The sequence below is a fragment of the Electrona antarctica genome (genome assembly GCF_951216825.1).
Source record: "Electrona antarctica genome assembly, chromosome: 15".
Lineage (NCBI taxonomy): Eukaryota > Metazoa > Chordata > Actinopteri > Myctophiformes > Myctophidae > Electrona > Electrona antarctica.
The window spans coordinates 18,560,912-18,705,090 of record NC_136796.1 but is presented as its reverse complement, the minus strand read 5'-3'; the positions used below and the strand labels follow the sequence as shown (position 1 = coordinate 18,705,090).

The 144,179-nt window shown below is 42.6% G+C and overlaps 2 protein-coding genes across 5 annotated transcripts in view; both read right to left on the bottom strand.

The window, feature by feature from the left end:
* LOC306938973 (receptor-type tyrosine-protein phosphatase U-like) overlaps positions 1-31,906 on the bottom strand; it is a 170,806-nt gene extending 138,900 nt beyond the window's left edge. For both annotated transcript variants that reach the window (XM_079523387.1, XM_079523388.1), the window contains exon 1: positions 31,568-31,906. In XM_079523387.1, coding sequence (XP_079379513.1) covers positions 31,568-31,661 — 94 coding nt within the window. In that variant the 5' untranslated portion in view covers positions 31,662-31,906. The remainder of the gene's footprint in view (positions 1-31,567) is intronic.
* Positions 31,907-43,670: 11,764 nt separating this feature from the next.
* On the bottom strand, positions 43,671-131,843 carry LOC306937904 (receptor-type tyrosine-protein phosphatase U-like). Of its 3 annotated transcripts, XM_079521931.1 has the most exons (12): positions 131,804-131,843; positions 127,401-127,494; positions 98,403-98,450; positions 81,532-81,601; positions 69,378-69,414; positions 65,175-65,271; positions 62,491-62,655; positions 47,931-48,046; positions 47,222-47,291; positions 45,769-45,848; positions 45,472-45,680; positions 43,671-43,924 (listed from the first exon to the last, which is right to left on the bottom strand). In XM_079521931.1, the coding sequence occupies exons 6-10, from the start codon at positions 65,258-65,260 to the stop codon at positions 45,827-45,829; spliced, it is 459 nt and encodes a 152-aa protein (XP_079378057.1). In that variant the 5' UTR covers positions 65,261-65,271; positions 69,378-69,414; positions 81,532-81,601; positions 98,403-98,450; positions 127,401-127,494; positions 131,804-131,843; the 3' UTR covers positions 43,671-43,924; positions 45,472-45,680; positions 45,769-45,826. The 3 variants fall into 3 exon arrangements, with proteins under 3 accessions (XP_079378057.1, XP_079378056.1, XP_079378058.1); XM_079521930.1 differs by lacking the exon at positions 43,671-43,924 and having other exon boundaries at positions 45,352-45,680; XM_079521932.1 differs by lacking the exons at positions 43,671-43,924; positions 47,222-47,291; positions 47,931-48,046 and having other exon boundaries at positions 45,352-45,680.
* Between the last annotated feature and the right edge of the window lie 12,336 nt (positions 131,844-144,179).

Genomic DNA, 144,179 nt, shown 5'->3' with positions numbered 1-144,179 from the left:
ATACAGTACAATCATAAAATGCATCCAGATTGAGAGGGACGGAGACCACAGTTCACTTATAGTCCACCACCATAGAGTAACATTTATCCTAGAAGTGGTATACCGGTATATAGATTGTATACAGTATCATTCATTTTGTCCTAGAGGTAGGGATAGATTAGAAGCTATGAGCTGTGAGAAGGACTCTAAAAGGAGGAGAGGAGGGTGGATTGAAGTAAAGGTTGGATGTCATGATGGGACGTCATGTAAAATAAGTTATTTTCAAAGAAGTAATCAAAGAGCACTGGGTGGGTTTCTCATCATGTTTCTTTACATTTCATCATGTGTCTAGAATGTAGACTATTCACAATTACACTGACTACCAGAAGAACACTGATTAAAGCAGAGTAACCATAGATACTCAGATATAATGAACATAAACCTGCCTGTAGCTCTGCCTGGATACCTTCACATTTCTCAGAGATTGTCTTTCATTATGAGCAATATGGGAATATGAACAGTGAAGGACGAGCAGATTATCTGCCAATTACTCTGTCCTCGTATTATTTTCAGTGTAGATGCCTATTGTTCTTTTCTTTCTTTTTTACTTCAGTGGTTCATGGTAGAATCTGCCCTCATTCCTCTGATTTGTTGCTTTGAAACCGTTCATACTTATGAATATTAATTGGCTGGTGAGGATATAAAAATAACATTGAGCATAAAAATAACACTGACAATGCTCCTGTAGACAATAAACAGTAAACAATTTTCAATTATCCAAAGTCAGAATATCTTACTTCACACAATTACACCACAATTACACCAAAATGAAATACAAAAGGAACTATTAATAATAATAATAATAATAATAATAATTTAAAAAAAGAATTGTAACGCACTTTACATTTAAAGCAAATCTCAAAGTGCTACAACAAGAAAAAAAAAGACTAAATATTTAAAAGGACTATAAGCTAATAAGAATCAAAACAATTAATGCATTTCGATCAGTGGTCACCTATACACAGCTAAAAGGTTTTAAAAGCACACATCTACAAGTCCTTTAGTCCTTTAGTCCCCTTTTAAAAGTGTCCACGGACTGTGGTGCTCTCAGATAGCATTCCACAGCCGAGGAGCAGCTGAGCAGAAGACCCGGTACCCCATAGTGCAGACCTTAGTCTTTTTGCATTTAAGTGAGTTCCAGAGTGGAAGGAGCGGGTGGAGGTTGGGGGTTCAATGGGTTCCTTTAGATAGGAAGGGGCGTTGCTGTGGATGCACTGATGGGTAAGGAGCAAGGGGCCAGTGAGGCTATTCAACGTTGAAGCTCTGGGCCCTAGTGGTAGGAGGAGGGACTACAGGCGGACCCGTGGATTCATGACCGGGAAACCCCGTGCAGCTGGGCTTTAACATTGAGCACTCGGTTGTACTTCCGCATTTGACCACCAAAATTTGGTGGTCAAATGCGGAAGTAGACGTTCTGAGACGGTACTTCCGGCAGTCTTCCGGGTGCTTAAAAACGCCACTGAGCAACTTCCACTGACATGAATAGCTGGGGGGCGGAGCTTTGCGCCAGTTCAGTCTCTATCCTTTTATATACTCTATGGTAAGGAGGCAGACCTTGTATTCTATCCTGAAGGAAATGGGAAACCAGTGTAGAATACGAGTGTGATATATTCCTATTTCCGCACTCTCATCAGGTTCCTAGCAGCAGCTGTTCTGAATGTACTACTGGAGCTTCTGGATGCTCTTGCTAGGGATCCCGATGAGAAGTGTGTTGCAGTAGTCAAGTTAGATCCTGGGACAGAAACCTAGTTCAGATGTATTATAATTAAATGAAAAGGCCAATAAACAGTTGTCTCATCTCATGACTGTTTGACTGTTTAAACTTGACTAAGTGAAATCTGGGGGGAGATATCTTTTTCTTTTGATGATAGAAGCTCTGTTCCATCAAGGACACAAACCAGCAGAATGTACGAGCGGCACTGCTCACTGGCATCTGTTTAATCACAGCTTTCCAGACCTCGCAGCAGGAAGGTCTGATGGGATCCAGAAACCAGAATGTTCTGATTGAGTCTTCTGTTTGGTTGCAGATAAAGCGTGGTTGCGGTTTGATTTACATTGAGGCGAGTGCAGACCATGTACAGTATCAGCTTCTTGACAAGTTGACTTATTGCGAGGAGGCACTACTGTATAAACACTCCTCATCAATAGAGAGCCAGCAGCAGTGGCCTCATCGAACCCCTGAATCTTTATAAAATACCAACCACACTTTTACCCCCAGAGTAGTCAATTAATTGGACCTCTTTTCGACCCAGCACACAAACTCATCCACATGGAGTGTGTGAATGTGTGGCATTGTGAAAACAGTTTGGAATGGGTGAAGCGAGGTTGTAATCTGGCCAAAAAGAAAATAAATACAAATAATTCTACCCTTGACTGAAGCAACACGGCAGGTAGATTCATTTATCAGCCAACAATTTGTTCCGGTGGAAAATCGAAGTAGCCACTGTGTCCAGTGCAGATACATCTCATTAGTGAAGCCTCTATCCCTTCATTTCTTATTCTGTTTTTCCACTTTCTGCCTCCACTATAGAGACAAATTAAGTTGCTCTCATCTCCCACAATCGAAAGGCACTCTCTAAAAACCCACCAGAACTGCTTAACCGGTGAATTCTATTGTTAGAAAGGATAACAGGAGAGGGAGCTATGAATGGAAGATGAATAAAAACCAGACCTTTTTTCAGCAAGGCTAAAATCTGCCTTATAATCTTCTATTCCTGCATTACTTCACGGTTCACATAGATAAAATCAGCACAATTACGTCCAATTTACTACACAACGCTCTTCTTATCCATTGTGACTGACAAAGTGCAACATCGGAATGGCATGAACTAGTCAACAAATGACAGGATAAATGAGCACAGTTGCACTCAAAAACCCATCGGAACTGAAACAATGAATGTTACTCACTCAGTCAGCACCAAAATCTGCCTAATTCCAGCCCGAATCTTCACTGTTAAACAAGCACATCAGCACAATTATCACCAGTTGTGCAATGTACAAAATGCAAGAGCAGAGTAAATAGCAACCCTAGTCTACAAAATGAATGACAAGGTCATTAAATTATATTGTTGTATGCTATTGTAGAGAAGAGGGACCTATGAATGGAAGTTGATGCCTTCGGCAAGGCTAAAATCAACCTTATCAAGGTGACAATGACCTAATCTTCCACCTGTTTAATGTTAAACGTACAGAAACTACAACCAATTAGCAGACGTTCTTATCTCTAGAAGTGACTTGCAATGTGGCATATATCTAAAAAATCACACCCGTGTGAACTGTGAAGTGAGGGGCGCTAATATATTAAAGTCTAACTCATGTTGATTAGGTGATGTAATGGTGATGTAAAACAAACGGTGCCAACACAAACATTAAACTCTCTTTATTGTTAATGGCATTTAATGTTTGTGTTAGGGACAAGATGACGTAACATTTCCCTTCATTGTCAATGGCGTTTTTAAAGCAAACATTGAACTAAAAACAAACATTAAACCTGTATATAGGAGGGGCTAGCGTCCCTCAATAACATGATGTGAACTCGCAAACAGTGTACATAAGTAATATACTTATATACATACAGTACATACATGCATAGTATAATTAGCATATATAAATAGGCAACACTTGCAATGAGTAGTGCCATGGGGTGAGCTAGAGTCTTAAGGGCTGACCTACATGCATTAATTGAAAGCTTGGTCTCATTAGCAATAATACAGATTACAGAAACAGTTTTTGACCATTCTGATTTGCATGAGGTTACCGCCGGTACATAATATTATGCAAGGTCTGCTCCTTCATAATTAATCTGATCTTGTGTAATTGTGTGCAAAAGTATTCAAATCGTAGAATACTAAATATATGAATAAATAAAACCTGACATCTTCATAGCTCACATTTTATAGTTTTTTCTTATTTTTCATTTATGGTAAAAGGCTTCATGTTGATTTACACAACATAGTGTAATTGCATGAAGTCACATCATCAGCCAAACAGCCCACGGGTTCGATGTCAATTTCCATAATAAAATGGTAAAATAAACGTTGAGAGTTGCTAGAAGCAGAAGTGAAGTCGGTTATGTGTCAAATGAGTGCATGTCATTTGATGAGGTTCTCTTATTTGTCTCCTTTGACTCTCTTTTTTCTGTATGCTTTGCATTGGGTCCTAGGCTGCACTGCGGGTGTGGCCTCTGTACTGCCTGCTCTGACAAAGATAATTTTGATGTGCTTCTTTATTTATTTATTTGCCAAATAGTCCCCTGCATGGAATAACAAGTGGCCACCACAGATTCAGGGAGTGAATACCCCTCCACTCCACACATGAGTTCTGCAGCTCTCACAGCACAGCAGGCACCTGCTCACAGAGGGGTCTCCTCTGCCCAGCTGCAGGGGCCCGACCTGCATTACTGTGAAATGGAGCCGAGACTGTAAAGACCCTCACTGGGCAAACACAGCTATGAGACAGATAGATAAAAAACCTCTATATATGTGCCTCAGAGGAGATCAGTGAATCGTAAAAAATGAGACACACAAGCTCAACTATGTATCAAAATGTCAAAAAGACACAGAAGCAACACAAACACACGCAAGGACACACAGGCAAAGAAAAAGGAACACAGTAGCTAGGCCAAAGCCTCTCTTATTATAGTGGGTGATAATAACCATAGTGATGAGAACAACGCTGTGAGAGCGATCAGTGCTCTCCAGAGAGAGTTGTACTGAGGTTTAATTACAGCTCCCCACCGATCCTCCAAGAGCAAACAAAGACCGGGATGCCCCCTGGAACTCTTCATCATTTCCTTCCTTCCTATTTTTCTTCCTCGTCCTCTCATTCCAGCCAGCCAAACATTAGTCAAGAGGGAACATCAAGTATGCCTCTAATAGTAGCTTGTAAACCGTCCAACTCGTTCCGTGTAGAAAACACTCACTGACAGAATTCCTAACTAAAGAAAAGTGTGGCCATATGGAAGACACAAGAGACTTCATGACGCTTCAAAGCATGCTGTTCTAGTTTCAGTGTAGCTACTAAAGCTCTGTGCAATATTAAAACCCCCATATGATTATAGCAGTCTCAGGAAGAAACCTAATTATAAATGAAGCTTTACCCATGAAACATTATTCAACAGTATCTACGGACACACACACATTTGCACACACACGTTGCATGAAATGACTCCAGGAACAACCGCCTGGGAGAGAGGTCAGAGGTTAAAGGTGAAGCTCTGAAAGTTCGAGAATGGGTCAAGGGGATAACAGGCTTAGCTTTTTATTCTGTGAGCGTGTCCAAGGCTTAGAGAGACTTTTAGAACATCTCTGCAAGTGCAGAATGTCAGAACACTCAACCTCACCCACACATATCCACCTCCAGGTTCAGGGAGTTTCCAGAGATGTTGCAGGAAAGCACTTTGCACTCCAGTCATTACAGCTCTTCAGCACAGCAGGCTAACACGTCAGCTATGCAAATATGTGACTGCTGAGCCAAGCGGAGATGAAGCAACCTCATCTCTTAAATAAATATTTCATCAACAGTAAAAGTATACCAGTATACCATTAAAAATGTTTTTTCCTAAAGTTGTTTAGAGAAGCTACCGCTAATTAAGCAGCTTTTAACGGGCCAGAGGGTGTGCATTCAAAGGAGAAAGCTCAAACATGAGTATCTCAACGTATATTTCTATGATCCTATAATCCTAGTCTGACACCACCGCTACACTAGAGACATTCTGTACCCCAGGCCAGTGGTTCAGGGACCCCCAGGGGTGTGTGAGGGGCCACCAGGAGGACCCTAGTCAAATGAGCAATAGTTTAATTTCACTATAGTTGAATACACTTGAAATGATTACAATGCAATAATAGGGTCCATGGCCTATTGAAAGTCTATGAATGGAAAAAGGTTGAACCCCCCTGATCCTATGCTGGACATCTGCATCAATACTGTTACTGTCAGAGTGTCAGCTCCAAACAAGCCTCAACAATCCAGACAATGTTCTAGATCAGTGGTTTTCAACCGGTGGTCCGGGGACCACTAGTGGTCCTTGAGGGGGTTCCATGTGGTCCCCAGATAAATGATGGAGAGTTGGTAACCATATTTACGCTCTCAAGAGTTACATTAATGTTAAACAAGATGTTTAACATTTTATTTTACTTAATTTACAAGAAGTCTACACAATTAGAGATATTTTTTTTTATCAACTTTTGCCAACAGTATGGAATTGTGTGTCAACGACAGAATATTCTTTAGTTTTGGGTCTGAGAGGCTAAAATGGTGGTCCGTGGCTCCAATGCTGAATAAATAATGGAGCTTGATATGAAAAGGGTTAAAAACCAATGTACTAGATCTACTCCACTAACAAACTTTAGTTAGTGGAGACTTTGTTAGTCTCCACTAACAAAGATGTTCTACGCAGATGTACATATAGATGTATAAGAGCTCTACTGGCAGCCTGCGTTGACATGCGTACGGACATGTCCTGTTCCGTGGGCGGGACGTGAAGCCTACACACACCCTGGTCCTCAATCACCACAAAGACACTACAATGTCAACCCCACCACCCCAACCATGAGGACCTGCTTCAATGGGCCACACAAGCACATAATTGAACCTAACCACATTCACACTGAACCACCACTGATCTGATGAGTACTGCTAGCTCACCGCAAAGCAGTTAGAAATAAGGTGGTGTAGAGCAAGAGGAACAAATGAAAGGTTTTTAAAATGGCCTGGTGCTGCATGTTAATAGCGGTAATAGAGACTGAGAGTTAAGGGCCTTTCAAACGTGAAGCGATATAACGCGCCTATAGTTCATTTTCAATGAGACAAGCGTTTTTGTGCGGAGCACTGGGGAGCAGTCGCGGTGCGACAACGCACGCGTATTTACATGAGCGTGGTCCCGTGAATGTGTTGCGCGCATGCTCGTTACGTGCACATGCCCGCGACTCACCAGACCTGGATTCTGTTTCGCTTTATTTTCGCTTGTGTTGTTGCGCCCCTCTTGAGCAGACCTGGAGGAGACCTGTCATTGATCAAGGCAACAACACCTGCGTTCCTCGCTTCCCGTTTGAAAGGCCCTTAACACAGTGATCACACTGCCCAAATAATGGATCTGGTCATCTGGAGTGGTTATATATAGAGGCTGGGGTGTGTGTATGTGCAGTCCTTGCGTGCATAAGCATGCACAGTAGCTTATGTGTGCATCTTCAGAACATTAAGCAAGGAATGAAAGTTTAAGATAGGGTAATAACTATTATGACACTTAAGCTGCTGTAACGATAATATTTTAATCTTCTCTATCTGGCCCACTATATCCAATCCATATTTAAACTCTCACACACTCTGTAGAGCTGCCAGGATTTTATAAGAACTGGCAACAGAACGTGGGTCACACAGTAAACACATCAGCGTGTTCTTTGTTTAGCACCACTTGGCACCTGGCCACAAGTGGATAGATCTGGTATAAGAAATAAATATAATGTTATGAGTGTACTTGCTGGCTAGCGAGCCCACTAATAACATCAATCATTAAAGTAATGTATGCACAGACTTTTGCTGTATGTGTCTGTTGTTTGCAAATGCATACTGTATGTGTATTCACCCATGTGTTTGCATGTATTCACAGACAGACGTGTTGGGCTACATACCAACCACTTTTCCCCTCTGTGTGCAGAGAAGGCAGGGTGCATCTCTAGTCTGCACCCATATGTCTCTTGTCTTGTTCAGAGTGGCCGCGTCGAGGGCAATGAGTGGAAAAATGCCTTGAAGATAATAACAGCACCTTCCAAGTAGCATCAAACTTCTGATGGAGGTGGTCTCAGCAGCACGACCTGGAGATTCACTGTGACAAGACAAGCCATGAAGCCACTAGCAGATGGCTGGAGCCAGGCAGCGGTGCACAGAGCGTGACAAGAAGGACCCGTGTCACTAGTCGGCCCCTCAAAGCCCAGCGGAGGAGCAGCACTCATGGGTGATAATGACCACAGGCCTCCTGTGTAGCAGCAGAACAAGCAGCCGGAAGGAGACATGAACCATGGAGGAAATGAGCCAGAGCGAGGGGGGGATTGGAGAGTCAAACTGGTCTCACACCACTAACTCCCACACCTCTCTCTCCCTCCTGGGTCTTTTTAAGCATGCAACACAAGAAGGATATTAAACATCTTTGTTTTGCCTTGAGAGCAGTGGTTTCCTCTTTTCTCTCCCGAGTCCCCACTTTCATCTCTCTCATCCTTCCAGTTCCATCTCCCCATCCTTCTCATTAGATTGGGTGGTATCATTATTTCATACATTCCTGTCACTTCACCGGGGCATACGGTAAATGACAGTATTTAAAAGCTGAGCTGCATGCTGGTGATAGAAGTCATTGTAGCATGTATGACATTGTCAAGCCTACAATACTGTGTCTAATATGCAATTAACCCACTTAAAGAAGTCTCGCTGGGTTTAAAAACGTATGAACCATAGAATAATTAACAGATAAGAAATAAGAGTACTTTTTCAATAGATTGAATAAAATGATGTATATAATAAACAGATTTTGTAGTTGGAAAAAAGTTGTCTCCGTCTGTATTTTTAACATTATTGAAAAGCCTACTGCTATATATCGTAATACTACCTTCATACCACCTAAGACTTGAGTCGTGACAGAAGAATCAGCCCAGGCTGTGTGTCTGTGTGGGCATATGTAGGTTGTGTTTGTGTCCATGCATGCAGTTGGTGTGCGTGCGTGCGTGCGTGCGTGCGTGCGTGCAGTGTGTGTTGTGCTTGTGTGTGCTTGTGTGTGCACATGCCTGCAAGCACAAAAGCTACAACTGGGGTTGTGCCTGGCAGACGTACAGTGGACTGAAAACTAACATGCTCATCATCTTAGAGACTAGTGTAAAGAAAAGCAGCATTATCAGAAAGCCTCCAGAGGTCTAATCAACACAAAGCGCCCCAGCACCGCTTCCTCACACACCACTGACCACATTTTTTGGCTCCAATAAAAAGCAAATAGTTATGGCAAAACAAAATAATACAACAAAGAGCAAATGTTTAGCGGAAAACAAAAGAAAGGTTTGTGATGCTGGAGTGTGCACAAACGTATGGGAAAAGAGAACAGAAGAATATTACTTCATCATTGTGGGCAGACATTCCTCACAAACACAAACCTTTGATATTGTTTGATCTTTGTAGATTTCAATATAAGAAAACTTTACATTTCAATTTCACCCCTAAAGAAGCAACAACATTAAAGCTCAGTTGAAGATAAATATTACTCTCGGGGCTGCTCATTCCATATTCATGATAAATATAACAATCTCTCGTTCTCTAATTGTTTTTTATGTAGCAATCATTTACCGGTATGTGTTCTTCTCCTCCAAGCTCTACTTCAAAAATTTGATCCCACGATTTTTGTAACCCATTTTCTTTTCACCCAGTGTCAATTGTCTAATCGTAATCCTGGGTGCTACACTCCCTCTGCCAACCCGGGGAGAGCAACGGACTGACCTCATGCTTCCTTTCTCTCCAGGCGCTACTTAAATAAAATGAAATAGTAGAACTTAATAAAACTGTCAAGTGTAATACAAAAAATAAGACTGCACACATGCAATTAAATGACAATTAAATAAGAGCAGTTGCAATTCACATTGCATAATTAGGGCCCAAGGATCCCCCAGAGCAAGGGGGAAGTAAGATATCTATCTGTAATAATGCATGACATCTCTGTGAGTCTGTCTGTCCCCCTCCGTCTGACCGATCAACCTAACACTTGGCGTGTGTATCACAGATGGCCAGAGAAGTGAAGTGAATTGCCTGGTGGTCCGATATGTGTTGGTTGTCCAGAAAAAGGCTGAAACGACTGAAAGGACTGTCCAATAACTTTCATCACACACCTGCTCCACATGTGGAAAGGTCATGAGTGAAAGAAACATGTGTCTGTATGTCTCTCTGCATACAACCTGCTACAGTATAGTGTCAAAAGTCTTGTGCACGTTGCTGTCAGGAGGCCATTCTGATCACAGTGTACAGCCACCAACTCATCACCCCTCATCAGAAGGTCAATGATGACATATTGCCAACATGTGTCTGATTACCTCCAATCACCCTCCATCCCTTGCTGATTTCCTGCAATATCTCAAATGTAAAACTGTCCAGGACCCCAGAGTTTCCCCCCAGGGTTTACACAGCTGGCGGAGTGAAATTACAGAAAGAGAGCACAGACTCATTCAGCAGAGAGAGGAAGTGGAGATGAACTTCACAAGTCACCAGGAGTGATGAAATCCAAGGTGTTTTTTCATGCATGTGTCACTGTCACTGTCTTGTTGGATTTTAACAAGTGTGTCACCGAAGGCTGTGAGATTTTAATAGCAGTTTGTCTAGGTGGTTGTTGTTGTTGATTTATTTAATAGCTTACAGCCGTCATACACAGAAGGGTTGAAGGACAACGAGGATGAAAAACACAGTAAAGTCATTACTTCCACTGTGGTCCCCATCACACAGAATCTAAAAACATAGATGTGACATACTGTACTGTACTGTACTGTACATTAATAAAACCTTCCATTCTTGGCACAAACCTATAATAAATAAATACAATAAAGGAAGAGTCTGTGCCACTGAATATCTCTGCTGTCTGAAGAAACCACCTAACTCCAAAATGTTCATTTTTCAGGAAATTAAAAAACATCCCGTTCAATTGAGTGAACTTTTTAATATATTCAATAGCATTGATTTATAACCAAAAAAAATCTAAAACCTTAAACATTGAGTTAGGTGGTTTCTTCCATCGGTCTTCTACCCTCTCAAGGGTAGCCAGGATTTAGTAAAAATGCCTTGAGCCTCTCTGACCAGTAAATTGAAGGAACCATAAATTTAGCAATTGTACACCATGATCAGCCCATATTAGTGACCTGCAAAATAATCGACAGAGCTGTCAAATATTAAATTTAGCTGATGGTCATCTGATTGTGGCATCCCTAGTCACTCTATAAACAGGCAGAAAGAAGGCACTGGAGCAGCTCAGACAGTTTAAGCCTTTTTTTTTAATTCAACATGGTGCAGGCAATAAAATTACAACGTTTCGATGCATCGATCACATCTTCGTCAGTGTGTGATGTGACAGATGATGTGACAGATCCATACAAATGTGACAGTACTTGGTTTCCACAGTAGAGGGTGTAGCATTTGTTAGTGGCTGTACTCTCCACCATTCTAGCAACTACTTTGCATATACAAACGGTGTCTGGTATTTCGAAACTATGTACACAAAGCCCTGCTACGTGACTGCAAGCTGCAAAAAACTAATAATAATAATAATAATAATAATAATAATAATAATAATAATACTTGACCTGTGTTTGTATGTTGAATGACATGTTCTAAGAGGGGAATTAAAGAAATCAAATGTGAAAAGGAGTATGCAAAAAAGTATACAAAATTACAGTTTGATGTTGTGTCTCATTTTCCAGCATAGCCATCTGTGACTACATTAAAATGTTGTTTTCTCCCATTTCATAAATGAGTTCTTTCTGGTGACAGTCAGGGTAGACTTAATGTGGCACTTGGTTCGTCTCAGCGGCACAGATTGCCAAGTCTGTGGATGCTGTTGGCGGAGGGAAACCAATCTGCAATCCTTCTCTGCTGCTATGTAACATCTGAGGCCATTAGCCGCCACTTCCAAATCGGCAGCAGCTTCTTTGTTCATGAAATATTCTTACCTTCGCCAATGAAAAGGCTCTCAGAGAGGTTATTTCAGGCCAGAGACACAGAGAGGCCCCGGGGGGCACATCAGGGGCCACATCGGCCTCAATTAATCTCTGTCAGCAGCACTTGGACAATGTTACCTATACCTGTCCCTTTTCAGGGTTGAGTTTAATGGGAGCAGGTGGCTTCGACTGGGCTGCCATGCTGCACTCACTCACATTTATATATATTCTATGGCACGGACCCTGTAGTAAGCCTGAAGCCTTCAGGCTTACTCAGGTGGAGGGAATTATTGATTTACATTTATTCAGCCATACAATGAGCAGCTTTTACAATTCCATCTCTCTCTGTCCTGCCTTCTTCAAGCATAGTGTTCTGCCAAAGTGGTTCACTGATATGAAGTAGAGATAGACCGATTGGGTCGGGCCGATATATCTGTCATTATTTGACTCTTTTTAGGTCATCGGTATCGGAAATTAGTGTCCAGATTTGAACCTGCCATTCATTCACTGCCAGAGTAATAAAACACCCACACACACCTGGGACATTATAAGAAGAGACTGAGAACATCATTTTTTGAGAATGGCATTTCAAATGTAGATACAGTAGTTGTATCTGCAGCTCCAGAATTTAACAATTTGTCACTTAAACAATGACATGGACGTAATTACATTCTACTAATAACCTGCCCCGTGGAACAGCCAACGAGGAAGGCAGAATTAACAAAAATAAGGAAAAAAGCAACACAAACCCTCCTCGGTTAAAACTAATTGTCCCAGGAGAGGATCATTATCTCTGGGTCTTTTTCCCTGGCAGCTGTGCTCCTGGTTGTAACTACTAGGACAGCACAATATGTCATCACATTGTACACATGTGCAACAGCTACATTACAGAGGGGATGCTGCGGGCGGTGTGGGTGTGTTCTCTCCTCCGCTTCATCAGCGCCCATACTCTAGGTGGGGTTGACAAAAGGTCCTTTCTGTGTGGAGTTTGCTTGTTCTCCCTGTGTCCCCTAGGGTAGATACACTCACAAAAAACATGCAGTAATCCTGTTCTCTATACTGCATCCCTCTGGCCAGCCAGGCGCCTGATGGAGGGGAAAGGAAGTGGTTGGAATAACGTGTTCCTTCCATGTCCTAGCGGGGAAACACATCCCGGTCATGTGATAAGAAGCGGCCTGATCACTCCTCATGCACATGAGCTCAGTTCGGGGCTCTCCCTAGGTAGGCAGAGGAAAAGTACTGTAGCTCCCAGGATTGCAGCATAGGCATTGGCACTGAGTGAAAGAAATGGGTTACAAAATCATGGGATAAAAATGTAAAAGGAAACCAACTAAACAAAAAAAGTTACATTACAAAGCGAGGCTATAGCACATACAGTACAGTTCAGTTTTCATAACTAATGGAATGGAAGCAAAACTGTACTGTTTTGCTTTTGTATACCTGTAAACCTGTGGTGTGACAGCAAAGTTACCATATATTTCACTTTTTTCACCATCCACAATTTCTAGATACACATCAGTGACACCTGGGTCAGTGAGTATACAGCTACACTACACCTCATGTTAGCATCAAGGCTAAGATGCCAGCGAGAGGCTTGGGGACTCGAGGCCACCATCTACAGTATGTGGTGGTGGTGTTGTTTGTTTTTACGTCCGGAGACTCCTGTCCTGTCCAGGACAGGCTTCAGACGCACCTCCTCAGGAGACTCGGCTCAGACCTGAACTGAACCCATTTGATTTGGCGTTGGGAACCCGTTGCGACCACATGCCCTCTCTCTGAACTGTAGCAGTTCCAGCAGAGAATTCTACTTTCCCTGGCCAGCTCTAACTGGGAGTTTCCGAGGCATTTTCAGGCCAGCATGGAGATACATTCCCCCCACCTGGTCCTTGGTCGGCTCTGTGGTCTATTAGCTGGGCTAGCCTGGAAAACCTCTCTGAGGAGACGCCCAGGATGCATCCTTACCAGGTGCCTGAACCGCCTCAACTGGCTCCTGTCTATGTAAAGGAGCCAGATAATGGAGTGTCAGCGCCCACGGGCTAATTAACTGGACACTAACTGCTCCGTCTGGACACTTGAGAATACTTCCAGTTAGAGCCCGACCGATGCCATATTTTTGGGTCCGATGCCGATACCGATTTTGGAGGGAACTACACCACCGATGCCGATACGGTGCCGATGTTTTGGACCGATGTTTAGTAATTATTAAAAATAATAAAAAATACATTTTAAAAACTTCTAAACTTCAAAATACGTTTTTTCTATTCAAGTTAACAATAGAATATATTTAAATAAAATGTTTTGGCACATAAGTCATACAGCATAAAATGACGTAAAGCACTTTGAAGTAAATTTGAAGACTAGAAAAAAGGGGCCTCATAAATGCAGTTCATTAATTTACCAAATTAACTTTATTACAAGTCATGGCAGCCCAAATGAGGTTGGCTCATACTGACAAGAGAACAGTACAGTATCCATGTGAAACTAAAACAAGACACATACACGTGTGTGTTTGTTTGTTTGTTTGTTTGTTTGTTTGTGTTTGTGTGTGTGTGTGTGTGTGTGTGTGTGTGTGTGTGTGTGTGTGTGTGTGTGTGTGTGTGTGTGTGTGTGTGTGTGTGCGCACTGTCCTTGCCACCGGTCAAGCCCGGTGGGTGCACACACACTGGGGGGTGAGGCAGAGACACTGGGGCATTCTGGTAAAACTAATTGGCAGAATCCTTTTTAACAAAAGTGTCAGTGATACAACTCAAACAGTATCTGTAAACAATCTGCATGCATTCTCAATCTCTGCTACAGTTGAATTGAAACAAAAACCCTGCTATTTATTTAGCAGTCTGCCAGCTGGGGCACAATTAACAGTTCTCAGTCTCCAAGGCTGTATTTCAAGAAAATAAATTATAAGTTAAATGGAAGAAAAAAAAACATATTGCCCTTTTCCAGCTCAGGTGGGTCAACTAAATAATCTCAAATGAGTGAACTAGTACTGCCAGTTAAGCAGTGGCAGATTATAATACAGGAAACAGAGCTTTTCTGCATTTTGACCTAGGAGTGAGCACCTTCTGTCATCATAAATACCCCCAACTGTGCTGAACACCCTCTCGCTGGGAACTGATGAGGGTGGTGCAGAGAGGTATCGCCTGGCCATCTTTGACAGTGTTTTGTACCGAGCAATGTTCTCTTTCCACCATTCAAGGGGCTTGCCACTTTTCCTGTCAATGACGTTCTCTCTGAGGTAGGACTCGATCTCATCATCGATGCCTCTCGCTGGAGCTGGTTCAGGTTCTTCTGAAGACACTGACAGTATACTGGCATAAAAGTCTTCCAGAACATCTTCCACTCTTGCTCTTTTTGCTGTATTGCTTTCTGCCTCTGTGGGGTTTTCTGCCTCTGTGGCGTTTTCTGCCTCTGTGGGGTTTTCTGCCTCTGGCCTGTCTGCATCGTTTTCTGACTCCTCCCTGAGCCATTCTTTGGCTTTGCTACGCACCACGTTGTCTGAGAAGGGACGGTCCTTGTAGCGAGGGTCAAGGAAGCACGCCAACACCACTTCTTTTGTTTTCTCCGCTTTGTCAAAGCGCCGTGTTAGGCTCTGCAGCATGGTGCTCCTCAAGGTCTGAATGCCCCTGGTATTTTCACCCTCTTGCTGCAGCTGCAGCTTCAGCACTGCCACAATAGGAAGGATACATGAAGCAGAGGCATCTGCTTGGCTCATTTCCTTGGTGATCTTTTCAAATGGAGTCAAAGTGTCAACCAGCTTTGAGACAATGTCCCACTCTGTAGCAGTTGGACAGGTGAAGTTCCCAAACTCAGCCGCATAAAGAGTGAGTGCACGCCTTTGCTCATACATCCTTTGGATCATGTAGAGGACAGAATTCCATCGAGTTGGCACCGCTTGCAGTATGGTGTTTGGTTCAACTCCAAGCCCCACTTGAATGTCATGAAACCTTTGCTTGGCCAGCACCGAATGACTGAAGTGTGTTGCAATCCGCTTCATCTTTGCAATAAGATCTCCAACCATTCTCTGTGCTCCAAGGCCTTCATTGACAACAAGCTGCAGAGTGTGAGCACAGCAGCTCCAATCAGGGAGTTCGATAAGTCTCATGCCTTTGATCATGTTGGCCCCACTGTCCCGAAGCACCAGTAGCACACGCTCTTTATCTATGCCCCAGAACTCCAACATGTTCAAGAATGTGTTGCCAACGTATTCTGCAGTGTGGGAACCTGACATTGCTTGAGTATTTAAGACGACTTGCTGTCTTTCCCAATTGTTGTCAATGAAGTGTGCAGTCAAGCTCATCAGGGATTCTGTGGAGCCTGACCAGCAATCAGTTGTGAATGACATTTTGTCACCTGCATTTTCCTTTGCAACGAGGATCTTTATTTTCCCTTGAACCCGTTTGTGAACTTCATCAAGCATCACTGTTCTGTAGAACTTTTCACTCTTGAAAGTGTAGCGTGGTTCTGCTTTAGCCAGCAACCTCTGGATTCCAACGTGCGAGACTATTGCAAATGGCTCCATGTCAGTGGCGATCATTTCCAAGACAAGTTTATCATATTCTTTGGATCGTTTATCATCTGGTGTCCATTTGGACACTTTATCAATTACTGCATGTAAAGTGGGCTGGCTTGGTTTGGTCACGGACAGGGTGCTAGTCTCCTCCTCGAGTCTTTCTCCATGGGCCTCCTTATATTCGTCTTTGTGGTGTGCTTGCAGGTGGCCCCACAAATTGCTTGTGTTTCTTTGGGAAGCTTTTGCGGAACCCTGGCTCACTGTGTACTCACAGAGTATACATGTGACTTCATCATTCACTTTTGTGAAATAGTTCCACACTTTGCTTTTCTTTCTTTCTTTTCCTCTTCCAGGCATCTATAACAAGATGAATATATAAATTAATATGTATATAAAATATAAATATAAATATAATATAAAATAGATATATAGATTTATTTTATTCGAACTACATCATAAAGTCCATTTAGCAAGCTTCCCTGTACATTTCTGTGGTTGGAAAAAATAAATACTATATACACATGACTAAATTGCACCTTGCAATATAGCCTACACACAGTAATTTATTTGACACAATGACATTATTTATTCTGGTTTTGAGGGGCGCTCACTTCACACAGGTGTGATTTTTTTTATTCATGCCAAGTTGTTGCTTGGTATGAATGAGGCCATGGATAGGCTGTGCAATAAGTGAATAGCAAAACGTGTTTGTGACTTTGTGTCATAAAATAACGTCAGTTAGCATGACGTTCAATGAAGGATATTAATTGATATAAATAATTATGTGCGCACTGCGCAGACAGCAGCTGAACAGAGTGAACACGGATCATTATGTGCACACAAGTTTGGCACGTCAAACTTTCATGATTGTGTATTCTTATGGCTGTTGACTGGGGGAAAAAATACCATTTGGATTGGATTAAGCTACCGTCATCAAACGAACAGAAAATGGATGTTTTGCTACACAAATAATGGGATCATTACATTTTCTTCTCGTCCGTCGGAGGAACGAGGCCACTATTAAATTACTGCTGCTTTCATGCCAAACTTTGAGTTTGCTTTCAGGTATCAATTCCTATTGCTTTCTGGATAATACGACTCTCGTAATTTGAGGGTTATGCTTGTGTTTTGTATTTGTCGTTGAACAAAATGTCGGGGTGTTAGTTGGCTAAACTGCTGAAGTTTGTACCAAGTTGGTGTGGCACTGCTCAACACACAGCGTGGGGAATTAACGTCTCGTACAAAACTTAATTGTTGATATCTATTTATTTGGCGTTGTACAAGTATCCTGCCTAGACGATTAAGATTGTAGTGTGCACACAAAGAAAAAAGGAGCATCGCGCGATGCTCCTTTTTTTCTTTTGCGACGCGCATCGCATCATTCATTGGGCTTATAGTCTAGAACTCTCTTTGGGAAGGCATTAGTCATAGATAACTTTAACCTCAGTCAGTATAATCGAGAGGTTGTTGAGAAAAACATTTGTGGATTATATATATACACACCTTTTGGCTTTACCGGTGCAGACTCAAGGAAGAGGAATTGAGTCAACGAAGAAGCGCATGTGGCAGAGTTGCGGGTTGAGTTCACAGTCTGCTGTTATATCTCCCTCGGCTGGATAGTTCGTGTAAATGCATTTCAACGTTCATGCGCATGTCAAACAGAGAACATGTCACTGACTATAAACATCGGGACATCGGATTAAATAAACACAGATGTCCACCGATGTCCGATGTCGGGCATCGGTGCCCAAAATGACCGATACATCGGTGCGACCGACGGATCGGTCGGGCTCTACTTCCAGTTGAAGACTGAAGATTCCACCAGTGATTAACGAAGACCCTTTGCTCCCACCAACATCAGTCGTGCACACTGATGTGAAAGACCGTCTTCCCCCGACTGTTCAGGGGAGAATAATTAATCGTCAAGTTAATCGGAACACACAGCATAGATCTGGTCGCCAGAGTTTTCTGCTTAGTAGCACGCTGTTATTCTGATGGAAATTGTGTGTGTGTGACAGGAGACACGATAAGACATGTAACCATATGTTTGCTGATATGTTGCACATGACGAAAATGTCACAAGATGAAGCAAAACAGAAATCTAACAAATCTGGACCTGGCAGGTTCTAGCTTGTTTCATGTCATTTTTCATGTCCTCGTACTTCTTTCCCCTTCTATTCTATTCTACATTGGAGAGGGATCTGCTATGCATGGTCGCTCCGCACACTCAGTATCTAGTACCTATTGGTTGCTAGCCTTAGATGTTATCTTCTCTTTTCTGTATCTGCCCTGCATGTGTTTTATTACTGCTGTACTACTTTTGGCAACTGAATGCCAATCCATCTACATGTATTTCTAATGAGGACACATGGCGGCAAGATAATCTCTGTCTGGACATAAAGATCATCTCAAGCCTCTGGCCGGATTCTCTGATAAAATAACTAAAATTGATTTCTGAAGAGAACTAGAGGCTTTTAATCTCCTTTGTGAGTCAGAAAAGGTGACGATTTCTCACATTACACTATAATGAAACTGCATGGTTCAACTATTTTAGAATTTGGACCCTAAATAAGCAGGAAATGGGCTGCCATAGCCTTGTTCTCAACGTGCTGCATGAGGAAGAGTGGCTGTCAAGAGTCCTGAAAAGACGTCTGTCTGATTTAGAGTCTCGGCTCAGTCGTAGATTTTTTTTTTTTTTATCTAACTGAATCTATGGACTGAAGCAATAATGAAAATGTTCAATGGATAAAAATCCTGCACACTGCTCTTGCTCAGCAGATTCAGTTCCCTCAGGAACTGAAGCTTGATAAACATGTGATAGTTAGCCGTAGGCACATTATGTCAGTCAAGGAGATGTAGTTGGCCCTTATTGGGTGTTTTAATATTTTCTAATATGGCCCCTTTGAAAAAAAAGTTTGGACACACCTGCAGTAAGGGAATGAAGGTTGACATGACAATAATGGTACCGGTCCAGGGCTGATGGAAGTACTTTCCACTGAGCCACGTTTCTCTGCATCAGACATCCTGTTTAGACACCCAGACACATAATGGCATGGGAGACAATAAGCTCCCACACATCTAATCCTTACCACAAACTGTACACAACTCAGTAGAGTTCAGACATGGGGTTTAAAGGTCAAATCACATACAGAATAGGATATGAGCTGTTATGTACTAATGTATGTGGGGGTTGTATTGGCATTCACCTACATAAGTCACACAATACATCAATCAAGCGATTGCTCGCTGCAAGGTCATCATATAGCTCTGGTAAACTCTCAGTTCTCTTGACTTCCTCCATTCATCATGACTAACCCCAGAGCGAGACGAGACAGCAGACGAGGATGATGTCCCCTCCATGCAACGCCTGCCACCTTTATATGTAAGAGATGAGATTTTCAGGACACTGATGTTCCAGAATAGGAGCTGAGCTCATCCCACAGTCACAAGAGGGACATTAACTGACCATATAGAAACAGTGTGAACATAGTCGCGCACGCACACACACACACACACACACACACACACACACACACACACACACACACACACACACACACACACACACACACACACACACACACACACACACACACACACACACACACACACACACACACACACACACACACACACACACACACACACACACACACACACACACACACACACACACACACTCTCTCTCTCTCTCTTCTGGGGCAAACATTCTGTAAAAGCTTTCGGCAAAGAAATTGGTGCAGATGGAAAACAGTCTACTGCCCTGCTAACTATCACGTGTTCATCAAGACACATGAAGGTCCTGAGGGAACTGAAGCTGCTGAGCAAGAACAGTGTGCAGGATTTGTATCCATTGAACATTTTTCATTATTGCTTCAGTCCATAGACACCGTTTGGAAAAATGAACTGCCTCCCTTGAGTATTTCTGAGTTGAGAAAGAGGATCAAGGCGACGGGCCATGAAAATACTGTATATAGGTTGCTCTCTCGCTCTCTCTCTCTCTCTCTCTCTCTCACTCACGTGTTCTCTTTCTTCTCTGCCTCATAAAACATAGTCAGCAAGGATATATCCACACAGGGAGTAGTTCAGTCCATGTGTGCATGTGATGGTGTCAAACTTGACTTCACAGTGCATCACCTTGGAAAATTGAGCCGTTCCTACTTCTAAATGGTCTCTAAAATACTGTCTTGAGTCGTATTGCACATTAATGAGGACGCGGCTGCATGTTTAGAGGTGTGCGTCTCGCTCTTTGCTCTGACACAGATAGTCCCACAGGGACCATGCAGCTGGGGACAGTGGCTCCCCTGTGTTCACACTGCAGGACAACTAGCTCTCTATGCTTCACTCCCCATACAGTAACCACCCTCACCTGACCCCCCATCAACCACAACTCTCTGCTCAATCATAACCTCCTCTCCTCTTTTTTACATGTTGTCAGTTCATCTTATTTTTCTCTACTTCCGCGCCTCCTTCTCTGTGATAATGAGGGCGTGGGGGGTGGTCTTGCTTCTGTGCTCTCGTCTCTCAATGAAAGCAGACATGGTTTAAATCCTGCAGCAGCGCCCCGTCACTGGAGCAGATAGTCACTGTACCGGAATTAATCCGGGAGCCGGCAGGTCTCACCCGTCAATGGACCCACACCCTGAAACCAGAACCAGAATCACAAAACCGATGAACCCAGAAGCCTTCCCTCAACACGCCTTCACAAAGGATGATTTCAGCTGCCTAATTAGCTAGAAAGACATCCTCCTTCCCCCTCCAAGTTCCTGCTACAACACCCCACACACACTGAACAAGGATTTCACATGCCACTGATTTAAGACGAGATACGAGGACAATGGCTTGAAATTGTGTTTTCTCCATAGCATATTGAAATGGCAACATAATTAAAGGGCCACTTCACCCCCTTTGCCACCAGATCTTATTTTAATGATGTTTGGGAGACAAGAAACACTTTCCTGGGGTTTTATGTGTGTAATAAGTGTTTTTAGATATTTTAGTATTTCAAAGTGCCAGTGATGTCATGGACACTGGTCTCACTTCCTTCCTGGAGTACATGTTGTCCCAGTAAGACAGCCTTCTCCCCTGATGTGCTGGTTGGTGCCTTGCATGGTTTCCGCTGCCATCGGAGTATGAATGTGTGTGTGAATGGGTGAATGTAATGCACAATCTATGTAAAGCGCCTTGGATAAAGGCGCTATATAAAATGCACCATTTACCATTTTACCATTTGTGTTGTTGAGCAGCCTGCACTGCTCAGTTCATACGGGTGTGATTTATTTTATTGCTTGGCCCCGTCTTATCGCTGCTTGCAGCTATATTGTTTGTGTCCGTGTTATGCAGAAAGCGTACTTCCTACAGCAAATGTATTTCACATTCAACCGTTTCTTTAGCCCTCTCTCTCTCTCCGACTGACAGTCTCAATGAACAGCAGGTATTCCAGCTTGGTACAAAGTGGGGGTTGGGGCGATATGAAAACAATACATAAACCTGTCCTACATTCTCCTGCATGTGATTAGAGACCTGCTGTGGAGATTTATATGAGCGTACGAATGATCCCTTCAGACTGAGGTGTTTGGTGTGGGTCAAAGAACAGAAAATGAAGGATAGGATTGAGTTCGACGTTCTCCTTGTCCTATCTTCCTCATCCTCTCCTTCCTCTTAAACAGAACGCTGCTGGAGTGGTGTGTGTGTGTGTGTGTGTGTGTGTGTGTGTGTGTGTGTGTGTGTGTGACAAATAACTTGCCTACACAGTCTCTACGGAGCTGCCATTCCCAGTGCAGAGGAAGGATTTCTTTTCAGCTTCATAAATGCACATAAATGGTGGAAAACTAGCGCTGAATGCAAAATACTAAATAAACGAGAGAAGAGGATGAACAAAAAAAGCAACCAATGGCATGCAATCTTTTGATTGAGTTAGCAGGAAGGTTTCTGCTGCTCTCATCACTTTTCTAGGTCAACGTTCCAGAGCCTGTGCTTAAAGATCTCACACAACAACATATGCCAACTGGCCAGGTTTTTACAACAAAGTAGATCCGCCTGCTGTTGTTAATGCCTGCTGGGGTTATCCCATCATCATCTCTGTCTGCTCTCTCTCTCTCTCTCTCTCTCCTCTTCCTCTCTCTTCCTCTCTCTCTCTCTAACCTGCTCATTGATGCTGATATTATGGTTGCAGACCCAGGAGGTCACAGGGCCACGACATGTGAAGAAGAAGGCTAATATGGAGACCAAGTGAATTATGGAGTTGGGGATCTGGGGAAGAGAATTAGGGAGTTGCAGAAGGAAGTGGGGGGGTAGGACCACCAGCTGATTTCCATGCTGTTTCCTGACAGCTTTGTCTAATGAAATCGATAGCCCTAAGCCCACCCCTCCCTATGTCTGTCCGTCCCTTCCTCCCTCCCTCCCTTCACACAGGATGCTGAGCCTACACTTAGGGGTTTACTTATTGAATAAATTAGACCTGTACATGCCCGTCGGCCACCGGCCTACTTGGGAACGATGCAATTGTTTTAACTATCTGTCTGTGTCCCTTTTGTGCCCATACCGTATATGGAGAGCTCTGTAGTATGCAATACCTGTTGTCATAGCACCCATTGTAACTGTCTGTCTGTGTCCCACATGGAGATCTCTGTATAAGTCTGTCAAGTGGACTGGTTAAGTAATCAATTGCCAGGTGTGGGGTTGCCATGGCAATCAATTGGCTGAGGCAGAGGCTGGAAATTGCACAGGTGATGGGATTTAGGCTGATTAGGCCCACTGGCAGAGCCTGACCAGAGCCTTTTGTGGTGGTTCTGGAGAACCGTGGGTCCGACCGTGGTACCAGTAATGTTTTGACGTGCATGCACAGGGACGGAACGGAACTGCACGTTCTAGCGTGTACACACTAGAACGCATCCCCCTAGATTCAAGAGAAGACGCACCTAACTTCGGGTCACGAGACTTTCCAAGACGCACAAAGTACCCAGTGCTGACTTGTCTAGGTTTACTGGTGGTGGTGGTGCCCCCCCCCCCCTATTTTCACACCATGTCAAGTATCCTGCCCAATTCAAGTGGCTACTACTTTGCATAACAACAGCTTTAACTGTTTACCTGAGCGTACGTTAACTTCTCATAAGCAACACGTACACAGCAGTATGGTTGAGGTAGGCTACTGCTGCTGCAGTACTGCTGCTGTGTTGTTCTGCACGCAACAAGAATGCCTCCTCCACAATCAAAGAACAGAATAGTCCAAAGCAAACTTTTTAGTTTCGCTACTGTGCAGTAAAGAAGTTTGGCTGATTATTTTAACTCTACTTTTGTGTTTGTGTGTCTAAAACTCTCATACACGATAAACAATATAGGATTAGGCTATTAGCTGTTCTGTGCACATCACGCCTGCCACGATGCGCACATGCAGTGTAGGCGTGTGCACGTGCGTGTGCGTGCGCGTGACGTTCCGTGGTACAGAGAAGAAAAAAATCACCATTACACCACTGGTAATACGTGTCCTAAAAACTAAATGAGCGCCTTAGAGGCATAGGGTACATGTCCAATCATCCGAGCACATTCTACCGTGAATGCTAAAGCCGCTGTGGCCACTGGTGGCTCATTCATCACGCGTGCAGGAGATGATGATGTGTGCCGGTTCCCTGCTCATGAATGTGAGCCTTTGCATTTATATGTCCGGCGTTCACAGGCTAAGTAAGTGGAAGGGTTTGAGAGTGGAAGAGACGATGCGTGTTGGTACAATGAAGATTCATACCTCAAACTTCACTCTCCACTAGTTTTTCTATGAGACCAAAGGGCAAACAAGTGTGAGGGGTTGTGGGAAGGGAGGCGGTGCAAAGCAGACTGGTATAAAGATACTAATGAGCACATTATCCGTGTCTGGAGAGCCAACCACATTCGTATAAACATGAGGCAGCGGCACTGCCACTTTCTTTGTTTTTCAGGAAATCTCTCCACTACAGTACACCAACATTGTTCTGTGTTGCAGTTTAGTATAGATGAGGTATTTATTTGCATTTGGCCAAAAGAGACAAGCTGTCTGTAAACCACAGACACAGGCTTCGTAACATGCTAATCAACATGCAAACAGAGAGCCCAAGACAAGAGTAAGTGAAATTCTGGAGTTCTAAACTGAAAAAACTGCATATCCGCCACCCCCCCCCCCCCCCCCCCCCCCCCATGCTGTGCACAGGGGGATCATCACGACTCATCTCGACAAGACAGATGATTCAACAGAATGTGTTGAGGGACGCAAAGCCCCCTTTTTTCCTTAAATCTCTTTTACTTTCAAGGTCCTCAAATCAAAACTTTTAATACTGCATCTCTAGTGCACCGGTTGAAAAACACTGCTCTAGTGCACCATGGAGACGCTCTGAGGCTCAAAGGTTTGATCATTTTAAACACCTGCTTATTAAAGTGTATCTACAGCTGAGATGAGACGAGAGACGAGAGAGGAGAGAGAAAGCGTTACGCGTGCCCGTGTGTGTGTGTGTGTGTGTGTGTGTGTGTGTGTGTGTGTGTGTGTGTGTGTGTGACACCGGCGTCAGTTTAGACAGCTTGCCCAGTCTAACGTTGAATAAAGGAGAGGATGTTACACTATTCATTACATGTCTTAAATTGACATTGAGCTTTTTTTGTTAAATAAACATTTGACCTCTTATTTAAGGAACCGTTCCAACCATTTTGGAACCGAAATAGGGAACCGTTAAGAACCGGAATCGGTAAGCAGAACCGGAATTGGTACCGGACTCACAATAATCCTAACGATACCCATCCCTAATCACCACCCATCACCATATACTTAATGAACTGATGGACGTGCCCACATAAAAATTACATTTTAACAAATAATGTACACTTTTTTGAAAAGATTCTTCCTCCTTATATAATAGTAATACCTGATCATCATGTTTTAGGGTGGAAACAAATTACGGAACTCATCTTTAATTATACAGGATTGTTAACAGGTTAACAACACTGGGATTTGGTCTAGTCAGTGGGTTTGGTGAGAGATATACCGTGACAGTGAGAGGCATAGTAGAGAGGAAAAATGACTGAAAGGAAAGAAATAGCTTTTGGTGTGAAATTATTTATCCCCGAAGCTGTGGAAGGGGATGGGAAGAAATGTTATTCCAGATTATTATTCCATGTTATGTCATAATAAACCAAAGTAACACCTGCTTGAGCACTGGCCAAAAGCATCACTTCAGGGAATCCTGACCTGGCTGGCTGCAGCATTCGTTCCCTGGCCTGGGCCGTGGCTCAGCGGTCCAGGCACCGTGGCTGGTAATGCAGTCTGGTAGTGTGCCGCGGGTTCGACGGCCTTTACTGCATGTCACCCCACCATCTCTCTCCCCATTTCCTGACAGCCTACTGTCTGTCCCTCCTTAAAAAATATAAAATATAGGCGAAAGCAACAAAAAAAAAGCATTCGTTCCCTATAGTTCCCACCAGGTGACATTTTGCGGATCAGTGGGATTCTCTCTCTATTGACATTCTTCACACAAGTCAGGCCTGATCAGACGTTTCACGCCAGTAAATAGTCTGGACAATTGCCTGAGCACAGGAGAGTGACTGCACTGAGGCCAGCTTCTGGTGTGGATTGGTCTCAAAGAGGCATTGTCACAAAGAGCAAGTACTATGTGGAGAATGTGTGACAGGTGGTATACGATGGAGCAGAGAGCCAGCCATGTAGGAGAGGAAAGTTTGATTTCCTACTCTGGGGACTTCTTAAAAAAGAATAAAACTTGGTGGAAAGTGAAGCTCTGGCTGTCTGATGTCTACGCACATCTCACACAGTTCAAAAGTCTGGACACTTTTCAGCTCCCCGTTCTTTTGTTGCTGCTGCAGCAAGCGTAGCCCAGCCAGCGCTCTGCGTTCATACGTTTAGCAGCGCTCTGCATATCTGTCACGGATGCCAACCTGAGAAGAGGGATAAGCCAGTGCTTTTAGACTAGAGCAGTTGACTTCAGAGGCAGTTGATGTGTGCCTTTTACAGGGAGGAGTTTTTATTCAGTGGTTCTTTTATATTTCTGCACTGAGTAGCGGGTCATTATACAGCTCACTTGAAATGACTAAGAGTTTTTAAAGGCTGGAACATAAACCAAGGGCTGCAGCATTATTGTGCTATATGAGGTGACATGAGACGTTGAGGTAGCAGTGGGCACTAATGATGTCGATGACGCCTGCAAAGCCAGGCAGGTGCCTCTAAATTACCAATGAAGTAAGCGAGCATGTCTAAAACAAAGCAAATTAACTCAAAAATCTCAAAAATGGAGAGACCTTCTGATAGGCAGAGTGTTCCCTGCTGGCATAATTCCATCTGCTCAATAATGATTTGTTGCCGTTGAGTAAAGAAGCAACACATTCGTACAACCTGGAGCTGAAGTGACAGACGGATCCCAAGAAGAAGCCCTGAGCACCAGGGCCCGCAGGGCCAGGACCAAGGCTGTCAGGTCCATTAGCAACCTGACACGTAAGTCACAAGACTTGACACGACAGGCAAGTAGCGGTCCAGACTAATCAGCATCATCAGCAGAACGTTGTGAAGACGTACTCGTTGCTACTGTCAGTACCAGGTTTCTAATACAGCTTCTACCCATGTGCAGTACTGTACATGTATGTGTGGCGCCTGCATTGTCTATACCAGGGGTGCCCACACATTTATGACGTGAGATCTACTTTCAAAATGACCAGCTCAACAAGATCTACCCACTGAAAAGTGTACCATTGCTGAAAATAGTTTAAATATATAATGTGCCCAATGCATTCTCAATGGCAATAGCACAAACTTTGGCATGCTACTAGTCCTACATACTTACACCTATAAACCCCATTCAAACCTATTTAGGTTCATCTTACGGTGGACATGTTTGCCTGAAAAGAAATCTTTGAAATGTTTCATAATTTTAGAAATATAGTGCTTTCAAATTTGAGAAATTTATAATGGGGCTCAATGGCAGCTCTATGGTACGTCAAAAAATCACTTTCACCTAGAAACTCCATTCACACATTTTATAATTCAGCTTACTGTGGAGACAAATGCTGGAACTTTTTACTTTGAAATGATTTGTAGTTTCTGAGTTATTTAACTTAAACGCCCAATGCATTCTCAATGGCAATAGCACAAACTTTGGCATGCTACTAGTCCTACATCAGGGGTGCCCACACATTTATGACGTGAGATATACTTTCAAAATGACCAGCTCAACAAGATCTACCCACTGAAAAAATAAGTGTACCATTGCTGAAAATAGTTTAAATATATAATGTACCTGGGGGGGCTTTGGAATAGGGAGAAATTATGACAGGCAGTTTCTGCTGTCAAAATATGTCCCCCCCGTATTTAACTTAAACGCCCAATGCATTCTCAATGGCAATAGCACAAACTTTGGCATGCTACTAGTCCTACATACTTAGACCTAGAAACCCCATTCAAATGTTTGCCTGAAAAGAAATCTTTGAAATGTTTCATAGTTTTAGATATAGTGCTTTCAAATTTGAGAAATTCACAATGGGGCTCAATGGCAGATATTGGCACGTCAAAAAAAGCACTTTCACCTAGAAACTCCATTCACACTGCTGGAACTTTTTACTTTGAAATGATTTGTAGTTTCGGAGTTATTTAACTTAAACGCCCCATTACCAACCGTACATACATGTATACGCATGACATATCCATTCAGATAATATGCATACAGTATGCAAACAAGCAGACACTTAAAAAGTCCATGCTTCGTTCAGCACCTTGATTTGTGAGGCTTTGTACACAAACCCCATGCCTGACATGCTATTAACCGCTAACGAATGGACGGAGACCAAGTCGTTATTAGGCTATATGTTTACTCAACAATGCACAATGCAAATTATAACTGCATCGCCTTTAACTAAAAACAGCATTTTCAGTTTGTCCTTGACATACTGTGCAATTGTTGCTTGCTTGACCAACAAACATTACGCCAAATCTAAAGAAACTGACTTAGTAACTAACTACTAACTGGGGCCCAACAGTCAAAGCAATAAACATTCTTTAAAAGCCATAAAAAAATAAAAAATAGAAGAGATGTATTGCCTTATACCTCTCACTGACTCAAAGTGCTTCAATCAAATGCTGACAATGTGTGTGCACTTTGCTGACCCAAACATATATTGAAACATGTTCACTTCAGCAATCACAGACTGTCAGGAGAAAACATTATGCAATCCATCTCATCAAGGTATGCTAATATGAGAATTTTAATTCAAACTTTGGGTGGGTGTGCCGTTGATCATTGTACAGTACTTGATTTGAGTTTAATTGTACCCATTTTTCTTTAGCATAATGCAGCCAGGACAACATTAAAAAACAGAAGAGGTTTTGTTAATCACATAGTTGTGATTTGAATTGAGTTAGTAGTTTATATAGTTACAGTAGCTTTTGCATCAGATGAATGCAAGTTATTTAATGGCACTGTTCTTTCAATTACACACACACACACACACACACACACACACACACACACACACACACACACACACACACACACACACACACACACACACACACACACACACACACACACACACACACACACACACACACACACACACACACACACACACACACACACACACACACACACACAATATAATAACCATAATTCTAAATCGTTATATGAAACAATGGACCTAACACAGCCATCTTCCATCACTGTCCTTTGTTGTGTGTGTGTGTGTGTGTGTGTGTGTGTGTGTGTGTGTGTGTGTGTGTGTGTGTGTGTTGTTGCATGCGAGTGCTGTTCAGAGTGAAGATGTGGGTTCATTCTTAGATTACGATAAATTAGGCTACCTTCTCGCCACAGCTCTTCACAGCCCAGCTAACAGGACTGCATGCTTCACTTCAAACACACAGGATTTCACTCCAGCAAAGTAACTCACTCAATGAGGAGCGATATCCCACCCCCCGCTATTCACTTCAATGGAAGTTGCTTCGTGGCGTTTTGAAGCCATAGAAGAACGACAAAGTCTTCCGGGTAGTACCCCTTGAGCGTTGATTCACCATTTGTCAGACTTCTGATTGGTCCCTGACTGACTAACCAGCAGGCTCTTTCTGCCTTGTTCCGCCCTGATTCCGCCTTGTTTATGTTGAATTTGCTAAAACGTAATTTTTGGAAATAACTTAAAACAAACATGATATGCCCAGTCACCATGCTGCACCTGTGATGTTCCTTTTTACTGACACCAAGTTTAAAATAAGAATTGAATGCAGAATATCAATACAAGGTGGAGGACACCGACATATATACATACCCAGCCGATCCCTTATTGGCTGGTGGAGTATACCGACATACATACATACCCAGCCGATCGCAGTACTTGCACGCTCTGCTTGTGCAAGTAATACGTTTTACTCTTATGTACCTGTACACAAGATTTAACAATAAAGTACAACCTTAAACCACATGAACCCTAGCATCCCTTTCCTATTCTGTGGCAAACATTCAGCCAAAATAGCTGATCTCACAACGTCTCACAATGTCTTGTTGTAGATTGCATTCGAGTACAGGTACCTGGAAGATCGAGACCTCCAGTGACACGCATAGACACAACACGCAGAAAACTGACTCACACACACGTACACACACTGACTGACGGATGGACAGACGGACTGACGGACTGACTGACGGAGGAAACAACGAGAGCAGGGGCAAGGTGCAGGCGCAGGTGAAAAAGACAAGCAAAAAGGAGAGGGATTTCGACGGAAAGTAACAAAAGAAGGGTGGACGTTTAAAAAAGGCCCTTTACATTCCTGGATTTGACGCTTGACTTGCGAAGAGGGAAGGAGCCAAGGAAAGAGATGGGGAACGTTCGAAGGAAGTCCACGGATGCAGCGTCTGGTGAAGCAAGCTCCTCCCTCTTGGCCTCCCATGTGTCCACCCCCCCAATACCGTTACTATTCATAGCTATGGCACTCACAGGAGTCCCCAAACATTCAGAGCTGTATCTGTGCTCTTTTTTTCACTCAAAACAACATGACAGGGTCTGACTTTATTAAACTTGGGTCTATGAATTCCAGGGATTACTATAGCCTGGAAAGGTCGGTGACTCGGTAACATTATGTTTTCTTCTCTGGGACAATATGTAATTCTATTTGTTTAATTCCAAGAGTTAGACCTAAAAGCGAGACTTGGTTGTGTCACACGATTAGCAAAATCTGCTTTGCTAGTGTTTGTTTATGTACCAACAGTGACGTTGAGACCTATTTCAAGTTTAACATACACAATGTATTGTAAGTCAATGAGGAGACTATTTTGGATTATCAATTTCTAATCAATGGTGCAACAGAGCAAGACATCTCGCCAATATCTGGTGTTACATCACAATCCAAACCTCTATCACAACCGTGAGCCAGAGGATGGTTCAAACAGCACAGCACATCACCAGGGCTGAGATGCCAGCCTTAATTTACACCCAAACAGTTGCAGAGTGAAGATTGTGTCAATCACCATCATCAAAGGTCAGGGAATGGATGAGTTGGCATGTGGCCAGCTCTGCACTGCCTTCCCCAGAGGAAAGAGAACCTGCAGCTGGACAACTTATGAGGTTCTTGGGAGAAATAAATAAACGAAACGAAACACTGCAATAGCCTGGGAGGAGTGTGTGTGTGTGTGTGTGTGTGTGTGTGTGTGTGTGTGTGTGTGTGTGTGTGTGTGTGTGTGTGTCTCTACATTACATCATGTATTCCATATACACAGCCATATAATTTGAGTGATATACATAGGCCTATAACAACATATTACATGATATATTTATGTAGGCTATAATTCTGATTCATGCCAGTTCTTGCCATATCCATTTGAAAGTTATGGCACAATTAAATGTCTCCACTTTCCTCCATTCACACGGACCACATTCTCACCACTTATTCCTCCAGAGTATGTGCAGGGGCACACGTTACACTCTGCAGACTGCAGGTGACAATTTACACCCATCAATCGCAATACAACGTCTGTTGTCGTATAACTTATATGTACCGGTGGTACCGTGGTTAACACGTGTCATTAATTAATTACCAACCGTACCTCCAACAGGGATGCATGGACTGAAGTTTACGCCAAACTTTAACTTAGCCTAATACAATTCACATGTGCATGTCTTGCTGCGTGTGACAGATAAATAATAGCCTACTGCAGTGTTATTTAACAATACCATGACAGTAGCCTATTAATTATAATTTTACATTCCATATGTCTCCATCGGACGATAAGTTGCCGATAAGAACGAACATGATTTTGACAATAATTGTCAGCAAGCTTAAGCGACACCGTGGTACTACTATATGGAGTGTAGTGAGGTAGAGTATAGTGAGTGAGGATAGTTTCAGTACCTGTTGGTGACTCCAGGCTGTCAGCTTGGATCCTCAGTGCGGTCACCATCAGTAGGAAGGCTGCTGCATACATGTTGAAATGTTTATGGAACATTCAATAAGTCCACCTCGTTGAACAAACGGGACGAAATCCAAGTTCTGCTGCACTCAGTCAGCGTCCATTCATTGTTAAATAAATGAATCCCTCCACACACGCTCCGCTACGGTCCAGTTCGGCTCGGCTCGGCTCCTCCACACACACACACGCACACCCGGTAGACGTTTGTCTCCAGTGTACAAGGCAAGCTGGAAGAATTCAAAAATAGCTTTTTTCCCCCTCCAGTCCTGCGACAGACAGGATACACCATTCCACCTCTATGGGATCCAGATCCACTACTTTACTTTCACAAGCAGGACTCAGGAGCGCACCAATCAGGGCCTACGACGCCCTCATGTGGCCGCTGAACAGAATTTATCAGATAACAAATGCATAGAACAGCAGAGCAGCTATATGTTCTAATTCTAAATTGCTTGTTAGTTAGTTGTCTATTTGTACGTCTCTAAATGTTTTGATGATTTGAACATGGTGGACCCTGTTGGAAACAAGTGTAATGCTTAATTGGGTCGTCCACTCACAGTTAACAGCCTTTGTATTGAGTTTGTGCTTGAAATGTACTGTAATTCTGCAAACTGTTAATAAATTCTTCAATCAATCAATCAGTTAGTTAGTTAAGTGAGCAGTTGAGATGAATAACAGTCTAAAGTCCATAATATATTCTGACCCCTCCCCGAAAAGGTCTATCTGACCCCGTATCCATCATTTATACATTATGGATATTTAGTGTGGACTTAGACGGTTATTCATCTCATTTATGTTGAACCTAGCTCTGGTCCATAGCTCTAATGCGTTAAACGCATTAGAGCTATGGACCAGAGCTATATTGAACCAAGCATCATTAACCTATAGAACAGCACGTGCTGTGGAATAAGCAGCCATGCCATAACATTGACAAGAACATTCTGCCAGTTGTTGGAGTATATTAATAATGCATGATGCTCCATAGTCTACAAGAGTAGGCCTACACGTGCACTAAACCTTATCGTGACAGGAGCTTGTGAAATGCTTTACAAAATAGCCTACCATATTTTCTGTTGGTGGGTGACACAGTTGTACAGTAGGCTATCCATTAGGGCCCCAGTTCATACATCATTGGAGCTGTAAACCGCTGTTCCTTCTGTTTAACAGCATATTGCATTTATCAAAGTTTTGCTGCATGTCTCATGCTATTTTACTAACCTACTGAATCATCGAATTTTCGAACCTATATGCGCATACATATAGGTTCGAAAATTAGATGATTCAGTAGATAAAACCTGCCCCATCAAGTGGATGATGTGGCGTCACATCATCCACTTGATGGGGCAGGTTTTATGCACACCATATGGACCGGACAGTCACGGAGTGTACCAGACTGCACAGCCAATGCAGTGTTTCCAACTGCTGTAGGCCTACTGCGCGATCAATATAGGACGGACACACACACACACACACACACACACACACACACACACACACACACACACACACACACAGAGAGAGAGAGATCGGGCAGATCAGGTCCTTGGGTCAGGTCATCTATACTTCTCTTCCTGGAATCCAATGGAAAAAGATCTGGATGCAAAACCACAGAACAAGCAGAGCAGAAGGAAGCAGTTCTGGCAGCTTTACAAGTAGCCCATTAGCTACAACACTGAAACTTGAAGTATATGCATCAAGATCAAATTCATTTCGGGGAAAAATATTGATTACACAAAAGGTTTCATTATTTGCTGACTTTCCTGAAACCTGCAAAGTAATTACTGAGCAGAATGTTCAATAACAATAATGCAATAATACGTGTTTATCTTCACATTACACTGTGTCAGCCAGTTCTACTAACAATGAGCATTACTGAAAATTACGCTATACAATTACAGTCTTAAAATGTATTTTTCCTTGTTGAGTTAGCTGAATGTTTATTTTTGATATTGAACCAACAATGTAATTTCTGAGAGCTTAATTTGGCCTATTATATAACACACATCAATTTCCCAATAAACCTGAGATGGGAAATGTACTAGCCTGCAGCTAGTGTAGCTGTTGAGCAAATATTACCTAGGCTACCTTGTTTCTAATTACACACATTTAAAGCACAAGCACATTATATGCAACGCAGCACATGCATATAAACACTTTAAAAAAGGGATATTTTTGTGGGAAGACAGGAGGAATGTGAAAGGTAATCAGCCAATTGGAATGCGATATGAAAAGAATCTGTATTATACACGTTTATCACATGAGTACTGATTTGTGTGAGCTTTGGGCCAAATTTGTGGGAGTAGTAGAAAAATGTGTATTTTTTAAAAAATGGCACATATTGGGAATGAATCCCGGGGAAAACATTATTGTAAGACCTAGGGTTCAAGTCAAGAGTTATAGACCAAAATGGAAACATCCAGAAATAGTGCCACAATGAGGCTGATTTGAGATATTTGGAGTGCATGGAGGTGCTTCCAAGGCCTACTGGGAATGTGCGTGCAAAGTTGGATGCCAATCGGTCCAGCAGTGTCGCATCTCTCTGCTATCAGCTGTGCACTGACAGACGCACAGGGCTAGATTGCATGGGTGGCCCAGGGGTTGGAGAAAGCTGGGTTGTGTCATGCATCTCAATGTAAACTAGGCTCATTGGCCTGTCAGCACGAAAAGAAAAAAAACATCTCTCTTTCTGCTGACACACCCGTGCTACCCAGACGCTTCCCCGCTCGTCAGCATTTATTTTCATAAGTGGAGGAACAGCGAGCTGTCACAGTCTGGGCATGAGAACCAACTATTGCCATTTCCCCTCCAAGACAGGCGACAATATAATACTCACACCATTGTTCTTTGCCATTGCCCATTATACTGTATATACTGTAGGCACTCAATTTACAATTTAGGGCATTTAGCAGACACTCATACTTACAGGTGCAAGATCAAAGTAGGTAGTATAAGAATTAACTCTTGTCAAACAATAAGGTAAATAGTCACATAAGTAGAGTGCAAAGAGAACAATATAGGCCAGGGCCTTAAAGAAACAAGGATACCCCCTGTTACGGTGTTACCTCCCGACCTAGCTGACGCACACCCCCACATGGAAATATAAATTGCATAAGCTATATAGACATATATTTCCTACACATGTATGCACACATACCGTATGAACGTGAATATGGCATATATGCAGCATTCTGCATATACTTATATATATACACCACAGTTTGGGAACCACTGGTCTAAACAACATGCTATCTATTCTTAATATTTGTATATAATGATATCTGCACATCATTACTAAATGGACCGATCTGCTGTCTGTCTGTCTGTCTGTCTGTCCACTTCCGGGTCACCAGTGAAAGGGTCACCAGTGAAATGCATGTTGGGACGGACACAGATTAATACTGGGACACACTTTTCCGCGTAACAGTCTAGACCCACACGGGGAAAACAACTCGGACCCTGATACTACTAGCTACTCTTGCGTCAGTCGACAGAACTTCTTCTTTGGGGGTTGCGTGGCACAGGCACCTGAAAGCCAGCTCTGACAGTTGGACGGGCCGACGGGGGCATGTTAACGTGAACACACAACTTCACAGTAACTGTGGAGGATTTTTGTATCGCATCGCGGGGCCGGGGGGGCTTGAATTGACAAGTGCGCGAGTGTGTGTGTGTGTGTGTGTGCGCGCGTGCTCGCAACAACACATAATAATAATTAATAACCCATCCGTTACCATATATTCAGAACGGGTAAGGACTAGTTAAATACTATCAATCGAACAGAGGTCACAAGAAGGCAGGAGAGAGAAGTGGTAGGGGGCAAAGCAAAGTTCTTTGTTTACCCAGGGTGAATGGACTAAGCTCGAGATGCTTGTTTACAGCCAGACCCTGCTCATAGAACATTTCATGGTAGGGGTTCAATGCCTTGCTCAAGGGCACTTCAGCGGTGGTAATTTTAACGTGCCGGTCCGGGGATTCGAACTGGCGACCTTCCGATAACAAGACCGCTCCGCAAACCGTTCGGCCACCGCTGCCCAAAGGTAGGGCGAGGTAGAGTCTGAAGAATTGGGTCATCAGACAAAAGCTGAACATTGGGAATGAGTCTGTAGTTCTGACTGAACATTCTCACATGGTAGTTACACCACAGAGTATGCATTTGGCTATACAGTCTACAAAAAAAAGACAGAGATGGATGGGGCAAATTAACATGATTTGCGCTATTGTCTCTGAAAGTTTACACATTCACTGTGGAACCCTCAAACCTAAAGGCAAATGACATAGACATTCATCATTCTAAGATCATCTTCAGGCAGCCGGAAAACTTGATCCCCAAGGAGATGCCTGACTTTTCTTTCTTGGCTGACTTCGATCAGCTGAACTCAGCTAGAAAAAAGTAAAAGTGTTACACCTGTCCTGGGCACTACCTTTATTTTGCAATTATTTTCCTGCACTTCCATGGGCATAATTGTACTGCAAGGTGGTCCTTTAAGCATGACTGGGCTCATCAGCACCGAGCAATTACACAACACCCCACGGGGGTCCTGAGGAAAACACAAACTCGCACACTGAGAATGAACTCAGTGGCATCAGGTGAAGGCAGGTGACTATAGCTGGCCCATACCACGCTACAGCACAGTGGAGAAGAATACAGATAACAGCTCAGAACCACACAGGGCTTTATTCTGTCCACTGACCTGTGAAAGTAGAAATGTCTTCAGTTTAACAGTCAGACCAGGCCAGGTTGTTGAAGATAGTTTTGCGACTTAAGAGCATTGTTGTAAAAGTAAAAATTCTGTTTTCAGAACCTTGGGCAGCAACCAGGGGATCGCTAATTGGGCAGCCCTGCACAGAGTGGTCCAGTTTAGTTTAGTTTAGTTTATTTGCACATGTGTACATAATAACAACAATATGGTAAAATAAAAGAAATACAGAAAGCAAATATTTCAATAAGAAACAAGATTAGTTACATACATAGATGTGCTGGAAGTGCCAAAAAAAACCAAATGGGCTTATCGAGTGGCCTTCCTATAGAAGCTACCAGTTGAGCTAGGGAGACCTGCATTTCAGCTTTCACCCTTACATTTACAAATAATTATAAAGTTATAGGAAATAAACCTTATTTCTAATTGCAAAGAAGATATGGTCTAAGTACTGGAATTCACAGCCTGAAACCAAATCAGCCATTTTGGAAAATGGAAATTAAAATGGGATTTTGCTGAGGTTTTTATTGGTTTATAAGATGTACTGACTTTGTTAAAGGATTGATTTATTGTGTTATGTTAGATGATACTTCTGTCGAACTGTAATAACAAGAACAAAGGGCTTCTCAAGGTGGAGTGCTGCCACGTCCAAATCATTATTGCCCAATATAAAAAATGTGGAAACACATCCTGAAGACAATGTTGTTAAAGATAAAAATGTGCCAGCTTTTTGTTTCGTAGTTTGGGGTTCTTGTCTTTATAGTTACAGTGAAGAGAGAAAGGAAACAGACAGAGAGTCAGGGACTGACATGCTTTCTTTGTTTGTCTGCCAACAAAATACATTGACCATGGATGATTGGATTTTCATGAAATAAGGTGATGGATTTATAATTAAGATAAAACCAATTTGTTGCATATAAAATGCAGAAGGGACCATTAATGATTCAAGATATAAAGGACTGTATAATACTGAATTACTGAGCTACACAGGGCTATAACTATAAAAAATACTTTTAAGGAAGTACTCAAAAGTACTGATAAATACTCAGCACCACAACTAGGCAGAGAGCCTATGACCAAGTTAACAATTAGCTTTAACAGGATAACTTTAAGCAGGAAATACTCTTTTAGAAAAATACCTTTAAGTAGACAATTAAAAAGATGAGTCCACCAGAAGAATGATTGTCGAGTCAGAACATTGTGGTTTTAGTTAATTCATTTTCCAGATCTGAGAGACAGAATGATACTCACATACAGCCAAATAACTCTCCCCTGTACCCCCAAAAGGCACAGGGTAGTCTCTCTCGAACAATTCATTTCACAGGCATTAATACTGTAGAATACGTCAATTGTTGATACACCTTCATTGGCTGAATACACAGTTAATTTCCACTATTCCACGCTGGCACTGGTTGTCAAGCGCTCATTGGACCAGCACATAGATGATGAGACTGATATTGTGACAGCTTCCTTAGTTCCGTCATTGAGGGCCATAGACCGGGAGAGCACTGAGGCTGGCGTTGCTATGGCAACCTGAAGATAACATTTCTTTCCCTGTTAGCTGTAAACTCGTAACAGAGAAATGCCTGGCTATCTACTTTCTCACTAGCCACCAAGGTCAAATACATGCAGTGTCTCAAATCAAAATAGACCTCTCAGTATGGCAAGTTACCTTTTGACTGGGGACAGACAGTGAATCTTAACTTGGCGTCAGGCAATCCATAATATAAATATGATATAATAATAAAAAGGATAATATAGGTCTGAGATGATTAGGCCTGTGGATGGTGACATGACATAAATAGGATAAGGAGAACACGGTCTGGGCCAAAGGGAACAATTGACACAAGTCCACAAAAATACCAAAGTAACAGATCTACCCTAACTCAAAATTATCTATCATAAGGTCACAAGCAAGAGCATGGTCAAAATTACATAATTGATCCCCATGGGGAAATTCAGCTGTCATAGAAACTGGTAACTGTAGCGCGATAAGATAAGAGAGATTGTAAAAACGGATTATCTGACGCTAGCCATCTACACTGGCTGAGTTAACATAATGTATATTCTATAAATAAATTAAATTGTACAGAGTAGACTCAACAGTGAATGTGAGACTGATATGTACTTTGTATGTCAGCCAGCCTATACTACAGTGGATATGCGGATAATATTATGTACAGTCTACTCACAATTCATATGATTAATATAAGAGTATGTTTAAAGTTATCCTCAATAACAGTCATCTGTCAATGTTCTATAGTGAACGTGCCAGATTCAAGGCAGGAGCCATTAATCCAAGAACAGAACAGAACATACACACTTGGTTGTGGAGCCTGATGGTAAAATGGTAAATGGTGCATTTATATAGCGCCTTTATCCAAGGCGCTTTACATAGATTGTGCATTACATTCACCCATTCACACACACATTCATACACCGATTGCGGCGGAAGCCATGCAAGGTACCAACCAGCACATCGGGAGCAATTTGGGGTTCAGTGTCTTGCCAAAGGACACTTCGACATGTATACAGGAGGAGCCGGAATTCGAACCGCCGACCCATGGATCATTGGACGACCTGCTCTACCTCTTGAGCCACAGTCGCCCTGATGGCTAAAGGACTGTCCAAGTAGTCACTATGTTTTGTGCTGGGTGAAAATGGGTCTGTGGCTGAACATGCTTGTCATTCCCACAGCTCCTCAGAGAGGGAACATCCGTCCAACTTTCGCCCATCCTTCCCTCCGCAACCACCTCCAGATTGTTCAGTTGAACCCTGACTACAGAGCTAGCCTTCCTCACCAGCTTGCTCAGTATGTTGGCATCCTTCTTGTTGATGCCACCCTTGTGAGCAGGCTACAATTATTTTGCTGCTATAACAAAGCACAAGCTGTTGATAAATAATATCTATTCATACCTCACAATCACAGCAGCATGAATAGAATTCAATTTTAATTTTAATCCTAAACAGTGTATTTTGCTCTCCTCTCCTAGTCTCCTCTTTATCTTGCATGATCACATTATAAAAGGATAATGATAAGATAATGCATTATCTCTGGTGGGAACAAAACAAGCCTTTTGAAATGCTGATCGTACTCATCAATTATTTTCTCCTCCTATGCATAAAGCACAATAGCAGTCTCCAAGCCTTTAACATTTCACCCCAGCGCTCTCTCTGTCTCTCTTCTGTCTCTATCTGCCCTCTCGTCCCCCTCAGCCCTTGAAGTTCTATAAACTACATAAAGAATAACTGCCATCACCATAACAGCAGATCCGCTGCCTCCGCAAACAAGGGGTTTAACTGTTCATATACTATGTGGCTCTTTCATCGCACTGCATATTTGCAGCTTCTCTCCAAGTCCTCTGTGACAGAGCATTGTTGTCATTCATTGTTTTTACTTTTAACAGGGCCTCTTCAGCTGTGCTTTTCTACAGTATCTATTCCCCTGTATACTATACACACAGTACTCATTATAAAACCTTCATGTCAGCTTTTGACAACACCTCATCTCGCTTGGAACCTCGACAGAGATGATAGTGATACCAAAGAACTGCCTATTGGTCTGATGGCCCAATATTACATTCCAATAGTCCGTAAATGGTTAGTGTGAGGTTAAGGTTGGGTTTAGGCATATAAATTGTGGTAAAAAAAAGGTACCAGGTAATGTTTTCTAAACCAAAAATGTCTTCTGTCATCTTTCGCAAAAGTAGAGGAATATGAGGGTGGAAGAGAAGGAGCATCCCAGAAGATGATTTATGATGTAGAGCCAAGATGTCTCCAGCAGGTTCCTAAAGCAGCTTGTCGTCTCACAGCCAGAAGAGAGAGGGAGACAGGACGTTTCCCTGACAGACAAGGTGATGAACCTGACCTCAATTGCTTACCAATCGCCCTGATAGTGTGTAAACAAGAACGCCTCCTTCGCTCCCGCTGAGTGATGTGGTTCACACCTCTGTCCATCTCTCTGGCTCTCCTCCAATGACCCCCCCCCCCCCTTTCTGTCCTTGTCAAGGTCCAGGTGGAATGTTGCACCTCCTATCCGAGGCAGTGCTGTTTGTGGTGGATGCCAGCGTGATGGCAGTGTGGGCCGGAGTGGGGAAGGGATTGTTGTCTGATGACCTTGCCCGTGAGACAATGCAAGACAACAACAAATGCATCTATTCCGGGCATACCATTTAATATGTGACAACCCTGTCTGCAACACTGTCAACAGCTTCTCATTCTCCGAGGAGATTTTCAAGATACTTATATGATTCATAATACACCACACCCCCTCCCTGGCCCTGAATCTGGCTGAAGCTACTGTTCCACTTTGTTTAATTGTGTGCTTAGTACAAAATTACGCTTAAGGAACGCTACTGCAATTCTCCCACCAATTGATCCTCTTCTTGTGTATCACAAAACCTCTTGCTCTGAGGTTATACAATGCTGCACATGGTCGATTGATATTGCATCTTTTTATTACGACATTACTACTAGAATGTTGTTTCTACCCTTAGCTGTATCTCCTTTATTGTTCTGCATCTGCCCTGCATTTCTAACTGAATTCCACCAATAGGATCAATAAAGGTTTATCTACTGTACTGTATCTGTGCGCGCATACACACACACACACACACACACACACACACACACACACACACACACACACACACACACACACACACACACACACACACACACAGCAGTAAAGCAGTTTATAGATGCAGACATTGAGATTAAAACAGTGCAGATAAATTGTTCCTCTCTCTTTCACCGCTTATCTTCCATTCCAGCCCGTAGTAAGACCAGTCTCAGAGCATTCTGCTGTTGAAATACTGACATGAACACTAGTCGGAATCATAAATTAAGGGATGTTTACAAGTACTCTGCACCCAGTACCCAGAACGGAACACTCTCTCTGAAAAATAAAATAATACATAAAATTACCGGTAATCATAAACCACTTTTGATTTTACACTGTCCACTATACTAAACTACTGGTGATGCTTGGATGCAACAACAACAACCAACAATCACAATGTAAAAAAAAAAGCAAAGATGCAAGTTTAAAGAGAGTATTCCCTTGCCAACAGTTGGCAAAAATGAGCCCAGAGCCCATGACATGAACAACCCTGACTAAAGGTAAGAGCATTAAGTACAAGTTAGTGAGTGCTGATTTCAATTTAAATCTGTGTTCCTTTCATCTTCTTTCCACTTAAACTAAGAACAGAGTGAAAGCAGCAGGCTCATTCACCAGGTACCTTTTAAGGTGTATTTTATCGATTGAGTCACCAAAATTTATTTTTAAAAGCTTTTTTAATCAATTTAAATGTTCCCTTTAATATTGTGTAAAAATTACATGGACTTTATCTTCATATCACACCTTATTTTACAATGTTTTAGAGTAATTTATACTCTCACATGTGGTCGTAAAGCATAACAGCTCAACTCCGTTACATGGAATAAAGATAGAAAACAATTATTTGTGAAATTTATGTTTGTTATTTCAACAATATATCTGATTTTTTAATCCAATGCATGCCATGTTGTCTCCTCTTAATCACCAAAGGTAGTGTAGTGGCCATCTTCAGTAAAAAATCACAACCCCGTGTATAACGGGGTTGACACAACCCCGTTATGATTTTCAACCCCGTTATCATATTATTCCATATAAAAATACATACAAAAAATTATTGAATGCCTGAGATGGGAAATTATGTTTTTCTGATAGCTAAAGATGCCCTTAATATTGTGGGGTATTCAGAAAAGTAAAACCTTTCGGTCAAATTTCAAATCGTACCGGTTTCGTGGAATGACTCAGCTACCTACGACCCCTTAAGGCCAGCACAGGGGAACAAAACCTGTTTGTATGTGGGGTTCAACACTACCAGGCAATATAGATAGCCAATGTGTTATGTGACTTTTTGTATCGTTGTGTGAAAGCCATGTTCACTGATTCTTGATTTAAAAACTTTTTTTAGGGATTGTGTGTACAACCGTTTGTGGACAAATATATATAATTAAAAATAAAACTAAATAGGAGGATTAGGGATTTAGGGAGTGTTTCAGAACATTCAAAATGGTGGAAAATACAAGTAGGCAGAATGTATTTGTCCTTGATGGAAAAAAAAATCTTCAAAAGCAGAGGCATCTGTGTAAGAAATGTCAATGTCAATAGGTCAAACATAGCATACCGTGAGTGCATCTTCAATCTAGTGCTATCACACCCCCTTTGACCGCTTGGAGCATGCTATGCCAGGACTGCAATACAATGCTTGATAAGACGTAACATTTTCAATAGCGTTTCCAAGCACCTGGTGCTTGGCCACCTAATAAAGATTTACAGTATGTACAGCTGCGGTACCTCCTTCTTATAATAAAAACAGCAACTAATTGGGTATGAAAAAGACTACAGTTGGAGGCCATCGATATTGTCCTTTTCTTTTTGCTGAGGTTTGCGTGATCTGCGCAAAAGGACAGTTACCCCATTTTGGGCGGGAACCCCTTTTGGTGTTTTAAACATTGTTATAATTTAGCTATTGAAAAATAGCAGATCTACAAGCTCATAGCGCGCCACCGAGTGGCGCGCTATGAGCTTGTAGGTCTGCTATTTTTGAAAAATCGTGAAAATATTTATTTCAGAAAACTGGAGGATTTAATAATTTTGAGGTCAGGCCTAAATGGGTCAAATGATAAGGGACAATATCGGTGGCACCCAACTGTACCATGCAAAAAGACAAAATGGTTCTGGATTGTACAAAGGGCAGCATGCAGTGACTCCAAACGTAGAGCAGCTGCTTGGGAATCGGCATATTCCCGGTTACAGTAGAAGTTACAGTAAGGGTTCCGTGTCTTGCTCAAGGAGCAAGACACGGAACCCTTATTGTAACTTCTCCCGATGAGCAGGTTGGTGCCTTGCATGGTTTCCTCCGCCATTGGTGTGTGAATGTGTATGTAAATGGGTGAATGTAATGCACATGGTATAGAAACATATTTGGATAAAGGCGTTATATACACTAATGTGCCATGTACCTTTTACGGTGTCGTGGTGCCATAAGTCCAATGAACAGGAAGGTAGGAGCGCACACCAGTAGTGGGGAGGTGCTGACCGCAGGAGATAACTATGACTGAGAAAGGAGAGAGGCCGCACAGCTCGTAGTCACGATGCCATCAAAATCTTAATTTTTCCAACGTTTCGGCAACAAGTTGCCTTCTTCAGGGAATCCTGAATAAGTCCAATGAACAGAACATGAGCGAGTCAATAGTTGCTCTCTCACTCTCTCATTTGACCTTGTCTTCTACCTGAGTACTTTCTAACTTTTTAAACGATCTGCACACCTGACAGCTGGAGTCCAACTGCAGTCCCTGGACCCCATCAGTCTGCGCCTCCTCGTGCACCTGGCTACGTGCCTCCATCAGTCTGCGCCTCCTCGTGCACCTGGCTACGTGCCTCCTGCTGGCTGATGATGGAGGAGTTGAGGAGTGTAGTGGTGAAGGAGGGCCTCTTGCGATGCAGCCACTTGGTCTGCTGCTTGGCTGGAGTTTTATTTTTAACAGGCTGTGGGCCGGAGAGCAGCCCTCACACCTGCTGCGGTCTCTTCTGCTCTTCCAACTGCTCCGCCAGGTCTGGACAGGACACAGAGATCACATGACGACAACCCATCTTCCACAGTCTCCAATGAGGCGTATTGAATGGCATCATGTTAATGTGACAATGTGCCAGAGTCTTAAAACAGCATACTGTCCGGTGCAGAGCCGCACTCTGGTTAGCTCTGCAGCAGCTCAGTATTGATGTAGGTCACTAGTTAACCCGTCGAACGCCTGTCAGCGATGCCCTTCCAAAAGTTTAATGTCTCCTCTACAACAGGGGTGTCCAAAGTGCGGCCCACGGGCCAAATGCGGGCCCGGGGAAGAATTTGATGCGGCTCGCTGCTTCATATCCTGAATTGTATTATTATTATTATTCCATAATTTTTATCCCACGATTTTGTAACCCATTTTTCACCCCTGTGTCAATTATCCATTGTGATCCTACACCCTCCGCCAACCTGGGGAGAGCAACGGACTTGAACTCATGCTTCCTTCATGCATGAGTGTCCAGGTTGCTCCTTTACACCTGGCAGGGGGGAGTTTGCCTGGTTGGACGTAGCGCGTGGAAGGAACACATTATTCCAACCAGTTCCTTTCCCCTCCATCAGATGCCCTGGCTAGCCATGGGAGGCAGTTTAGTGACCAGGATTACTGCATGTTTTTTGTGACCCTAGGGGACACGGGGAGAACATGCAAACTCCACACTCGCCAACCCCACCTCGGGTATAGGCACTGATGACGTGGAGGAGAGGACACGCCGCCAGCGCCCACAGCGTCCCGAGCGGGAATCGAACCCAGGACCTTCTAGCTGTGAGGCGACAGCACTACCGACTGTGCCACCGTGACCCCTTCCTGAATTGTATTATGAACGGCCTGCCCAAAAAATGGGAACATTTTTAGTTTTTTACATTGAAGTTTTTTTTTCACCTGGACATTTTCCAGAGTAAAATTTGTCAGGATTCCTTGTTCCTTGTTGTCTCATTCTGAAGGGGTCAAAAAAATACTATTTTATTTCATTTGTTACCTTGCACGTCTGGTTATATTTGGTAAAGTAGTTGGCCCTTGGGTGTTTTTATATTTTCTAATATGGCCCCCTTTGAGTTTGGAAAAGTTTGGACACCTCTGCTTTACAACAAAACACAACACATTGGATGTGTCTCAGTCACTGCCAATCTCCACACTGGTTATGGAAATGGTCATGAGACTACATTACGACAACCATTGTTACAGTGTAAGTACGCCATTACGCACAGTGCCGAGGTCACAGGATGTTGTTACTCTAAACTACGGGCAGAGCAGGTGGTCAGCTCCTGAAAAAATAATTGACGTCATTTCACGCCACGTGTTCCTCTGTTTTTGGCTGGTGTTTATTGGCCCCAAAGCGTAAAGGTCGTGCCAATATAAAGATCGGTGTCATCAGTTACAAGGCTGTCAAAAGCCCAATCCAGTTTCCCCATGAAGATATCTGAAAAAAAGGGCTTTCAATCTGTGGCAACACAGGCCGCCACTGCTACTGTATGCCCTACCGAGCTGTGTTCTATGTGCGAAGACAGAAATATGAATTAGTCTGCTGGACAAGGTACCTGAATAAATAACATGGCTCTAGCCCCTGATTCGCTAGCCTCGCATTCAGGGTCTGGTGACGCTGTAGAAATAAGGCAAGGTTTTCTCGGTTGGAAATCGAGCCCGCCCAATCAGGAATCGGGATAACCCAGTATGAACCAATCGCCAAAGAGTCCAATTTGACCACGCCCCCATCTCAGAAAACGGCTGCACTCTGATGGCTTTCAAACTGAAACGAAAAGTAAATTAAATTGAGTGTCAGGCTACTTCCTGTAGTTCCTCCTTTTGAATAAACAAGTGCCATTTTTTCAGCCTACTATTATGTGTCAGGAACGTCACGGTACGGTGAGCAGCGCAGGAACTGGAAGTGATGCATCACCAGCGGACCATCCTTGAGCTGGACAGATAGAGGGTTGGGGGGAAGACATTTAATTGGTGTCCACGGACACTACAAATCCACCATTTAATAAAATGGTGGATTTGTGCACACACACACACACACACACACACACACACACACACACACACACACACACACACACACACACACACACACACACACACACACACACACACACACACACACACACACACACACACACACACACACTCTTCTCTGTCCTGTTTCCTGTAAAACACTTTGGTGACCATGGTTAGAAAACAATATACAAATACATTTTTTATTATTATTATTACAGAGAAATTACCTATTTCTATGTATTCCGGACATACTCTATGTTCGTACAATTCCCATGATGCAATTCACAGGCAAGGAAGGAGCGACCTGACCAATCTAAGGCCACCATTAAATCAACCTGATTCATTATTCTGAAGTCCAGATCATTATTTTCTGTACAAGGACAATGTCACCGAGGATAAAAAACCAAGAAGCGTATGAGAAAGGAAGGGACACACAGAACACCGTAGATTAATAGGTCTCTCTCTCTCTCTCTCTCTATCTCTCTCTCTCTCTCTCTAGCACAGTTGCAGATTTCACATTCAGAAAAAGCAACAAATAGCAAATACTGTGTTAATGCAACATTCACCCTACAGTACATAGATGTGATGGTTTATGTTTCCACCTTGAGAGGCCATAGAATAGGCACATCGACAAAATATAACCATATAAGGTAGAAAAAATACTTATTTATTTATTTGAAACATTGTCTTTTTTGTATAGGCTACCTCATGGTGTGCGGGCTCCATCCATTGTTGCACCCGCTTCGAATGTTATCAGCCTATAATCAAGAATATGTCCGTGATCAGAAGCTTGGAATAGAGCCAATATGTGATAATGAGACATACTAGGAAACACGGAAGTGAAAATACTGACAGTTACGGAGCGCTTGCTTTTTGTGACCATGACCATGACCGTGATCATGACGGAGGCACGCAGTCTCTGGTTGCCTTGAGCCCTGTGAGGCAGAGCCGACTCAGCACCGTTCGAGTTGCGTACCAATAGGCACAGAATAGTAAATATTAGTCCCCCCCACTTTCCATTCCCCCGACATGTCTGCATTAGCCGCGTCCAGCAGGGGGAGTGGGAGTGGTTTACCAGGCTATGTCTGCAGTACCGCCCAAGTGAACACAGCTAGCGCCATCGCTGAAAACAGTCAGTATGGCCAATATGGCCATATTCCAACGTCTTGATAACGGTTGATAACGTGTATTTAATGCAGTGATGTTGCCATTTTTCAACTTATGTTTCCATCATGCCATAAGTTACTGAACACGGGTGAATAAACGTGTTCAGCAGGGGGCGGGGCTTACCCGTGTGATGTTCTGAACGTGAAACATACGGATGATGAGTCTTGGTTCAGGCCAGTACTGAAGACATGAGCTGAGAGACAGATAGAGAGAGACAGAGAGAGAGAGAGAGAGAGACAGAGAGAGACAGAGAGCGACAGAGAGAGAGAGAGAGACAGAGAGAGAGAGAGATACAGTTGATGTGGGACGATATGGGTACCTCACGATACGATCTGTGGCGATATTATGCCCTCGATATTTGATAATATCACGATTTGATATATTGCGATGTTGCGATATTCAATATATTGCAAGATTTCATCAACGATATATCACAATATTTGTAACTGCAAATGAAAAAATTACCATAAAAGGCAAAAGTCTGGAATTATGTATTTATTCCAAATCGTATCGTCTCACACAGCGTAAAAGACGGCACACCGCCACAGCCCGCCATGAGGCACATAGTAACAAGACACCCGAGTATTGAGAGTATTGACAACAGTGACGATAAGCCTAAATGACAGTGATTACTTTCAAACGGCACCCTAAAAAAATCTCTCACGAAACTCACGCTCCTTTTGAATTATTCAACAGCTTAAATCATTAGCATTAGCTCATCATGAATGAATGCAATAGATAGAGGAGCCTTGGTTGTGGAGACGATAGAAACAGCACTCTCTATTCAACACAACTTCTAACTTATCTGCTCCCAGCCAGCCAAGGAACTCACATGGGAGCGATGGCGTTGACATGCTAATGTGACAGTGACAGCGAGGAAAGGTGGGGGAGAGGAGCGGAGGTGCAGCCCCCCGGAGGAGTTGATAATGTCTTGTCACAGTGATGGAACTGTATTAACAGGTGACATTGGGCAGGCCAGATAAATATTTATATGCACAGGCAGGAGACGGGTAGAGAGAGAGAGAGAGAGAGAGAGAGAGAGAGAGAGAGAGAGAGAGAGAGAGAGAGAGAGAGAGAGAGAGAGAGAGAGAGAGGGAGAGAGAGAGAGAGAGAGAGAAAGAGAGAGAGAGAGATGGTAAATAGTGATGACGAATCCAACATGACAAAGTCAGTGACAGAGCAGAAACAGGAAGACGTGTGAACAGAACAAGACATGAACAAACACAAACACAAACCATAAGAATGTGTTCATATGAACATGACAACCTGTGCAAATTAAATCTTCCTCCTGGAACACAGGAGATGTCGTTCACCGACATTGACTTTACCAGTTCTCTCACACCCAATACAAATATATGGAATGTAAGCATTTGATAATGAATAATATATTATGTTATACTAAACTAAACTAAACTAAAATATTTTTAACTAAACATATTTTGAGGCTGCAAAATATAAATATAATGTTATGTTGGACACGGGGAGAACATGCAAACTCCACACAGAAAGGCCCTTTTGCCAACCTCACCGAGGGTATATGGGCACTGATGATGAGGGCGGGTCGGGGGTCGCAAGCCATGGACAAAGCATTTTCAGGGGTCCCCAGCCAAAAACGTTGAGAACCCCTGCTATAGAGTACAGTTATAATGAAATTAAGAACACTCATTTGAAAAATGGTGAGTGAAATGAATTAGATTAGTATGTCCGTGTATGTGTGTTTGTGTGTGTATTTTGAATTTCTGCAAAGCTGTTGATTACAACTGAGATGAACTGATAACTGGAGGGAGCGAGAAAAGGAATGTGATAAGAGAAGAAAGTGATATCAGTCAGATAAGAACAAAGGAAATAACAAAGGACAAAGGAAATAAAATCGGTTCAAAGTTCCCAGCTGTTATATATTAATTACAAGGATAAATATCTGTAGAAACTTTAGAATACAGTTCCTAAACTTCCTATAACTGCAGAACCTTTCACCTTTGCTAATACGTGGCTTATTTCTAACCTATAAATGTCTTCAGATACATATTTTAGCATGCTAATTAAATTTAAAATGACACTGTCTGGATGTAATCTTGAATGAGATTAAAAACAGAGTAGTTTAAAATCAGCTGTGTTTGGAGGAACATGCAGCTATGGGAGTCAAACAGGTGAACTCAATCAAGATGAATTTATATTCATAAGAGTAGATGTATGTCATCACGCAGCACAGTTTTGTTCACGGGAAGTAATTAAGAGGGAAAACACGAGGGAGGCGACTCAGGCATGGCACAATATGGGCAGAGTGTGACAATCTATTGTTAATATGATGACCACGGATATGCTCTAAAAGTGTGAAAAACTTATTTTTCATTTCACTACTAAACCTTTAATGTGCAATACTGTGACATAGGGTCAAACATATACATAATACATGCTAGCTGTTGTCAGTGGAAGCAGGGGTGGCTTCTTCCACTGACTAAAATATTGAGCATGCTGAACACAGCATATGAGGCTGCGTGCATCATGGCTGTATAAGGGGAGCATGCATCAGAACTCTGACATTGTATAGCACTGTCATCAAAGTAACCGGTGATATGAGTAATCACCAGTTACTTTGATATCTGCTGGGCCACAAGACACTACCTCCCACCTAGGGAGCTAAAACTGCTGCTCTGTTACATCTACTGTATGTAACAAATGATAAAGGGCAGCTCCATAAATACATGTTGCCTCCATCTATCTTCCCGGATGGGAGGTTTGGTCGGAGGTACGTACCCTGCCCACCCGACCACCAGCTTGGTGATCATGACGATGCTGAAGCAGTTCTCCTGCCAAACCATTCTCCAGAAGTCATAGATCATCTCCTGCTTGTGGACTGTGGAGGAGGTGAAGGGAAAGGGGAGGTGCACACAGTTTTGGATGTGAAGAATGAAATGGAGATGCAGAAAGACATGGAGGTAAAGTGCATGTATAGAAATAAGTGGAGGTGCAGAAATAGATGGAGATGCATAAATAAAAGGAGGCACAGAAGGAGACCGAGGTGCAGACAGAGAGGATGCAGGGGGTGGAGAGATAAGCCATAAGTCAGGGCAAATAGCAGCAATAACCATCAACACAGACACGATGTAATCCATGCCAGAGAATAGAGTAACAGTGTGTCATTTGTGAACTATTGCCCATTCTGTGTTCTTCTGATATTGGGAGAAATGTCATTACAATATAGAGATGTTGTGTAAACAAAGCCGTACGTTGGCTCACCGAGGCATCGTTTGCTGACACAAATCACAGTCCCTAGGGCAGATGACACTTTCATTGATTTCATTACACTGTGCCTCTGATAATATCACAAGGCTCTATTTCATACTGGCTGCCGAGCTGGTTATCCTATCTATAAATGCACCATGTCTCTGTACGTCTGTCTGTCTCTACTTCTGTCTGTACATGTGTAGTACAGTTGTAATACACGCAACTCGAGAACCGTTCGCCCCACCGACTTCACCCCCACATGGAGTGCAGTGCCCGGTGTCGAGTAGGTTGGACCCACGGTTGTCCAGAACCGCCACAAAAGGCCATATATGGAGCTGGCCTGTTCAACACTCCATATTTGGGCATGCCTGACATCACAACACTCCATATTTGGGCATGCCTGAGCCTGACACAGAACTCCATACATAGGAATAAAGGTACACAGAGAGACAGATACAGAAATCTCCATATATGGGCATAAAAGGGACACAGACAGATGGGTGGAACGGGTACTCTGACACGGGTATTGCATAGCCGGGTGGGGCACGGATCTCCAACCTCCATCGTTACCGACTCAGTGCTCTACAGCCGGGCACCGGTCTAGTGTCTTTAATGATCAACATCTCTTGACACCCAAACAGCTTCATAGGAACATTGTGTGACATCACCTGGAACTGATTCACAAGACCTTCACTGAAGAAGGTCACAACATATCAGTCATTTGGATGGTGACACCTTGACATCACTTTGTATTCTCTCACAAATGCACATCTCTCAACACATACTGGCTTTGTTCCAATAAGGTTTGTGCCCCGGGCAAACATTACAAGGCTCTGTGAAGGCTGAGTGACACAGAGAAACAATCATAGCTGCCTTTAAAAAAATGAAATAATAACACATGACAGCAGTCGCACCAGACCACAGTTTTGCCTTCAGAACAGCGTCACAGCAGCTTTTCGGTGCGAGGAGCGAACTTGGTTTCGCTGCCTCCTCTCCGTCTCCCTTCCTCATCCAACTCCTCCCACACCTTCATCCTGGACAGAATACAGAACGGGCCCATGCAGAACACCTGCTGCTCTCCTACACAGGAACATGTGGCTCCAGGCTCAACTCACTGGATCAGCTTCTTTGGGCCTCTGCAGCAAGCAGCCCACAGAGAGGCAGACTATTCATATGCAAACATCCACTGTTAATGCTTTACAGTGAACAGTGTACGACTTATATCGTTGCTGTCGGGCAGAAACCTTTTACGTCCAAAATGGTTTCAGGATGAAAAAAATCACACCTGTGTGAAGTGAGCGGTGCAACTATACATTTATTGTCTCCACCAGGCCAAAGGCATGGCGAGAGAGTATGTTTTGCACTCCGTGTGTGAGTCTGTGTGTGTGTCCGTCCGTCCGTCTGTTACCAGCTAATCTCCGGCACCGTTAACCCAGTCGGTGCCAAATTTTGCACGCACACTCCCTGGATGCCAACGATGAACCTCTGCCCCAAATTTTCCAGATCGGCCTGTTATAGCGCCACCAGGATGCCGACTTTTGAAAAACAATTATTTTTATATTACTTCTCCAGATTCTGTCCAAAAATCACGCAAATCGTTACACACTATCTCTATAATCATATGTTCATGACGGATGTGTCCGATATTTCATATTCCATCCTATTTGGCTAACATTGGCTTTCAAAGTTTGCAAGGTTGGCCTGTTTTGAACAAAAAGCCTCAAATCATGAACGCAGCGTGTAATTTACGTGAAATCTTTCACAGACGTTCCTACTAGGCTGAGTAATATATCCCACCCTTTTCACATTGGCCTGTTATAGCACCACCAACAGGTGGATTTTTGCAAAACACATTTTTGGAACAAAATGCCTCAAATCATTGCCATCCAAGGTGTAAGAAGAAATGGCACCCTTTCCACATTGGCCTATTATAGTGCCACCAGGAGGCCACAACCTGACCTGCCCTGGTGGAGACCTGTGCCCTGGGGGGCACTTTATCTAGTTGTTATAGTCACTGTACTGTACTGTGGTCTACTCTGTATAGTGTATACTGTATTGTATAGTGCACTGTGCTCTCTACTGTACTGCCACTTTACTCTGTGCTGTACTCTACTGGCCACTTTAGGTGGTGCAGCTTTCCGTGCTTGGACATACATACAGACACACACCGACTGCTCAGTGGGGGGGGGGGGGGGGGGGTTCTTGTTTTCTGTTCTACTGAGAATAGGGTTAGAAATAAGTTTAGGGTTAGGCATTGTTTTACTGGGGTTAAGTTTGGGAATAGGTTTAGCTGCTTTTGGCACGGCACGGATTACGCTAGAAGACACACACTGACTGAATAAACAGAAGACTTCTAGTTGTGTTTGTGGCTCTCGTTCGCAGGCGACATAAGAATGATAATACACCACCGTCTGTCCTCTGCAGCAGAAACAAAGTAACCACAGAGACACTGACGGTTACAGTGAGATATCACGGAAGCGTTTGATGGGGGATTGGAGAACGCAATGATGGTTGGGAGAGAGCCAGTTGGAGCGTGATGAAACATTGGCTCTCCTATTTACACAGTTATTCAAACAGCTCATTTCAATATCGACAGCCGGGGACGTGTGTTGAGAAGGAAGACCAGTCCAAACACATGCCTACGCTTGCTCACAAACATGAAAACATGTGCACCAATATGTTATAATGATGTATGTATTCAGTTGGTAGCCCTGTACTGTATGAAGTTAACAGGAGGAGAGGGAAGAGGTTGGAGAGTGTGTTAAATCTATATTACTCTTTCACTACCAAGAATACATTATTATTTAATTGACCCAGTGCCAGCAATTTTCCGTTTGTACTTAATATCTATAAGTAGTCACAGAATATATATGACCACTACAATCGCTCGTTGTTCGTGAAAATGATCTGCGAGTCAAATGGCCGTGCAATTACTTTGTTATGCTCAATTGAAATTCCCATAATGGTGTAGCAAGAAGAGGAATGATAAAGACCGGAGATAACCGCATGAGAAAAAATCCTATGGAATAAGAGTGGATGCAAGCTGTTTTTTAGTGACCACATGAATTCCGTGTGTCTGATTAAAAGAACAGTCAAACGGTGACTCACATGTTGCGCAAGGAAAATATTGACTTTCTCGTATTTGGCACTCAGTGCCTTGGAAGAACATCCTGCTGTGCTGTGTTTCTCTGCTGGCTTTGAAAAAAGTACTTGCCCTACATAACGCATGTGACCGTGTGGATTAGTGGTTCCCTAACGTTTTAGCTCAAGATGCAAAAATGAAATTAGACGTTTGGCCAGGACCCAAAGCAGTGAAAATATCATATCTACAAGCTCACAACGCATTGCCAGGCAATGCATTACGAGCTTGTAGATCGGCTATTTTCACTACTTCTTAAACATTTGTTTTCTAATGTAGGGAATTTCTTTGATTATTTTGAGGGGCTGCCCATCTTTATTTATGTGTTTGTATACAATTTACAATTTAGGCATTTAGCAGACGCTCTTAATCCATAGCGATTTACAGTAAGCAAGAACAAAAAACATCATAAATAGTCATCATGAATCATACGTAAGCTAAGAACCTAACAGTGGAATACGATCCCACATCAGGGTCATTCCAGAGACTCCTTGGACTCTCTAGTTACTAGATCAGGGCGCATGATAAAAAGACCAGAATGGACTTATAATAACTTGTCTTAGAATAGAGCTGTTGGTAAACAGGGCAGAATAATCCCTGCACAGCTTCAGGGACTCAGGCAGTCTACCCTGATCCCCTAGATAGGAAAAGTGAATTTAAATACGCTTGAGTTGAAGCACTCGGAGTTGAAGTAAAAGAAAATAATTGTCTGTGTAATTACAGTAAAAGAAATTAACAGTTGTATGTTGGTAATCGACTAAAAGAGGGAGATGTGGAGATGTGCATATAGGAACCTACAGTATGTGTGTAGGTACACACATTACATGACGCACCCAGCCATTGAGGTGTATAATAGTTGTCAATATCTGGTGTATACACACCAGTCGCATCTAGATTATTATATTACAAAGTTGATACAGCCTGTTACATATACTGTAGTACTATGTGCTATGTCTTTGTCTACATAAAATGCTATCTAAGTTACAGATATATTTGATTGGCTGAGCACGGAATGTGATGCATGATGATGTATGATGGTGTATGATGATAAGAGCAATTACACTCAAGTTTTGAGCGGCGCGCCACGCTAGCCCCTCCTATGTCCAGCTTTGAGGGTATGTGACTGTGTAAACACAAACATTGAAGACAAAAGTGTGTAAACACAAACATTGAAGACAAAAGTGTGTAAACACAAACATTGAAGACAAAAGTGAGGACGCAAATTGTGATTGCCCAGAATGAGATGATGTATGATGATGACGAGCGCCCTTCACTTCACACAGGTGTGATTTTATTCATGGTATTCTTTCGAAAAATGTTTGTTTTGAACACATGAAACTGTGTGATTTTGTTGTGAAATTGGAAATCTTTAGGAAAAACAACATTTAGGAAACAAAATAAATGGTTATTTACCCGCGACCCATACAAATAATTATTGGTCCGCGACCCGCACATATGGCCCACATATGGCCCACTGTTTGGGAAACAGTGTTCTACATTATGCATGATGTGACCTAGTGGATTCTTCTACGTATCTTACGCACGATGTAACCTAAATGGAATCTTCTGTGTGGAGTCTCTCAGCCAGACCTGTGTCAGGATGCATCAACATCAACATCTAACTCCAGGTGAGGATCTGATTACACATGCAAGAAGGGAGGTGGAGAGCAGCCACAGGCAGTTTGTCTCAATTAAACTCGGAGGAATAGCAATGGTCAGGAAGGACCATCAGCTCATAGCAGGAGGGAGGAAAGGACTAGCCTGGCTAATAAGCCAGACCGAATCAGCCGTTGGCAAAAAAAGAATTGCCTGCCGGCGGATTACGGTCTGGAGAGGCTCAATTGTACGCCCATTTCCTACACCAGAGAACTGGTGTGGCCAATCGGGACACGGTATGCAATATGGGCGGGCTTTGGCACAGTGACGTTCAATGCTTGAGACCTTTATACTGACAGTAGCTCTGACCAATTGCGTCAAAGAGAAAATGTTTGAACCCGCCCCCCGGGAAACAAGATCCATACACAGCATCTCCAGACTCAAATACCACACGACAGTGTGATTTGAGTCTGGCTTATTAGCCAGGCTAGGAAAGGACACCATGGAGAGCTGGCAGGAATACACAGGGGGCAATAGATGGGCATGGGGGGGGAGATGGAAGGAGAAGCCAAGTATATTACTTCCCTGTTTATCCAAATCTAAGAGACGCCAAAGGTTGGGGAGCGGGGAGGGGAAAGAATAGAAAGAAAGAGAGAGAAGCGGGAGGAAACAAGAGCTAGTTATTGTGATCAGAGAACAGGAATGCTAGTACAAAACACACTGCTGGGGACCGTCGTTCGCCATACAGCCTCCCCAGTATTGTCTATGTACAACCCTGACACACGCTGGCACTTGTCAAAGTGCCGCCAGGCATCCCTTTACACAACTTTTTTATGTGGGTACCCGTGGGCATGACAACTCTTCTTCTATGGCGTGTGAGAAGAGAACTGAGAAGAAAAATAATCACGTTCAAAAAGAGTCATGATGTCACACAGTTCCCCAGTGAAGACAAACATCAACTCTCTTTCTTTATGGTCGCTGGAGGCTTTTTTTTTCTTTTTCCCCTTTCCTAAATTTTTTATCCCACGATTTTCTAACCAATTTTTTCACCCGGTGCCAATTAATGCCTAAACTGTAATCCTGGGCTCTATTCTCCCTCTGGGGAGAGCAACAAACTGAGCTCATGCTTCCTTCAATGCATGAGGAGTCAGCAGGCTGCTTCTTATCGCCTGAGAGATGAGATGAGAGACGTAGTGTGTGGAAGGAAAGCGTTATTCCAACCTTTCCCCTCCATCAGGCCCTTGTTTAGTGTTGAGTGGTTATTAATTCATACTAAACAATAGCACAACTATAACACTTAATGCTGTAGGGTTCAACATAAGTCAGACAAGTATGTTTTGTTTGACTTGAATCAGTGGCCACCACTGTCAAATTTAAGTCTTTGGAAAGCGCACAATCTCCAGCATCCCCAGTTCGATTCTAGCTGGAGATCTTTGTTACATTTTCTTTTCCTCTTAACCTGTCAATGATCCATTTACTGTGTATATATATGGCAACCTAGGTGGCATGCTTCCATTAATAATGTACTAATACTGTAGGCAGCGCTGTTGACAACACACGTAATAACTCTTTCATTCTAATGGAGTCTCTCACTCTAAAGAGGGCAGGCACTGAACTGCTGCACAGGCAGTGAGGTTAAATCCTCTTCAAACCATATCCACCCACATACCGCTGCTGCGTCAGTCATCCGATTTTCAGTGCCAACTCTGAATGACCTTTATATTATGAGCTAACAGCAGATCTCAAAGTCCATAGACTTGGCTGCCACATGACGTCATGTCTGAAAGCCAGACGCCCCTCAATAAAGTGTTTGTTCTTCAGAACCTGTAGGTTTATGTGCCACACAAAACTGCTGAGATGAGATGTGACAGGTGCTACGCTCTACTGCTGGGATTGGAGAGGCTTGCTGAGATCCTCACTCTGTGTGATCAAAACTAACAACAGATGAGAGGATCAGACGTGTTGTATTTGAGCCGACTGTGGCGTCATGCAGCTCCATGTTGTCTTAAGACAAGCGTTTTTAGTCATTCACGAGGCATGGTTCTCCAAGAAGATTGGATCTTGTAGGATGTGTGCCCGTCTTCTAGCACGCTTGAAGGTGTGTAAGTGATCTTTTGGGTGTGTTCACATCTGTTTGTTCAGTGACGTTGTTAGGTATATGCGCAGTACGCAGTACGCACTATGCGTAGGGCAACATGTTGCTGAGGGCAACACAATGAGCGAGGCAGCAAGCCCCCTTTTTCTTTTTTTCACGCGTTCCCCCTGCAACGCAGCTTGCGTGCCTCCACCACGGGTCAACCAGAAGATAGTTGAGGGTAGGGAAACAAAAACGTCAGCTACAGCCCTGGGTCTCACCATCTGTAAATCTCTTTAATAAACAGAGAAAACAATCTGATAGATTACCATTTTCATCCAATAAGAGTAAATTCTCCTACCCTAATCTGCTCACTGCTAATACCCTAAATTTGCCTTAATCCAAGATGGCCCTATACTATACTATACTATTGATAACCTATTATAAGCCAATATTTTCTAAATTTCATTATGCTTCAAGTAGCATGTGACGTGTCAAACTAGGGGTTATTCAGGATTCTGAACCCATTCCAAGCATTCGTTTTGCAAAAAAACACTCATTGGGCTAAAAACGGAGATGCCCACTTGCCCAAATGTGCTGGCCTCATCATATTTATGATGACGACTATGGTCGTTTGTAGCCCAAGGAGGGTTTTTTTATGCAAAACTAATGCTTGGAATGGATTCAGAATCATGAAAACCTTCTAGTTTGACATATGCTACAAGCATAATGAAATTTAGAAAATATTGCCTTATAATAGGTTATCAATAGGGCCATCTTTGATTAAGGCAAATTTAGGGTATTAGCAGTGAGCTGATTAGGGTAGATTTTTTTATCCTGGCAAATTTTCTGTCAGAATCAGTTGAGAAACAAAATAATCCAATTTTGTCCAACCTCACAGGGGATATGAAAACAAATACACGAACAAAATAAAACTAACTAACATATGTGCTTGGTAATTTAATTAGAGTCCATATGAATCCTGCCACACTAATAGCCAGCGCAACACCCCATCCTTTGTCCGCCTTCTCCTACCAAACCACACCTTTTGCACACATCTCACCATGCACAACACCAACAGCATGCCTGTCCAGACATCACACACTACTTTGCATCCATGCAACTGTCATATTTACAGTACAATACCCATTTCTATGAAGTGAGCCGAGTTACGCCAACTCCGCTCACTTCATGGGGCCACACAACTACACTTGGTGAACGCAGCTAAAGCAGCTGCCGTACATGGACCTCGCATCAGTGCCACGGGTTCACAACTTCACAGTACACTGTGGAGGATTTTTGTATCGCATCGCGGGGCCGGGGTGTGTGTGTGTGTGTGTGTGCGCAACAACACATAATAATTAATAACCCATCCATTACTACATGTGCAGGGCACAATACTGGGTTTAAAAACACAGCTGAAACATGAAGTGGAGTCTGTCAACTCCCGCAATTTCCTTCTTCCCATATTGCGCTGCAACGTAACTCTAGGATGAGCCGCCCAAAGGGCGGCGAAATTCTAGTCACTATAATTCACCCTGATCACCTTGCTTCGTCTATGGGCGCATTCACACACTTGAACCGAGGCTCGCTAAGTCCGTCATAAGGTGGTCCAATCCCCTGTGGGCAAGGGGATGGGGTTGACAAATTGGGATCAACCTGAGGCCCGCCGGACAAACCAGGGACAGCATTGTGATCAGGGGATTACTTCAGCCACTGGATCCAACACAGGTGATACCTGCTCGAATCCTACTTAAGAAGCTTGTCTCATCCACCTCTGTCCATCTCAACGCTCTTCTTGGGAACCCGCTGACATCCAGCACATCTCCACACAGAGCCCTACATTCTTCACTGCATCAGTTACTGCCAGTGGTGGACAGTAACAAAGTAGTACATTTAGGTGTTTTCTTTGGTTAAAATAAGTGTTAAAAAGCTCTATATTGTGATAGTATTCATTGCTATAGAGCAGGCCTGTCGAACCCATTTTGGGGTGAGGGCCGCATTGGTCAAAAGGTAATTTGATGTGGGCCAGAACCAGTTGCGGACCCGCACTCACACGCATTCACTCATACAGCATTGTTTTTCATTGTTTGTCTGTTTTCTCAGTCACTGCTATAACTTTCTCTCTCTCTCTCTCTCTCTCTCTCTCTCTATAATGAGGAAGACTATTAACAAACAATGCAATAAGGAGCCCCAATAAAACATTTGAAACAACAATTAAATTTGAAATGAGGACATTACCTGTCTAAGCAAACATTTCCATCTGCAAATGTGCTATATCTGCAGCTGTAATTACTACACAACATGTTTTATGCAGGCCTACTTTCAGCAATCAAACTCAGACAATTACATCTGAGAAAATGTCAATAAAAACACTCAATGCTTCATGCATGCATAATCAATTTTTAAAAAAGAGGGATAATAACCCAACAGAAAAGGCTCAGCTCAAAACAAAATACTTTACTTCATGCTGTTTCCAGACACATCTCAGACTTTGCTTTAACCAGCGTGTCAACATCAGGGACCAGTTTCTGAGCAGTTTCATAATGTAATTTAGATGTGTCAACTGTGAGCAGTTTAGATTTATTGATATTCATTACAGAGAAAGCTTGCTTACAGAGATATGTTGTGCCAAACATACTTAATTCTATATCATATGAAAACTATTCTGAAATTCACTTGCCATGTGAGTTTAATTTATTGTCCATGTATCTGCATTTTGTCATTTCCATTAGCGACATTTACAGACAGCAGTAACTCCTGCTACTGAACAAACACTATAGTATAGAGTGTTTGTGTGTTGTAAGTGTTGTGAGTGTTCAGTAACAGGAGTCTCCATGTCTCTCCACCTTTTTATTAAACAGAAAATATATTTTCAGGTCAGGATACCAATTCTATAGAATTAGAGAACGCAGTCAGGATACAGATTAAACAAGTGGAATTGTAAGTGATGACACAAAGAAATGAGCAGACGCAATTGGAACTGGAACACTATAAACAATACGCTGATGAATAGCTACTCTCACCTGATGGGCTGAAATTTCGTCACCTACCTTAAAATGTAAAGAGCTGGAGCGACAGGGAGTGCCAAACATGGGTCACTGTTAATGCTTGTGGAGGAAAACCACCCAGATGTTTTCCTGTCACCCCCACCTCCCCCCAAAACACCCACAATGCTTGCAAAAAAGGCAAGATCAATTGCACCAGCACTGACCCAGTGGGAAATAAGCGTTGTGTGAAGTGTGGCTGCGTTCTCTTCTCTGCAGGCTGATTCTCTTCCTCTTGTTTATTTCTCCAGGCAATGGGGACGAGGAGCCAGACTGAAAAAGCGACCATATTGATTTTTTTGAAGTGGTGAACTTGTTGGACCCCCAGGGAATAATCAAATGATTCTAAAATTAAGTGTATCTGGATTCCTGCAGGTGGGTGTGCAGAAGAAGAAGAAAACGTCTTATCGCCACTGGCAGAAGTGAGTAACTTTGTATCAAAGTTCAAAGCGAAATAAAAGGGACTTTATTTAAAGGCGTAATTACAGGGACAGAAATATGGTCTAGCTATATTATCTCTGCCATGGGGCTGAAATGAAACTATACAGTAGACTTAAATGCACAATTGCACACTGATGAATATTAAAATTCCAGTGCAGCCTTTATATAAAGTAAACAGAAGTTGCCTGCAGTAATATGTATGCAATGTAAATATGCAAAATATGCAGGAAGATTGGACACAAACTCAATGCCAAGAATACAAAAGTTATGGGATCCAACATGGAGGAAACCATTGCTAATGCCAGCAGGACACTGCTCGAGATATAGTGAATGACCTCAATTGTCTCCGTGCCTGGACTGCCTTGATGGAACAGGATTTGAAGGTCCAGAGGGCACTTGCCTGGAATACCTTGCATGGAATGAGTACAGTGTGGAGATCTGAGTAGGGAGATAACCTCCAGAGGCGGTTGTTCATACGTAGCAACAGTAAAGGCATTCATTGCTGTACAGGGCCAGCAGGACTAAATGACATTTTATTCAAAAGACTATGACTAAACTAAATCTGCACAAGAATGATGTCACATGTTTCCACCAAATCTGCTGGTGCACTAAATCTGCTCTAAATCTACCTAATGAGACACAGGGGAGATGAAAATAAATACATGAACTGAACACATGAACTAACAACATATGTGCTTCACTGCTTGGTAATTTAACTCGAGCCCATATGAATCACTATAATTCACCTTGATCACCGCACATTCACACACTTGTACCGAGGCTCGCTAAGTCCGTCATCTAAGGTGGATCCCCTGTGGGCAAGGGGGTGGGGGGACAAATTGGGACAAACTAAAAAATCTGTCAAAACTGTCAAAATCAACATTAGTATCTACACAAGAATGATGTCACATGAGAGGACCATGTCAGAAATGTGGACATCTGCGGAGGCCTCCCATGGGTCACAGACCAGGTCAGGGAGAGAAGGATAAGGCTGGCTGTGTCAGGCCCGCAACTGATGGTGAGCCCACTGACAAGGTACAGCTACAGTAGGAGGGGGAAGGGGTGCACCACCTGTGTGTACACGCTGCGGTGTTGAAGCAGAGCTAGAAACACTGCAGAGCAACACATGTCGGACCAAAGCAAACTTCACTTTATCCGCAATTTTCTTTTGTTTGTGGTGGACACAAAAGTGATACAAGCTGGATTCAAATCCACTCAACTCAGGAGGTATGGATTGAAAGTCTATTGCCTAACAAGGCATGCTACAAGCTGGCTGCTGGAATGCTTTTCTAGAGTCTACTTCATTATAACACGCCCAAGTCATGTGTAAGGCAAAACCCCACCCAGTAGGGGAGGGGTTGGGGGAGGATGGGGGACAAATTGGGACCATCCGCTCCCATATTCAGCTATATATTTCTCAGAGATATAGCTGAGGGTTGATTTCACCCAACACAGTCACGCACAGTTGGCCAGGATGGAGGAAGTGAAATAGGAAGTGATGAAATTAAATAAATAAATATAATTGTCTGCTCATATTATGAGCAGACACAATTGTAATACAATACAATGGAAGTGAAATGGGTTCTTCTGGTGACATGGGGAGACCCCTGTTACTGAACAAACACTATATAGCACTAACCATCAGATTACAAAGCTTTTTAATAAAAATAAATAAATAAACTTAGATTTTGTTTTAACCAAAAAAAACAAGTATTTCTACAGCAACATGTTGGCCAACTGCCATTGAGGTGTATTAGAGTTTCTGTGTTGTTGGGATATATGATAATACAAGCTTGAGTAAAAGCACTGAGTATTTCAAATTTTGACACATGGTTTTCAGAGAGAAGTCGTAAAGTTGTGCCTCTCTTACTTCGAGTGTTGTAGCCGTGGGCGTCCGTCCATGAACGAGTGCGTCATCTTCTCATCTTGCTGCAGGGTGCTCTGCTCCGTCATGCTGCAATCCAGAGAGCTCAGCTTACGGCCTTTCTCCTGACGATACGACATGGCCGCCTTATTGATGCTCACCTTCTTCCTACTGAACAGGTAGAGATAGAGCCGTGGCGGGCGGAAGATAAAGAGAGTAATAGAAGAGAGAGAGAGAGAGGTTGGTGGAAGGAAGCAGTATATATAGAGATAAAGACAGAAGGGAAGTGGAGGGGGTTGGGTGAGGGAGCAAGTGAACGAGTGATTGAGGAGATGTGAAATTGGATGGAATGGAGAAAATAACAGGAAAGAGATTGAAAACGGGTGAGGGATGGAAAGTGAGATTTGGTGATACCAAGATGTGTTAAGAGAGCGAGGGGGTAGGTAGAGAGAAAGAAAAGAAAGAAAGAAGTGAGGTAAAGTAGAGATGAGGCGGGTTTGGGTTAGAGCTGTGGTTCCGGTGCAGGACCGTGGGACATTTACCACCAGTCAGTGAGAAGGCAAATGGGAATTCTACGTTTTCCCGGCAATGGATATATAACCTTGTGTCATCCAGATTTTCAAAAAAGCAGATCAAAGTTGACTCAGTCGCATGAAGATACCAAGGATTCGTCAGTGATGTCACTGCTGTGGTTTATAAACAGCTTCATGCATAATTGCGTGTTACGTCTGTGCTACTTCCATGTTGCGCAACAGTGACATCACTGTTTAATCCTTGGTATCTTTATCGTAGCCAAGTTTCAACATGTTCATGATCAGCGGCATATGATCACCACAAGCTGTATAATGAGTCACTCTGCAAGTTTAACTACATTTTATATATCCAAAGTAATTTCTGATACAGACATTACTAGGGTTGTCCTGATCCAATCACGTGATCGGAAATCGGGGCCGATCACGTCATTTTCAAATGATCGGAATCGGATCGGGAGCAAAAAAACGTGATCGGGACATCCCTATTAGACTAGATATTGTCTATGATTTTGGATATTGTACAATTGTGATATGGCATAAGCGTTCTATAAAAATATAAATATCGGATCAGGAAAAATTGGTATCAGCAGATACCCGGATCGGGAGCAAATACACGTGACTTTTGTGTTTTGGTGTGATTGATGAACGATTATACCGCACAACATTTTATGGAATTGTCAGCCGGTCCGTGGTAACAGAAAGGTTGAGAAAGACAGACAGACAGACAGACAGACAGACAGACAGACAGACAGACAGACAGACAGACAGACAGACAGACAGACAGACAGACAGACAGACAGACAGACAGACAGACAGACAGACAGACAGACAGACAGACAGACGGACAGGACAGGACAGGACAGGACAGGACAGGACAGGACAGGACAAGACAAGACAAGACAAGACAAGACAAGACAAGACAAGACAAGACAAGACAAGACAAGACAAGACAAGACAAGACAAGACAAGACAGACATTCTATTAATATAGTATCCATCAAGATTGCCATCAGGGAGAAGATGCTCAGAGTGTTCGAATGTTAATGGGAATTTGAAAACTAGTAGATACAGGCATACAGCACCACCAAAACCCCCTGGATCGGGAAGGCTGGTTGAAGCTATAAGGTTGTCATGAGGTTGAAGAGGCCAACTCCAGTACCTGTTTTGGGCCCAAATCATGAGCGAAAACAAGCTAAACTCACAGGCTTGTCCATGGAGGTAGTTCATTACATACATAACACGCACAGAGGATAATAATGTGCAGGCGTGTGGCCCCATGATGTCATCAAACCACACAAGGAGTGACACAAATTTCCGAGGGGGGAATATATGCGCTGGGTGAGCAAGTTTAATTTAAGTGAATGCAGATTTTCTGTGCCCTCTGCAGATAATATATAGTTCAATGATACAGCCACAGGAGACCACAACATCGCTGGCTAATTATAAACGCATCTGCTCTCTTTCTCCCTCTCTGGGCAGCATGTGGCCATGTAGCCTGAGGTGTGGCTTGTGAATGTTATGAATCACTTACCTCTTCCACGAAATCCCATGGAGAAAAAAAATACCTGGTGTTGGAGCTCTATCAAAAAAAACATAAACAACACAAAAACATCCTTCCTATCCAATTACCAGCTCATCGAGTGGCACCTCACAGCTGCTGGCTTCATGTAATTGAGTGGCCAATGGAATAACACGCCTCTTGATGAAATATTTCACACTTAGATGAGTGTCAAGACATTGCCTAGTGAGAGGAGGTAGAATACATTGCAGGTATAGTTGACGGTGGAGGCAATTTGCTGGTGGAAAACAGACAATGATTCAAATGCGACCGGAGTGCATTTCACATTCACTTTTCTTTTCGGGGTAATGGGTGGGATGGGGTTGCTCAGCCAGCACATGGACCTTGAAATTAAAAGATGAGATGGAACACAAAAGGTTGGCTGAAGTGAGAATGTAGGATTAATGCTCTGCAATTTCACTAACTCCACTTTCATTGTACAAATGTATTTCTCAGTATAGAGAACAGCTGCCAAAGTGTAATAGAGATAAATGTACGATGATCAACTTAAGAGAACTGGCACCAACTATAGACATGACATGGATCATGGCTGAAAAAGATGGAATAGAAATCACTTCAGACAACACTTTCACTACTTACTCCTTCTTGACAACGATGACAATGGCCCCCAGAAGCAGGACAAGGACTACCAGACCTCCAGCACAGGCTCCCAGGATCAAGCCCATGTCCTTGCATGCTGTTGCACAGAGGAACAAAGACACAGTGGATTTGATTCTGTTTAAAATACAACAAAGAAAACACGTTGATATAGTTCTATATTTACATTTAAATAATAATGCACTTGAGGCCATGCTGATTGCAGATACAGCTTATTACTATGTAATTAAACCTTGAGGCAACAACACACGAAACCATCCATCCATCTTCCATTGCTTATCCTTATCCAGAGTCGGGTCACGTGGGCATCAAAGAGTTCCAGACTTCCCTATCGCAGGCAACATTAGCCACGTTCCAAGGCCAGCGCAGAGAACATCTCACCATAGCTATTTGGTCTGCCCATGGCCTCCTCCAAGTCAAGAAGACTGACCTACATTTGTGTTTTACACTACAACATTTTGTTTTTGGGGTTCTTTCAGTAGAGTTCCATGTATCACGCCACCTTAAACTATTGAGTATATAACGGACCACAATGGAAACACGCCCCTGGGCTTATTGTATTATTGTTTTAGCATATATTTGTTTCAATCAATCAATCAATCAATCAATCAATCAATCAACTAAATGTCAGGACAGACATTCTAAGGAGGCTGCAGTCAGTTCAACATCAACACAGAGGAGCTGGCTGTCGAACAGCTGCATTCATATCGACAGTAAATCAACATGATTCAGCCCTTTTAAACGCTTTACAACTCTTTCCTCTGTAACTCACACAGTATTTTACTTTCAAGTAGTCTTCTCACTCCTTGAGGTGTTTAGACATTAAAAACATCTCTCTCTTTCTCATCTTCTATTTAAATTAACTAGACCTGTACGTGCCCGTCAGCTACCGGCCTACTTGAGAACGATGCAACTTGGGAACCTAATAATACCCGTTGTCAACTTGTCATAGCACCCGTTTTAACTGTCTGTCTGTGTCCCACATGGAGATCTATGTATCTGCCTGTGTGTGAAGAGGGCAAACTTACTGATATGAAAAGTGGACTGGTTAAGTAGGCAAATCAATTATCAGGTGTGGGGTTTCCATGGCAATCAATTGGCTGAGGCAGAGGCTGGAAATTGCACGGGCTGATTAGGCCCACTGGCAGAGCCTGGCCAGAACCTTTTGTGGTGGTTCTGGAGAACCGTGGGTCCACCTGACTCGATACTGGGCACTGCACTAGTGCACTCTCTGCGGGGGTGTGGACCGCGTGTTGAATGAGTCGGTGAGGCAAATGGTTGTCGAGTTACGTGCATTACAACCGTACACACACACACACACACACACACACACACACACACACACACACACACACACACACACACACACACACACACACACACACACACACACACACACACACACACACACACACACACACACACACACACACAGACAGACAGACACGCAGAGACGTGGCGCATTTATAGTAGGATTTTATCATCATATTCTTTTTTTAGTTTTTTTTTGCTGCACTGCTCCATTGTTTTGTTTCCATTGTTTTCCAAATCAACACCCTAATCTAATTTATGAAGCATGAGTTCAGTGTTGGAGCATGAGTTCAGAGGGGAAAAGGGTAAAGGTCTACCTACACTATAACATTATATCCACCTGACACACAGAGAGAGAGAGAGAGAGAGAGAGAGAGAGAGAGAGAGAGAGAGAGAGAGAGAGAGAGAGAGAGAGCTAGGGGTAGTATGGTAAAGGATTTGTCACAATAGACCACCGATCCAGTTCTTGTTCATAATAGATGGAGCTGCCAACTAAAGGAGTCAGTAGCCAAGTATATTACCACACACGCTTCGCTCCATTTATTCACTACATTCCCTTCATACTCTCACTTCCTCGCTGCAATGATAAGCTTCTCCACACATCATCTGAAAATACTGTGAAATACTATGTCTGTGTTCCAATATAGTAGAGAGCAGAGAGAGAAGTGCATTTAGGCTGGAAGAGGAGAACATCTCTGGTTGTTACGGTTAATGGATGCTCTCTCTCATTCAGGGAGGCTATTTTCCATGGCAGACTCTGGGCCACATGTCACCATACGTCACTGTCTCTATGCATTGTTTGTCCCCATATTATCACACCCAGCCAGGATCTTGAAATCCCTCTCTCAATAAATAATCTTCCATTCTGGTCTTCCCCGGTGTTTCACCCAAGACCAAATTAATTGCCGTCAAGATTAATAGAATGAATGATACAGAGCAGTGCTACTTGGTTGTAGCACTGGCATGAGCAAAACAATAAAGCTGTAAATGAAAAATGCAAATTAAAGGTAGAGACATATGGAGGACTTCACGTTGCATAACTGAACAGCATTGTCTGTTTTTTCACAGAGTAGCCGTGCCAATTCATCATGGAAGGTGTTTTGCCTGATACCAAAAATACTTACAGGAAATCTATAGGAGTTTGGCTTGCTGTGAAAATGTATGCCTTTTTAGTTTTTACATCTCTTGAGAACAAGTTAAGCAAGCCTCTACACAAGCTAATGCCAGAAGGAGGCCAGAATAAATTATCACATGAACCAAAACAAGCGCTCTCTCTGCTTGTCTCATGCAGCTGATAACAGCCATTGGGAGCGAGAATCTGAGGACAACTTTAGAAATGGCTTACACAGTAAATAAGGAAATAATCCAAATCGTCTGTCGTAGTCGTAGATACATTACATGTGCTTCCGCTCGTAAAAGACACATCCAGACAGTTTTTGACATTATTTCGAATACTTTTTCAGACTCTGTAGGGCTGCTGGTTTGGCTTGCTGGGCTATGGACTGGTGATGCTTAAAGTGTATTGCCTCAATGCAGCTCAACATACGCTGGTATCTATCAACATGTGCCAGATAAGTCATTCTGCGCTTAGCCCTGCATTCAGAGCATAACAAAACCTCAATGCAGCAAGCATCCATCTGTGGGAATGCAGGAAATGAGAATGAGGGTTTGTAAGAATGCGAGACACCAACACAAGCAGCGTTTTACCTCCATTTCTTTGCATTAGCCTGTAATTAATCAAATCGTCATCTGTGAGCCTAGTCCTTTCATTGTAAACACAAACAGAGGAGACAACATGAGAGGAATGTATGTAGAGATAGTAGGAAAACAACCAGGACACCACCTAATAACTGCACAGGAAACGGAACAACATAAATATGTCCTCAGGGCCACGATCACATACAGGACCAAAGGATCACATACAGGACCAAAGGATCACATACAGGACCAAAGGATCACATACAGGACTAGCCTGGCTAATAAGCCAGACTCAAATCACACTGTCGTGTGGTATTTGAGTCTGGAGATGCTGTGTATGGATCTTGTTTCCCGGGGGGCGGGTTCAAACATTTTCTCTCAATTTTTTTTTTGCCAACGGCTGATTCGGTCTGGCTTATTAGCCAGGCTAATACAGGACCAAAGGATGTGCAACTGCACCTCCTCTGCCTTTGTGTCGCAGCGACAGACAATAGTGAGGCGAGAACCTTTGATGTCACAGTGCTTCAGATAAGAAAGGGAGAGTTATTCGAGGAGAGGACTCCAATTTAACATGGCCCTTTCTCAAGAGTACTATGAGATTCTGACACCATTCGATAGAGGGGAAGAGGGGGGCTATAATTCAGCACCTTCCCTTCATCTGCTTACTCAATCTCTCTTTGCCTCCCCGCTATCGTTTGAAACAAAGGCTTCTATGTCCTTCTTCCTGCTCTGTCTGAAGGTGTCTCTCTCGTTTCCCATCCCAGGAGCAGAATGTGGCGCTGCGTTCTCTTATTTCAAAGCCACCGTAACCCGGCGGGGGCAACGCCAAAATGTCAACGTCAGTAATTGAAGAGTGAGAACAAAAAGTCAATGTCAGAGTGAGAAGACGCGGCTGCATGTTTAGCGTTCAGCTGTCTTCTTGTGTCTGCTGTGCAGAGCAGCTCAGGAGACACACGTCTGACAGACAAAGCAGCATGCAAGACAACTCCAATGTCAAAACCCTGGAGCATCAGCCAGATCTGACGACAGCTCTGTCATACACTGGGACACGCAGCCTTATACACAAACACTTCAATAAGAAACTGTCACCTCAAACAGGTAGCAGATCTGCAGTAAAATGTGTTGAAGTGTTAAATTAACAATGGATTGCATAGAGTAGAATAGAATCAAAGCTACCTTTGCGAGTGATCTGGATGCAGTTGGTTCTGGTCTCCTGTGGGGAGAAAAAAAAGACAACGTTGGATGACCTCAAGAGACATGAAGACAAAGAAAGAACCACATAGAAGTGTTAAGTACACATGTATTGTACACACCTGCATATGATGCTGATGTTCTTTCTAAACATCATACCTCGTACAGCATGCATCTCTATACAGTATGTTTTGATTATTTCCAATTTCCATCTTGTGTTATTTCTTTTCTCTCCGGTAAGAAGTTGAACGAAGTACAAAAAGGTTCACCCACATCTTTACACCTGTAAACCTGTCAAGGACCCCTCCCAGGCCCCACTTCGAGAAACAATGGATTATAGGCTACTGTACATGTCAAAGTCACATGAATCACACACCTCACAGTTCTATATCAATGTCATCGAGTCACCGGTATGTGATGGAGGACATTTTAATTTCTCAGAGGTCCACACATCCAGGTGTTCTGATTGGCTCGCCCTCTGCCGACCAGAATTCCTCCTCATATGTCTCCATGGGGCACTCTTAATCAAATTAAGATGCTAAATCACACTTTATGGGCAATTATGCTAATCTGCGCTCCGAGAGTGGAGTTTGAACCTTCTCACCTAAAGTGGCATCCAAACTGCCTTTTTTAATTAAAAGTCTAGCTCTTCCAAGTGGACCTTCATCACTGGCTGTCTCTTGACAGATCCACTAAGTCATCTTTACCTCCCACCAAGAGGTTATTAACCCATTTAGACCTAAGTTTGATTCTACAAATGTCTTCTAAAACATGACAGTTTTTTCTGAAAAACCTATATTTCTATGTCAGTGGTGCTCAAACTATTTCATTTCAAGGACCCCCAATATAATGTAATTGGCTGTCGACCCCCATCTGAAAATATGTAGTTCCAGGGACCTTCCAGAAGCAAAGATTTGAGTTTAAAACGTTCGCTCTGAAAGAATATATATACATTTTCACAATTTTTCAAAGATAGCAGACCTACAAGCTCGTAGCGCGGCACTCGGCGCCGCGCTATGAGCTTGTAGATCTGCTATTTTGCAATAGCTAAATTATAACATAATGCTTAAAACACCAAAAGGGATTCCCGCTCAAAATGGCCTTTGTCAAAGTGTCCTCCTCGCCTAAACACTCCAGATCACTCCAGCGGCCTGCATGAGACGTGGGATGAATCCACCTGCCTCTCATCTAGAAATAGAAACACCACCTGCCAATAGATACAGCTTAATGCAACAGGGAGCTACAGCTGAAGAATTCTGATGAACACAAACTGAAAAAGGTTTTTTTTAGGGGAACTACGAGACTGGATGAGGATCTATGTACAGCCCTGTGAGTTAATTCGCACGCACGCACGCACGCACGCACGCACGCACACTAATTAATTTGTTCATTTCACTCATTAATGCACCCATCCATTGATTGGTGCAGGTCAACAGACAGATAGATAAATGAGTGTCACTAATCATGTGTCTTACAGGCTCCAATGGAAACATGCCACTGACCCTAATTACTTGTATGTCCACAATAACCTACATGTCATTTATACAGCACAATGGCCACCAAAGGCAACCAAAATGTGTCCCCCCCTTTTACTGATAAGCAGCCCACGTCACATACGGTAGTACATTCATAAAATAAATCTGGGATGAAAAAGAAAAAGTGTGTGACATGATAATTAACACCCACATTCAGAGACTAGATAGATAGATAGATAGATAGATAGATAGATAGATAGATAGATAGATAGATAGATAGATAGATAGATAGATAGATAGATAGATAGATAGATAGATAGATAGATAGATAGATAGATAGATAGATAGATAGATAGATAGATACCGGTAGATAGATAGATAGATAGATAGATAGATAGATAGATAGATAGATAGATAGATAGATAGATAGATAGATAGATAGATAGATAGATAGATAGATACCGGTAGATAGATAGATAGATAGATAGATAGATAGATAGATAGATAGATAGATAGATAGATAGATAGATAGATAGATAGATAGATAGATAGATAGATAGATAGATACAACAAAGCACTGGTTCCAACAGCGCCTTTCATTTGAGTCATTTGGGATGAGAGCTCTTGATGTGAGGCTTATTGGTGGTACTCTGGATCAATAGGGAGAGATTTCAATCACATGAGACACAGGGAGGATGCAGGGCTCATTCATAACAGTTCTGCCCAAGGCCAACTCCATTAAAGACATGAGGAAAATGGATCTTTTTCCCCCTGCAAGGCCCCTTGTTCTGTAGATGAGACCTGAGGGCAGGCCCATAGTGATCGTTTTCCTGCATATGAATGTGAAGTAATTTTAACTTAATTGTACCCATATGAATCGAATGATTTTAACAGCATTTAATGGTATTGTACCTGTGCATGCTGGCCAGAACTCTCTTTATTCATGCTTGAGCCCCCAGCCTCACTCTCTGCCATCTGTCTAGCAGTTTCTTTCTATACTTTCTTTTTAAAGACTCAAAGGTTACATCACTACTTTAAAAGCTATACCCCCGTCATAGAGGGTTGCACTTGAAAACTGTGTGTAGCAGAGCTACTAACGCCCCATAGCCTGAAGGGCTGCGACTGGTTCAGAAACGCACAGGCTTCCATTTCAGACAGAAACTGTCCATAAAATTACATTTCACTACGTCTTTAAAATTTCAGACCCACTAAGAACTCCACTCTGACTGTAAAACTATAATTGTCACGGTCACACCCCTGCTCCCCTCCAGTTTGTCCTGATCTCACCCCTGCCACCCCCCCTTCCCTCTCCAGTTTTGCCTTGATTCCCCTCTGCCACTCTCACCACCCGCTGTGCCCTGTATTCCCTGCCCTGATTGCCCTGAGTGGATTCACCTGGCATCTGCGAGGGACAGCTGTGCACAGTTTTGCTTACAAGCTCCAGAGACTGACTACCTATACTCCTTGCTCGATGTCTTGTTTGTTTGTGAAAGTTGTTTTTCCTGTTTGTTTAACCCATTCTGGGCAGGAACCCTTTTGGTGTTTTAAGCATTAGGTTATGCTTTAGCTGTTGAAAAATAGCAGATCTACAAGCTCATAGCGCGGCGCCGAGTGCCGCGCTACGAGCTTGTAGATCTGCTATCTTTGCAAAATCGTGAAAATGTGGATAAAATCTTTGAATATATATTCTTTCAGAGCGAACGTTTTTAACTCAAATCTTTGCTTCTGGGGGGTCCCTGGAACAACATATTTTCAGATGGGAGTCAGCAGCCAAATACAGATAATCCTGGGGGTCCTTGACATGAAAAAAGTTGAGAACGACTGACATGGTTGCTGTGTAGCCGAAAATCGTCTTTTAACATTGGTCTGGTTACTAGGCAACACCTCCGTTACCCCCAGCACCAGGATCTTTGCACACAGCCCCATTTACCTCCAGTCAAAGTAGGATTTTGAATGCCTCGTATTGATGTATTCTTTTATCTAGAGCTTGTAGATCTGCTGTTTTATACTGATAATTTTAGTATCTATAACTGTATACAGCCAGGGAGAGAAGCATGGAGGCCTGCCTGTAAGTAGACTACAGGTAATATGACCCGTTGTGTCAGGGCCCTCAAATTAGCTACGGTCACCCTGACCCTTGGCAGAAGCACTGTCCAGTGCTGACTGGCTGGAGCAAGCCCAGTAAACACTGCTTGCACCATCTCCCATGCTACCTTCTCCCATGACAGTAATATTTAATGTGTTACTATAAGAGTTATACTTAGAAAGATCTTTCATACAGGAGCTATCGTGTATTGCTCACATGAACGGAATGTATGGAGCTTTGAATGACGGAGGAGGGAAGTAATCCTCACGCCTTCCTCTCTGTACCCAGACTCCACTCACACCCTGTTCATGCGAACTGACCCCTCCTTTATCGACTCATCACGAGGCTGAGGGGTCAGAAATATGTACTGTTGATATGATGTAATAATATATTGCTCAATGCTGACCACCTAGAATATCCCTGCTTATCATTGGACAGGTAACAGGTTGGTCTCAGGTAACATCGCCTTATTCAACGGAGGACTGAGTATAAGTCTGTGCAAAATACTCAGGTCTAAGCAGCTAAAAACGGCAACCTCCATGGACGCTTCAATGCTTTTAATAAACCTTGCTAAAACCGAGTTAATGTCTATTGTCTTCTGATACTTGGATTGATTTACATCAGTATCTCTGAAACTATGAGCGCTGGTTCGAGGAGCGAGGTTCGGATGTCATTTGTGATTTTGTACCGCATCGCTCCCGACATGTTAACGTTTCTGGCGAAAGATAAACAGTGTGAACTGGAACGCTAATAATAGCGTTCCAGTAGCCATTGTAGTTGTGGTTGTCCCTCACAGTGAAGGCTGTGTAGTAATGGGGGGCTCCTTTAGCCTGGGACTCGCAGTGCATTCAGTTTGGCTCATGGAGGGTTCCACAAATATGAAAAGTTGAACCGCATGTTGTAGAAAAGCTATTCCCTCCTGGTGGCTGCAAGCCTGCAACCCATGACCCAGTGCGGGGTATCTAGGCCACCCATGCTGGTAGAGATATGCACTCTATAAAGCATCCATTTCAAGGGTACTGTTTAATTTTGCCTTACCAGGACGTAGGTAATTATGCTCTGTCTTGTTCTCATCAGGGACTAGTTAGAATGGTGAATACTGTAATTAACGGTCTGGTGTTCACTTTAGGACACTCAAAGTGTTGGATATTTGCGCATACTTGGCAGCTGCCAGATGCTGATGCAGATGCTGTAATAATAATCATATGACCACCATAGCCACTTCTTTTCTCCTATTGTACATAATAATGAATTGCATTTTTATAGTGCTTTTCCAAGTGCTCAAAGCGCTTTACAATGGTTCATTCATTCATACATTGGGAGGTGAAGCGGCGAACAGTCGACGCCAGCGTCCTCACTTCCCACATTCACACACCAATGGTGGCAAGCTCACACCGACCAACTCATTGGAGGCAATGTAGGGTTCAGTGTCTTGCCCAAGGACACTTCGACATGTGGACAGGAGGAGCCGGGATTCGAACCGCCGACCCAGGGATCATTGGATGACCTGCTCTATCTCCTGAGCCACAGCCGCCCACAACAGCATCAGCACTAATACAAACATTCATTTCTAGTCTTAAAAGGATCCATGGCTAATATGGCTAATAAGACCTAAAACATTATACTTGCCCTCTAGAACTAAAATAAAATAAAAACACCTTAAATATTTTATTTCTTTCATAAATAGAGAATCTTTCACTCAATAGGAATGGCTCCTGTCGCAAGTTGATGATGGCATATGCCCATATGGTCTAGCCCTATGGAATGTATGGAATGCATTTGCTAATAAAAGAATCACACCTGAAGTGAAGTGAGGGGCGCTCTTATCATCATCATGGCGTAAAATAGACACTATGACGTAAAATTCTCCATGCATTGTCAATGGGAATTTAATGTTTGTTGAGAGCCAGGTCATTTTCCAGATACCATTTGCAGGTTCTCCATTTATTTCCTCTAAACTATTTCCTCATCCTCTGGATCCGCTCTTCGTAGAATCCTCTACAATCCTCTGCGATTTAGTCATACAGCTGATTTTCAGGCAGAACCTCAGCAATGAGTGGGTGCAATTGTTCAGGTTTCCTTATTCACTTTACCTGCATCTGTAACATCAGAAATCACACCTGTGTGAAGTGAGGGGCGCTATATACATATTTTATGACGTAATTATCAGACAAAACAAACATTAAAGTCTGTCCATGTCAATGGCGTTTTTAATGTCTGTTTAAGGAAAAACAAACATTAAACCTGTAAATAGGAGGGGCTAGCGCCCTTCAACAACAACCTCCTGATGAGACCCACTAGATTTTCCTATGGTCTCCTTGCTCACAAGCTCTGGTTACGTATGAGGGAGTGATTCTCCCTGCACATCGATTGTAGGCTCTCAACTGGGTGCAGAAACTCGTCACCATCTATTCAAACCATAGATCTTCCTCCTCCAACCTGCATTCTGTTAGTTCAACATCCCGTAGAGTTTTTTGCTGACCTACATTCTAACTCTCCGCCGACCTCCTCCACATGCCCTAGCTTTCACGTCACTGAGAAAAGGCGTTACACAATGAGCCCAAACTATACCACTTCTCAAGTTCTCGGTCATGTTATACCGACGCAAATAATATTAACGAGAATTATATACAGTACATAGCCGATTAGCTCAGACACGTATGAAGTAAATTCTCCTTTCATTGACAATGGCATTTAATGTTTGTGTTAGCACAAAAAGCCCATTTGCTCAAACACATATGACGTAAATTCTCCTTTCATTGTCAATGTGACACGAGTTAGGACAAGAAGCTGTATATAGGAAAAAAATCACACCCGTGTGAACTGAGTGGTGTAAGGTCTGTCTGACGTAATGAAATCATGTCTGACGTAATGAAATCACACCCGGGTGTGATTTCATTACCTGGCTTTGTTTGTGCAGAAAAAATGAGCATGGTTGCTATGTTCACCCTGTTCACCCGGGTGTGATTTCATTACGTCATTACAACAGGGTGAACATAGCAACCATGCTAATTTTTTCTGCACAAAAAAGCCAGTTGTAGGAGTGGTTTACACCACTCAAAAACAACGTAATACTTTCTAAAGATAATATGAGCATCAAAATAATATTTTAAATAGTTTTTATTAGCACGTGCATTCCATATATTCCATAGGGCTGGACCACACATGGACATATGACATCATCAACTTGTGACAGGAGCAGTTCCTATTGAGTGAAAGATTCTCTATGAAAGAAATTGAAGGTGTTTTATTTTTTTAATTTTAGTCATAGAGGGCAAGTATAATGTTTTAAGGCACATTTGTCTTTTTAGCCAGGGACCCTTTAATAACTTCAAGGTCTTAGAAATTCACATTTAGAGGACAGTTTCCATAACAATTAAAGATTTAGTAGACTACTTTACTCCCACTCCACAAGACATAAGCCTATTATTCTCTGATCATCAGGAAAGAAACTACAAAAACGTAAGTTTGGAGCGTTAGTAAATAAAATACGTTTGCACACCTCCTTACAGTGGGTGCATAGGAGAGACCAGTCAACTTAAAAGAAGTGGCCCAACACACTTGAAGAAATGTATTTAAAGATGAACCATGTTTCATTCTGACCTCCGTGTGGCATGTGATTCCTGTTTGAATACATTTCTCTAAGTGAAAGAGAGAGAAAAAGAAAATAGCTGAAAGCAGAATCGGGACACACACTTTACTATAGTAGCCTACAATATACAGCGATGCCGGCCTCCTTGTGATCCCCAAGAAGATCAGGCTCAAAACCTGGGGCGACAGGGCCTTCTCTGTGGCCGCCCCTACCCTCTGGAACGCCCTCCCCAAACAGATCTGGGATGCCCCCTCACTCCCCACCTTCAAAACCGCACTAAAAACCCACCTGTTCAGACTAGCATTCCCCAGCTGATGTGCTTTTAACTTGTTACATGTAATGTTTTACTGGTTTTATTCTTATTTTCTTTCTTCTAATAAAGTTGTCATTTTCTCATGTTCCCCCCCCCCCCCCGGCCCCCACACATGTAAAGCGTCTTTGGGTATTAGAAAAGCGCTATATAAGTCCCAGATATTATTATTATTATTATTAGTATACTGTAATTCAAGGGGCTGTCTAAACAATGTGGTACAGAAATCTAAAATATATAGGCCTAGTAGGTAATAGGTATTTATGCAAAACAATGTGAGAAATGAAACCATTCAAGCATCTTTGCTTACACACTATCCTTATTCATTACTGTATGTCCCTACATCCACAACCACCCACACAACGCCACTGATTGATGAGAGCCAGGTGCGCCTGGTGACCAACCATGTGGAAAAAGTGGCCCTTATAATTAGGGTTCATTTTACAGCACAACAAGCTCTGGAGAACAATAAGGTGGAGAGTTCCCACATCTGTTTCCTATAGAGACAGAATTAACTGCAGTCTTGTACTGTTTTCTATAGGGACAGAAGTAACTGCAGTGTTGTACTGTTTTCTATAGGGGCAGAAGTAACTGCAGTGTTGTACTGTTTTCTATAGGGACAGAAGTAACTGCAGTGTTGTACTGTTTTCTATAGGGACAGAAGTAACTGCAGTGTTGTACTGTTTTCTATAGGGACAGAAGTAACTGCAGTGTTGTACTGTTTTCTATAGGGACAGAAGTAGCTGCAGTGTCGTAGCCTACCGTTTTCTATAGGGGCATAATTAACTGCAGTGTTGTAGTGTTTTCTATAGGGGCATAATTAACTGCAGTGTTGTAGTGTTTTCTATAGGGGCATAATTAACTGCAGTGTTGTAGTGTTTTCTATAGGGGCATAATTAACTGCAGTGTTGTAGTGTTTTCTATAGGGGCATAATTAACTGCAGTGTTGTAGTGTTTTCTATAGGGGCATAATTAACTGCAGAGTTGTAGTGTTTTCTATAGGGGCATAATTAACTGCAGTGTTGTAGTGTTTTCTATAGGAGCATAATTAACTGCAGTGTTGTAGTGTTTTCTATAGGAGCATAATTAACTGCAGTGTTGTAGTGTTTTCTATAGGGGCATAATTAACTGCAGAGTTGTAGTGTTTTCTATAGGGGCATAATTAACTGCAGTGTTGTAGTGTTTTCTATAGGGGCATAATTAACTGCAGAGTTGTAGTGTTTTCTATAGGGGCATAATTAACTGCAGTGTTGTAGTGTTTTCTATAGGGGCATAATTAACTGCAGTGTTGTAGTGTTTTCTATAGGGGCATAATTAACTGCAGTGTTGTAGTGTTTTCTATAGGGGCATAATTAACTGCAGTGTTGTAATGTTTTCTATAGGGGCATAATTAACTGCAGTGTTGTAGTGTTTTCTATAGGGGCATAATTAATTGCAGTGTTGTACGTTTTTCTATAGGAGCATAATTAACTGCAGTGTTGTAGTGTTTTCTATAGGGGCATAATTAACTGCAGTGTTGTACGTTTTTCTATAGGGGCATAATTAACTGCAGTGTTGTACTGTTTTGAGGCCTTTCACGGGTGGAGATCCCTGGTCAATATTGGCCAGCAACTCTACTCAACTCAACTCAAACCCTTAGATCTCCATATATGGAGCTGACCTGTTCTGACATTCCACAAGTAGGCCTACTTGTGTGCAAGGCGCAAGTTGGCACCTCAACAGAGTGCATTTCTAGTGTATTTATTTATTTGTTTGTTTATTTTATTCCTTATAAACTTTTTAGGGTCCCTGTGTGTGTGCGTGCGTGCGTGCGTGCGTGCGTGCGTGCGTGCGTGCGTGCGTGCGTGCATGCGTGTGTGCGACTGTGCGTGCGTGCGTGTGTGCGTGGTGTGTCTCTACCGTTCTGTTGCATAGAAGAAACTGAGTTTGGTTTGACACACACTGACACACAGTCACACACTGCTGATCACAGAATTATGGCTACACTGGACCACAGGGGAAACCTTGGTCGGGTCGCCTGGAGGAGGGTGTACAGTATGTTGTAAGACCCAGAAGAAACACCCAACCATCCCAGGTTTACAACACTGATGATGTGTCCATGTTTATGCACCAGTAGATGTTTAATTTACTGAAACACTCTGGGAGTAGCAGTACCAGTGACAACCAGGAAAGGACTGGGTGACGACCACGAAGAGTGTGGTGACATCTGGAAAGACATAGGACGACTGGAGAGACGGCAATCTGGGGCTAGGGTGGTGAGGGTTGGCAGCCCAAACCACTTCCTCCGTGAGGAGGAACCAAAAGCTACAGGCTGCAGTAAAACCTGCAAGGAGGGTTTAAAATCAGCCTCGAGTGGAACAGAGGCTAAGATGTGTGCTGTTCAGTGGCAACGACGATGCAACGCACAGAAGGATTCTGCACTTCTGGTCAGACAAAGGTGACAAAGATGTCGCCAACATCTCATCAGCCAGTAGAAGTTTAATTTACTGACTGTACTACCAATACATTATTCAATCAATCAATCAATCAATCAATCAATGGAACCCCTTGTGGGGTACTTTTAAACCTCAAATAAATTCACTTTAGCTTCCTATTTTTCTGCCAGTTGAAACCGCTGTTCTTCACAACCACAGAACAGACTGTATCCCACTCCACCCTGACGCGCTGACCACAAACATCATCATTTGAGAACTAATATACAGCCTTTTATGCAGTTCAAGCCCTGCTTGATATGAGGCCATCAATAATTAATTAGAAACATTTAAAGTTGGCCCCATGTGGAGGCATCTCTTAGGCAAATAATGATAATGCTTGGGCCCCCGTGTAATTACAGCCCGGAGTCTGGGGTCGTATCTCATTACCGCAAGAATGTATAAATCGTATTTGTGACGAGGGATCCTTCCTATATATTTAATGGTTGGGACTCCTGTGTATCGCTGGCTGACTACCAACAATTGGATAAATTAACTAAGAAAAACAAGACAAAGAAACTGGGTTCTATGTTCCATGCTTACACTAGCACTAAGACTAAGAAGGAAAGTGGGGAACATAACCCAGGGAGCATAGGGATGATTTATACATCATTAATAAATGTTCTGCTGAATTGAAAATGGAGGACCCTTATGTAAATAACCCTTATGCAAGTCTTTGTGCTTTTTCTGGATCTATCCTCAAGTAGCACTTTTTCTTCAGTGTTACTGACTACTGTAGTGTGAGAATTGCTTTTCATCATCCTTCACCAATGATGTTCTAAAATTGCTATTGTGAGCCTTGTGTGCTGACATTTATAACTTTGCCTATGGCGCTTGGGCTGATGTTTTGCTGTGTGCATGTACTGTACCAGCGTGAGCCGAGCTGTGATTATTGTCTGCATAATTATATGGGACAGACATACAGAGACACACAACAAGATAGACAGACAATACAGACAAACCCTCTTCTGGTTCTAGATGGCTATAGGCCTCTTCAGCCCCACAAGGTCAATCTATATTAAATCAAACTGACATGGTTAAAAGCTGAGAAAGAGAACTAGCCTACAGTAGGCTATCTTTCAAAGTGAGATATCTCTTCATTGTCTCATTAGACTGACTGAACAAAATAGATATTGGCAAAGGAGTGTACAACTACATTCCCCACCTGGAATGGTTTAGAAAGAATGACTCTAGTTTTTTTCTATGCCCAGCTTTGTCTGTTTGTGTGAACACAAACGCGATGATTTGATTGGCTGATCACCCCATAGCGATGATTTGATTGTCTATTAAGGATAAAAATCACACCTGTGTATCATCGTACATCATCATGACGTAAAATAGACACTCTATTTTCTCAGACACTATGACGTAACATTCTCCATTCATTGTCAATGGGAATTGACAATGTGATGTATGATGATGTATGGAAGTACCTTCACTAAAAACGCCGGGACAACGCTCCACACGTCCCAAACTCTTCTCCCTTCTGGCTCCAAAACTATGGAATGCACTTCCCATCACAATCAGAACTGCAGCCTCAAGGCCTCTACAAAGTCCGATTTCACTCCCAATCTTCCGTAGTCTGAAAAGCCACCTCTTCAGACTCCACCATGCACTTGCCCTAGCCTAGCCCCTTAGATAGCACTTTATGTAGACTTAGATAGTATTTTAAACAGACTTATAGCATGTTACGTAGACAGCACTAGAATTGTATTTTCTGTAGTCATAGCACTTTATAGTACACATGTATAATATATAATATAGTATAGTATGTATAGTTTACATAGATACTCCACTGTTACATTCTTAGCTTACGCATGTTTCATGATAACTACTTTTTGAGTGGTGTAAACCACTCCTACAACTGGCTTTGTTAGTTTACGTGTCTGTCTGTCTGTTCGTACCAAAAAATGAGCATGGTTGCTATGGTCACCCAGTTCACACGGGTGTGATTTCATTACGTCAGACCACAGCTGATCAGTCTATATAAGACCTTACACCACTCAGTTCACACGGGTGTGATTTATTATATATGTGATGTATGCCATGCTTTTTTGTTATTGCTTAATGTAAATCGCTCTGGATTAAGAGCGTCTGCTAAATACTGCTAAATTGTAAATTGTATAATGATAATAGCACCCTTCACTTCACACAAGTGTGATTATTATTTGGTTTTTGCGAGACTAAACCGTTCAGATAGCTTACATGATATTGAGGATGTCCATATTGTCCAATGGGGTGATGGTCAACTATTCTGGAGCGATGCCTCCAGGAACTACAGAGAGAAAGAAACAAAACAGTGTTCAGTACTAAACGTTAATGAACTATAGAGGAAAAACAGGCAAAACTGTGTTCTCAGTAAGAAACAGCACAGTGGACTCCACATTAAGGGACTCTTGTGCCTGTTGGCTAGAGGATAAAAACACATTGGACAGAGAGGAAAGGAAGTGAACCAAGGGGAAACAGCGATACGTTTTATGAAGGGAAGTGATGATCGAAGGGGCATGCAGCACACAGACAGGTTCGCTATCAGCCCGTTGCATGAATTGGGATTGTGTGTGCCAGAGCTGCAGGCTTCCCTGCAGTGATGTCAACTCTGTGGGGACTTGGGCCCCCATGACGAATTTGTAACTCCTCTTTTGTCCTCACTGTCCGGGGGCGGGGGGGTGGGCGTTGCCTGTCCGCTTTTACATTCGCAGTTCAGGCATTCAAATGCTAATCTGGTGGCTTTTGTTTTAACCTGCCAGGTAGGGTATAAAAGATGCATATACAGTACTGTACCCTTCATTCAGAGGACTCTACAGTTCGCCGCTGGCAGCAGCACCAAGAACACCGGCAACAGAACAGCAATGCCAGCCTGCCGCCAACGTACTGATGAGACCGTGTCCTACAGTTGGACTTGGACTTTAACCCTCCCCCTGCTAAACCAAGCAGCAGTGGCTGTGATGGCAAAGTGAGGTTTATTAAAAGTACCCAACGAACGGGGGGGGGGGGGGGGGAGCTGGGCGACGGGCGTGACAATTATTAGAACTCTTCGTCTCTGCTTCCCTCCACTGTCTGATAACAAAGCACCAAGTCTTAGAGGATGACACGCCATTTTTCTTCTTTAGTGCCAAGCTGACTGAAAAAATAAAAACGGAACTGAGCCAAAGAGCCACAAACCGCAAGGTTCCCAGTTTGATCAAGGGCTTCCCCAGAGTGAGTGACAAAGGGTCCTTGACTCGAGCAAGACTGAACCCCTAATTGCTCCCGATGAGCAGGTTGGTGAGCCTTGCATGGTTTCCTTCCGCCATCGGTGTATGATGGGTCTGTGAATTTGAATGTGATGGAAAGCGCTTTGGATAAAAGCACTATATAAATGCACCATTTACCATAAATATAATGCATGTTCCAAACACAAACAGCATGGAAGGAAATTCCCGTAAAAATTGTGACGTTCATATAAAAGTCAAAAAGCTAAATTGTGATAATTTAATAATAATGTAATGAATTGCTTTCTCCCTCTGGCTCTCTGTGTATGCACAGCTTGCACGTCTGTGCATGTGTGTCTCCATGTGTGAAACTTCATGCAACGTATAATTGCATGCCGGTTCCTTGCAAAAATAAACCATAAAACTCCTTGTGGCTGGAGTCAGAGGACACTTGAGACAAATCCTGTTGCCTCCATGGATCATTAGCAGTCAAATCTGCTCCCTCTGCAGCACAACACATTGCAGCCATGAGCCCAACAAGAAATAGACACAAGAAACTTTCACCACCTGGGTTTCAATTACTGTTATGTCCAAATCTGACACTGACAGTGGGTCCTGTACTGACAGAGAACTGTCAGATGTCATCTCACGTGCTCCAGAGAAATGAAGAAAAGGTGGTGTGGGGGATCAGGGTGAATTATGGCTTGTCAGTTCTGACGGCAATGTGCAGGTGCAGATGATTAAGAGCACAGAATCTCTTCCGCTGTTTGGCAGTTTCGTGATGTTTTACCAAGTATGAAACTACATTACATTCTCAGCAGTAACTAGAAATGTATGGGAGAGCCGTGTGTTATGATGACGGCCACCGTCAATGTCACCAAATTCATCACAATCATCATAATGTTCCACTACATCCCTTACTGTCACCAAGTGTCATTCCATTAGTGAGCAACGTGTTGTTTATTCTACACAAGAATACACATCTGACCGTCTTGCTCCAGCGCATTTGTATAAGAATGTGTGTAATCTGCTGATGTACACTGGACAATATTACTACAAAGCAAAGCAAAATAATTTGTATCATCTTGCTGGTGGCCATGGCTTTCCCGATTAAGTTTTCATTTGGCTCCGCTTAAACGGCTGATCTTCTATTTAGTTATGCTGAGCCAGCTTATTTTATGAGTCAATATTTGTGTGTGTGTGTGTGTGTGTGTGTGCGCAGGATTTTCTGTACACATTGCATAAATATTATGTGAGAATGCTAAAGAATGCATAGTAAAATAACAGCATCCCAACGTGGCTGTAATGTGCTTTCCTAAAACAGATATCGTCATCTGTTCAATACATGAATAAATGCATTCGGGGCGTCCTAGTGCCACATGGGGTAGTGGGGTACGTTTCTTTCCAACCACCGTGGAGACTTAGCCTCGCGTTGCGATACTAATATACCACTGCGCTGGGCTACGGCCTCGGGGCATATGCATATGCCATAGGGGCAGGTGAAGTGTGGCTGCGCCAGGCTAGTGGAGACTGGGGTTCCATTAGGCCTACTCCATGGTGTGTCCGGCTTGGCCAGGCGCTCCAACGAACAAAATTGGCCGGCAGGGAAGAACGATCTCTGTCCCTGCATTAGCAACTCTTACAGGTTGGTCAGGGTAGCTGTTCAGCTGGGAGCTGATCACGCTGCCATGTCATCATTATTCTGAATGAACATTAACAACAAAATTGGGCCTATCTGTCACCTAAAATATTAATGTATTTTGCTGTGACAAGCTGTACAGGTGAAATGGAACAATGTATTACGTTTAGATTTAGACATTTTTGTTGCAGAGGGATATTTGTTTTCCCAGTCAGTTCAACACAGACGTAAACACAACAGCATACAGATAACGACAATACATAGTCTCCATGAATATATTCATAAACCCAGCACACAAACATGTCAGCTGGGCAGTTTGTTCAACACTACAATTGCAGACAACACAAAACTCTCTACCCTATGCTACAATTGCAAGAATAGCCCTTCTAAAATATCTGCTATTGTAGTGGCAACAGTTACAACAACCACTGAGTGAATGCATCGAACAAATCAATGATTGGTTTTGCCAGAATTTCAAGACAGAACTGAAGCATGGAAGGAAGAACGATTAAAGTTCAGCTTCAATCAGTGATGTTAAAACCACAACTCAAGCCAGCAATCCTGGCGTAGCCAGGGACTGAATTTCAACAAACTCCTAGAAAATATCATGTTTTCTACATCTCTGTTCTTTGATGTTTTTGATTCCTGTCTTGTGCTGCATTGTAACGGTAACGGTAGAGGAACTTTTTAGATGAATGTGGAATGGGTTGAGGAACCCAAGGTTAGGGCGAGACTCAGGGTGGGGGCGAAGAACGGGAAGTGGCCGTGATAAGCAAAGGGTGGTCTCTACTCCTGAACCTACAGTACGTTGAACACAACTACATTTACATAGACCTCTACACATTACATTTTTATGTGTAGAGGTCTAATTACTGCTATAAAAAAACTGTAGTTGCTAGTTACTTTGTAGATTTTGATTATTATTATGTGTCGCAATGCAACACATTGTGAGCTTGTAGATCTGCATTATTATTTAATACTTTTACTTATGTAAAAAATGTGAATACTTTTTCCACCACTGGCTCTTGGGAATCGGAATCCGCTGGAATCGGAAGGATCCAGGTTCGATCCCTGGCACACTCTGTCGAAATGTCCACAGTCCTTCTTGAGCAAGACACTGAACTCCTAACTACTCCTGAAGCAGGTTGGTGCCTTGCATGGTTTCCTCTGCCATCGGTGTGTGAATGGTTATGGTATAATGCACAATGTAAAGCGTTTTGGAAAAATGTGGTATGTACAGTAAATGGAGTTCTAAGTAAGTAAAGAGAAAGACACATTATCTCATTGCATAATGTCCATAGTTGGAAAAGCAATCAACTGGAAATTTGTTTTCGTCAAAGACTGGAGTTGGTAAATATCCACTTTAAAATGTATGAATTCCAGCCATCTGGACTTAACCAAGGACTTCTTGGGAAGGAAAATAAAGTGTGACAGGCTGTGCCACCAGACACCCCAAAATGTTGTATAATTATGTTGTGCCCATCAACACACTAAAAGCTCTGAAACATTTTTTATTTTATAGGGACAAATCAGGAGGAGCCATTTAGATGTGTGTGTGTGTGCGTGTGTGCACGTGCGTGCGTGCGTGCGTGCATACACACAGAAAACCTTTTTCCATTGCAAACACGTCATCAGCAGAGGCAGACAAGGCAGACATTTGCATTGTCTCTTGTCTTGTGCTGTCACCCAGGGGGACAGCAGAGTGTCACGTCCAGGTGAAGGGAGCTGACAGGAGGGGTGCAGCTGGAGGTCCATGATGACAGTGGATCAAAGAGTGTGACAGGTGTATCCACAGCTAAGAGGAACCAGGCCTCAACCAGTCTTATTACATGGCTTGGTTGAATGCTTGATTCTGATTGATCAATCGCAGAATTCAGCGGTGTATTATTTCTTTATAACAGACCACTCCGCTCTATAACAGACCGATGCCTAATCAAACCCTCGGAGCACCTGCTGTGCCCCGCTTGATTTACTGCTGTTTCAACAATCAACAGGACAGCCATGTAAACACACACACACAATGCCATTTACAGCTAAACATTGCTCTCAAAAATGTTTTTGAAAACATTTGAGCGAGAAATAGACGAAGCAGTACTCGAAAATGGATTCTATTTGACCAACTAATTTCCTTGTTTTCCGACAGTGCTGCAGCTGCCCAGACGCCGGCCAGCTGGAATACTTTCATTACAGCAAGCAAGGAAATATCTCTTTTTGTTGTGTTTTGGGTCAATTTATTAATTTATGTATTAAGTAGCCATGTAATAAGCGGGATAAGATCTTCCTAGGTGGTCATTGTCGGGAGATAATTCACCGACAGGGGGTTTAATCACATATTACATATTAGTGTGTAAAAAAAAAAGAAAAGAAAAAAGAAAAAAAAAACAATCAATCAAGTCAATGTTCTCTCTGCAGTGCTTTCACGCCCACTTTTATAGTTGAGACCTATGTTTCTCATTGGCTGTACTGACAACCCATCGTCATGATTGGCTGCCTCGTCTCTAGGCAACCACACACTTTTGCCTCTAGCCGACCTCTCAGCCATGGGATATAAGGCAGCAGCTGGTAATTAATTGATTCAGTCATCAATTCTTGTTTTTGGTTTGTTTGTTTTGAACTGCTCAAAATCCAAATCTGATCTACTCGGATATAGATTAACTTGGTATAACTGCTAGAATGGTGGAGAGGACAGCCATGAACAAACCAACCCCCACTGCTTTGGAAACCAATCATGTCACTGACACAATAGCCCTTTAGATGTGTTCTATATCGGATTAAAATCATGTCTAACAATAAAATGTTCATAGATTGGGGTCCCAGAGATAACAATTTTACCAACTATTTATTGGTCCTTAGCCTAATCAATGTTAATCAATTTCAAATTTGCGTTCCTTGAAACTAGAAAGGTTGAGAATCTATTTGGATTAAAACCATCCTAAAGCCGGTTGCATTAAGCTTTGTCCTCTGTCTTGTTAAAAACAAAAGAAGACTCAGAATTAACATGAAGTGCCGTAGATAGATACGAAAATGTGGGAAGAAAGGAAGAAGGTTAAGCGAACAAAAGAAAAGTCAAGGATTTCAATGTATTTTTTTATTTCAGCTCTGCTAGAGCATCGAATCATAAAACTATTTTAATCATCGGGACCATGAGAGGCCCTTGAACGGAGCAAATCTTAATTTCCATCATAATGAAGCTGAATAATGGCTTAGTTGCAAGAACGATTGCATGACTAATTCTGTCCTTTCCCCTTAAAAGAACCCTGATGGATATTATTACTCTCATCAGATGAGTGAAATCCAATTACTGAAACACATGTTGTGTATTTCTTACAGGAGCAAGCGTGTTGCCTGAACCAACCCATGTAAACTGCTGCTGCCTACGCACATAGAGAACACACTGCAGCTAATGCATTGGCTATAGGACACACTCCAATGTACTGACAAATGGTAAATGACACACTGAGGGGGAGTTACAGGGACACAGCAAAAGGCAAAGTGTGTGTGGGTGGATGAAAGAGGTTTAGTGGCCAGTTAACACTGAATGCATATACCATGCAATCAAAATGTCTTTTATTGTCTCTTATGTGTGGGGCGCGTGGCGACATGTTTTGAATAGACATAATATGCAATGTATGCCTGTCCGTGGGTGCATGTGTGCATGAGCGAGAACGTTCCGATGCATTTCTTGTGAGAGATATGTTCGAGGGGCATTTTATGAGACAAGTTGGCAGGTGCCGCCACCGCTGCAAATGCATTTGCATAGATTCTATACATGACATTCCTATAGTATGCGGGTGGGTATCCGCCAGGCTGTGGCAGTAGGCAGGTGGTCGTACTCTGTGAATCACAGCAGTGTTTGTACGCCAGCATGCTCGCTCACGCCCGTGTAGCTCTAGTGAAAATGTCGAACAGCCACAGCTTTACCTCTGGGAGGACAGAGTGACGCAGCGGTACAGGTCCTGCTCGCTGCGTTGCGCTTCCACCTGGAACGTCGGCATCAGCCTCTTGTGGCTCATCCTTGAGAGCAAGGCCGTGTCCAGGGAATCCGGAATGCTCGCCTTAAAACACCCTCGCCCTCGCTTTTCTTTCTTTCGCCGACCTCACGCCGACCCCTCAGTGGGGCGGTTCTTGTATTCTTGTATCTGTTATTACTGAGAATAAGGTTAGAAATACGTTTAGGGTAAGGCATAGTCTGGAGTTAAGTTTAGGATTAGCTTTTGGCACCGTTTTACTGAGGTTAAGGTTAGATATTCGTGTCCAGCAGCACGCCGTTATGCCGCTGACACACACACACACACACACACACACACACACACACACACACACACACACACACACACACACACACACACACACACACACACACACACACACACACACACACACACACACACACACACACACACACACACACACACACACACACACACACACACACACACACACACACACACACACACACACAAAAGCCAGATGAGCCGTATGTCAGGCGGATGATTGTGTTTACCTGAGCAGCGTGAAAAGCCCATTTCAGTTGTTCTAAATCTAGTGGCACGTGAGGCGGAAAACAAACATGGAGGAGAGTGCTTGGAAGGAGGGGCGCGGGGGTGTTTAGTGTGACACGTGCCTCCCAGGTGTTGTGTCTAACAGAAGGTGTGAGCTGACAGCTCCTCATCTTTCCATGCTAATGTGTCGGCTCTCCAGGCGAACCGACAATCGGTTCAACTAGCGGAACGGGAAAATCAGAAGGCCAGCAGTGCTTCGCGGCGATCTGCTGAAAGTGTGGGTTCTGCGCTGCTCGCTCACACACAACAGCAGCAGGATATTATTATGCTGTCAGTCGCTACCGCTCCTCAAAGGTATGTGGGTTTGGCTCGGTTTATTTAGCAAGGGAAGGCCATTTTATTGATCGTTTTAAACTAAGTTTAGCTTCCCTTTCTATATTTGACTGTGCAACAGCCTTCTCTTTTGTGGGAGCCTCAATAAGGTTGTCCTTACACCAATGTAGTTTGCATTCATACCATTCTTAGTATTCGGGCCTGCATTGAGCCAGTTCTCCACGACATTCACCCATTGTGTATGGATTAGATGGGTCAGGGCTTCTGTATTTGAATTATAGCATTAAAGGGTAAGGACGTTTGAAATGTTTTATGAGGTTTGTGTTGTTTGGCCCTCATCAGTTTGCAATGGACCGCTGTGCAGAGCAGAATGTTTCTAAAAACAAATCTTTAACCCTGAAACTAATATAAAGTAAGCTTACAGCCTATCTAAACTATATTCTCTGTCTGGCACTGAGCCCCAAAACATTGTGTGTCAATTAATTTTGGATCAGATTGAGCAAACATGTTGATGTCTTAACAATCATCATAAATAATATTGCTTTTGGGGCATAAACTCACTGGAGGAGAATACAATACTAAATGAGAAGGAAAGATTATGCAAATACTTTACTTAGACTTCTAAACTTCTAAAGAGGAGAACCGATCCATAACCTGACTCCGCCAGATGGGGCAGCAGAGAGTACACTGGGTTCCCCCCTCCTGCTCCCATCTGGGAACTCTCAGGCAGACTTGATGCCCGGCCACAAAACGGCCTGGCCAATCAGTGAGGGGGGAGCCTAGTGTACTCTCTGCTGCCCCATCTGGCGGAGTCAGGTTAACCGATCCAGGCTGATCCAGAGAGAACTTCTAGTGTCAGGTAGATCTAACAGAGAGGGGCTGGCTCACACCACACAGCATCAAATAGGCCTATCAAAAGTAACCCCACACAACAAATGGTTTAAAAAAGAAAAAAGAAAAAAAAGAATGGGTTGTGATAAATCTCTATTTGCTGTTGTCTTTTTATGCTAATAAGAGAAGTAGGAAGTGTTGGGAATAGGATAACAGGCAATAGTCTACTTGCCAGCCCATAGAGCCCAATGTGAACTCGGGCATTTTGAGTACCCTAACGTTTTATGTTAGACATGTTGAGTATGGGTCCCCAGCATGTAGAAACTGCCGGATGCTAACTCGCATATGTTGAGCAATTTTCATAATTGTGACCATACCATTAACAACATGGCAAAGAATTCAACATTTCATCATGCTTTAAGTAGCATGTGACAAACTAGGGTTTCTTTGTGATTCTGAACCCATTCCAAGCATTAGTTTTGCACAAAAAACACTCCTTGGGCAAGTGGCTATGGCCGAATTTAGGCCATGGAGTTTATTTTGTGTTTTATGCTTGGAATGGATTCAGAATCATGAAAACCCCCTAGTTTGACACGTCACATGCTACTTAAATCATAATTAAATTTTGAACATTTTGCCTTAGCCTATATAGGTTGTTAATGGCAATTAAGCCATGAATTGGAAGATGTATCATATCAAAATACAAGAGGAATACAAAAATACAAAACAAATTACGGTCACAGGCTTAGGTGGTACCAATTTGTGAAAATATCAGTGTTGGCCCCTGCACTACCATGATGCATTGGACATACAGCTAAAGTGCAAACTTTACTAATTTGCAAGGAAGCTTCATAGGTAGCAAATAATTATGTTCACTTGCAGTAGAACAGTCAAGATATTAAAATAACTGTGGTAAACCTTACCATTAAAGTAGACGGTTGAAGTTGTACTTTATTGTTACATCTTGTGTACAGGTACATAAGAGTAAACTTAATTTGGTTTGGCTTCCTTCCAGGGGTGCGTCTGTAGAAGACAAAACCGGTATAGATAAGCGTCCCATGATGGAAAGCCACATACTGACTCTGAGACTGATATATTCAAGATGTGGATTCAATGGTCCTGGACACTTGTCAACAGCACAGACACTGAGAAAAACGGAAACACTTGAAACCAATTAGGTCTGACAGGGAGACGGACTCATTTTTTGTGTGTTTCTCAGCAGTATTAAATAATTTACACTCCAGGCATCACAGTCTCAATCCAGTCTCTGCATTTCAGTCTCAATGTATTTCAGTCTTTTCTATTAAAAATAACACTAAATCCTTATTCTGAGCTTTTTAGCCCTGATGCATCACCTTAATGGCTCCAAAGCTCTGCTGGACACTATCCAACAGCTGAGTGTATAATAATGGACTGATGCTGAGATGCAGAACAAGGCTCATTTGCAAGAGTGACTAAACTTAGTGATACAGTAAAACCAATGGTTTTATATCTGGTCTCTATCAAGTACCAACCTGAGAAAGCATGTCCATGGCAGTCAAGGAACCGTCCCTCTCCGTTTCAGTCTATTAAATGTGGCTATAATGTTTTCTCAAACAATTTGGTATTACGCCTATACACTTGATTACGTTTTATTGAGAAAATACCACTGCACTCTAATGGCATGTAGCATACCAAATCAATGAACACTTAAAGTCTAAGCCCCATAGTTGTGAACCGGATTATTTAGAGCATTACGCCTGTCTGACTTGACATTTAAATTAAATTGAAACCAACCACTTCCATTGATCCATTGGAACAAGAACACACGACCCAAGACATTTCAGACGACTAAAATGTGACTAAAACTAAATGGAATGGCATTCAAAAGACTGTGACTAAAACGGGCTGTAAAAAATAACACTGGTGTGCAGGGGTCAGTCCCAGATGTACTGATGTACTGAGTGTGTGTGTGTGTGTGTGCGCGCGTGCGTGCGTGCGTGCGTGCGTGCGTGCGTGCGTGCGTGCGCTTCATGTAGTCAAATCACCCTCGATTTGACTACATGAAGAACCAGAATACAACCAAAAATGTACGGAAAGCCAAGACAGAGTGAAACGAAAGCCAAGACACTGTGAAACGAAGGTTTCCACCACCAATCATATCCGCCTCACACGCAAAGACCTGGTTACCACACTGCTCCGGGCAGTGCAACCCCCGCGCCTCCGCCTCCCAGTTCTTCTGCCCCTTTTTCCATACAGTTGTCACCGTTTTCCTTTTACTTTATAGGCCTACCTGATGTAAACAAGTCTTAGTGCTTTTTCTGGTTTTATCCTCGTAGCAGTTTTTGCATTGACCTATTTACAAATGTCAATCAAACTTGTTTGTTAAATGTAGGCTATATAATCAAACATTAAAAAAATTAAAATAAAGAATGAATGCCTTAGTTATACGTACATAGCTGCCCTACTTTATCCGCGGGATTCAGCGTTTTAGCCAAAGCGATAATTTGACTGGCAAATAGGCCCTCATCTCGACCAGAGTAATTTTTCAGTTCTTTACAGATTATTGAAATACAGAATGTAAGCTTTCATATGATGTATCATTCAATGAAATTGGAAAATATTTGAAGGAGATATGACCATTTTAAAGTGATTGTACCGTTTTCCCTAAAGCTGAGAAAAGCCCCTTTGAATGTTCACTACATTCCAACACCTAAGAGCTGGCTAAGCATAATAACAATATAATTTGAAAATGTATGATTTCTCTTCTCTCCAACAAATGCGAGCCAGCGCCAGGCCTTTTCCAATTGTGGTCCTTTTCATAATTCAGTGTTTTAGGCAAAGCGATGCAGGCCTAATTATTATGTTCATTCCACAGCGTGTGCACGAGTGTGTGTGTGATTCTGATATCTGTCATCTCTGTGTGTGTCTGCATGTGTATTTAAATTCAACACTTTTCAGTAGTAGTCCTACAATTCAACAATAAAATGGTTCATTTATAGTCGATAATTATTAGCAAAAACAACACAAAGCGACTGCAATTTTTGAAAATAATTATGGACATTTTTCAACATGGAAATGATTGCCATTAGGTTATGATGTCATCAGGACTAGCCAAAGCAAGTAAACACGCACACATGTGGTAATTTACATGTGGTAATTTATTTATTACAAGTAAGACGCGCGAACACGGGAAGCGAACGCAGCTCGTAAATTGCAATAACAACAATTAGAATAAATGACGTACTTTTTTTTTATTATTTTTTTTATTTTTTTAAAGATTTTTTTAAGTTTTTTCTATTTAGGTTTTCTTTTTAAGTTTTTTTTAAGTTAACTTTTGTTTTTAAGTTAAGTTGTTTGTGTGTGTGTGTATGTGCGTGCACGTGTGTTTGCAATAACAACAATTAGAATAAATGACGTACGTTTTTTTTAAAGATTCTTTTTAAGTTACTTTTTTTCTTTAAGATTTTTTCTTTAAGTTTTTTTTAAAAGTTTTTTCTTTAAGATTTTTTTTTAAGTTAAGTTTGTGTGTGTGTGTGTGTGTGTGTGTGTGTGTGTGTGTGTGTGTGTGTGTGTGTGTGTGCGCGTGTTTTTGTGATACAGCTGCGCCCTCTGGTGGCGGGCAGGTGGTGTTACAGCGTGACAGACACACAGACAGACATGATCTGCTGGGTCTCATAGTAAATGCTCACTGCGTTCGCAATTAAATTCATTCTCATGTGCCATTAGAGACAACCGCCCCGATTAACTCCTCCATAAATCAATAGTCACAGAACCACTGCCATCAATTCCCTCGTCTCAGCGCCTTGACCCACCCTCGTTAAGCCCATCTGTGTCGGCACTCGCTTGTGAGGGAAAGTGCCACCGAGTGTGACTGTGTGTCACAGAAGGAATATCAGAGCACACGTACTGTACAGGCCGGGAAAACGGCGTGTTCACTGCATGTGAAAAAATATAGGACGACACAGAGTGAGAGAGATAGAGATGTGTGTGTCTGTGTGTGCGTGCATGCGTGCGTGCGTGCGTGCGTGTGTGGGGGGCGAGATACTGGAGAGTTATCTGTCATGGCAGAAGGAGATAGAAGTGGAGGTAGCGGAGATGGAGGGTGTCTTATTATTCGTCACGGTGAGACCCGATAGGATCTTTTAATATTCGATTGCAAAGTTCCCCTCAATTCCAATTCCAACACCAGAAGGCGAGAAGCAAAATCTATTGCTGTGAAGAACGTGGGAGGTAGATGGATTCATCCAAATTGAGAATATCTGGTGATGTCATGCTCCATCCTTCGCTCTGCCCACCTCCGTTTGTTGCAACAGGGTGACCAATGAAAGTGGGCGGGGCTCCATAACGCTCCCAGACACACATGGACCAATTACAATTTCCCCCCTTGCTCTCCCTCTATAACAAAATGATAGTTTGCACAAAAACAAATTTCACCCCTGCAAACCTGTTACGTGACAATGCAGCTGATTCTATTCTGACCAATCAAAGTTCTGTTAATTGAAACTGGTGGGGGAGAGCGAAACCATGTCATCATCACCATGAGGAAGAGAAGTAAGTAAGTAGGTAGAGGCTTATTGTCGCTATCAGCCAGAACGCAGGAGTCTATCCTCGTTACAATGCACTAGACCACTGGGAGATGGATTGCTGAGGTGGAGCACCACATACACCTACCATCAGCTCACAGTTCTTACGAGTACCACACATCACACGACTTGCCAAACCCAAGTCGTGCTTCTCATACGTTGAGTTGGTGGTGCCCGGACACAAAGGAGGAGAGGAAGGGTAAAACAAAAACATCAAACTCCAAATCGGCATTTCAGATCGGTATTGGTATGAGGAGAGTCTCTGTACCTCAATGTATGATGGTGGGATCGGAGGAGGGGATATGAAGTTATAAAAAACAAACTGATTTTTATAGCAGCCTCGTACAACATCATGTTTGCATCATACAATTAAATGGCACAGAATTGTTGAAGCAGAGTGCCAAAATCCACTCATGTTCCCCGAGGGCCTGAAGGCATGAAATGAAATCAGTGGAGACTGGCAGTAGCAGAGGCACTGCAATAAAAGGAGGATTTGTACGGTAATGAATATTTACACCTTTTGGTTTTCATCACAGCATTATATCAGCATGCGCTGAAACGATAGAGCTTTCAATTTGCACATGGAGGCCACTGATCTAAACCAACAGTTTAATTAATTTAACGACTTGCACGGCAAATTGAGGAACGGAGCTGAGCAAAGATTGCAACACTAGTGTTCATTCTGTTAATTGATCCGTTGGGTTAGATTGAGACAACCTGTATTGATCTGTATTGGTGCCATGGTTGTAAAACCATGTGCAATATAATGCAGCTACACTGGCCTCACATACATACATACATACATACATACATACATACATACATACATACATACATACATACATACATACATACATACATACATACATACATACATACATACTGTACTGTAGCTTCTGTAGTACAGTAATATTAAAGAACAGCAGGCAGAGGCATATAGTGAAATAACACACTATTCAGCAGAGACTAGAGATTAAGATTGAAAGACAAAGAACAGTGTGATTAGCCCAAAATAAATAATAATACATGAATGATCAATCAATGAATGCTTTGTATATGAGACGATTTTAAGATGACTCCAGGGGATGAACAAGTGACGTTAGGACACAGGGTTTTACTGTGTAGATTGGGGGGTCCCAGAGATAAAAAGTGGGTCTGTAGACTAATGCATATCAAACTGAAGGTCATTGAAAAAAGAAATAAAAAAGGTTGAGAATCCTAAATCCAGAGCTGCTCAAACACCTGTGGCGATCAGAGACCATGAATATTCTACTGAAGAACCTGACACCTGGACACCATGAATATTCCTCTCGGTTAAGCAGAAAGAGAAAGAATGACAGTGCAGACAGAGAGAGACAATGAGTGAGTGAGAGAGAGAGAGAGAGAGAGAGAGAGAGCGCGCGCACAGGACTGTAACTTGTCTCCTTTGTTTAATAAAGAAACTTTATAAACTCCCGTCTATTTCTAGCTATTTTTATAGACAAAATAGTTGATGGGAGATGAGTTGAGCGGCGAGAACACAGTCATCACACACAGTCATCTCACTGCATCAAAACCTCCTGACGTGCAATTTGATGCTGCATGTATGCTGTGTGTGTGTGTGTGTGTGTGTGTGTGTGTGTGTGTGTGTGTGTGTGTGTGTGTGTGTGTGTGTGTGTGTGTGTGTGTGTGTGTGTGTGTGTGCGTTGGTCGCTCTCGCCCTCGTGGGAGTGGACGAGAGTTTTGGACGTGATTTCCTGGTTCCTGGTTTCAATGAGACTCAAACGGTGAATCATAGGTTAGCTAAGAGTGCCGTCTAGTGTAACAACTAAAAACACTTAACGAAAACAAAAAACCCCAAAAAACAACAACAAAAAAATGTCGTCCAATGTTGTCATTGGCAGCGAATGAATGTCCTACTTAATCATACTACAGCGTCACATGAAAGCAGAGGTATCAGATCCACAAGCTCAAAATGCAACTCAGAGACATTATCTGACAGGAGGCCATTCTCTCTGCATTTGTGTAAATGTAAACCATCCAGCAGCACCTCTGATCTCTGTCCAACATCAACATTATCTCTCTGGCCGTCTGCTTGCCCTGCAGGAGGCACTGATAGTCTCTGATTACTAGATTTACTTGTTTGTCTTTCATCTACAATACCCCACGGCCACCACCACCACCCAACGAGTGGTACTGTATGTGAAAGCCTCACACACAGACAAATGCACACCCGCACGCACGCGCACACGCACACACACCTGCTTCCTCTCTAATCTGAGAGATTGGTTACTGTAATAACAGCCTATCTAAAAGGCGTATGGGTCTTGAAACATTGATATGGGACATTGGGACAACCTCTAGAAGGGAGGAAGAGTAGAGGAATGTCGCCCTCCCTTCACAGAGGAGACTCACATGGTCCCTGCAGGGACAGGATTTATGAGCACAGCTCACACTGACAAAGATCCTCATGCAGATGCACCACTTTACAGTACCTTCCTCATTACCTGCCTCACACCTTCCCCATTTCACCAGATACACAATCTGTCCTGTGTCTGTGTGCACCGCAGGAAGACATTCAAGAATCTGCTTACACAACATAACCTGTATAATGTGCTTCCGTCCTGGACCTGACACACTTACATTGTTAAACCTGAATCTCTGCCCGAAGCAGCTTGGATTTGACTGGTAGATGTTCTCATAATCGTGTGTTCCCTTCCTGCCTGCTACCTCTTCCACAGCTGCAAGGTGGCGTCTAAACATCTGAAGTAGGCTTGTCCCGATCAGATCACGTGATCGGAAATCGGGGCCGATCACATCATTTTTAGATGATCGGAATCGGATCGGGAGCAAATAAACGTGATTGGGACATCACTAGTATCCATATTATATCCATATCATGATTTTAGACTGGATATTGCCTGTGATTTTGGATATTGGGATATGCCACAAGTGTTCCATAAAAATATAAATATCGGATCGGGAAAAAACGGTATTGGCAGATACTCAAAATTAAATGATCGGAATCGGATGTAATTTCACATGTATACCTTGTATTGTATTGTATTCTTTGTTTTACTTCTGATGTATTGTGATGTTTTTCTATGTGATTATATTACTCGACGACACTGAAAATGAGTTATTACTCAGTGTAATTTCGAGAATAAATAAAACTTGAATGAATGGATCAGGAAAAAAAAACGTGATCGGGACATCCCTAATCTGAAGTGAGGAAATCCATCACTTTAAGTCATGTCGGTTGTTTGTGAGGCTTGGAACGGCATAAGAGAGCGGAGGCTGGTAAAGTGCAGGCTGTCTGCATCGATCCATGCAGTCCTCTAATCTCATTAACCGCTTCTTGATTTATTGAGATGAGGCTCAGGGCACGGTGAGGTTATGGAAGCAGACGTTCAGCGCATTAAGCCCCCCACCTACTCCCCCGCAAGAGAGGAGTCACATGGAATTGAGGTCAATTGACTGATCAGCAAACCCACACTCCCACAATGCCTTATATCAGGCGTTGCCTCCTCATTAACGCTTGTTTGAGGTGGGGTGTAGGGTGGTATTGTACATGAGTCAACCAGGGGAGCTAGGAGATAAATTATTGGCCGTAATGAGCGGATTCAAGGCTCCATCCAGCCATCATGGTCTTACAAGCTACATTATAGAGGTGATAAACGATGCATGACTTGAACAAAGTGGGTATTGATCACACTGCAGCAACATGCAGGGAAATGGACCGGGGAATAAAGACACACTGCAAACACTGCGTTCACGCCTCACGGCAATTATACAATGATTGAGCCATTATGAAAAACGATGCTCTGTGTGGGAGGTGATATTTTTTGCCCCAAGGATTGTTGGGGAGGACTCGACTTGTGATTGGCTGAGACGGGGGGAATTAAGGGAGCGCTCATTTTGTGGTCGAGCCCAACTTGGACGGTGTGCCACCAACCATCAACAGCCTGTGGAGGAACTGTGAAACATGTGCGACAGCGTTGTGGTGTGGGCCGGACTACTGTAGAATGGTGCTCACCTGGTATTCACAGAAGATGCTGACAGCCAGCTTCACCTGATGATGCCACTGAAAAAGACCATTAAAAAAAAAGAAATAGTTGACATGCAGTCTCCACATTGTTACACAGGTGTGCTCTGATTGGAGCAGGTCTCCATCAGTTTGTCTCCATGTGACTGGTCTCGTCTGTCTACAACAAACAGAGAACTAAGCATAACAGATGATGCTGATGCTTGACACTGCTGGACACAGAGAGAGACAGAGAGAGAGAGAGAGACAGAGAGAGACAGAGACAGAGACAGAGACAGAGACACAGACAGACTCATAACATGCATACGGTACAGTGCAAACACAGTGCAGTGCATTGAACAGGGCTGGCCAGTGGCCACAGCAGAGTGGATGAAGAAGGCAGAGGGATGGTGGGCTAGCAGCGTATTGTAGCTGAATGGGAATATAGTTGAATAAATGTGCAATCAGAGCCCTGCAACGTGCTTCCATTAATCACACTGACATAGTTATTAGGCTGTAATGGTGACCTGGGGAATATTTAAAATACAGTGTGATATTCTCACACACACATGTAGAGGCAAGTATGCAGATTCACACATTCTGTAGCCTTGGAAACCCAGACGGTTTTATTTCTACACATTATCAGATAGAAGTGTGTACAGAAGTGTGCTCACACACACACATACGAGCACATGCACACGCACGCACGCACGCACGCACGCACGCACGCACGCACGCACGCACGTTAAATGTTTAGATACTTTTGAATTCCTCCATGACATTTTATAAGATTGAGAAACCAAATCCAACACATGAAAACTGCATGAGGCAGATCAGAAGAGGCAACATGATCAACCCAACCTGAATGTCACGACCCCTCCCTGTCCAGTGTGCAGTCTAATCTTCTCTCCACAAAAAGGAACAAAGTGTCAAGTTGACAGAAGCGGCATCACATGATAAAAAGGCTACAGCCACTCTCATTTCTCTGTGTTCTTACAAAACAAAGAATTTCATCTATTCCAGTTTCTCACCTGCACCCAAGCGAAGCTGGACAGGCTCTGACTTAGAACCTGTCAGCCTCCCACACCACTCCTTTGATGTGTCGGCCCTTCAGGGCCACGGGGACTAAATTGCTTTCTTTCACTTCAGGGGCCACAGGACACTGTGGCTGTCTGAGAGCAAAGAGCCTGACTGTCCTGGTGACAGGGGTCATTTGGAAAAAGCTTGAGTCACTACTACCTAACATGCCTTCTCTGAGAGTGTACAAAATGGAACAAAATGGATCTGTAAGGGTCCGTTTGGTTCCAGGTATACACTCTTAAGAGTTACAGACCCTTAAGGGTGCATGTGGACAGTTTCTGGTCCCCGGACCCGATGTTGGGAACCCATTCTACACCAGGGTATCAGTGAGATCAGGCCTATCCTCGCATAGCCAGACATCAGGCCTAGCAGCCTATAGCTGCATATAGACAGAGATCAAACTATGTTTAGTTTAAATAACTTATTCACACCCTGAGGAGGACTATTAGAAAAATCTAAATGTATCTGTAACAGAGAAGCTTCCATTCAACATGATTAATACAATAATTAAGGCTGTCATGAAAATGTATAAGTATATGATATGACTAGCCCTGGTACCCTCACGTGATATCTCTGAGGACATACACACAGCACACGCACACCTCGTGTAAAAGAAAGGTGGGATAAAACTACAGAGAAAATTCTCCATAAATCCATAGAGGCTGATAAGGCTCCATCTACAGTATTTCCCCTGTGACCCTGCCAAGGATGAGGGAACAGCATTAAGAGATTAGGGAACGGCTTCAACTCACTGAGTTCATATCAGAATGTGGGTTGGAACCCGAGTCACAGGTCTGCACACTTTTAATCATACTTACACCCATAAAAACACATAGGTGGGCTAAAGATGAGGGCGGGTTCGAGATGGAAAATGTTTTTAATGTTGATGTTTTGGGAGCATCAACTATTTGTGTGCCATGCCAGCCTCAAGTGTAGAGCAAACTGCTGTACTAGTCTAATTCCAAACACCTGCCCTGCCATGTCCTGAGGGGATTTGAAAAAGGTCAGCCAGGATTTTGAATTTGGACTGTTTGCTGAAACTGGGTTTTCATTTGTTGATTTTGTTTTGATTCCAAGTGCAACACCAGGAGCGATGTTCACCTCTGATGATACAAAGGGAAGGGCAGCCGTGGTCGACAGGGAACGCACAGATTGGTCTCAATGTTTGCTTTCTCGTTGCATCTCTGGCTGTAGCAGTGTGATCTGTGTGGCTGGCAGTGACAGAGGGGACGGGTTTGTTTATTGGAGCCAAAAGGCGATGCAGATTTTGGCATTTACAAAGTGACACAACGCTGTACACGGTGCAAATGGGAAAATATGTGAAGCGATGCCAGCTGGTCATGAATGTGAAGTTGACAGAGCCTAACCTCTAATGCAAACAATAGAAGGTTGTCTGCTGCAGACAAATAATTAGCACAAATTAATTCCTTGAGGTGAGAGTCCAAAAGCACAAACGCAACCTGGAGGCCATTCAAAACAACACACGGTTTCGCCACAAATCCCCACACTGACTTATGGCATTAAATACTGTAGGCTATGTCAATCTCCGCTGTCTAGACATTGCCTAACAAGTCCTGCCAGGATATTCCTGTTACACTCTGTGATTACACTCTGTAGAACCATAATAATATTAATAAACTCAGACATAGCCTTAAATAACAAAGAAATGACTGGATTTGCAGAGTGCATCTCTGGATGCCAGGGAACCTTCTTTGTTGGCAGAAATCAATAGTGCATTAGCATTTACCAGCCATCCAGTGACAGTGTGCGCTGTGCAGGTGGACTGAAAAGCCAATTCTTTTGAGACACGCATACCGTATATTAAATTTGGGGCCTTGCCGAATACGCCATTCCTTCTTGGGGTGAAAACAACACAGCTTACCATTGGAATTGCATTACGGAACGAACGCACGCACACACGCACGATACACACACACCCACCCACCAATGGACCTGTGTCGGTCCCCAATGTTACTACACATGGCAGGCCATTAATGGATTAAAAATCACAACATGTGAACTGAGTGGTGCAACTATACTTTTATTGTGATAGTTACTGTACTGTACTCTGTACTGTATTGATATTGATATAGTTGTAGTGCTCAGTGTAAATGGGTATTGCAGCTGTTCATACCCCAGACATACGGTGTGCACCGCTCAAAAACAGGGTGGATTACATTTTAAAGTGATACTGAAAGAGGAAGCATCTGATCTAAGAGAGCGGGAACCAACTGCCAAAAGAGCCACATACAAAGTACAAAACTCATCCACGCTGGAAAGTGGAAACTCATTGGGCCTCATGCGCCAATAAGTTCCTAACTTTTCCTCTTACATTTATTCCTAAGTGAATTCCTAAGAGAAGTCCAGTCAGATTCATGAAACGTTCTTAGGTAGGCAGAATTGTTCGTAAGCATGTTCTTATGATGATGAATCCAAATCCTCGTAACTTGAAGGGGTGTGCCAGTTCATTCAAATTATCATAGGTAGACGCCCCACATATCCTAATTAGCATCCTAATTACCATAGGGAACCGCCCCACCAATCCCATATAAGGCATTGGGAATTCACTTTCCTCCCTGTGTTCACCCAGGTGGGTGTAGTTTTGCATGACTCCATGGCCTTACCTGCAGTCACACCTGTGTGTGATTGCAACTCACAGGACCTCACACATAGAAATAAAGTTGAGTGAAGTCAAGAATACCTAAACTAAATATGGTGGAACACCAGACTCCAAACATTAAAAATCAATAATACTGTGGAGGTACTGAAGTGAACAGAAATTTTCACATTTTCAATATTTTAATATTTTAATATTTTCAATATTCATGAATGTATTTTATTATTTATCTCACAATAGTCAACTGGGGGGGGGGTGATGGCGGGGGGGGGGGGGGGGGGGTTATGTGGTGGGTATGGTGCTTTTGTTTGGGTTGGGTTGTGAACTCTAAACAAGTGGTTCTCAAACATTTTCATGTCAAGGACCCCCAAATTGACATGCATTCTGCAGACCCCCATATGAAAATATTTTCTGCTAGGGTAATGTTTTGAAGATTTATCAAAATGTTTTGAAAATAGCCGATCTACAAGCTCAAAATGGGCAGTAATGGGACGCGTTTGTGAGTATAAAATGTATAAAATGGGATTAAAGTGGTAAAATATTCCATATTTTGCTGTGGACTGCCTGGAACTTCCTCAAGGACCCCTTGAGGTCCTCAGACCAAACTTTGAGCATCATGCAGATGGCGCTGTTTTCCCTTTATGTTTTCAGATTGCACTTAAGAACGAAAAAGGCACCCTAAGAGTGCTCCACAGTGTGCGTGGATTCTGTTCTTACCTACGAACAAATCACAGCTAAGAAAAGATTGAGGGATCCCAAAACCTTCTTAAAAACTTCCTAAGTGGGTCTAAGAACAAATTTCCTCTTAAGAACTTCTTAAGAACGGTTGGCGCATGAGGCCCATTGGCTGGAACTGATACAAAGAGGGATTCAAATAAATCACAAATAGTGTACCCAAACAGTAGCACCAAGAGGGGGAAAGATAGAGCAGGCGTCTTTTCAGGGTGTTTAAACAGCTGGTGGATGGAAATGACGCTCACGCACGCAACTTGATGCATCGGCCAAGAAAACGGAAACGTTTTGTTGCCGTTAAAAAACCCGGAAGAGACGCCTGCTCTAGGCACCTCTTGTTTGGGTACACTGAAACAAAGGGAGGCAGTTGAAGAGACGCCTGCTCTAGGCACCTCTTGTTTGGGTACACTGAAACAAAGGGAGGCAGTTGCTTGAAGAGACGCCTGCTCTAGGCACCTCTTGTTTGGGTACACTGAAACAAAGGGAGGCAGTTGAGAGGCCTGCTCTAGGCACCTCTTGTTTGGGTACACTGTGGTGTGAAGAGACGCCTGCTCTAGGCACCTCTTGTTTGGGTACACTGAAACAAAGGGAGGCAGTTGCTTGAAGCTCCTTTGCTTTCATAGACACACATACTGTGGCTCATTCAAAAGCCATTGTTCTACCAGAAACAATTGAAAGACATTTGTAATCCCCAGGACCTCAATTCATATGCTGCAAGGCTGCCGTTTTAATGGCATGGCTTCCAGTGAATAAAGCCCTGGAAATTGAAATCAATAGGAATAAATCAGCATAATAAGCATCTAATCTCAATTGAAAATGAAGCCAAAAGCACACGCTGTTCTGACATTTACAAGCATAACTCTTAATCACCAGATCCGTTAACCATGGTATAGAGCTGTCCAAAAAACTGACTAATGTCCACAAAAGTGCTGCAGTGCAAAGCCCATATTATGCTCACTCACAGCAGCACTCTGTCTTTAATTAGAAATAAAAGCAGAGTTGTCAAAAAGCTCATATAATAATGAAAGTCCACATGCAGCCACAGACACAATAGTTTAATTTGAACACCAACCTCTGTGGTCCACAAACGGCATGCATTCAATAGCACGAGGCTTGTTAGAATGCAAGAATTAGAACTCAAGTAAGATTCTGTGCATAGGCCTCAACAAAGAATCATTTAAGACCAAAACAATCACACTTGTGTGAAGTGAGCGACACCTTATATCATGTTTGATGATGTTGACCTGAAAGTTTATACGGAATACATTGTTCTGTAAAAAGTCCATAGACTTGGTTGCCACATGACGTCACAGGGGCCACACGCTGTGCCACCTACTATGCCAGCACCCATACCTACGGTGGCACCCGCTTACGTGACTTGGCCTGAAAGTTCGTATGGAAGTGTGACGCACACAAAATGTATTTTTGTTTTTGTGAAAAGAATGTTGCTACAGTATATGAGCAAGAATGGACAATGCATAATATATCTATTGGTTTGAAAGTTTTTTCAGTAACACTACACAGTGGAACTTTCCTAGTGTTGTCACCACTAGGGGGCAGTGTGGCGACTCACATCGTTCTGAGAGACTCACTTGTTGAATAACCTCGCCTCACCAGGCTTTGGTCTCTGTTTCAAAAGTGCCGTATGATCCGGTCGGGAGCGTATTATATCGTTTCGTCATGTTGTAGTATTGGTTTGTAGTCATCAGGCAGGAACAATCAAACAGAACTAACTTTTCCCTCAAACCGGAAGAATAACAAAAGCTCTCGTAGCCTGTAGCTTTTATTGAGAAAAATCGGTTTGAGGGAAAAGGAAGTTCCGGAAGATTGCTGACTACAAAACAATACTACAACATGAGGTAGCGATATCATCCGCTCCCGACCGGTTCATGAACCCGAAATGGAATGGAACAATACTACAACATGAGGTAGCGATATCATCCGCTCCCGACCGGTTCATGAACCCGAAATGGAATGGAACAATACTACAACATGAGGTAGCGATATCATCCGCTCCCGACCGGTTCATGAACCCGAAATGGAATGGTGCCCAGGCGACAACACCTGTCCTATTTATTTTATTCCTGTTTTAACAGGTTTGTACACCACAAAAGACTCAAACTGCACACAGTTGTTGCCTAAGTTTTATTTTACTCTTGAGATCGTTTTTGGTGAAGCTATTTTCATTTTCATTTCATTTCAAGTGGTTTTGTGGCAAAGTATAATGTGTTGTTGTTCCATGTGCTCCTAAAATGGTGGTTCTGCTGCGTTTTGGTGAAAATGAGGGAAGAGTTTTGGGGCTCCAGATCATTCCAGCCTTTAGCTTAGTATTATTGTTCTGAATTATTTTTGGTAAACAGTATTTTTGAATGCAAAACGTTTTTTGTATTTTACATTTTAATGCACTTTAAGCATTTTAGTACTATAAAAAACGTTTTCCTAAAGCCACATGCAACTCCTGCACTATAGTACCTATAATGCCTTAGGGTATTTGTAGCAGTATGCTAGTTTACTTACATTAATTAATGTCTGACAGACATTTAAAGGAACAGTCCTTGCATTTTTGTGTTTTGCTTAAAACAGATGCTTCTGGATATGACAGTAACTAAATGTGAATTTAAATGTGAACTAATGTGATGTGAAAAGAAAAGAATATTGTAACTATGTAATTTTGATTGATGTATTGATTTATTGATTGAAAAAGAAAAACACAAGATAGAGAAAAGACATTGATTTGTGAATTAATAAATTCATTCTGCATGAGGAGGCTGAAAGGACAACACCGTCGTCACCTGTCCTATTTATTTTATACCTGTTTTAACAGGCATAGCAGGGCTTTCCAGCAGCAATACTCATCTGCATATGGGTCTTATAACTGAGACCTGTAACAGAAGAAATTGTTCCGCAAGAAGTCCATAGCCTTGGCTGCCACACGCACAGGGTGACCGTGATGAATTAAGGAAACGTTCAAACTGTTTAGGAGTCTCCCACTCTCATCTGCATACTTGACTGTCGCATGCTCTCATCTCACTTTGCTATCCTGTTCTCCTTTACCGTCATGCGCGCGCACACACATACACACACTTCACCTCTGCCAGCTCTAAAGAATCCAGCTGTCTGGTGAGAATGCCAGCTTTGACATCACACTAGGAAGTGGAGTCAGCGCACTGTGCGTGCAGTGCCCTGAGTGGACTCTCTCTCTACAATACTCTACTTAACAGAATATAAGACCACTTAGTGTTTCCTCAGTAGAAGGAACTGGGGCACCTTGAAAATAATGAGTTCCCATTGGAAAGACTCCCTCGCAGCATCCACTCAAGCATTCTTGACATCCAACAAATTCTAAAAGAACTCAAGAGAGAACACACAAATTGCACAGATTTGCTCAACCATACCCAGATGGCAGTCGTTGGAGAAAGTGCTCTTGTGTGCCCGACAGGGTTCCATGCTCCCGAGTGGCCACACAACAACAAGGAGGCTTGTGATCATCTGAAGTGTTGGTCCTATAAGGCAGGGGTTCTCTACGCTTTTGGCTGGGGACCCCCGGAAATGCTTTGGCCATGTCTTGTGACCCCCACCTCCAATACAAACTGACTGCAGAATTAATAATAGAGAAAATATATCATTAAAGGAGCATTCAGTGATTTGGGTGATTTGGAAAACCCCCCGGTCTACCCCGGTAACAAGATGTGCACATGCACGCACTACAGTGGGGGGACACACGACAGGCCAACAGCAAACACAAGGCCCGCCCCCGCTCGATCATGATTGGCGGAAGGCCCCTCTCTATCCTGATTGGATGAAGGCTGGGCCACCCAGCCAAAAACTAAACCTAAGGTTTTTTGACCCCAGGGGTTAACTGGGGACAGCACACTCTATAGTAGGGTGGATTATCACAACAAAACAAAAAAAGTAGTGATATTTGAATTAAGTGAAATCACTGAATATACCTTTAACTAGAACTGTTCCTACTTGCTTGTTGCACCCATGTAAAAATATTTAGGACGACCGTTGAGCCGATTCTACTCTATGGCTCCGAGACATGGACACTTTCAAAGAAACTAGAGAAATGGTTGGATGGCACTTACACCCGCCTTCTAATGAGAGCGTAAAATCTGTCTTGGAAGAGCCACCCATCGACTAATCTTAGTAATCTAATATACGGCAACCTTCCCCATGTTTCTTCACTAGTCCGATCCAGAAGAACACAGTTTGCCGGCCACTGCTACAGAGTTGACAATGAGGTTATATCTTCCCTTGAGTCCTGCCTCAAACCAGACCAGACGTAGAAAACTGTCGTTCCCTGATGTCATCGCTAGGGACACATGCATCAGTAAGCAGGAACTGGGGATGGCAATGAAGAACCAGGAAGTCTGGCATGACATTGTGAAATCCATGATCTCGACCGCGGTCGAAAAATGATGATGATGATGATGATGTATGTACGTAAGTGTGTACGTACGTACGTATGTACGTGTGTCTGTATGTACATACATGTGCATGTATGTATGTACGTGTGTATGTATGTACGTACATGTGCATGTATGTATGTACATGTGTATGTATGTACGTATGTGTGTATTTATGTACGTATACTGTATGTAGGTAATCCACACAAAGACTTCAAATTTGACACACGCGTTCACGCGAGTGCAGTACCCTATGTGGAGTCCGTCGGATAGCTATAGCTGTCCAGAACCAGCACAAAAGCCTCTGCTCAGGCTCTGGACAGGCCCAAATTAGCCATAAATTAGCCTAGATCTCCAATTCTCCATATATGGAGCTGGCCTGTTATGACATGACAATGTTGTTCTGACATCTGCATAGACTCCATAATATGGGCATGCTTGACAAAGAACTCCATATATGGGCATAAAACGAACACAGACATAATAACTGAGTGGGGCATGCATTTCCAACTTGCATCGTTCCAAATAGGCCACCAACGACCACCTCTCTAGTAATAGCCAATTAAAGCATTTTAGCATATTAGTAATGAAACTGTTCTCTAATATAGACAGAGATGCAGAGCCCAGTAAACAGTTCAAAAATAAATTGGGTAACACTTTATATTAAGGTCGCCTTTATAATGCTTTATAATGTGCTTATAAGGTGGCGTTAACCAATATTAAAGCAATTCATTTTTGTAGAGTTATATCAGTATCAGTACATTTATAACTCTACAAAGAATTGTCAACAGGCTACAAATATACTGTTACAATAACACTAACAATAGGCTAACACATACTATCACTCTAAACACTGAATAAAAACGGATAAACAATAAAACAAATAACGTAACAGATTTCCATTTAAGTGTCACAACTTCACATCTATGTCCTTCATGCACATGTCAAGGGTGATTGACAGTCATTGTACTTTCACCGGGAGTTAAAAACTGTGTTAACTCTTGCATGAGTGGCCTGTGTCAGGAGATCAAAGAGTGAACTCTGCTTGTGATGTCACCTTATTCACTATACCTGGTAGGCTTTTAAATAGACAGTAATGCCACTGCACTGATTCTTTGCATTCCACTTCATACTTCCATTCATCATCGCTGCCAAAACCACAATCCACCTAATTCTCCTACAGGAAACAGGCTCCAATAACCCCACCCGTATTGACTGATGCAGATAAAATATCTTTCCACCTTTACTTCTCATAAATATCTGCTGGGATCTGTTACACTATTGCTATAAAAGGGTGTAAAAGGCGCAAGGCATGCACGTTTCATGCCTTGCACATTTTACACCCTTTTATTGCAATTAAAAAATCTGTAGGAGTGCTCATAGATTAATCAACCAAACCAAATCTGTAGTCGTACTGTACATAATAGACGACCGGCCACATGAAGTTGCAGTGGGCAGAGAGAATACGTCCTTGACAGACACTCAGCATTTCTCAGCCTTTCCCAGCAGTGCCTTGTAGAGCAGTAATGATCTGGGCCTCTCCTGCTCCACACAGAAGATGAAGTCCCGGAGGTTGACTCGCGTGACCTTCTTTCGGGGCTTCTGGCAGGAGGTGACGGCTGTGGACGAGCACTGGCCCCGCGCGCTTGAAGCGACCTCCGAGTCGGCTGCGGAGGCTTCCAACGGCGAGTCCAACCTGTGTTTCTTGCGGGGGCCGATGGCGTCGAGGGCCGTGCGGTTGGCGTCGTGCTGCTGAATGAGGGCCAGCTCCTGCTGCTGTATCTCTTTAGCCTTCTGCTTCAGACAGGCCTGTTCGGGGTCCTCCTGTCTGGCACGACTCTTGGCTGCCTTCAGAAGGATCTCTCTCTCTTGTTCGTCTTTGCGTTGTTTCTCCATGCTCTCCAACTGCTTAAAGAAACTGAGCTGTGCCCTGACGTCCGACGACTGCTCGTACAGTCCTCCTTCGGCATCCATGCCACCGCACCCGTCCGCGCGATGCCGAGCTGCGGCCGACACCTTCTCCAGCAGGGCGCTGAGTCGGCACTGGGTGGCGTGGGAAATAAAGTTCACCACCTCCACCGGCACCTCGCTCACTCCGAACGTCCTGGCTATCTGCAGGATGCGTCGATGCAGAAGGCCAGTGGCCAGGAAGTTCTCGTCCTTACAGGAGCGGATCTTTGTGCCCACCAGCTCTGAGTTGGTCGCTAGGATCTGAGCATTTTCCTCATTAAGGTTCACGCCTGCCATGGACGCCACATCGTTGATGTCGTCATCTCGGAATGTACCGCCCCCTGGATCGCTCAGCTTCTGATTGGCTTGGGCGGTCACGCTGATGGGATTCCTTCCTGCCATTCCGGGCACTGGGTGAATGAGCGGACCGACGTGGATGGACTGGTACGCCGGCCTGGCTGTTGGGGTGGCAGGTCTGGGGTGGATGTTGGGGACCGTCTGGCTCTTGGCCTGGAGCTGAGCCACATAGTTGTGTGGTACGAGGAACATGTGGCCCGTCTCTGTTCTCATCAGAGTATGGCCAGCAGGTACAGTATGTATGCCAGATCCCCCAGGTGTCATGAATGTCTGTTGTGGTCTGACGGCGAGTTGAGGTGCAACAGCGCTGGTCCTGGCACGGACTGCCATCCCAATCCCAGGCCCTCCGGGTCTCTGTGGTTGGCCTGGGGCACCAGGCCCTAGTCTGTGAGGTTGGCCTGAAGCAGGCATTATAGGTGCAAGAGTTAATGCAGGCTGAACAGCTCTTCCGACCGCTGCTGGCTGCACACTGGCAGTCATGCCACTCGTCACGCTTGGATGAGTCTGGCTAATAGGTAGATTGGTTGCAGGTGCAGATGTTCCGAGGGCACCAGAAGGCGGGTTGGGCACCAGCATTGTGGCGTGTGGGTGATTGTTGCTGTAGTTAATGTCCTGGGGTGTAGGTGCCGGGGAACCTTGGCCCTGTGTGACCAGAGGAGATACCTTTGACTCCATTACTAAACTGCAGAAAATCAAGAACTAATTTAAGCAAGTGGTGCTAACATTCCAGAGTTGTTATAGCCACGAGGCCACACTGACCACATCAATTTGACATCACTATGACATCATCAACATGACATTAGTTATTTCTTTTTCGTTTTGATGCTAGGTTTACTATGAAAACGTAACATGCAAAACATGCCAGTCAGTCTGTCCGTCACGCCTCGTGACACACTCCATATGGCCAGTACAGAATTCATTCCATATGTTTATATGACCTCATCAATCCCTGTACACTCTAGACACTGCCCTCACTGCCCTCGCCACCTTTAGATCTCCATATGGAGCTGACCTGATCTGATATTCCATATGTTGATCTAACCTCATCAAACCCTGTACACTCAAGACACACTCCATATATGGTCAGACCTCATCAAACCCTGTACACTCAAGACACTGCCCCTGCTGCCACCCTTAGATGTCCATATTTGGAGCTAACCTGTTCTGACATTCCATATTCTGATCTGACCTCATCAAACCCTGTACACTCAAGACTCCATATATGGCCAGTACAGAATTCATTCCATATGTTGATCTGTCCCCCATGCCAAAGCGCCAGCACTCACCCAGCAGTCTGCCGTCACCCAGGCAGATACATGCACACAACCTTGCCCTTGAGGTCGTTTCTCGCCCTGGTTATTTAAATGAATATATCGGTATCGGGTCAGAATGGGAAAAATAATGTATAATAATGTAATGTATAATGTATAATGTATATTGCATATCTTTTGAGGATTGTTTAAAATTAAATTTACTGAGCTGTCTGGGTTCTTTCACAACCAATAAAATCTTATGTTGTACAATTAGCCTATTAAAAACGATATAAAGGGATTTAAGATCATTAAAACTGGGCTGTTGCCTGAGTCCAGTGCATTCTGCCAACTTCTGGTCCAGGACTCTTTGTAATGCTCTTCGCCAATAGAAGTCTATGTAGGACTGGCCCCATGAAGTGAACGGAGTTGTCGTAACTCTGTCTTACTCTATGGCTCTGAGCCTATACCCTCCTTCCACCTGAGCTGTTGTGGGGTGGGGCACATGTGTGCTAGCAGTATAGCCACCACCGGGCTCCGCCAAACTTTGGTCAATTCAACTGTCATTGCATCTCTGTATGTATTTATAAATGTATTTTACAGATGGTTTTACAGACGGTACCGCACAGTTGGGCAGCCGTGTGCCCCAAATGCCTCTGGGTCCCAACGCAATTGCGTTGTCTGTACTCTGCGTCACGCTATACGCCCCTGTTTTCCTGCATCTGGCTGCCATTCCTCCACTTCTTAGAAAGGGCCATGAGAAAAAATATCTACACCTCTACCCTGAGGCCGGCTCTCAGGGTGAGCCGTGTGAAGAGCACACACAGTGTAATATACTTTATACTTGTGCAATTGTAAACGTATGTTTTCTCAGGCGAGAGAAGATTTCAGATCTTGTCCAGCTATTACGAGTTAGTGATAATTTAACCCATTAAGACCTGAGGCAGATTCTACATAATGCATTCTAAATCAGTAGTTCTCACACTTTGAATAGCCAATGATGTAAAATAAAAAAATGACACATGTAGAATCATTACAAATATATTTTTGTGTAGCTTTCAAACTGAACGGCCGTCGATATAAATTAATAGAATTTCTATGGCTATACATTCTTGTTGCATGGGAATGAAACGATCCATTTCTGACGAGAACACACATGGCATAATAATGGCTAACTTAGCCAGTCTTATAAAAAGGGACAATGAAATGAAGGAAGCTGTCCACCATTCTAATGGATTCATTTCCAGGGGTTAGGAAACGTGTCTTACGTAATTGTCTACTTCGTTTACTTATACCCGTCTTCCTCCGAAGTAACTTATCTCGCATTCTGCGTAATGGACCGTTAAGGGACACACAGGTGCCTACATTTTAGTGAATAGCATCCTGCTGCTGTTGTATTTGAGCACGTTCGTCATTACATTTGTAACGCTTAATTTTCCATGACTCTTGCTGCTGTCACACACTCTCTTTCGGGCTGTATATTCTTGGGCTGTATTCTTGACAACAAACTTTCAGGTGAAAGCATGGCAACAAAGGTGATCAAAAAAAGTTGATCAAAGAAAAAGATTCCTGGGCAGAATTTCCTCTTTTGTCAACAAAAGTCTCAAGACTCTTGCAGGTGGTCTAATTCAGCCCTCCGTTGATTATGCTTTCACGTCCTGGCTCTACAGAACCAAACCGACTTTTCTTCGGCTCTAAAATAGCATATGAATCGGCCCTTATACTCTCAATCTACTTGTATCATTCTTGGACACTGAAGGTGTGAAACTGTCTTGAGCCTCCCTGAGTGTGAATTTGTTTACATGTTTACTAATAAGGTATTCAATCAAAAATCCCCCCCCCTTGTTGTAGTGTGCGTCCAGCTTTTTCGGTCTTCACGTTGGAACCTGAATTGAATGTCGACCAGTCCCTTCTTTTGCATTATTTAATTCATGTCCATCTGTCTGGCTTATCCTTCCCGCTTTCATTACTTATTATATCAGCCCATTATGTGCAAATGGCTCATCCTATCGGGAACTGATAATAATACAATGATATATCAATTACACTGACAGGGAGACATTCTGTGGTGGATGTCGAAACCACGGAGGGAGAGAGCAAGAGATGAGAAACAGGAAGGGAATGTATCCTTAGAGTTAGACAGGGAGTGTAACAAGGAGGGGTGCATAACAAGAATATTAGAGAAACAAGTGCTGTTTGATTGTGGACTGATACCAGTTATTACACTATTGTTACGCCTGATATTATTGCTATTTTTATATTATGGTATTGTTATACTTCCTAATATTGTTGTTGCCATCATCATAGGTCTCTCTCTCGTCTCTACCTCCCTCTCCACCTGACAAGGTCAAGGCCGCCATAGAGCCTGGTTCTGCCTGAGGTTTCTTCCATTTAAGTGGTAGTTTTTCCTTGCACACCACCACAAAACTGCTTGCTTAGGGTAGGGGTGGACAACGTCGAGTCTGTATCGTTTGTTACTGTTACGGTGTGGAAAATTGTCCAAGGGGTTGTTTCTAGCAAACCAATCCAAAGCTGTTAATTTGAGATTGGGAAAACTAATCAATGTTCCAATGAGTAAAATTAGTCACAAGCTCTTGTTAATACTTTCATTGGCTCAAGATTTAAGACCTGCAGACAAACCTTTCACTTTCACTATTTTTCTACAAGCTCACAACCGGTCTGACTATTTTTGCTACTTGTGTGACACTGTTGTATGATGATGAAGTAGGGCATTCATTCACGTCAAGGCGATCATTTCACAATGATTAAAACCCTGAATGTAAATAAATGGTATACCTTTCTGTAATGCCTTCAACCAAAGTAGTAACGGGGATCAGACCGACGACCTTTCATCACATGGTAGCTGTGACAGCTGGGATGTGATATTAGCCAGGACAATGAGGCGTGCACCTTAACTCACTGTTGTTTTTAGTGGTGTGTGTAAGTGCTATTAACAAGGCATAGTGTTCAGAATGATTGTGTTAATTCACCCATACGGAGATATTAAAAAGACATAAGCACCGTATCCCCACAGACCACCTTAATCAGGATATGGTTCATTAGCTAAAACACTGTTTGGATTAACTATTTTAAAGTGTGCACTTATACGGAAAATTATACGATAAGAGACAATTGGAGGACTGGGGATAAGAGAGAGAGAGGAGGAGAAGAGATCAGAGGAGAGAGTAAGAAGGCGTTAAGATAGAAATAAAGACTTATTCATATTCATCCATTGTGAGTCAGAAAAGCATAGGCTGACTTACAGTAAATGGTACAAAGACCTCTATTAACACTGTAATGTCATGTAACACTCAACAATGTATATATCCATTATCCATATAGAAGGAGAAAGAGGGGGAAATCGCAAAAAGATATGCTAGAGAATATAAGCATTGGCTGGCTTGACTTTATCTTGTGAATTAGTGAATGGATTTGACTGGTTTAGCACAGGGAAAATGTCTAAATATCACAATCGATACATGCAATTATCCACACACACACACACACACACACACACACACACACACACACACACACACACACACACACACACACACACACACACACACACACACACACACACACACACACACACACACACACACACACACACACACACACACACACACACACACACACACACACACACGTTCAATTTTAGCCCAAACACATACACCTGTTTTATAATCAATGAAGCAAGTCAATTTCAGAGATATGAACACTGATTTGTCTGTTTTATCGATTCTGTTGTTATTTGTATTCGTTTTTGTTTGCTTGCCTGTAATAATGAGAGTCATTACATAATATTTGTCTGTCTCTGAAGTCAACATAAGATAAAACCTTGAGAACGTGAACCAATGTCACAAACCACTATAGGACCAGTGTGTAATCACTGCTCTGCAACATGCTGTTTTATACGAGTTATTAAAAGGTCCAGTAAATAAATATTGAAGGGCAAAGCAAATAAATATATTCACACTTGTGCATTTCATGAACCAGAGAGAGATTAAGGACCTTCCCTTTAATCACCATAATTGACCCCCTAATGACACAGAGGGGCACACAAGCAGGATGAAAACTGTAAATATGTAATTACAACATTGGGATGAATGGGAGTGTGTCATTCATAAACAACAGGAATCAATGCTATCCTGACATAATGATTCAGGTGGTTATTAACCACCTGATTCACATCTTAAAGATGTGTCTTTATGGGGTCGTCACTGACAGAATGCTGCTCTCTGCTCCCCGTGATAAATGTACCTGCAGGTCTGTCATTAGAACAATGTTAATTACAATTAATTCATAAATTAATAAATTAATGAATAAATTATTATTTTCCCCCCCAGATAACGCTTTGAGATAACCCAGGCTAAGCAGCCACCTCTCCAGATAACCCAGGCTAGCAGCCAACTCTGCAGATAACCCAGGCTAGCAATTAACTTAACACTTCAGCAGGGGCAAACAGCTCTAAACTGATCAGCGATAAGAATATTTTAATTCATTCATTTTGTCCCTTAGACAGACAGACAGACAGGCCTTTTTTGTTGATCCTGCGGGGGGAAATTCAGTCGCCAAATGCGGCAGAGCAAATAAGATACAGATAAAAGAGAAGTACTGTAAGATACAGCATGGTAAATCGTCTTGTTTTTTTAATTAGGTTTCATTCAGACGGACAGACGGACGGACGCACGCACACACACAATGTCTAGACTTTCCCGCAGGCTGATTTAAAATGACCACTTGCCTCAAAGCTCAGAGGAGTTTCTAGTAAGCCAATCAAACTGACAATTACAAGTTTTATCTCCACCGGAGGGGAAAAGCTACTACTTTACTACTCTCTCACGGTGTCTCACCCCAATCAAAAGAAAATGAATTGGTTGCTTCGTCAATTGACAGGCCCACCAGCTTCACAAGGAGCAAAGCTTTTCATCCGAGCACTGGGCAAGGAGTGAAATTCAGAGTGTGGCTGTTTCATTACACCTCCACATCACACACCATTGTTCTTTCATTACACCTCCACAACAGACACTACTAGCCCTCAAACACCAACAATGCTGACTGTAGATGTAATGCTAGAATATGAACCAACTGCTCTGGGTTAATAAGACATTTACAATATAAAGAGTCATTCTGTTTCTGCTGGTTAGTTCTAAGCTGTGATCACACAAGCTGGTCAGTCAGATCACATTGTTCAAGCATGAACCGAGAATGGTTAGCTATAGCAGCATGTCACGGACTGCCTACTCACTGCATGGTTCTGTTCTGCTGCCTGAATCATCAGCGCAGCGCGGGATAAATCAAACCATGACTCACAATGAGGGATCTCAGCACAAACCCATTTCTGATGAGGCAAATGAGCGTTGTGTTTTAGCCCTGGAAGGGAAGATCATTATGACAGGATGGTAGGCCAGTCTGAAGCATTTGTAGACTGTAGCCTACTTACATACCGTATTATGCTATATTGATCGTCCCTGGGTTCTAAATATAATTCTTGGCCGGGAGAAGAGTATTATGTTTGTTTTCCCTGTCCCTGCAGCTGTGTAAATATAATGCTTATATAAAATAGATGTCTGTCTGCATTCTTCTGATGATCCTATAGGCTTGGGTAGTATTATTAGAAATCCCCTAGATATGATTTTTCAATACCATCAAAATCTGGTATGGAATCACGAAAATATTGCCATATAAATTACTTTATTTCATTTCATATCATATTTATCATGGTCTCTAAACTGCCTCCCCCTGGCCAGCCGGAGCGCCTGATGGAGGGGAAAAGAACTGGTCGGAATAACGTGTTCCTTCCACGCGCTACGTCCGGCCGGGGAAATGCGGTCAGGTGAAAAGAAGCAGCTTGGACTCATGCATAGAAGGAAGCATGCACTGCGCAAGAAGCTTGGAATACGGATGTGTATATTACAGGAAACTCCCATTAAACTTTCCAACAAACTCCCGTAAACTCCCAAATTGTACCATCACACCTGTATATTACCGTATATTAACTTTATATGCCCGCTAAACTTACGAGCAAAATACAGTGCCCATAATTGCCCGTTAACTCCTCTTTTCACGCAGTGATGAGGTCAGTCCATTGCTCTCCCCAGGTTGGCAGAGGAAGTGTAGCGCCCAGGATTACATTATATAATTGACACTGGGTGAAAAAAAATGGGTTGCAAAAAAATAATAATAATACAAATAAAAATATCTGATGCTCTGCTACCAACCACTCATTTTACTTCACCATGATTACATCAAATAAAAAGGAGAGAAAACAAATATTTTATGACTTATTCCAAGTACAAAATCAGTTTATTAACCACGTGATTTTATTGTGTGCTGTCAGTCTGTCACCACCCCTGTTCATTCCACTGATATGTCCATATATACAGTAGCCCTGTCCACCAGCAAGTTATGATGACTCAACAGAAGAAGGGTTCATATTTCCTATCTATTTATTAATGTGTCAATTAAAAAAAAACAGCAAGACTTGTCTAAGTGCAATTGCATATTGGACGCACATTATTAATGTGTCTAGACAATGTCATACAAGACTTCTATTGTAGATTTTTTTTTACTTTAGTATGTACGCACCCTGGTGAAATGTTGTGAAGGTATGAAGGAATGAAGATAGATATGACTCAAACCTGAAAGGAAACCTCCCATAGTCTGGACAGTGACAACAGTAGAAGGCTGAGATCATGCAATTTTCTTATCAGATGCACTGGTTCATGTGATTGGTGGTCTGTTTGTTTGTGGGCGCAAATCAATGCTATTGATTTGTTGGTGCCCAATAAACTAAGCTGTTGTCTCAATTGCAGTTTCTTTTGGAGCATATAGTTATCACTATGCTACAAGGTTTATTGCTTTAGAGACACAGATACTATCTGGAAATGTATTACCGGAGAATGAGGCGATTGTCTTTTGGCATATATTATTTTATCACATTCATTAAATGTGTGTGGGGGAGATTAATGAGTGCACTCAGTTCAGAATATTTATTATATGAATATCACCCTGTGTGTGTGTGTGTGTGTGTGGGGGGGGGGGGGGGGGGGCACCACTTTTCAACCTATCTTCATGTAATTGGTCGTCAATACGTTCATGATTTCAGTTTCTATTAGCTTGGTATCGATGATGTCACTGGTGGATGGGTTTCTGAACTGCCCACAGCCCTCCTATGAGACAATAAGAAAAATGTTTTGGTATTTTATCATGAACATTAGTGAGGACCAATTATATGAAGAAAGTGGTGAAGCGGTCCTTTAATTCAGTTAGGGGAAAGTATGGCATGGTTCAGAAATCAATTACCTACTATTATAACAGGTCGGTTCGAGGAAGCAATGTGATTGGTTGAAACAGCTTTCTAGCCGTGCTTAAACCACGGTATTGGAACACCTAATCAAAACAAATAAATCACCTGGTCTCTTCTCCCAGAGCGCAGCAGACTCGGTGCCTAGGTTAGCTAGTTTCTTGGGACATTTGTGGTCGTAGTGGCTACATCTGTCATTAAAAAAACATGTTTTTTATACAACTGTATAATTGCAATATTACACGAGAGGGTGTTCATCGTCATTAATGCATGCCTGCGATGCTGCAGGAACTCACCCACATGTTACTGTAATTATCTATTTATGCAATGTCTCATTATATAGGCGTGGTACCACAACAGTCTTTAATCATCCTGCAGTGTTGATTAATTGAATATTAATGCAGTAAATCATCAGGATTGTCACCAATTTGCTACTAATCCTTCCACCACCAGAACTCAGTAAACTCTCATTCAATGAGTAATTGAATACCACTTGTTTCTTGACATATTCTAATATTTTCTAATTTAAGTGGACCACACGGCAGGTGTGGTCATCACAAAGCTGTATGCTTCATGCTTAACTCTACTTAAGTTGGTGATCAATACAAACAAAACATGTTATTTTCAAATGGCAAATCGTCCTAAGATCTCAACTGCTCAAGGGGTAGAAATTGAAACGTTCACATTTAAGAATAGGGGTAGAAATGGAAATGTTCACATATAATAGTTATAGAGGGTAGGTACCCTCACAAAAAACATGCAGTAATCATTCAGAAATGAGACCTGGGAACTTCCGGTATGACGGCACGCTAAGCAGACGTGTGTCTCGTACCTCCGTTAAAAAGTTATTGAAATCCTGATAATATTAAAACAGTCCACTGCTAAAAGTGAACATTCACATGCCTAATCGTTACACTAATGAAGAAAGCAAAACCACAAAGCAGTCGTCGCGGTAAAACGCAGTCTAAAATAGATTTTGCCTCGCCCAAACAAACTGGGGAAGCCAGCAGCAGCATAATGGCGGACCATGAGGAGGAAACCACCGGTGACGAAGGCAGGGGAACCGGGCCGCAGTTGCAAGTAATCCTTGATGCAATCCAAGAATCAAGAACAGAAGTTTCCAACAGATTTGATGTGGTGCTGGCTGCAATTGAAAGAATTAGAAAAGAAGTGGGGGACTGCGTGGAACGGATCGAAACTGCAGAAACTCGCATTTCTGAGACCGAAGACACGCTGACTGGCCTGCTGACCAAGGTAGCACGCCTCGAAAGACAGAACAAAGACTTGAAACAAATGGCTCTGGATGCTGAAACAAGGTCCAGACGATGTAATTTGAGATTAGTACTTTTACCGGAACAATCTGAAGGGGATAATGCCTGCACTTTCATGGAGAAATGGATCCCAGAGGCTTTTGGTATCACACTAACTGCAAAAGTGTTCCTTGGAAGGGTGCACAGAGTCGGACCGAGAAGGGGTCCAAATGCTCCACCAAGGCCTCTCATCATGCAATTTCTGAACGACCGAGACTTGATGGCAGTTTGGAACGCAGCTAAAACCAAAAAACAAATACTCTGCAAGAATAATCCAGTGAGGTTCCACAGAGATCTGCCGACCGACATCCACAAGAAGATGAAGGGATTCGACGAGGTGAGACAGGCGTACCGCGACATGGAATTACGCTGTGGGATACAACTACCGGCCTGCAAGCTCCTGGTGACCTACAAGGACCGAACGCATTCATTCAACAATCCTGAGGATGCAGCGATTTTCGCCGGGCGAATTAAAGCGGATCGGAGACGAGAGGGGGAACCGCCAGCGCCAGGAGCCGGAGAAGGAGATTCAGGAGGTCTGGGACGGGACGAAGATGAGTAGAAAGATGTGCGGGCTAGCTTGCTAGCTTGGTAAGCTTTTGACTAGCCTCGGGGGCTAAACTTCAATCGAAATATTCATTCACATCCTTTGCTACTATACTGTTCTTAATCTAGGCGGGGTTATCACAAGCTTAAATTTTTGCACTTTATTTTATATTTATTTTACAAACGTATATGGGGTTCATGGGACTGAAGCAAGTGTGTCACTAATCTAATGGCATTGATACATTGACCATACCATCACAAACTATTCAATCGCGCAATGTCCTGAATCCACATATGACTGACTTTATTATTTTTTTTTTTTATTATGTTATCCTAGAAGTTTATTTACTTAAATGTGTAAACCGGGTTTATGGAACTGTTGTACAATTGTCTAGTAGAGTTGGGGGCGCAGGCTAGTAATCACTGGAGACTGACTTCTTTTTTTTTTCTTATTATCTGAACACGGCTTGAAAAATGCTCCGGTGCTTGCGCTGGTTGTGCTTAGTGACTTTATTTATTTATTTCTTTTTTCTATCTCGCCACTATTTAGACAGAATACACGCTCGTTTTACGGTTTATATTTCGTTTGTTGTTTTAAAAAGAAGGTGAATATGTTGACATAATGAGAGGGTGGAAGGGTTGGTGCGCTAGTGTGGGGTTGGTCATGTGTTTGGTTGTGTTGTTGGGGATGAGCACTCAATATCCCAAGATGCATTTCGCGGTACTCAATGTCCCAGGGTGCATCTCGCGGCACCATTTTGTTTCACCTCCGGGTGTATTTAGGCTAGAGTGGTTGGGTAACTTTGGTGTATGCTGCCCCCTGCAGCATTCAGAGGTTTCATGTGTTTTCCTGACCTGTGGATACACTGAGTTTACAGTGGCTTGGATTTAAAATAGAAGGGTAATTTGACAATCCATGTTGACAACATTTACTGAAGTTAGGTATGGTTTATGTTGGTTATACTATTACATATGTAGCTAAATTAAACCATTATACAGAGTTTAAATTATTTTAGGCTAAAATTCAAATAAAAATTCAGGGAAATAATGACAATTACAACTGATAAGAGCCATGATTAACAAGTGTTATAATTGGTATAATATGTATGATTTAAAAAATGGCTATCATATGTATTATGTGTATTACTATAAAAAAAAAAAAAAAAAAATGGAACCGAGAAATGCTTGGGTTTACAGGTTACGAGGGTTACTATGGTTATGATTTGCACTGCCCATTGTTTTAAGGCTTTGATTGACAGGGACTGTTTTCATTTAATTAACGGAGGGAAGAGAGTAGATCCAGAATCGTTCAGCGTTGTTTGACTGTTCCTCCACAAGGGTGGAACAGATTTCGGCTGTACCGAAGCCAATGGATGGGGGGGGGAAAGAAGTCTTGTTAAGGGGCTTCAAGGGTTGTGTTATTTGTGTGTTTTATGTGAGGTCTTTTTTGGTTTATGTGTATGTTTTGAGTTTACGGTATAAGGGTACAGGGTTGGGTTTGAACTATGACACTTTAATTATACTTTTACTTAAAGTCAACAGACATGACCAGTGGATTAGAAGTTAAATTCACATCATGGAACTGCAGAGGGTTGCAAAAACTCAAAAAAGTTAAACAGGTTATGGGGAGACTGAAAGATTTACAGTCTAAAATAATATTTTTACAGGAGACTCATTTGGAGGCAAGCGGGGATCTTAGGATTAGGAGGAGGTGGCAGGGTGAGGTTTTCTCAGCACCCTTTAATACTCAGGCTAGAGGAGTTTTGACTCTTGTGCACAGGTCTATTCCTTTTAAGGTCACAAGGGTAATACCAGACAAAATGGGTAGATACTTGATCGTTCAAGGCACTCTCTTTACAGAAAGTTTAATTTTAGTCAATATTTATGCACCAAATGCAGATGACCCGAAGTTTTTCAGCGATCTTTTTATTCTTTTGACATCACTTAAAGGGCATTACATCATTGCGGGAGACTGGAATTGTACTCTGATGCCAGACAAGGATAGATCATCTCAATCGGATAAATCTCATAAAAGGAGTAGGGAAATAATTCATCAATTTATTAAGGAACTTAATTTGAAAGACATTTGGAGGGAAAAATACCCTGACACTTTGGTGTACTCCTGTTTCTCTAAAACCTATGGCTCTTATAGCCGTATTGATTACTATTTAATCTCTGCAAATTTGGCCTACAAAATTAAGGATTGCACATATGACAGCATTTTAATTTCGGACCATGCTCCCAACAGCCTGATCTATGTGGATCCGGGTCTGAGGCGGGATCCCCCTAAATGGAAATTCCAACCCAAATGGTTGCAGGATTCAGAGCTGATGGACTTTCTAGAGCAGCAAATAGACATGTACTTTGCAGTTAATACTACTGAAACGTCAGCCTGCACTAGATGGGAAGCATTTAAGGCATTTATAAGGGGACAAATAATTAACTTTACCAGTTCAAAGTCCAAAAAGGCCAACCAAAAAAGATTATTATTGGAGTCAAAAATTAAAAATGTAGAGAATATTTATTTCAAAAACCCCTGCCCTAAACTACACCAAGAGTTGTTGTTGTTGAGATCTCAATTTAATGAAATGTCAGCCTCTAAAGCAGCTGCTAACTTACTAAAGCTTAAACAATCTATATTTGACCAAGGAGAGAAAGCGGGCTAGGTGCTGGCATGGCGCATTAAAAAACTCCAAACAGAAAGATCCATTACAATCCTAAAAAACAGTGTTGGGGAGACAGTGGCAGACCCTGTTGCAATAAATGAAGCGTTTAGAGAGTATTACGAAAGATTATATAGCTCTGAATTATCACAGGGACATTCACAACAGGACTCATTTCTGGACAACCTTAACTTACCCAAGATAGCAGAGGAAGATAATGCAAAGCTGGGGGCAGGTTTAACTCTAGGGGAAATAGCTGAGGCTATAATGTGTATGAACTCTGGAAAGGCGCCTGGACCAGACGGCCTGCCTATTGATATCTACAAAAAGTTCATATCCAAACTTAAAACACCCCTTCTGGAAATGTTTTCAGAATCTTTCCAGACTGGTATACTCCCGCCTACTCTGAGAGGAGCCCTGATCACCCTTCTCCCAAAACCGGGGAAATCAAACGATAAATGTGAAAATATGAGGCCTATTAGCCTATTGAATTCAGATTTAAAAATACTTTGTAAAATTATGGCCAAAAGACTAGAGGTTTTATTACCTGAAATCATAACGGGAGATCAAAACGGTTTTATGATTGGAAGACAGGGATTTCATAATGTGAGGAGGGTCCTAAATATTTTACATGACCAGAAGGGGGCGCCAGATACTGCCTTACTGTCACTGGACGCAGAGAAGGCATTCGATAGAGTCGAATGGCCTTACTTGTTTGAACTTTTGGAGCGCTTTGGCCTCGGAGAAAAGTTTTGTAGGTGGGTCAAACTCTTGTACAACAACCCTTATGCAGAAGTAATCACCAATAATATTGTATCAAAGCAATTAAGGATAGGTAGGGACTGCAGACAAGGATGCCCTTTATCCCCCCTTTTGTTTTTAATCGCAATAGAGCCTTTTGCTGTAGCGGTGAGGGGAAGTACAAGAATTACAGGTATAAATATTGGCGGGTTTGATCATCAAATTGCTTTATATGCTGATGATGTGATTCTTTTTCTAAAAAATCTGGAACAGTCAATACCAAGGCTTATGGAGCTCATTAAGCAATTTGGCAGTATATCCGGTTATAAAGTTAACAATTCAAAATCTTCTATAATGCTCCTTAACCCAAAAGAGAGAGCTAATCCGCCGAATTACACAAGTCACTTTAGAACGGTAGACAAATTTACCTATTTAGGTATCCAGATTGTCCCTAAACTAGAAGATGTGGTAGATCAGAATTATAACCCAATTATAGAGTCTATTACTGAGGCGTTGGACAGATGGTCAAACCTTCCAATTTCTCTTATAGGTAGAATAAATATCCTCAAAATGAACACACTCCCTAAACTGTTGTATTTGTTTCAGAATATCCCCTTGCCGCCTCCTGACGGTTTTTTTACTAAGATGGAAAAATTGTTTCGTAATTTTATTTGGAATAACCGACGCCCCAGGCTCCGTTTATCGCTGTTATATCTACCTTATGATAGAGGAGGGCTAAAGTGCCCTAATGTGTTATGGTACTATTGGGCAGCTCAGTTGAGAACTATAATGTTCTATTATACAGAGAGGGGATCCCCTACGTGGAGGAACATTGAATCATACTCTTTGAAGCTCCCGCTGCCCGAATATCTCTACTCTAATTCGAGTAGAGAACTGAAAAGATATACCGCTAATCCTATTGTTAAAAACATGATTAAAGTTTGGCAGGATGTCAGACTGTATCTTTTGGATATCCAACCCAGTTTTCGATTCAGCCCAATTTGGGGAAATGAACATTTCACCCCAGGTAGGGCGGATGGGGGCTTCAAGATATGGGCTGAGAAAGGGATTAAACAATGGAAGGATGTTTTTGACAAAAGGGGGAATCTACTCTCTTTTGATGAACTAGCTGCTAAATACAATTTACCTCGTACACACTTCTTTAAGTATTTACAACTCAGAAGCTTTATAGGGGTTAAACAGGTGAACTCTCTGACACTCCCTCCCTTGTCAATAATAGAGAAAGAGCTTATCAGAAACCCCTTTAATAAGGGCATAATTTCTGACTTATACTCTATGTTAGTAGAATTCTCTCCCGAATCCTCTGAATCTAAATATAATGCATGGAAGGCTGATCTGCAAGAGGAATTGACACTGGAAGAGTGGAGCACGGCCTGTACGGAGGCTCAATCCCAGACGGGTAACACTCGGTTAAAACTATTGCAATATAATTGGCTGATGAGGGTGTATATCACTCCAGAGAAATTAAATAAATTTAGTGCAGATATTCCAGATACTTGTATCAGATGTGGTAAAGACAAAGGTACACTTTTCCATTGTCTGTGGGCATGCCCAAGAGTGAAAGAATTCTGGGGAGAAGTAAGGAGGGAGATTCAGAAGATATTGTTGATAAATATTGAGCTTGACCCGAAACTGTTTCTATTAGGTCTTTATCCACCTGGCCATAAGATTCAGAGTAGCGAACAAAGATTTCTAGATTTATGTTTACTACAAGCCAAAAGGGCTATAGCTTTATCGTGGAAAAAGGTAGGCAAACCCAGTATTGCTCAGTGGTTTAGGGAGCTGTCATTGTGTCTTCCTCTGGAAAGAATCACTTATACGCTGAAAAATAAACAAGAGATGTTTGATAGGATATGGGGACGGTTTATCCAGTATATTACGGTTAATGATTTGTCTTATTTAATGGTTGAAACTGAAAGTGTTTAATTGTACTCTATGCAGCTATTTGGTCTTGTTGTTGTTACCAGTCTAAGTGCCCTTATTTTGTTTTAATATACTGTATTTATATGTATGTACTGTATGTTTGTTTTGTTTTTGTTTGTTTGTTTTTAAGTAATTGTACTGTCTGTATTATGTATTGTATATTGTTCTGTTGTATTGTCTGTTTGTTTAAAAAAAAGAAAAATGCAATAAATATATTGTTAAAAAAAAAAGAAAGAAATGAGACCTGGCCTGCTCACTCCTCATGCATTGAATGAAGCATGAGCTCATTTTGGGTCTGTCCCCAGGTTGGCAGAGGTAGAGTAAGCAAAGCAAAGTAAAGTTCTTTGTTTACCCAGGGAAGTGGACTAAGCTCGAGATGCTTGTTTACAGCCACACCCTGCTCATAGAACATTTCATGGTAGGGGTTCAATGCCTTGCTCAAGGGCACTTCAGCTGTGGTAATTTTAACGTGCCGGTCCGGGGATTCGAACTGGCGACCTTCCGGTATCAAGACCGCTCCGCAAACCGTTCGGCCACTGCTGCCCGAGTAGCGCCCATGATTACAGTTTAGGCATTGGCACCAGGTGAAAAAATGGATAACAAAACTGAAATCTTTTATTAGAGGTTTGTCAAAAACAGCAAAATGCAGTTCAGGTCAACATTTTAGCCACTGCTACATATACATGTCTTGATATCGCAAGTTGTGAAAAATGTCTGAGACAAACAGAATGCAATGGTGTCAAACATACAAATGATGGATCATTTGTAATCATTGAAACTGATTGGGGTCAATATGTCCTGATCAGATCCATATAGTTAAGACCAGAGTAATGGACTGTTTCACACTTCACAATGAAAGTGTTTATTGTTTTGCACACAACGGCTGGTCTGGTAAGAATCAAAGTGGAATTTGCATTCTGTGTGGAGTTTGCATGTTCTCCCCGCACAAAAAAAACATGCAATGTACTGTAATCCTGGTCTCTATACTGCCTCCCCCTGGCCAGCCGGGTCACCCGATGGAGGGAACTGGTTGGAATAACGTGGTCCTTCCATAGAAAATAAATAAATAAATAAAATAATCAAAGCTATACAGTATGAACCAAAAGCCTGTAATCAATCCTGGGATTGGACGGGAGTCTATACATAACAATGACTATGATGAATTGTCTCTCCAACTGTCCTGCAGTATATATTCACACTTGCATTTGGAGAGTCTACACTGTAGACTCTGCCATCAATCAAAAAACAATCAGTGAATACCTGCATCATTAAGCCTTCCCACAGGCACACTTTGGGCACATTAGGCACGCGGTTAGGCAACCAATCTCAAAATCCAGGAATGGGCATGGTTTAAACCCTTCTGTGCCAAACATCGCTGTTGTTGGGCAGACACCTCTCATCTCGAATTCTTGATGTTCTAACTTTTTGTAGCTTTTTTTCATAAATTAACGCCCTACTTGATCATACTGCAGCATCACACGAAAGCATCAAAAGCAGCATATCTGCAAGCTCGAGGCGTGAAGCCACACGTATTTGAGCGTGTAAATCTGCTACTTTTGCTTCTGCTGAATTTGAATCCCGAAAAGTAACAGTTTTGGATGTATGAGGCTTCCACCTGACAGGTACAATATATCCAAAATAAGACACAATAAGACACAGGGAATTAACTATTTTCTTCCTGGGGTCCCTGTTTTCAGCATGTCAATGGGCAAATTAATTACACACTCACAATGCATCGCATATCACATTACGTGGTTAATAAACCATCTAGGGTTTATTTATTTATTCAACTTGCACATAATGGGGATGATAATGGTAAATGTTTTCACAACCTACCACATACTTGTGTGCATATAGGGTGCATCATTACTAGTCCTACTGTATACCCGTGTGGGGTTATGACATACCCAAAGTATGTTTTTATCAACTTTCATTGACATTTTCAGATTCTGCTGATTAGTTAACATACTTTGAAAAGTTGGTAATAGTAGGGTGGACAGATCAACTTCCTCTATTATGGTGGCTTGCATTTATACATGGTTTTTATACACTCATAGGTCAGGGGTAGAGTGATCGTAAGTGTAAATGTTTTCATATCCTACCTGGTAGAAGGTCAGGAGTGGAGTGCGGCCAGTTGTAGGTTCTGATCACCTGCCAGTCAAGTCGTCTTCCTGTCCCTGGCGGTACTCACACGAGCTGGACAGAGGGAAGAGAAATGTAACAACATTACTGTATTTGGTACAACATTACTGTACATTATTGGAGGAAATAACACCTCCAGGAAAGGCTATAGCTTCCCGTCTTTGTCTTGTTTCATGGTAAGGGGGTAAATTGTTGCGAGACAGAGACCAGATGATAACCATCATTAACAGCAGCGCATACAGCTGACATCACCACAGGACAGGCCCTCAGAAAATACCTTTGTGAACCAATCCTATACACAATCCTTCCAGCTAAAAGCTAAATCACATTCCATTTAGACCTGTGGTGAGGAAAGGACAGCATGTTACAGATGACAGGCCATAGGAGGAGAACCCAGCAGGACTCAGTCTGTCATGGTGACCCGCCAGCTCCATCTACCATCTCACTGGGTGTTCATTCCAGTCTCTCAGCTTCCATCATCACACAATCCACAGGCTGTTGTGTTTGTCACATCAGCAGTATGGAAGATAGTGGGTCAAATGTGTACCTCACAGTCCAGCTGTAACGGGATTAACCCTATAGGGTGAATTCCAGCCACACAATTGTATTCATGTGATTTTCATAATCATGAAATGTCTGATGGGGGTTGGGTCCTTGGGTTCCTTCAGGATGCTCACTGACATAGTGGAAGGTAGGTTTGTTTCCCTGTCCCCATCCCTGTTTTTGAGTGGTGTAAACCACTCCTACAACTGGCTTTGTTGGTCTGTCTGTCTGTCTGTCTGTCTGTTCTCAAAAAATGAGCACGGTTGCTATGGTCACCCAGTTCACACGGGTGTGATTTCATTACGTCAGACATTACGTCAGACCACAGCTGATCAGTCTATAAGACGTTACACCACTCAGTTCACACGGGTGTGATTTTTTGACTATACCCAGCTTTGTGTATATCACATTTGAGAGGATTGTACTTTGTGTGTTTGTGTATAGCACAGTTTGGCCGATTTGATTGGCTGAGCACGGAATGCGATGTAAGACGATAAGAGCGCCACTCACTTCAAGTTCACACAAGTGTGTTTTTTTGAGGGACGCTAAGCCCCTCCTATGCCCAGCTCATGTGTACCACATAATGATTTGATTGGCTGAGCACGGACTGTGATGTATGATGATGTTTGAGTTCCCCTCACTTTTTTGCAGGCAGGTGATTTTCACCCAACATTAGTGATAGTGTACAAAATAAATCCCTATACTCCCACATATTAAAGAAGAGTACCTCAGATTATCATGCATCGTTGTTATTGATGGTGTGACAGTTTAACGTTAGTGTTCTAGGGTTAAGTGAAACCAAATGTGTCTCCTCCCATACAGTTCCAGTGCAGGGAGAGTAGCAGGTGAAAATAGGTGCAAAAACTTGCAGCATGATATGAGTAATAACACACACACTTAGAGTATTTAATTGGTTGTGGTGCTGTGTCTATGCAGCCGTGTGAGGATGAGATGGGGTGAGTGGTGGAGCAGGGCTCTGTGGCGAGAGAGAGAGAAGAAATGAAATGCCACCATCAGACACATTCCACTGATTTTCCCTCATTAAGACCCATCCTCCTTTCCCATCATGCTCCTCTGCCTTCAGGTGGCGTGCTATTCTCACAGCCAAAATGAGCTTATGGGGAGGGCAAGCCCATGTAATTAGAAATGTGTGTGTGTGTGTGTCCATTCGTATATGTAGCATTGCGTGCATGTTTGTGTGTAGTGGTGAGTGGTTGTTTTTGGCATTTATATGGATTAATACAAATATGAATTTCAGTTTTGCCAAAAGTGAAGTGCTAATTATTTGTGCTTTTCTCGACAACTGAGAACATGACTAACATTGGAATCACTCGACATAACCAAGAAAGTAAAAAATATATAATTAGAGTGGTAGAATTGGTAATTCCTCATCACAAGAGAGATGAGTATAGTTCCAAAGCACTGTTCTGCAACACAGACACACAAACCACCCACAGTTGGATCCACCTCTGGACCCAAAATAACATCAGTGAGATGTCTCTCAGGACTGGATCGCCGTGAACAACAAGGGGATAAATAAATCAGTGTGAGTGAATCGATTGTTCTCCACTTCTAAAGGTAGATGAGGCAATTTGTGGAACAAGAGCACCAGCTAGGAGGACACTAGCAGGTCTTGGATATGTGGAGAGCTTCTCTGCTTTGATGTCAGCCTTGGCACCACACCACGCTCAACTAATCCGCAAACAACTTAACTTCCACACATCTTAGAGTCTCTGTTCTATCTTGCCAGCATAAATGCACTATTAAGCTTTCTTTCTTACCCACCCGTTAGATGGTCTCCCTTTCTCTCAATCCAACCGTTCAATACAGATGACCTCCGACATACAGACAGGTTTCCATCCAGTTTATCACAGTTAAAGGGTTTGTCCGTGTTGCTCATGGGGAATTGTTGTGTGGATGTACATTAAGTAAGAGATAGATTATATATATATATATCACACCCCTGTCTCAGTTGGGCAGAGTTTTAACAAGGTGTTATTTTCCCCAAGTGCATATAAGTGGCATAACCAAATACAGAGGAGACAGAAATATCTGTAATAGAAAATAAAAATGTATTCAAACACAAGTATATATCTAATATACATTTGAAAAGTTGTACCCAAAAAGTTGTACCCAACCCAGGAAAAGGGACCCAAAGTCAACAGCTACTACACTACTGTCACTGACACACTGCACCACACACTGCAACACACTACAGACGTCACAGACTTACCCTCCGCGTCGATCCATGCCTATCTCCTCATGTCGCGCTGCACGCCGACACTCAACACCACCCGCGTAAAAATTGTCATTGCACTGCCACTAAAGCCGGCTCCCGTCCAGACTCAAACAATATCAATATCAATAATAAACACAAAAACGCCACAAGCACCGACACCCCCGCACGCACACACTCACACACGGGCCACGGAACACTGTTGCCAGGTCTATGCAAACAAGCCCAGAAAAAATGCCATACAACACGCTACTCACACACACTACAACACTCGTGGACCTGGCAACACTGAATCTTTTTTCCCATTGGCTACTGTTGCTAATTTGTTGCCACGTCTATGAAAACAAGCACAGAAAATATGCCATTGAACACGCTACTTACACACACTACCACTCGCTTACAATACACGGACCTGGCAACACTACATTCCCTCTTCCATTTGCTCAAAGCCCACCACGTGACCCACGACAGTTTTTATGTTACCTTTCTCACTTCCGATTGCACCACCGGACGTTACACACTACACACACATTAGAATAACAACAAGACGAACGCTTGCCAGCCCCACACACACACACACACACACACACACACACACACACACACACAAAGAAGAAAAATAACACACCGCACACACTGATTCTAACATGGAGAGCGCCGCGATTACATACAGTTAAAATAATGCAAACATGACCGTGTCGACACCTGGCGTGGTACAAACGGGACGAACCGAGGCGCATATATGGATAAGAACAACAACACCAACACTACACGCACACGCGCGCGCTGCAACAACGCGCTGCAACACAAAACAGCTACGTACAACGCAGTGTCACTGCAGACACGTGTGTGTGTGTGTGTGTGTGGGGGATGTGTATCAAATGGCACGCACACACACGCCACAAAACGCTAATAATAATACAAAATAAGAACACTACACTAATAACAACAATAATATCAACAGTACAGAGAACAGTACAGTACACATGAGACATGAGTACAGTACAGAAAGCTCACATCAGAATATTAATCCATGTAATAATAATACAAAATAAGAACACAACACTAATAACTATAATATCAACAGTACAGTACATCAGAATATTAATCCATGTAATAATAATAATAATAAAAAATAAAAACACAACACTAATAACAACAGTACACATGAGTACAGTACAGTACAGTACAAAGACTTACAGTACAGCACAGTATACTGTTCCTGCGCCTTGCCATGCTCACTTTCATACGCAAATACACAAAACCAAACAAGGCCACTCAGCCAGCTTGGCAACTTTGCGCTTTCCAAGCAAATGCATAAATGAAAACATCATGGGTTGCCATTGCCTTCTTCCCATGGCGCTAGGATGAGCGGGCCGAAGGCCCGCAAAATTCTAGTTATATACATAAACTAAATCAATATAAAGTAATCAATCCAACCACTATTATATAATGTATGTATTACAAGTACTATAAATCAGGCCTTTTAAAATAAAGCAAATCAAAGCAAATTATAATACATCAACAGATCTGGATACAAAAATGCATTTCAACCATGGTTATAAAAATGAATCAAACCATCACCTCCTCAGAGACTGACAACTTCTTGTCCAGCAGACAGCAGACAGCAGACTAACTGGAATACCAAATCTCTGCAGCTATATACCCCCCATGGTCCCTCCCACCAGACAGGACCAATTGATAGGGGTTAACATGATCGACAACATGTCAAATCTGCTTGGATTTGGCACAAAACACATTTTCATACATTTCAATTAATTTAAGCTTGTAGATCTTTTCTTTCTCAAATCTATAGTTTTCTAAGGTCCTCTTTTTAGAGTCCAGTGTCCCTCTGTGACAAATAATCCTCCCTATCCACAGACAGGAGTTGGTTTGGCCCAATTAGTGCTCAGCTGTGCTTCCACCTATTTAAAGCCACAGAACCCATTAACCAGGTTTGATGGTTTTATGGAATTCAGAGGAAAGTAGGAGAGGAGAGGGGAGCAGGAAAGAGCAGAAGGGAAGAGACGGTAATAACACGTTTAAGATTTGGACATACAGGCCTAAATGCGGCATTATTTATGATAGGGAAACACAATACAGGGAGGTGCGATCATTGTGGGGAGGAGGAAACAGTTGAGCATGTCATGATGAACTGTAGAGCGTATGAAGGAGAAAGGAGACAGTTAAGGGAGAATTTAGCAGAAATAAAAGAAAGGTACGACTTAGTAAATATACTAAGAAAAGTGTCAGGAGACAGGTGCTATAGGCACCTTTTTGAATATTTGAGAGTAACCAGTCTTATTGATAGAATATAGGTTTGTTGTGGTAAGATAACTCAGGAATCCAATAGGTAGGAGGAATAAAGACACCAGTAGGTGGCGGTAATGCACAGTTTTGTTTGCCAACCGCCAATAAACCCCACAAGAAGAAGAAGAAGAACCAGGTTTGATAGGAAGTGGCAGTGAGTAGGATACGGAGAAAAGAAAAGGGCATGACATACGCCAATGCTGTCAAGAGACTGGAGGTGGAGGAACGAGCGGCAGAGCCAAAAGAACCAGTGGAGATGAGGAATGGAGATGAGTGGCTTTCATAGCTATGGTGGTGAACTGTGCCGTTGAAATACAAAGCAAGTCCGAAAGGATTAAAATGGTGCTTGACGCAGCTAGGAGGTTAGACATCAGTGCTGAAGAGCTGGACAGTACCCTGAGAGAGGGGTTCGCACCAATGTGGCTGAGTAACAGAAGGGAAATGACGGTAAAGGGATAATTCGGGTGGGCACTGTAAATATTTCTCACTGAGGAGAACACCAAAGGGGATATAATCCCAACCTGCGGAGGGCAGCAATGTGCCGGAAGGCATCCAGTCTGCCGGAAATCACAAGAAGAAGAAGAAGAAGAACCAGGTTTGATGGCCGAACAGAGATATACAGAGAGCTGATGGGGATCTGTTTGTCCATACCCTACCTAATATAACCAGTGCGCGCTACTGACAGGCATGTAATGAGCAAAACGTGAACAGTGACAGGGTGGGGTCACACTGTCACAGTATGTGACATGACATAACCTTTCCTGTTTTGTCACAGTATGTGACATGACATAACCTTTCCTGTGATTTGGCGCTAAATTTGATGTGATCTCGGTTTGTCGAATTTTCTTTTGTCATTAATCTTGTACTTTCATATCTCTATCCTTTTCTCGCTGCTCTTCTGTGTCTGAGAACACATTTATGCAAGTCAAATTCCTTGTATGTAAACATATTTGGCCAACAAAAAATATTATTCATCTGAATGGCATCTGAATTTGTATACGTTGCTAGATTTTATTTTATTAGACGTCAAGCAAGAAAAACAAGTTAGGTACATCATGTTCATCTAAGAAGCACACAATACCGTCTTCAGACTTATTTTCGTTGTGGTCCTTGGTCTGGGACAAACAACATTGCAACAAATACAAAATACATACAGGCAAACTATTAAATCAATATATAACACAATCAAAAGCTACACTGCCTACATCATAAATACATGTGATCTCATTGATAATATAGTTAAACATGATACTATTCTGCAACATTTTCTAAAAGCCATGCTTTGACCCTTATCTTAAAAAGGAGATGGCTGCTGATGCTCTTTATATTAACTTGGGGTATCAAATCTAAACGAACGTTTGCTACTATTTTTTCCCTCTCAAACGTAAGGCATTTTCTTTCTTTTTTTTGGCTTTCGCCTTTATTTTATATATTTTTATGGAGGGACAGACAGTAGGCTGACAGGAAATGGGGAGAGAGATGGGAGGGAAGACATGCAGTAAAGGCCGTCGGGATCGGGAGTCGAACCCGCGGCACGCTGCCAGACTGGATTACCAGCCAAGGTGCCTGGACCACTGAGCCATGGCCCAGGCCTACGTAAGGCATTTTCAACATAAGAATATGTCATTTTAGTATAAATCGAGGCTCAACAGCCAGTAGAGGCCCTGTAGGGTGATTAATGGAGGAAGCAGGGCTGAAGTCTCTGTGATGGGCCCCTAGATGCAGCTGTCCCAGCTCCAACCTGCCCTTATGCGCTAAACATCAACCTGCCTGAGCTTGCAGTCTTTTCTGTACTGTACATCACTAACCAAACTGATAAAGTGCTCACCCCCAGGGCCACGGATGTTAGCATTTTGCACGTGTGGGCATTAGCACCCACCCGTGCATTCCATATTGTTCGATAAAAAGCATTTGAATTGCTTAAGTAAAAATTTCCCCATTATGCTTTCAACTACGCGATCCTATCGGTTAGGCGGTTTATTGCACGCTGTTGCATTATAATCTTTGGCGAAAATGCCCACATCGGATAAAAATGCTTTTTTATTGAACAATACGGAATGCACAGGTGCCAATACCCGCCCGAGCAAAATTCTATCGTCCATGGCCCCGGGGGTGAGCACTTTATATTTGAAATCTGAACATTTATGTAGACATTAACATTGTAAATGTAGCATTCCAGATACATCCAGATTGAGAGGGTGAGAACACAGTCCTCTTACATACAGTAGCACTTATCGAGTTATCGCAGAGGGAGGGATATATACATTAAGAAGCTGTGAGCGGTCTCTTACAGCAGGGGTAGAGGACGGATTAGAGTAACGGTTGGATATGATGACGTGTCGTGTGACGTTTAGACATTCTTTTCAAAGGATTTCTAAAACACAGAAGTAATCAAAGAGCACTGGGAGAGGGGCGGTACAGATGTTAACATATATGTAGTAGACTCAAACAAACAATTTCACTGACTAGCAGAACACTGATTACAGCACAGAATGTGAACAGCACAGTAACAATAGATATATTCAGATGAATCCAACCTGCCTTCAGCTCTGTCTGGATGCCTGCAATGCTCAGAGATTGTCTTTCATTATGAGCGATATGCAGATACGAACAGTTAATGAGCACAATATCTGTAGATATGTACAGATATTGTAGACCTGTATGGAGTACTGCTCTGTCCTTATTTTCAGTCTAGATGCCTATTGTTCTTTTTCTTTTCTTTTCTTTTTTTTTACTTCAGTGGTTTATGGTAGAATCTGCCGCCATTCCTTTGATTTGTTGCTTTGAAAAAGGTGCTGTTCATACTTCAAAATAACATTGAATATAAAAATAACATTGAGAATTCTTCTGTAGTTTTGAAGTGTTGTCTCCTAAAGTAACCCAACGTAAGGTTTTTCTATTATTATTCTTTTACCCCTTATAGTGCAGGCTTCAAAAAAGCTTAGTGAAATGTAGAGAAATATACAAAGAAAGTCAGAAGAAACAAAGTCAGAATCTCTTAATGTTATATATTTACTTATTAAATTACTTACGTCTTACAATATAGTAGTGCAGGGAATTGAATTTGAATGCCATTAGTTGTCTCGTCTCTTTACTGTTTAAACTTGACTAAGTGAAACCTGGGGGAGATCTCTTGCTCTTTTGATAAAAGAACGTAGGCGCTCACTGGCATCTGTTTAATCACAGCTTTCCAGACCTCACAGCAGGAAGGTCTGATGGGACCCAGAAACCAGAATGTTCTGTTTGGTTGCAGATAAAGCACGGTTGCGGTGTGATTTGCATTGACGCTAGTGCAGGCCATGCATCAGCTTCAAGTTTACTTATTGCGAGGAGGAGGAGGCACTACTGTATAGGAGGAGAGACGTTCCTCATCAATACAGAGCCAGCAGCAGTGGCCTCATCCAACCTCTGAATCTATAAAGACCATTGATAACAACAACCACACTTCTTCCATAAACCCTTGAGAGCAGGAGGAGAGAACAGAGTCACACCAAGATGATGACAAGTAACCAACACAGTCATTTATCAGAATTTAAGCATTTTATTGCAGATAGTATCTGTACTTGAGATAAGGCAACATTTTCCAAATTTCATTATGCTTTAAGTAGCATGTGACAATTTGTGACATGTCAAACTAGGGGGTTTTCATGATTCTGAATCCATTCCGATCCAATCCATTGTGCAAAACTAATGCTTGGAATGGATTCAGAATCACGAAAACCCCCATGTCACATGCTACTTAAAGCATAATGAAAATTGTTGCCATATATATGTTGTCTATGGTGTGGTATACAAAAATGGCCATAACTTTTTGCGATGTTTCCGGCAGAGCAGGCCTCTTATTCTGTGGACGTTAATGACCAAATTAATAGAAAAAACACAAATAAAAAGTACGGCATGACATCATAGGCCCTTTCAAATTTTGGGTGATTGGCTCCCCGGCTAATAATTTCACGAAAATTGCACACAGTGTAGGTGATTTGTGGCATTTTGTTTGAAACGGACCAATCATGCGAGCTTTGGAAGCCAATATAGCCAATCAGGCTGAATATGGGAAATGGTGCAGATCCGTGTTGATCACATGACTATGGAGATAGCCTATACTGAATTGCATGATGTATGGATTAAATGTGTACGAGTACGTCTACAGAAATGTGTTTAGCCTCATGGTGGCGCTATAACAGAGCATTGTGGAAGATTTGGGGCAGAGCTTTGTCGTTGGCATCCAGGGAGTGTGTGTGCAAAGTTTGGCATGAACCAGGTTAACGTGCCAGAGATTAGCTGGTAAAGGGGAGACACACACACACACACACACACACACACACACACACACACACACACACACACACACACACACACACACACACACACACACACACACACACACACACACACACACACACACACACACACACACACACACACACACACACACACACACACACACTTCCAAAACTATGGAATGAACTTCCCATTGCAATCACAACTGCAGACTCACTCCCAATCTTCCGCCGTAGCCCGTAGTTTGAAAACCCACCTCTTCAGAATCCATTTTAGCCCGTAGCACTTGCCGTATAGCACTTGTCCTATAGGCCTTGACAACCTTACAAGCATCTGCAAAGGCTCAACTAATGTAATTTAGATAGCATTTTATGTAGATATAGCACTCTATTGTGTATACTAATAGTTTCATTGTACAGATTTTCTACTGTTAGACAGATGTTAGGTTCTTAGCTTACTTATGATTCTTGATGACAACTTTTCTATTTTCCCATGTCCAGCTTTGAGGGTTTGTGTAAACACAAACATTGAAGACAAAAGTGTGTAAACACAAACATGTGTAAACACAAACATTGAAGACAAAAGTGAGGATGCAAATTGTGATTGGCCATACCAGATGATGTATGATGATGATGTATGATGATAAGAGCGCCCCTCACTTCACACGGCTGTGATCTTTTATGGATTTACCATGTGTTGTTTCTTGCTTACTGTAAATCACTCTGGATTAAGAGTGTCTGCTAAATGCCTAAATTGTAAGTCTAAAATCAACCTACTCAAGATGACGATGGCCTAATCTTCTACCTGTATCACTTTTTATAACCAATTAGCAGACGGGACAACCAAGGCATGGAAGTGTGTGTAATGACAACTAATAACAAATTAATGAAAAAGAAAATCACTTGGCCAAGTCATTTGGGATCAATATAAGTAGGAAAATGAGCCTATGTAGTCCGGAGTTGTCCTTTAATCAACAAATGACAAATTACCTAGTAAAAAGAGTGCAAAGAAAAACAATTAAGGCCTACTATTATACCATAAAATCAAACCTAACATTTTTGTCTAAACCAAATGTCTAATCTTTCTTTTGGGTCTCGACCTGAAAAGTTTGGGAACCACTGGTCTAAACACCATGCTATCTAAATAGCATGATGTGAACAAGCATGTCTTATTTATAATTGTTATATTTTTAGGTTCATGTCTTGTTATAAATAAAACCAATTGTGGAAAAAATACAATAAAAGTGACAGTAATGACAAAAATCGGAATTGAATTATTGAATAAAAACATTTATATTGATATCTCAATGACAAGATGATCCTTAATGGTCAAAATAGTATCAGAAATGAATTGAAAATGTCACAATTAGTTGCATTAGACTTATTGCACCTGTTCTTACTCCTAACAATGGCCAGGTTATGGCCAAGGTCTTCGGAATGGCAAAATGACCTTGACCATGAACTTTCAAGGTCAATATCACCCACAATGGTTAAAATACTATCAGAAATGAATTCCACATACCTGAATTAGTCAGGATGGAGGTATTACATGTGCAAATACACCCAGAAACAAAAAAGTTGTATTTTCATCATAGCCGATGGCGGCCATATTTTTTATGTGGCCATTGCGCCATTCGTGGCACTATGGCGGACGAGCACCTCGTTGATTTTTCATGTCTAGGGACCCATTGACTCAGTTCAAGTGAGAAATGCCCCCAACACCAAATTGCGAGAAGGTCTACAGGCAGGTACAGGACTATCTATCAAAAAATCACACCCGTGTGAAGTGAACTGAGTGGTGCAAATCCCCCCCCCCTCCCCCCTCCTCTCTCTCTCTCTCTCTCTCTCTATCTCTCTCTCATTAGCAGGCAACAGTGCAGCACTATCTCTCTCTCTCTGTTTCTGGCACAACAGCGCCACTTTTGGTACTGGTGCTCATGAACACACGGTTGAACACAGACATTGCTCTTCCTTGGAGTGGTTGCACCACTCAATAACTTACATACAATATGTGAACAATCAACATACATCTGCATAGTCTATCAAAATAGGCAACAATTTCGCGATGTGTGAGTGCTAGGGGTGATCTTAAGGACTGAAGTTAGATGCATTACTTGAAAGTTTGGTCTCATTTTAGTGGTTAAATATTCATATTAGCTATTCAATACAGATTCCAGAAATGAAACAGTTTTGACCGCTCAAATTGAACAATACTAAATATATGAATAAATACATACCGACATATTTATATCTGATCACATTTCATATTTTTTTTCTTCATTTATGGTAAAGGTCTTCACGTTGATTTACACAACATAGTGTGATTGCATGATGTCACATCAGTCAGACAGCCGAGGGCTCAAATATTGATTTCCTTGCAATGAAATGGTAAACATAAGAAAGTTGCTCAAAGCAGAACTGAAGTCAATTATGTGTGAAATGAGTGCATGTCAACAGGACGGATGCTGATGTTTATTCCTTCATGCGATATTGATGAGGTTCTTATGTCTTCCGACCGACTCGCAGATTGTGGCGTCTGGTACACAGTGTGCTTTGCACTGAGTCCTATAGGCTACTCTGTATTTATGTCAGACATCATTTTGTAGTCCTAGTTACGTCCGGGTCCAAGTGGCACCAGCTCCCGTCCGCATCTCATTGTAAATAGAATATCTAAACGCTTGAATCTTTTTACAATGGCGTTGTTTTTCAGAAAGGAAGCCATTGAGGGTTAAAATGGGTCTTAATGCTTCCAACTTGAGTAGAATTATTAATGTTCTGTGCAAGTGTCCATGACAAAGAAAATATATGATGTGGAGACAATAAAGACTATTATTATCATTATTATTGAAGGTGTTAACATTCCATTTGCTCAGTACAATATTTCGGGGGCATATTTAGAATGTGTGCAGGGTTGAGTATGTGGAATCTAGTTTCCATTAATGAGGATTTAGTTGAAACAATGAAATAAAATGCTGATAGTATTGCGTGTGGGGCAGACGGCCTGTCACAGCCAGATTTGGGAGACCAGTAGCTTTGTTGTTGCAAGGAAAGCTGTAAAATGATTGTTTTCGTCTCAGATTTACTCCGACGGAGGGACACAGCATAACTCTATGGGGACACAAAAGCGACACAAAAGTAGGACCGGGAAGTATCTCTGGAGGGGGCGCTCACGTCACAGCTAAAATACTGAACACTGTGGGTGGCCTCTGCACTGCCTGCTCTGACACAGCTCATTTTGTGGCAACCTGCATGGAATAACAAGTGTGCCACAGATTCAGCGAGTGAATATCCCTCCACTCCACACGCAGCCCTCACAGCACAGCAGGCACCTGCGGCCCCCTCACCGAGGGGCCTCCTCCGTCCAGCTGCAGGGGCCCGACCTGCATTACTGTGAAATGGAGCCGTGTAAAGACCCTCACTGGGCAAACACAGCTATGAGAAAGATAGGTAAAGACCTCTATGTGCCAGCTCAAAGGAGATCAGTGAAACGTAAAAACGAGACACAAAAGCTCAACTGCAACATGTATCAAAATGTCAAAGACGCACAAACACAGCTGACACAAACACAGATAAACCAAGAGACACACAGTATATACTAAAGGGCCGGCTCATATTCGGGTGGGTGATGATAATAACCAGAAAGATGACCACAATGAAACAAACCCCTGGGGCTTTTAGCATGAACTTTACTGAACTGAACTATACTGTTAATAAACTTAACGCGCGCACACACACACACACACACACACACACACACACACACACACACACACACACACACACACACACACACACACACACACACACACACACACACACACACACACACACACACACACACACGACTCGGCCACGCCCAGTGAGGACATGACATCATCACTGTGCGCCCAGCACAATGGCAGGTACACGACACACACGGAACAGGACGTAGCTGCTCCGTGTGGAGAAACACAAAACTAAAAACAAGTAGCCCTGTTTCCCTACCATCTTTAATTAATCTCTCACACACACACTATTCTACCTGGGCCTCAGTAAGACAGTGGTTCTCAAACCTTTAATTTTAAGGACCCCAAATTTGAGTCGACGATTAGTTAGACACAAAGGATACCCCCATCATCCTTTCCTTCCTTCCGATTTTCTGACAATGGTCCCCATCCCATCATTCAGAAATATTATTTATTCATACGCTTGTTCAGCCGGCTCTAATGCGTTCAGTTGAACGTCCAGGTGCATCAGTGTCTCATGGCAGGCGTGAAACGTTTTCATTCCCTCTTGACATGACCTTGCATGAAACAACGCCAAGCTACAACCGCCCGGGAGAGAGGTCACAGGTTGAAGATCGACGGGTCAAGGAAGGTCACCCAATGGAATAACAGGCATAGCATTTTATTCAGTGAGCCATGTCTCAAACAGAGGAGGCTGTTAAAACATCCCTGAGGGTGCAGAGTAGTGTCATCACAATACTCAACCTCGGCCACATAAATCCACCTACTGTTTAGGGAGCTTCGAGAGATGTTCCACAAAAGCACTTAACATTCTATTCATTACAGCTCTTCAGCAAGCCAACAGCCGTGAAGGCATCAGCTATGTGAGCCAAGCAACGTCATCTCTTAAGTAAATATTTACCGTACAGTAAAAATGCGCCAGTATGCCCAGGCGGTGGCGTAACCGTCTGGGCACCCGACTGGTAATCCAGTCGCAGTGTGCCGCGGGTTCGACTCCCGAGCCCGACACGGCCTTTACTGCATGTCTTCCCCCATCTCTCTCCCGTTTCCTGTCAGCCTACTGTCTGTCCCTTCAAAAACCAATAAAAGGCGTAAGCCGCAAAAAAATATCTAAAAAAAAAAAAAAAAAAAGCGCCAGTATAACATTTAAAATGTTTTTTAATTAAACAGTTATTTCATTAAGAGAAAATACTGTTCAGTAAGCAGCTTTTTACAGGCCAGAAGAGGAGAAACCGCAAGCATACTGTATCTCTCAACTCTTTTTGCCTTTATAATCCTATTCTGACACCACAGTTGCAGTTGAAATTATTACAATGCTAACATTTATTTAATTAGACAATTCAATTTAAACCATTTTTTGTGTTGTCATATCTACAATATTTAAATGAAAGTCCATGGCTTAACACACGTGTGTGTGTGTGTGTGTGTGTGTGTGTGTGTGTGTGTGTGTGTGTGTGTGTGTGTGTGTGTGTGTGTGTGTGTGTGTGTGTGTGTGTGTGTGTGTGTGTGTGTGTGTGTGTGTGTGTGTGTGTGTTCAATGTGGGGATGAACAAGGTTGAAAACCCATGATCCTGGCTATGCTGGACCGCTGCATTAACACTGTTACAGTCAGCTCCAAAACAAGAGACACACACCAATCCAGATAATGTACTAACTAGATCATCAATATTGGGATTATACAACAGTTACCAACAAAAGATAAAAATCATACTGTGGGGCAATTCACTATCAAATACATTTTTGTTTCCCTGTAAATAAGAGTTCATTTGAATGAGACATTAAATAGTCCCTGTTGATTCCAGAGTTGATTTTGACAGCAAATTTTGATTTTAGTTTTAGTCTCTTGAATAGTTTTTAGTTTTAGTCACATTTTAGTCAACTGGAATGTTTTAGTGCAGTAGTTTTAGTTTAGTTGACTAAATATCATAAGATTTTAGTCGACTAAATCTATAGTTGATTTAGTCGACTAAAATGTTTTTTGGCAGGCCTTGATGCCGTCGTAATGAAATAGCCGATCTACAAGCTCATAACGCGTCGTAGCATGCTATTTTCAGCATGCAACCAAGTGTAAAATTACTTATACTGAATCTCTTGTCCACTAGTCCCTTAGTTTTTATGTTGACGAAATTGTCAATATATTTAGTCTTAGTTTTAGTCATCAAAGCTTAGTTTTCATTTGTTTCCATTTAGTTTCGCCAGTGAAAATAAAAAGCTTTTGTCTTAGTCGACAAAATCAACACTGGTTGAAAGTACCGAGACGGTGCCTCTGTGAGACAACAATCAACACAGCTAAGCTGTCAAAGCCCGGTGCAGTCAGTGGGAGGAATTTCAATATACAGTATGCTCCGTCGTACGACCGTGTCGCGTGGCCAAAATAACTGATCTACAAGCTTACAACTAACTTGTACAGTAGATCAGCTATTTTCGTTGCACGATAGCGTCGTACCACAAAGTATAAAATACCCCGGGCTGTTAACCACTCCTTCTCATCCTCTTCCAACCATTCATCACAAGTTAGTCCACCAAATAAATCAAAATGAATGATATAATCCATTTCTGAGTACTGTTCTCCGGTGCTTGCAGGTTTTCCCTCCAGTAGTCTAGGACAGCGCGGCGCAGGCTCGCAGCTGTGCCATGCCATATATGTTATTTTAATGTGATTAGTCCCAGGGCTAGGTGTTCCATCATGCTGGTTTAAGAACGGGTGAAGAGCCTATTTCAACTAATCAGATTGCTTGGTCGGAACTACCTGTTGTATAATTGAGCATAACCACATTAATACTGAAATTGAATTTAAAAAACATCAGACCTGTCTGAAGTGAGTGGTGCAACAGTGACACTTGATGGTCAACAAATGCTATTGCGTCTGGCAGTCTGTTCCATAGATAAAAAATATATATAGATGCCTCATTGGCCGCTGCAGTTCGTTGGAGCGACCTGTCTCCAACGGGAGGAGGAAGTCAAGCGGAATCTTGAAGGCACGCGCCTCTGATTGGCCTACCAAACGTCACCTTCCGTTCTTCCATTTTGCTTCCGTTATGCTTCGCAAGGAATTTCGCGAAAGCTTGCCAATGCAATCACACGTCGCTATCTCCCCCATGTTGCCTACCGTTGAGATACAGATGCCCCAGAGCCGGAAGAGGCGGTATATGGTATATGTCTATGGTCTGTTCTGTACTGTTACACTAAAACTCATTTTCCCATCATGCACCTGTGCACAGTGTGAAGCTCAACAGTGCCACTTTGTCACCTATTGGTACCCTAAACATACAAACATACATATAAAGACAGACATAGATGGATAGGGACAGACATTACTGGTCATTGGAGTGGCTGTACCACTCAAACATCCTACAGAAGTACACATCGTAGCCTACCACACTAAATAGGCTGGGTCTAGAGTGGTTATAGTCGAGGCTGTGTGAGTGTCTGTCTCTCTCTGTGTGTGTGTGTGTGTGTGTGTGTGTGTGTGTGTGTGTGTGTGTGTGTGTGTGTGTGTGTGTGTGTGTGTGTGTGTGTGTGTGTGTGTGTGTGTGTGTGTGTGTGTGTGTGTGTGTGATTCTTCAGAACATTAGGCAAGGAATAAAAGTTTACGATGGGGTAATATCCATGATGACGCTGTACTGATAATATTTGTATTCCCGC

Coding starts and splice junctions, on each gene's coding strand:
- LOC306937904 (XM_079521931.1), bottom strand. CDS start 65,260: ATGGGCTTGATCCTGGGAGCCTGTGCTGGAGGTCTGGTAGTCCTTGTC. Junction 62,656..65,174: donor GTCATCGTTGTCAAGAAGGA/GTAAGTAGTGAA, acceptor CTACCTGTTCAG/TAGGAAGAAGGTGAGCATCA. Junction 45,849..47,221: donor ACGTTCAGAACATCACACGG/GTAAGCCCCGCC, acceptor CTATCTGTCCAG/CTCAAGGATGGTCCGCTGGT.